Below are 143,535 nucleotides of genomic sequence, written 5' to 3'. Positions count from 1 at the left end.
TCACAGTCTAAGGAGGGCAGGTGACCATGGCCTCAGACTCTTCCAGGATGAATGGGTGAATGGGTCATGCCATTAACTTCTAGCTGAGGGTTAGGGAAAATCTAGAATGCATAGCGGAGCAGTGAATGATGACTGACTTAAAGCCCCAAGACAAATAGCAGGATGGTCGGGGCTGTACTTTCCCTATAAACCTTTTAGAATCCTGAAGGAATGTTTCCAGAACTAATATGAAGAAGTGGGTCCAAGCAGCACAGGCAGTGGACTCCAGTGGATGCTGTGATCTGCTGCCCTGATAATCATGGAGGCATCATCCCAGCCCCGGAAAGAGAACTAACACATAACCTTGCTTGTACCATTGCCAATTTGGGTCTATGTTACACCAGCCAAACCTATACTCTATCTATCTAGTGCAGTCCTAAAGCAGGTAGTACCATTGTCATGTTGGGACACGTAGGGTTGTTTAGAGGACACCAGGCTGTGAGGCTAGAGCTTTGCCATTACGAGTGAAGCTCTGCCTAGAGACTCAGAACTTCTCCTCTGTCTCCCCAGCTACCTGTCTCTGCAGATGCGTTCCTGTGGCTCAGGGCTCACCCCATAGCTTTCACCTAGTGCTTTGGCAGACATAACTCACGGTGGAGAAGAAGGTGGAAAAGAGCACATGGAGATTTTTCCCTAAAGGTTTCAGGTTTCAGTTTGAAAACGATTAGTCTTCCCCTCCCCCGCCCCATTTTGAGAAGGTTTGAAATAATCTCTCAATCAGTTAATCCAGAATTGAATTGCTTTGTGACTCACATGGTTAATTTCACATCACTAAATGCCTCTTTGGAAATTTGAAGCTTTTCATTATGCCTCTGGTGGAAAGTAGGGAAATGCCAAGATAGTTCATAAGGAAATTCCAAGGGATGCCTCGGTTTCTAAATCCTCACGTGTCCTTCTAGAGCCTGGAGTGCAAAGAAGGTCATTATTTGAATAAGTCACATCATGTCAGGGTCACATTTTTCACTTGTAAAATGAGACACTTATTCTTAGGGCAAAAATGATCATCTCCAGTCACACAGAGGAGTTGAGTGAATTGGCAAAGATTTCACAGATAGTATGTGACAGAGATGTAGCTTGAGCAAAAGTCTGTAGAGACTGAGTCCAATGGTCTGTCTCAGATCCATTCAGGGAGGCTGCCTGTAGCTGAGAGAAGCCAGAGGAGCTCGCCATGAAGTCACTTGACTGGAGCAAAGGGTGGCTGGATGAAAGCAGACTTGAGATGATGCTGCACTGGGGGGGAGCTTCAGAGCAGAGCTTGAGATGGTCCAGAGTTGGACTTGAAAAACCAAGGGCTAGAACCTTCAAATAGGAATCAAATAAGAACCAGAGAATTGCCTTCAGAAGGTTCATGTCCTTTAGGCAAACAATTCTCTTCTTGGGATTCATCTGAAGGAATGAATGAATGAGCACCTGTGTCCACAGGAAGAGCCAGAGAAGAATTCCTTGTAGTGTCAATGCAGTGGAAACAGCCTAGATGTCCAACAAGAGGGGATTTTTAAAATAAAGCGTGGCACAATCGTATAGTGGAATATTGTGTGTCCAATAAAAGTGATGATGGGTTGCTCTTAATTTTTGGCTCATGGACGCTTTTGAGTCTCCAGGAACCGTAGATCTTCTCCCCATAAAAAGCCATATATGCACATACACATAAACGTCAACTTTCAATTTTAGAAATCTCAATTTTCCTAAAGTCAGTCCATGGAACATTATGTTAAGAATCCCTGTGTTAGATGTGTCTTTAATAACCTGGAAAGGTACTTGTGCACAGCATGATTTTTGCATGGAAAAACAGTTTACAAAATGGCATGTGTGAGATGACAAAATTTTATTTAAAAAATGTAAATATCCTTCCAGCTATGCAGAAAAAAATCTGGAAGTTGGCAGTTGTGCAAGTAGAGTGCACAGGACAGAGCTCAGAGCTGTGAGGACTCTGGAGTTGGCCAGGTGTGTGGCAAATGTACCCAAGGACCCCATCTAATGTTGAGGCAGGTCTAGGAGCCTGGCCCTGCCTGATCTGAGGGCCCCTATCCCTGCTCTTGTAGGGGAGTGCAGTCCTGAATATTTACATGAGCACTTCTTCCTCCAGGTGCCAGTTCTTGAGAAGCTGCAGGGCTCTCCTGAAAGTATGACATTGTGTCCCAGTTGTCAGAGTGACCTTGGGAAATGGGAATGTATACAAGGGAGGGGGACAAAGATGGAGAGGGAGCCAGGGTCCATGTGAAGGAAGGATTAGTGAAAGATTCTAGGAGTCTCGGTGGAGAAGAGATGAATAGGATGGGCAAGGTCATTGTCTTCATGCATTTGAAGGCTGTCAAAGAGGGGATACAGTTTTTGTGCAGTAATTCAGTACAGTAATTCAGTAATAATGTATATTATGCACAGTGGCCTAGGCCTTGTGCTAAAAGCTGGAGAAATCGATGATGAAGTTTCTTTTATGTAGTAGGGGAAGGTTGAGGATTTAACAAAACCTTCCAGTATGGTCTGCTATGTGCTATATAATAAAGATATGTAGGAGACCTCCCAGAAAACAAAGGAGCAATTGAACTGCTCTACCTGGGGAAGTTGCAGTGGATTTTAGAGATGAACAGAACTTTTCCAGGTTTAGAAACATGACAAAGAGAATTCCAGGCAGGAAAAACAACATATACAAAGGCCGGAGGCATGAAAACCAGAGTGTGTAGGGGAGAGAAGAAGGAGGGAAGGCTAGAGGTTTAGGTGGCTTCCAAAGAGTGAAGACTCTCAAATTCTTTGCTAAAACATTTGCACCTGTGCCGTGGGAGCCATAAAAAGTATCACCTGTCCCTCATCCTGTGATGGAACCAGGTCCAATGATGGCAGGTACAGTGGGTCAGAATTGCCTTGGCAAAGAATGACTCTCCATTAGGCAGAGGCTGGTCAGGCCCTTCTTGGAGGTGGATCAAAGAGTGACAACTACTGAATGGGGCATTTGACAGGACTTTATGATCTCTTCCACCCCTGGCCTCAGCTTTTCAGGGAGGTATATTTATGTACCTTCCTCTGTGAAAAAAAATGTCTTGGAGGTATTGTATATTTTTGTTTTCTAACTCAGTAAACTTTTTATTGTCTTAATAGCTGGTGCCAGAATTCATCTATCAAGGGATTCTTCTTATTTGGAAAGCTCCCATGTCAAGTCACTCTGAGTGGCAGGTAAGACTCCAAGAGGGTTGGTAAGAGCTCAAGCAAAAGAAAAACGGGCTAAGCTGTCCAACTTGGGAACCTAAGAGGAATTTAGAGATATGTCTCTATCTGTATCAATGAGGAAAAGGAGAAATCAGGGACATATAAGGGAGCCGGGGGTGGGGGGAAGGAGGGACTAGAGAGCTGGTCTGTGACTGAGGACTACATGGGGTAAAGGCAGAGCCACTGGCAGGTTCTGAGAGTCGCCATTGCTCAGGTTGGCTGGCTGAGGGGCCAGGTTAGGGCTGCAATGAAACCAGTGCTTTGCTCTCCACGTCCCTTGGTCTATGAGTACATGGAGGGAGTGCCTCTACCGCTTCCAGGTGACCCTGGGAAAAACATCCCATGGGAATTCCCTTGTGGCAGGGTGGCCAGAGGAAAGCTTCACAAGGAAGATCTTTAATGTTCAATTTGAAGTTGTTGGTATGTAACCCCTTTCCTATCTCCTATGTAAATCTTCAAGTAAGTATACTATACTTATCAGCTCTTTGTGCAAGATGCCACACGTGTGTGTGAAAGTGAATGTAGGAATTGAGGAAGGGCTGGATTTCTTGTCTGGTTTGTAGCAATGTGGAATAAACAGCACTTGAAAAATGAGGAACCCAGATTTGGAGACGTCAGAATGCAATCCCTCCCTGGAAATCTGCAGAAATCTTACAGGCTTTGCTTTTCCATGGAGCATGAAGTTAGTGATTTGAGTCAACTTTATCTGGATTTTAAAGGGCTGGAGGAAGCAAGTGACATTAGGATTATATTTTATTGTTTTGATGCCACCAGCAAGATGTCATTGATACTTTTATTTTATGACTGACTGTCTCTTGCTCAAGTAAACCGCTATTGCATCATGGGTAGTTTACACAGATCACTGGAGTTTTATGGAAGCTGTTTAAAACACCAATTATACGGGCAAATGGAGATTCTGATCTCCAGGATTCAAAGGAGAATAGTTAATTTATGCAATAGATCTTCTGGAATGTATTTTTATAGACTGTAATTGGATGAGCTCGCTGAGCGCAATGCATGGTATGGAAGAGTAAACAATTAGATGTCCTAAGTTCAAGACCCAGCTCTCATGCTACATTGCTGTGTGAGTTTGGGTACCCCCCGTCCTCTCTGATAGATAATTGTCCCATAATATTAGAATGTTAAACAGAAATGGTGCTTCACTACAATGCTGAACCATTATAAAGGATTACTAACAGTATGTACGATATTGTTCTAAGCCACTTTTTAAGTTGACTGCTTTCCAGAGGGTCCTCATGTTCCCTGTCCTTGCTTTCCTGTCTCCTGGTCCCTGCTTCTGCCCTCCTTCTTCGTATGTCCTGAGTGAACCTTTATTTATTTATTTATTTATTTTTTTTGCGGTACGCGGGCCTCTCACTGCCACGGCCTCTCCCTTTGCGGAGCACAGGCTCTGGACGCGCAGGCTCAGCGGCCATGGCTCACAGGCCCAGCCGCTCCACGGCATGTGGGATCTTCCCGGACTGGGGCACGAACCCGCGTCCCCTGCATCGGCAGGCGGACTCTCAACCACTGCGCCACCAGGGAAGCCCTGAACCTTTATTTTTTTATAATTCAGGGTTCCTCAACCTCTGCACACTTGATATCGTGGGCTGGACAGTGCTTTGTTGCAGGCGGGGGCTGGGCTGTCCCGTGCTTTGCAAGATGCTGAGCGGCGTCCTTGTCCTCTCCTCATTAGATGCCAATGACACTGTTCTCCCCCTTGAGATGGCAAAAAATGTCTCCAGACATTGCCAAATGTCCCTCTGGGAGCTAAACCATACACTCCCTCCTCCAGTTTGGTGAATATCCAAGTTTGATGATTATTAAATTATTGTTGCCAGTGAGAAGTAGAAATTGAGGATTCTTCCTGATTTCCACCCCCCTCCTTTCACACACACACACACACACACACACACACACACACACACACGCACCACTCAAACACATCTTCATCCTCTCATATTAATACAGATATTAATTCTCTAAGGCAGCCCACTGTGTGAGCATTCCCATCATGGGAGCAGGGCTCGGTGAGGATGGAGAGCAGTCTTTCCTCTCTTGGTTCATCCTCTGGTTTCCAGGGTGGATGGAGGTACCTGCACTTCTAGAGCTCAGTGATCAGGACTTGAAGCTGAGGCCCAACGTGACTTTATAATTTGTTCCAGAAAATTTTTCCCCAGAAAGATAAAGCTGCAAACCAGTAAATAACCTCATTTAACCTCAGCAGCTTATTCTGCTCAGGATGATTGAATGCTCACCTGGGCAAATATCACCTTTCTCAGGACAGTAGATTACTCAACAGGGCAAACACTCTTGCTCATCAAACAACTGTTTACTCATGAACACACCCTTCAGGACTTTCCTATCCTACACTGTTGACTACACCCTTGACCTCCCCTTTCTGAGATACACTAGAACCCTCTCAAGGTGATGTTCTCCCTTATGTGACGAGTAAAAACTCAACTTTGCCTGATAAATGGAGGTCTCTTTGGGGGAACTGGCAGTCCCCCAGAACCTGTCTACTTTTAAAGGAAGGGGTACCATCATAAAGCATGGACCCAGTGATGCTTACGAAAAGACCAGGAGGAAATTTTGAAACAGCAGCTTTTCGGCATCTTTGGCCAAATAAGATTCCTAGTCATGGTGTCCCCACACTGCACTCTGTAAGTAGAAAGGAGGTAACAGTAGGATTTATGATTCTCCTGCCCACAGAGTGTGAGTGTAAGTGGAATAGAGTCAGGGTCACAAGTTTTGTTTTGTTTTGTTTTTTGTGGTTCGCGGGCCTCTCACTGTTGTGGCCTCTGCCGTTGCAGAGCACAGGCTCCGGACGCGCAGGCTCAGTGGCCATGGCTCATGGGCCCAGCCGCTCCGCGGCATGTGGGATCTTCCCGGACCGGGGCACGAACCCGTGTCCCCTGCATCGGCAGGCGGACTCTCAACCACTGCGCCACCAGGGAAGCCCAGGGTCACAAGTTTCATAAGCAGAGAAAAGAAGGAAAGCACAGAAACACACATACACACAAACACACATACATACTTTGGAATTATGGAATATTTCGTTTTTATACTTTTCCATATTTAACATGTTTTTCTTAATGAAGATGTCTTCCTGTTCATCAGAATACTTGCTGTTTTAATTTCAGATGAAATAATAAGTTAATATAATTCTCTCCTAGCATATACTGGGATATCCAGGATCTTGGCTTCAAAAACTACTACAGAGCTGGGAGTGTATCATTTGCAGCAAGTGTTAACATGAAGTATGAATTAAAAGAATTGTGATTACTTCTCCTTTTTTTTCCCTTTGCATTTCTTTAACAATCTCATGGCTACTAATAAATGCACTTAGCAGTGAGATGGGATGGGTAACCTGTGGGGCATATGACAGGACACAATGACCAGGCACTAAAATAAGTCATACTGCTGATACCCAGAGACATGGATGGATATAAAAACTGAGGATACCCTTGACCCAATATGTCTCTATAAAGATGAACCCTCTGGGTTTGGCTTCACTTCTACTACTTACTAATTTTGTAACCATGAGCAAAATGCTTCACTTTTCAGCTACAGTTTCTTTACCTGCTAAGGTGAGATACCTGTACCTGCCCAGCGAGCCTCATGAGTTTTTGGAAAGACCAAAAGAGATAATGCATATATGCATGTTTAGGAGACAGTTCAAATACATGGTATTATGAGAATACCTCTCAATTTTTCAAACTGATATTAGCATCTATTAACATAAACTCCCACACCCAATTAGAATGCTGGAGCTATTCAGCTCGATGGGATTGCCTGCGGCAGAGATATAGGCGTTTGGGGATCTCCACCTTATCTTAGAGTACCATGGCCTCGCACAGCACCAGGGACCTGGCTGGAGACCCCAACTTGCAGCCTAGTTCCCCCAGGGCTGCGTGGGTGATAGGTACACTCGCTGAGAGCATCCCTTGGGGGAACGTGTAGGAATGCTTGCCACAGCTACTCACCATCCCTCATGCCTAGCCTGTAATCCACAAATTGGATTTTCCAGGGTAGAGTCAGAGGAATGCAGGAATGAGGGAGGAAAAGATGGATAACACATCTCCTGCATCCACTATTTACTGTGTTCCCACCACCTTCTAGTAAGTGTTATCTCATAAAATACCCAGAACTGATATTACTAGTATAAAGTCTGTGTGATTGTACCCATGACAAGCTTCAAGAGTTTACGTATTTTGCCCCAGGTCACAGAGCTCATCAATAGCAGAGCAAGAATTCGCATTCACCTGCATAAATTCCATTCTGCCTTACTCCATCTGAGCAAGGAGAGCCTTCTGGGATTTGTAGATTAGCCCCGTCGGGTAGGACAGCATCAGTACTAGAAGTGAGTTCCGTTAATATCAGACGGTTCCTAGAGCTTAATGCTTTCAGCTTCTTTTCCTCTGCCACTTCCATATTTTGATTCCAAGGATCAAATAATCTAAGAATGTCATAATCCAATGTTAATTCAATGAGACATGCATGAAATTCACAAAAATAGGTAGATATTCTTTTTTTTTTCTTTTTTAAGGCTATCTTTGGGTGGTGGGTGAGGATGGCTTTAGGCAATGGCTTCCCACTTTTTTTGACTTTCGAAATATGAACTGGGGAAAGTACGTGAAAATAGAGTTTGATAGACTGGAGAAAAGGTTTTTCTAAAATCCCTACAACCTGTGATGGATATGAATAAGGTCACACTCATTATTGCTTGTTAGCCTACATTCCCACTAGAAGGAAAGAAAGTATTTCCTTTTCTTTTTTTTTTTTTCTTTTTTTTTTTTTTGCTGTACGCGGGCCTCTCACTGCTGTGGCTTCTCCCGTTGCGGAGCACAGGCTCCGGATGCACAGGCTCAGCGGCCATGGCTCACGGGCCCAGCCGCTCCGCGGCATGTGGGATCTTCCCGGACCGGGGCACGAACCCGTGTCCCCTGCATCGGCAGGCGGACTCTCAACCACTGCGCCACCAGGGAAGCCCTCCTTTTCATTTTAATACTCTTGCCACTTCTCCAGATTTTCTAGGAACCTTAGATACTTACTCAGTTCTAGGAGAATCAGTTCTTTAATAAATTGCAAGCCCAGAGAGAAAACTGGGTTCTGAGCACCTGCTTCTTCCTGCCACACAGTGAAGCTGTTGTAGATCAGTCCTGCAGAGCCCTGTGGCTAGTTTTCCTGTCTGCAGTAATGTGCTTGCTGGTCCAGGTCCTTGTCCAGGCTGAAAATCTTACTTGGTCTCCAGAGTAATGGTTCTTTTTAATTACATTCTTAAGCCCAGGCAATTGTGCCCACCTCACTTCACTCTACCTGAGTACTGCACTTGAACCAGCTTTCCCTGTGTTGCATGCTAGCTTGTGTTTCCTTTTCCTAAAGGTAATTCTATTCCTGGTGTCTGTTGCCTTTCCCTGGACCTCTGATCAAATCTCAGTGAGCAGCAGTGGAGTCCTCTTGTCACTTCTCTCCCAGAAGACCCACCCTGTACCCCTTATATAACTTGATCCCTCTTTCTCAGCAAGCTGCCTTGTATACAATTGGTCTGTGGAAGTAACAGCTCTGGCGCAATGATACAAGATGCAGTTCCTGACTCTCCTTGCCCCTGAGTATCACCTACATTTATGTAACTCAGGGGTCCCAGAAGGTGTTTTTTGAAGCAATTTCTTTTTCCATATCTAAATAGAAGAATGACTAGCATAACTTTAAAATCCATCTCTTCAACAGACACCCTGTTTGGTGTCTTGACAGGCACCCTATTGCTGATATATTACATGACATCCTGAAAAAGAGCTTGGGGTTTGCAGTCTGAGCAAAATCGGGCTGTGAAGCCTGGCTCCCAGTCATCACTTGTGTGCCGAGGTTATTGTTAACTCAAACCAGGATTCTCTCTCTTGCCTCCTGTTTCTGCCTCACCAATCCAGCCTCCATGCTGCAGACTGCTTCTAGGATTGATTCGTCTAAATCACCACTCTGTGTAATAGGCTTTAAAAAATCCCCTCTTTTATATTCCAAGTTCTCTGTATTGATCATCCATTCCTTTTGTAGTTTAGAAAAAAAGAATAAAGGAATGCATAAATGAAACATGATGGCATATCCTACAGCAATTAAAACGGAAGGAACTGGGTCTAAATACGACAGCAAGGGCAAATCTGCAAATCACTCCAACGAGTGAAAACGCCACGCCATGCTGCAGATACGTTCTGAATGTAAATATGTCCTATTTATGTTCAATTTCAGAAATACGAAGTATAAAATAAGTTGAGATTTGAAGGATCCAGTAGGTAGTTTTCCCTTCCCTACCAGAGTTCAAACCCATCACACTCCAGGGGCCTCGGGTGGAACGTTCTGTGTAGCCTCTGGAAAGACCCTTCATTTGGATTGAGGTTGGGGGAAGTGCGTTCCCCTCCCCTCCCCTGTGATGGGATGAGGATGAAGGAAACCAAAGCACCCCGGCAAATGCTTTCTCTGTAAAGGCTCCAGTTCTTTGACGTCTTCATCCTCTGGAAGAATGAATTGCAAGCCCTTTCTTAAAGCCTGCAGGTGAGTGACGGGGTCAGTCTGGCCACCTGCCCTCAAGTCTTGACATAGAATGTTCATGCTTCAGAATATAAGGTATTTGATAGGTACTGCTTTGTAAGTGGTCTTTGTGGGGGGTTTTCTACACAAACTCCAAGGTAGTAGTAGATGACGTTGTTCACACTCTTGTACATTTCATTAAGGCCCAAAGGTTCCACAATCAGGCCCCAATGCTGTTCGTTCAGTGCCTGGTTCTTCTGTGCCCAGCCCTGTACTGGGCACTCGGACATGAACAAGCCCAGGTTCCTGGCTTTGGGGGTTTCAGGGCTGGTTGGAATTACCTTCCTAGTTAGTTCTCTGCAACTGTCACCCGCAAACAAGCTAAGAGTCATCAGAGCGCTGACTCACCAGTATGTAACCGCGTACTTCCCCGCCTTGAGGCCTTTGCCGTGTGTATCCCTCTGCTTGCAGTGACTTTTCTTCCTCCAGTGAACACACGCTCACCCCAAAGGCCAGGAGACCTTTTTTGATTCCCAGTCTACCATATCTCTCCCATCCTCCCCCTCTCCATGCTTCCTCTGTGCCCTTCTAGTCCTTCTCCCAGTGCGCCTGGCGTTGGCTTGAGCTGTGCGTGTAGCTGTCTCCCCCACTGGATTGGGAGCTCTGTGAGGGTAGAGCCCTTGGCTTTTTCATTTCTGTGTTTTCAAGATGCCCGATGCAGTGACTGGCACCTGGTAGAATGGAGGACATCTAAGTGCACTTTGCCATGAGCTATGTGGCCCTCAGTGTATGAAGCTGCCTCCCCTCCTTCTTTGGGGGGTCTCAGGAAAAGTGGCTGTCCAGATGTGTGGAAAGAGCAGTGGGCAAAGCATCATGAGGCTTGGATTTTTCTTCCTGCCTCTCAGCCTCCTGGTCCACGGGCAGTCACTTTCCCTCTCTGGGCCTTGGTCTCCACTTCTCAGAAGGGGGCTTGTGTCTCACTGCTCTGAACATGTAAGAACCTGGTGTTATTTGCTGTGCTTCTTTCAGATCAAACGTCCCCTGTATCTGTATCTCTTTCTTTTCCCCGTCCTTCCTCTTAGATGCGTAATAAACCAAGAGTTTACAGTAAAATCACAGGAAGAGCTAAATGATGTGTTCTCTTCAGGAAAGTACCTGGTCCCCCAGGTAGCCAGCGGCTGCCTCAGGAACCCCGAGCCTCCCTGAGCTGTGGCTCCCGAGGACTTTCAGTGTAGACCCGGCAACCCACCTCGAGCCTTTGATGTGGCTTTGACAGGGCATGATGCAAATGCAGCCCTGATTCAGAGCTGCAGAAAGCCTTGCTGCTTTCTGCCACCAGCCCCGGGGATCGAACAGTGGTGGGGGACAGTCAGGGCAACGGCAGAGAGCAAGACTCTCAGTAATCACACCCACCAGATCCCCAGACTTCAGGCGGGACCAACCTTTTTTCCACCAGAGCTCTCCTAAAGAGGGAAATAGACATGCCCTTAGGATCGGTTTGCACCCTAAGAAGCCAGGTGGTGCTCAGAGGAAGTCCCTGGAGAGACGACACATTGAATAATCAGCCCCCGAATCCTCGGAGCTCTCGGTGCTCTTATAAAGAACCAAGGACTCTCCAACGTGTTTATCCATGTCTTCTCAGTAGAAATAAAGGAAATGGAGGAGCCTGAAGATATCGTTTCTACTCATGGCTTTCGTTCAATGCATTCATTCATTTATTCACTTACTTAGCAAAGACTTGAGGACTTATGCCATACATGGCACTGTGCTGGCACTAGGGACACAATAGTTTCAGATAGATAGATAGATAGGTGATAGATATGTGGATATTGATATGGATATAGATAGGGATGTGAATGTGGATATAGACAAATGGAGATAGAGATATTGACTAGACCCTTGCAAAGCTCAGAATCTGGTAATGGACACAGGCATTATACAAACAGTGGCACAAATAATTGTGGTAACTGCCTGGGGGAAAAGACCCGTGAGCCACAAACCTACAAAATGGGGGCCTCTTGATTTCTTCTGGGGCTCAGGCAAGGCTTCCTACGTAGAGTCATCTGAGAGTTGAGCTCCAATGAAAGGAGACCACCCTCCCCCAACCCCCTACCACAGACACTGGTCAAATCAATTGTAAAGTGGGTTCTGGAGTCAGACTACTTGAGTTTCCATCTGTCTCCACTATAAAGTAAGTAGTTTTACAAAGTCATCGAGGACCGAGGCTCCTTCCTTCTGCCCTCGCATCTGCAGCTCTAGAATATTGCTTTCAATTTCAGGTGACAGGATGGCTGCTCCTCCTATAGGCGTCACAGCTGTTTTCAGGTGCCAGGAAAGGAAAGACCAAATGCCAAAGGGGGCATTTCCTTCCAAAGAGGTTAGCCACAAGCTCCAGCCATTGGATTCTGCCCATGTTTCATGGGCCAGAACTGGATCTTACAACTACTTCTAGTTGCAAGAATGTCTGGGAGGGGGCGGGGGGATTTTGAACTGGGCACTTTGCCTCATTGAACCAAATCAGAGGACACTGGGTGGTAAACTAGCTGTGTCTGCCTCCATCTGCAGGGAGCCATCCTTCATACCCATCTGTCTCTGCTCCACTTCCCTCACGTGAGGTTCTCATCCTACCACCGCTTGGTGGACCAAGCATGCACTGTGCTTTCCCATCCCTGTGTTCTCTCCAGCTGAAACGCCCTTCCCCAGTCCACCTGTACCAATCATATTCTTCATTTAAGACCTGTGTCAAGTGGTGGAGGCACATGAAATTCTCCTGGATCTACCCCCCTTGTCAAGCTCCTCCTTCTCTAAACCTCCATGGAACCTCATATTGTCTTCTTGGGGTCTAAGGAGTGGGTGGGGAGTGGGAAACTAAGGCTTTGGAGACAGACACACTCTGTGAAGTCACTTTTCAGCCTCTCACTAGCTTTATGAATAATTTTGGCAAGTTACTTAGCCTTCTGAAGTCTCTTAGTATCTGTAAGAAGGATATAGTAGTCTACACTTCAGGAATATGAGACAACTCTCATAAAATGACTTATGCCCCTGCCTCTCCCCCGACCACCACTTTTATTACATCTACCACCCACCCTTTCTCTGAGGCAAAGATGCTAGGCAACCTACGGGCCTGACTTTCTATCACTCTTAGTGATCATCTTAATGATTATGCATTAAGAAATGACACCCTTGTTGGTTATCACTTCTGTCTAGTCTGCAAGGGTACTCATGGCCCCCATAGCAATTTCCTGGCCTCCTGATGTCTGAGTTCCCCAGGGGCCGGTGAGCAACACCCTAGACGTGAATATCTGCCCCATCAACATGGAAATTCTATCTCAGCAGCCTTGCCACTGGTTTATATTGGTAGGTCAGATAAAGGGCATTGCAGGCCGTGTGTGGAAGGGGGAGGATGTGTGCATGTACGGAAGGAAAACAGCCTGGTTCTAGTCATGGAACTGCCTCTTACTCATTGTGCGATTTCCTCAAGTCTCTGGCCCTCTCTGGCCTCAGTTTCCCACCTGTAAAATTTGATAGTGGGAATCAGTCCCTAAGCAGTGTCCACCTGGCTCAACTCTTAGGTCTAGAAGTCTGTTTCAGGGAAGTCAGCTTGGCTTCAGATACCCCATGGTGCTGGGGAGGGGTGATGGTTGGTTGTGGGTCATCCTGAACTAGAGGAGTTCAGGATGTGTGTGTGTGTGTGTGTGTGCGTGTGTGTAGGAGTAGGGGGACCAGGACCAATCCAGGGGGCTACTCAGAGGATGTGTGACATCAACCTAGAAACAGCCACTGAGAGTTCAGTACCACTTGGAATTCTTGAAGGCACGCTAGACAGTCTTTGTAGATTATCCTAAAGTCAAGCAATTAGCATTCCTTGCATGCCTACTGTATACACATATGATACTGATATGAGTTTTACATTTAGAGTTATATTTTTATAGGGATAGTTGAGCTATATACTCTGTCTCAGAGCATAGTATCATCATTGGAACAACAGCCTCTTGTTACATTTTTATTTTATTAATATTAGTTTCTTCCTTGTACCCTTGATCCCCTCCCTTATCCTCCCCCCACCCCATCATAAGGATATGTGTATACTTTTTAAAGTGTGTAGTAGTCACGGTGAATGTGTAAGCTTTTAATTTATACATATATGGTGCCATGATATATATTTTATTCAGTTTCTTCTCCCTTCACTCAATATTTTATTTTAAGACTCTATCCACCTCCATGATGTACTTGTAGTTGACTTTTCTAACTGCTACATAGTATCTCTGTGGACCCACTACACTGTACTCTTCTATCCTGCTAGGGGTGCTAAGTGTATTGCCTCCAGTTCCCAGAAGCAGTGAGGCAAGTCTTGTCTGCTAGGGTACTCATTGCTTTTTCCCAGGTGCTTTTTAAAGGCAGATACTTGCTGCTAACGGAGACAGCTTTAGGTGCTGCATAGCTAACTATCAGCAACATGGACTTATATACTATATTTCATCATGAAGCTCCTATCAGTTTAGTGCTAGTAGGTCATTGCTAACCCTCTTTGCTCACTAAATTTGTCTTTTTAAATAGATTAGGAGCAGGTCTCAGGCTAACATATTTGCAGGCAGCGTGCTTTAGCTGAAATTTAATTCTGTTGGAAATTCAATTAAAGTGTAATTTAATAAAATCTATTCATTTAAATTGTTCCTTCTATTTTTAATAAGCAACCTAGTTTTTTAAAGAAGTGACATTCCATATATAATAGAATCTAAATGCTGCTGGTTATACAAACATCATTATTGTATATTCCATTAAGAAAGAAATATCATTCTACTAATTGACCATCATACACCATTGAGTATAAGCATGCTGCTTTCAAAGATGTTAAAATGTGAACAAACAGGCATCTGTTTTTGTTTTCTTTTACAAAGAAGGGTAGTTGGGTAAACAGGAATGTTGATTTAATGGAAAAAAAATGAACAGTAAATAATTGACAATTTTGGAGTTAAGTGAATTTGGTAGAAATGAGGATGCTGGTGCCGGAATGACTGAAGCTTGGGAAACACTGAATTATCTCACGTGGGTGGTCCTCAGACCAGCTTTGTAAGGCAGGCATGGTTATTCCTGCTTAGCAGGCAGGGAGAAGTGGTCTTCCCCAGGCCACAAGGTTAAGAGTAAACTTATATTCAGGCACATACGGCAAAAGTCCCAGCCTCCAGGTACTAAGAGTCCATCAAACTTGTGACCTGGTTCCAGGGTGGCTCTCTCCTGCCCCTCCTTTTTGAGAAGTCTTGAGGAGTGCCTAGATCTTGGCCATGTCCTCCCAATCTTGAGCCCTTCAAAGCACCTGAATGCTTTCATGTTAGCAACCACAATCACTCCCGCCTGAGTATGAATTAGTGTGTGTTCTGGTATCTTTCTCACAATGGCTACATTATCAACAGAGAAGTCAGATGATGATGAGTGGACGTTTCTGATATTGAGATATCCACTAAGGGATGTATATTGAGGACAGAGAATATTCTAGTAATAGCAGAGGTAGTTGTAGTAGCAGTAGTAGTGGTAGTAATGCTTCATTAGTTACGAGTTTTTTTCACTTTTATTTTTATTTGATTCTTACCACCATCCTGAGTAGATATTATCCCCATTTTACAGGTGGAAAAACTGACAATGTTAATTTGCCCAAAAATCTCACAATAACTGGTAGAACTGTAAGTAGATCTGTGAAGGAACTGCCTTTCTCTCTTTTTTTAATTAAACTGTTATTTTGAGATAGTTGTAGATTCACTACTATTAGAGATAAGGTAGACCGGTCCAAGAGATCTGGTGTGTTACTGGATTTATCACTTTTCCCCATTGGTAACATCTCACAAAATTGTAGCACCATGTCACAACCAGGGTGCAGACATTGATATAATCAAGATATAGAGCGTTTCCACGGGTCTGTCCCCTGGTGTTGCCCTTTTATAGTCACATCCACCTCCCTCTCCTGCACCCCATCCCATTCCTGACTCCTGGCAACCACTGATCTGTTCTCCATTTCTATAATTTTGCCATTTCAAGTGTGTTACATAAATATCATTATACCGTGTACAACCTTTTGAGGTGGTTTTTTCACTCAGTTTAATCCTCTGGAGATTCACACAAGTCAAGTTGTTCAGTGCATCAATAGTTTGTTCCTCTTACCCCTGAGTAGTGTTCTGCGGTTTATCCATTCAGCTTTTGGATGGGTTGTTTTCAGTTTCCAGCTATTACAAATAAGGCTTCTGTGAATAACCTTGCACAGGTTTTTGCATGAACATAAGCGTTCCTTTCTCTGGAATAAATGCCTGAGTGTGATTACTGGGTTTTAGGGCAGTTGCATGTTTTTTTTAACAAGAAACTGGCAGACTGGTTTCCAGAGTGCCTATGCTGTTTACATCTCTCACCAGCAACTTATGTGACCCAGTTTCTCTGCATCTTCACTAACATTTGGTTTTGTCATTAATTTTTATCTTGGCCAATTTGACAGGTGTGTAGTTATATCTCATTGTAGTTTTAATTTACTTTTCCCTAATGGCTAATGATGTTGAACGTCTTTTATGTGCTTGATTACCAACTGTATATCCTCTTTGTTGAAACTTTGCTGCTTTTTTTTTTTTTTTTTATAGGAACATAGAGCCACTGAAGCATGCTGTATTCCTGAAAGTCTTTAAATTGCTGTCTGAGTAACACTCTTGAGATGCATTTTATTTTTATTTTTTTATTTTTTTAATTTTTTTTTTTGCGTTACGCGGGCCTCTCACTGTTGTGGCCTCTCCTGTTGCAGAGCACAGGCTCTGGACGCGCAGGCTCAGCGGCCATGGCTCACGGGCCCAGCCGCTCCATGGCATGTGAGATCTTCCCGGACCGGGGCACGAACCCGTGTCCCCTGCATCGGCAGGCGGACTCTCAACCACTGCGCCACCAGGGAAGCCCTTTGCTGCTTTTTTTTTTCCCTAAATACCCTTCCATTTTCCCCAATATTCTGTCTTTCAAAAAATTTAATTTTGTAGGTTGTAACTTCATGTGCCATTGTTAGAAATAATACAGGGATCAATAATAATAATATGAAGAACTCAAAAAGTGGGCAAAAGATTTGAAAAGACATTTCTCCAGAGAAAACATACAGTGGCCAATAAGCACATGAAAAGACGGGCAACCTCGTTAGCCATTAGGGAAATACAAATGAAAATTACAGTGAGATACCATTTCACACCCACCAGAATGAACATAATAAAAAAAGAGAGAAAATGACAAGTGTTGGTGAGGATATGGAGAAACTTGAACCTTCCCACACTGCTGATGGGAATGTAAAATGGTGCAGCTGTTCTGAAAAACAATCTGGAAGTTTGTCAAAAGGTTAAATGTAAACATATAATTCAGCAATTCCATTGCTAGGTACACGTTTAAGAGAGTATTTATAGTAAAAGTGTCCATACTAGCCGAAAAGTGGAAACCACCGTATGTCCATCAACTAATGAATAGATGATTAAAATGTGGTGTATGCATACAATGGGATACTGTTCATCAATAAAAAGAAATGAAATATCGATACATGCTACAATAAATGCTAAGGGAAAGAAGCCAGTCACATATTATATGAAATATCCAAAACAGACAAATCTATAGAGACAAAAAGTAGATTAGCAGTTTCCTATGGCTTAGGGGTATGGGGGCGTTGGGGAATGATAGATAACAGAGGCAGGGTTTCTTTTTGGGAGATAATTAAAATGTTCTAAAACTGTGGTGATGGATAGATAACAGAGGCAGGGTTTCTTTTGGGGGGATAATTAAAATGTTCTGAAACTGTGGTGATGGATGTAGAACTCTGTGAATATACTAAAAGCTGTTGAACTGTACACGTTACATGAGTGAATTGTATGTTACATGAATCATACCTCTATAAACTTGTCTTTTCTTAAGGAAATAGTATGGAGAGATTCTGTGTATCCTTTACCCAATTTCCCCCAATGGTAATATTTTGCAAAACCATGATATGATAGAATATTGACACCAGGATGCTGAGATTGATACAACCCGCTATGTTATTTAGATTTCCCCAAATTTACTTGTACTTCTCTCTCTGTCTCTCTTTTTCTCATTCCCTCTGCCTCTGTGCCTGTGTGTACTGTGTGTGTTGTTCTATACATTCTACCACGAATGTCACTTTGTGTATCCACCACTGTAGTCAAGACACCAAACTGAACATTGCCTCTTTTAAAGCTCTACTCACCTTAGATTCTGTCTGAGGACGTGCTCTAAAGACCTTTAATTTGTCCTCACTGTTAATATCCCAAAGCAGAGCAGATGCCCCCTTGCCTCCAAGCATACTCCTCCTCGCCATCAAAGGGCAGAAGTCATAGAGGAGCATGAATTCCCACCCACACCGGAGGGACGGAAGGTTGGGATTGCAGGCACCATTCATCTAGATTCTAGAATCACCCACACTTCTGAAAGAGTAGGAAATTATCTTACCAAAAGGAGGAGCATGAATTCGGGAAGGGGGATACGCCCCCACGTCTCCACTCCCGCTTCCTCCTCCCACCAAGTTCGGAGGCGAGCTCTCTAACTCCCAGGCCCGGTGGGTGACTCGTCAGCGCTTTTGGAGATCCGGTATTTATTGGGTTGCCACTAGCAAACGGTCTCAGGGAGAGGACTGGCAATGATTCATCTGTTCTAATCCCTGTGTTTTCATCAGCCTTGCTTCTGTGAAAGGGGACAGCCCCGGTCGCTCTTCCACATCATCATTGCTTTGGTTTCTCTCAAAATGTTTGCTCAGAAAAAGCCCAGAGTTTGGCCCAGGTTCATTCTGGGCTTCCAGGGGAATTTCCCATCCTCAGACTCCATGGGTGAATTTGCTAGAACATCCGCTCCTTACCTGGCAGGGCAGAAGGTAAATCTGGCTCTATCACAGATGGTTTTTTTGGATCAAAGACAAACTTACTAGGATCCCATCTTCTAGGACAAGAGATGTGGGAAGAAATAGCCATTTTTACTCTCTGTCTCTCAACTGTGATCCCACTGCTTCCACATCACTGGTCCTATCACAGCTGACCACGTGCTGGTCTCAGCTCTACCTTCCACCTGGATCTTATAATCCAGCCATGACTTGGTCATCTAACACTTACCTTGTGTCCATCTGGCCTTTACAACCCTAACTGTGACCCTTGAGTGCCAACTTCATCATCTGATCCCCACCTCTGCAAAACCTCAAACTCCAACACTCACAATCCCAGGATCCCAGTTAAATTCTGCACTGTGACTGGTGCTTGGTAGAACCTCCAAAAACAAGTACTAACACTAAGGATGATAATATCTTGATTAGCTGAGGAACTTTGTGAGACTAATAGAAGCTCAGAGATGTGAAATGACTCGTCCAAGGTCACATAGTGTAATAGCGATGAAAACTTGTAAGAACAAATTCACATGTTTCTCCTTTAACCATGGTTTCCTTGTAGTCTCCTACCTCCTTCAAGTTCATTATCTCAGATTACAGGTACTTGTCTTCCTTAGTAAGACCATAGCCTTGAAAACTAGAGGGAAAAAAAGGGTGATCAGCGGGCTGGAGACCCAAGGAACAGTTGGTGTTGTAGCTTGAGTCTGAAGGCAGACTGTTGGCAGAACTCCCTCTTCCTTGAAGGGGGGTGAGTCTTTTCCTTAAGACCTTCAAATGATCAGATGAGGCCCACCCACATTATGGAGGGCAATCTGCTTTACTCTGTTGATTTAAATGTTAACCTCATCTAAAAAATACCTCCACAGCAACATCCAGACATGCTCGATCAAATGTCTTGGGTACCATGGCCTAGCCAAATTGACACATAAAATCGGCCATCACATCAACTAAGGCTTTGATGGAAAGGAGACTGGGTGGGAAGCAGAGGGGATTGAAACATCCGGTGTGGGCATTTGACCAAGAAAAGAGAAGTAGTTTAGATAAATGAAGGAAACATCTAGAACAGAAGGTGGTTCTTATTTCCACTCTGTGGTTGTGGAGCTGCCAGGCAGAACTGCTTCACAGGCTATCATACAAATGTAAGGGCAGCTATCTAAGAGTAAACATGGCAGGGAAGCATCTGTGAGGCCAAGAGCCTTAGTCCTTTCAAGCTGCCTTTGGTTCCCATGTGCTGTGCACAGCTGAGTGCTGGGGTGGGGTACTGGTTAGAAGATCTTTCATAGCAAGACCAAGGTAGTTCTGTGGAGGAGGCTGCAGACATAACAAACCAGTTGGTCTGAGGTCAAAGGGACTCACAGCCAGACCTCAGAAAGGTGTAGAAGTGGCAGGGCTGAGTTAGCCAGGGAGCACCCAGACTTTGCCCAAGCAGAGAGAGAAACACAGCAGACCTCAATTTCACCTGTTGCAGACTTCAGTTGCAAGCACTAGCAGGTCAGTCTGCAATTAGGTAGATCAAGGTTGTTACTTCTGACACCAGCCTCCAACTGGCTTTGTGCCTCAGGGCTCCAGCATTTCCCTTCCATCCTAAGGTTCCATAAGCTGGAGGGGCAGGTGAAAACCATCGCTTTCGAGATTGGACCTTATTCTCCTAGAGAAACGGAGAAGTTTCTAAAGAGTTTATTTAAATTATTGGCGTAAGTTAAGTATAAATTATATAAAATTTAAAGGCCACACTTTATCTGCTAACTGGCATGAAGATTAGGCCTCTAGATTCATTAGAGAAAGTAATACATTTCAAAGTTGATGTGGGATTGCATTTGTGACCTTGTTATATTAGTAAGTGGTAAGGAGTGAAAACTAGGTCTTCATCTTTCTAAGTTTTCTGCTGACTTCTAGAAAGTGTTAACATGATGCACCAGAACTCTCCACGGTCCTCCATTACCGCTGACTGACCCCTACCAGCCTTGATCCCGCCCTCTGGCCGTGGCCTTGTGATTCACTCCAAGGTCAGCTTAGGCTAACTGAAGGACGGACGCTTCTAACACTCTTCTTTGTACAGTGCATTGCTATGCTTTCATTACTTTTATTTTGAGAAATAAAAAAAATGTAGAAAGGTATAAAGAATAATATCATGCACATTACCACTATCCAGATTAACAAATGCTAAGGCTTTGTCATATTTGTTTCTAGTTTTTTAGACACGTGTTTTAGTGAAACACTACAGATGAAATTACAGTCCCCTTTGACCATTATCCCCAGACCCGTTTTCTTCCTACCTTCCCCAGGAGCAACCAGGTTCATGAGTTTGATATGTGTTCTAGTCCACTGGAAAAATACCTTTATATATACAAATGCACACATCCGTGAAAAATACAAAATATTTTGTGTGTGTTTTAAAATCTAATCAGGTGGTACCCACCTGTATCTATAATCCAATAACTGCATTTTTCATTCAATCTTCATGAGACTACATGCTAATGATTCTAGTTATTCATCTGCTACATTTTATTTACTCTCCTGTTGATAGGCATTTAGTTTTTTCCCCTAATTTTTAGATTTATAGCCAGATTTCAGTGGACAGCTCTGCATGGTAGTCCCCCTTTATCTGTGGTCTTGCTCTCCATGGTTTCACTTTCTGCGCTTTCAGTTACCTGTGCTCAATGACAGTCCAAAAACTATTAAATGGAAAAATTCCAGAAATAAACAATTTGTAATTTTTCAGTTGCTTGCTGTTCTGATGGAGTCTCGTGCCATTCTGCTCTGTCCCACCCAGGATGTGAATCAGGCATTTGTCCAGTGCTTCTTACCCATTAGTCACTTAGTAGCTGTCTCAGTCATCGGATTGACTGTTGTGGTATCTCAGTGCTTGTGTTCAAGTCACCCTTATGACCCCAAAGTGCAAGAGTAATGATGCTGGACAAGACATAGTGTATAGAGAGTTCGGTATGACCCACGGTTTCAGGTGTGCACTGGGGGTCTTGGAATGTATACCCCGAAAATAAGGGGGGAACCGCTGTCCGTGTTTTTCATGGACACACATGTTTATCTCTCTATGGCATGCTTCTAGAAGTGGACTGCTGTATTTCTTGTACTTGTATGCAGTAGTTCACACTAGGGGATCAATAACCTATGTGTGTGTCTGTCTTTCCACCTAGAAGCTGAATTCCTTGAGGTTGGGGGCTGTGCTTTATTCATTTCTGTATTGCCAGCTCCTGACACATGAGGTTGAGATAAATGAATAGATACACAAATGAATGAAATGCTCCCCCTGCTTTCCCAAACTAGCTTCTTCCCTCACCCTAGCATAAGAGTAAAGGGAAGTTCCTGCCACGACTTAACAATATGTGTTACTCAAACTAGCTCATTTAATTACCACGACTTTCTGAGATATACTGTTTTACAGGTGATGAAACAGAGGCTTAGAAACGTGAAGTGAATTCCTGCCATCACAGTCAGTTAGGAGTGAAGGCAAGATTTGAACCCAGGTCTGTCCAGATCCACAGCCTGGGGCCTCTCCATTCTCTTCCGCTACCTCTCCAGCACTGGGACTTGCTACTATGGAACTGGTCTGATCTTTTGCCTTCATAAACATGTCATCAACTCGACAGTTCTCTCCACTTCAATGAAATCTTTTTTCCTTCAGAGTCTGGGGAAATCACCTTTGTGAATTATCCCGCAGCTTTGACTAATTAACCTACATCCTTCTCTCTTGGGCCTTGAGAGATCTACTTAGGATTTTAAAATGTGAGCTGGGGCTTCCCTGGTGGTGCAGTGGTTTAGAGTCCACCTGCCGATGCTAGGGGACACGGGTTCGTGCCCTGGTCCGGGAAGATCCCACATGCCGCGGAGCAGCTGGGCCCATGAGCCATGGCCGCTGAGGCTGCGCGTCCGGAGCCTGTGTTCCGCAATGGGAGGGGCCACAATGGTGAGAGGCCCGCGTACCGCAAAAAAAAAAAAAAAAAAAAATGTGAGCAGGATTCTTTGGTATCAGTGAGGCTGACCCTGTAATTCTCATAATAATGGGAAAGCTAGACCAAGGAGCCGAGGAAACGTGCTCAAAGTGACATAGTGAATTGGAAGCCAAGCTAAGTTCAGTACCAGGTCTCCTGTGCCTGGAGCCCTTTCATCTGGCTTTTGGCTCTTCTCTGACAGGGAGGAGAGCTGGGTGGGGTATGGCTTTGCTGTCTAACTGATTTCAGGGGCAATGCAGAAGGGCAGGGGGCAAGGACTGGGGGCAGGAACGAATATCCCAGAAGCCAAGGAATGCACGTTCAGTGAAGTCCAGCTTGGTACATACCAGATGGAGATGCTGAATCCGCTGGACTCAGGTCAGAGGAGAAAGCCGTCCTGGCTTCTTGGGACTGTATTGGCCAGGGTTGGCTAACTGCCGCAGCAGACAACCCCATACGCTCTGTGGCAGAGCACTATACCAATTGATTTCTTGCTCACATCACGGCCCGGTGCTCTTGGGTTTGATCTCTGCTCTCCGGGGTTGTCTGGGGGAGTCAGCCTCCTTGCATCTGCAGACTCTTCCCTCTTCAGCCCGCAGCCTGCAAAGTCAGTGTCCAAGGCGAGTAGGGAGCTGTGAGCCAGAGCCAGTCAGGGGCATAGCCTGGGCTAGAGTGGACATTCCTCGCTCTGTGGCCGGGGGCTGGCATTCCTACCACACTGTCTTGCCTCTCAACATCTCTGATCCTGTTTGCTCCTCTCAGGAGTGGGAATCATGCAGCCTGTTCTGCCCGTGCTCAGCACTGAGACTTCACTCCCTGGAATGTGTTTTATAAATGGGCGTGTGCCCTGCAGATACAAGCATGGCGGTGGTTTATTTTCTAAGTGTCAAAGAACTAAGCAGTCTGCCCACCCCGACCTGGAATCCTTTTCTTTAAGGCCCTAAAAGTAGATGACAAATCTGAGGAACATTCCTCAAGGATGGAACGACAGCTGCAGTGTGACCGCCTAGGACACGGTCACTGCCGCTGTGATTTAAGGCACAGGGAGCATCTCTCCCCAGGTGGTGTGGTGAACACGTGCTGTGTGTACATGTTGACGCTGGGAAACAGTTCCCACCTCTCCCAACCCCTCCCACCTGCAGCTATCAAGCTTATAGCCGCAGGGTCAGTGGCTGACATTGAACCCGGGCTGCAGCACCATTGGAGCCTGGCAGGGTAGTTGGTTGGCCAGAGCATGGAATTTGGAACCTAGAACGTCTGGTTCGAGTCTTGGTTCTAGGGCTTAGTGGGCTCACTTTCCTCATCTATACAATAGGGAGAATGCCTTACACGGTCGTTTTCAGAACGAAAGGGCTCATTATGAAAACTGCTGAGCACATTGAAAAGAGACAGCAGTCAGGAAAGCTGCGGTTATTTTCATGCCATGTCCAATGTGCTAGAGAGATGAATTCTGGGCACTCGTATCAGGGTTGAGTCAGAACGTTACCTTGCGGCTTCCCAGGTGGCCCCATTTCAATAAGCGGACTTTTGCCTCAGTGTCCCCTCCCTGCCTCTCCCAGTCACTTCCCTGAATCTTTGTGGGCTTCACGCAGGCCAGGTCCAGTCAGGCCAGATCCCCGGCCACCACTGCCACCTGAAGACCCATGGGCTGGATTCCCAGGCTGGGCTCCACCATCTTGGCCACTGGGCAGTGCAGTCTAAAATCTAAAGTTTCTCCATGGCCCGTTCATGGTTTGGCTCGGACTGACCTCACGGACCTGGTCTTATATAGCCCTCCTGTTTCTCACTATAGCCACGATGAGCTTCCACCTCAGCTTATCAGGCCTAAAGCACAGCCTGAGACAAGAGCTTGGCAGGTAGTCCTAGGATGCAGGAGTGAGGGCGTGGGCAGGGTGAGGCAGGGAGCGGGGCAGGACCAGTGTGTGCTTTGGTATTCAGTTCTTGCCGTGGGCAGCCGTGGCTCCATCCCACTGGAGTTCCTGCGAGAAGGCCTGCGGGACGTGCCTCGGAGTTGTCCCATGGAAGGAGAGGAGCCCGGGCGTTCATCCAGGCCTCCCATCCCTCACTAGTTGAGGGATCCCAGGGATGTCCCACCTCCCACTTTGGAAACGTTCCTGAGTTAGATCTGAGTGGGCTTCCCAGGCTCTGAAGGAAAGCCCTGAGGCAGAGGATGGAGAGACTTAGAGGCACGTGCTTGAAGGACAACCTGTCCACTGCAGCCACACTGATGGCAGAGACGATGTCGGATACAGGAAGTGTCCGCTGGACCCGTGCTCGGCAAGCTGCAAGCTGCTTCTCACTCGGGGCCTTTCGCTCTTCCTGCCCACACTAGTGGTCTAGGTTCAAAGGTCGCCTTCTCCAAAGGGGCTTGCCTGGCATCCTATCTGTAGACACCTACCTGTGATTACTCCATCCCAGTATTTTTCTTTCCATGACTTCTCTGGCAGCCTGGACAGTGTAGCTTAAAACCTATCAGCCGGTACATGGGTCTGGGTGTTGGGATAGGTTCAAACAGGACCTGCACCAGGCTTGGGTTGGGGTTATTACAGAAAACTAGGGGCCAAATGCCAATGCTGGTGCAGGGAGCAGGTGCCAAAGGAATGCTAAAACTTTGGTTGATTATCAGATATTGGGGTAGAAAATGTCAGAGTCAGGCACCGCAGGCAAGGTAAGCACCAGCAGAAACTAACCAGGCAGTAAGAAGTGGGGACTTAGGAGGAGACCAGAAGGAAGATCCAGTGTTATTTCTGCAGACAATGTCAGGCTAGCAGGAGTCTCTTGGGAGTGGACAAGATGCACTTCCTGGTCCTGCTTTGTCATTTAAACAGCACCTTCCTGCCTCTGGGTTTCTCTCCCTCAGTGTGGCCACACCAATGATGTCACTAAAGGTTGGGAGAAGTGACAGCTTGTGTACACACCTCAATGAAGATGCATTTCTATCCTGTAGGTCATTTTGAAGCCCTGAAGGTGATGGAATTTTAAGACCAGGAAAGAATCTCTTTTTGAGTCTTGGTCCAAAGGGGAAGCATCCTGAAGTGACCCCTAGAATTCTGGAGGCTCTGGAATGCAGACCAGCAGGAGACTGCCTTCCACTGACCATAGTTTTCCGAGCCGCAGGTGAGAGCAGCCACTTCAGCAGGACCAGCTTCCCTGAATACAGTGTGAGTCACAGACTGTGGTCAGAAGCTGGGGAGGCAGGTGTTCCTTTCACAATGACCTCGAGCACCCTGTCTCAATTCTCCACGCTGGGGGAAAAGCATCAAGTCAGGAAGAGCCTGCGGAATGATGTTTCTGCCTTGTAGGCAGAGAAAACATTAGGTTGTGTGCCCTTATGTGTATGAATCTTCTTCCCTTCTGACTCAGTTACAGCAAACAACCTCTTGGCTTTTGTTGTTTGTACAGTCAGGTTCCGCAGTTCCTGAGAGTGAAACTTGAATGGTAGAGGAAAGACTTATTCCTTACCCTTATCACCCGTGTCTGTACTGTGTGGGCAGCCTCCACTGCCAGCCTTTGCAGTGTATTAAGTGTCCTGTTGGCCCTTGAACAACACGAGTTTGAACTGTACAGGTCCATGAATACATGGATATTTTTCAGTAAATATGTACTATTGGATCTGTGGTTGGCTGGAGCTGCAGGTGTGGAACCGTGGATATGGAGGGCAGCCTGACTGTATCCACAGCTGTCTTCATGGTTCCCAGTTCATGAGGTTCTAACTTAAAGTGTTCCATTTAATCCTAATTGCATTAAGTAAAGCACCTCCTCAAGAGTGTAGTTTTGAAGTTATCTAACCTTTCTGTGCCTCAGTTTCCTCCTTTGAATAATGGACATAATGGCATTTTTTACCTCCTAGGATTTTTGTGAAAATTACATGAGTTTCTACATGGGAAGCACTTATAACAGTACTTGGCATATATCTGGAGCTGTTTTAAGTGTTTGAAGTTATTATTTTTTAGTATCATCACTCATTTAAAGATGGTGACTCGGAGGGAGAGAAATCAGATATTGTTTTCAAACTAGGGGAACCCACACTGGGAACCTGTGTGCACTTTCTTATTTTAAAGATCTATCTTACCTTTTTGCAGAAAGACTTGCGATGGTTTATGGATTAAACAGAAGCAAAATCAAATCACTGGGATGAAAAAGAGAACAGAGACCCTTAGAAGGATCTAGAAGGAATAGTTTATGTCCCAGACCTGAGCTGTGATGACTGGAATAGTGGCCAATGAATTGGCCCTTAATTTCCTTGCAGTTAAGGCGGTGAGGGGTCGGGCTGGATGACATATGTTTCTCCTCCTCATAACAGCATCAGATACACATTCATTTGCAGAAATAAACTCAGCGGGGGCAGGGAGGGCGGACCAGACACAATAGGAATTTATTATGTGGTTCCTTTAAGTATAAGTGACTCTGAGTGGAATTTCCTGTGGCTGTGTACCCAGTTTTACTAATGAAAAGCTGTCAGATGTGTGAATTTTACGTGAATCCTCTGGCAGATCCAGGGACTTTGCTTTTTAGAGCTGAAACACTAAATTAAAAAATCATAGTGTGGACGAAAAACACATCATGAGTGTTAGCTGCCTCTCACAGTTAGCAGAGGTATACTTAAATTTTAGATTTCCTTCTCTGCCTCTGCCCCGGACTCTTCCACGGAGCAGCTACCTGAACCCAAGGCACATGAACTCACCTGTCTGCTCTTCCTAAATTAACTGCAAGCATTCACATCAGCTCCGTCTATACATCAGCCAGGCAAACATTCACCGGTCAGTCAGTGTGTGCAGTATGGATCTAGGGAGTAGGGAGAGGATACCATTTGCTGAGCCCTAAGTCTGTGCGAGACACTTTCTGGGACACTTTATGGCACACACATTATTATTATTATTATTATTATTTGCCTCTGAGTCCTTGTGGGATTTTTTTTTAATTCAAACAGAAAGTCACAAAAATTATAATCATCCTCATCAGTTCACTCAGTCCCATGTAATTAATCTTTTTTTCATCTTGATCTTCTGTTAGCACTTTTATGAATTCATCAGTTTTCCATTAGAGTTCTGAAAATGCTTACTCATTCAGTTCAGCAGTATAGTCAGTTACCAGAAACCTGTACTTGTCAGAGTCTTTTCCATGAATTCCTTGAAGATGAAACCCTCTTATAAGAACATATTTGCAAAAGCATCAGAGTACACCCAGAACTGTCTGTAAATGACAAAAGACTTAAAAATGACCACGGTTAAAGATTTGATGAAAGTTCATAATAATGCAACTGACAAGGAAATTTAGTTATTTCTGAGATATACATTTTAAAGTAATAACTAGAATTATGACTTATAACATTATACAAGAACATACAAGATTTTTAGAAATTTCATGTAATGTCTGAAACATTTATATAAAATATTTCCATACAAATAAGCCAATGAAAGTTTAGTATTAGTTGTTTGTTTGTTTATACTGCAGGTTCTTAATAGTCATCAATTTTACACACATCAGTGTATACGTGTCAATCCCAATCGCCCAACTCAGCACAACACCATCCCCACCCCACCGCAGTTTTCCCCCCTTGGTGTCCACATGTCTGTTCTCTACATCTGTGTCTCAACTTCTACCCTGCAAACCAGCTCAGCTGTACCATTTTTCTAGGTTCCACATACATGCGTTAATATACAATATTTGTTTTTCTCTTTTTGACTTACTTCACTCTGTATGACATATGATTGTATGACAGTCTCTAGATCCATCCACATCTCAACAAATGACTCAATTTCATTCCTTTTTATGGCTGAGTAGTATTCCATTGTATATATGTACCACAACTTCTTTATCCATTTGTCTGTCGATGGGCATTTAGGTTGCTTCCATGACCTGGCTATTGTAAATAGTGCTGCAATGAACATTGGGGTGCATGTGTCTTTTTGAATTATGGTTTTCTCTGGGTATATGCCCAGTAGTGGGAATGCTGGATCATACGGTAAATCTATTTTTAGTTTTTTAAGGAACCTCCATACTGTTCTCCATAGTGGCTGTATCAATTTACATTCCCACCAACAGTGCAAGAGGGTTCCCTTTTCTCCGCACCCTCTCCAGCATTTGTGGTTTGTAGATTTTCTGATGATGCCCATTCTAACTGGTGTGAGGTGATACCTCATTGTAGTTTTGATTTGTATTTCTCTAATAATTAGTGATGTTGAGCAGCTCTTCATGTGCTTCTTGGCCATCTGTATGTCTTCTTTGGAGAAATGTCTATTTAGGTCTTCTGCCCATTTTTGGATTTGGTTGTTTGTTTCTTTAATATTGAGCTGCATGAACTGTTTATATATTTTGGAGATTAATCCTTTGTCCATTGATTCATTTGCAAATATTTTCTCCCATTCTGAGGGTTGTCTTTTTATCTTGTTTATGGTTTTCTTTGCTGTGCAAAAGCTTTGAAGTTTCATTAGGTCCCATTTGTTTATTTTTGTTTTTATTTCCATTACTCTAGGAGGTGGTCAAAAAAGATCTTGCTGTGATTTATGTCCTAGAGTGTTCTTCCTATGTTTTCCTCTAAGAGTTTTGTAGTGTCTGGTCTTACATTTAGGTCTCGAATCCATTTTGAGTTTTATTTTGTGTATGGTATTAGGGAGTGTTCTAATTTCATTCTTTTACGAGTAGCTGTCCAGTTTTCCCAGCACCACTTACTGAAGAGACTGTCTTTTCTCCATTGTATATCTTTGCCTCCTTTGTCATAGATTAGTTGACCATAGGTGCGTGGGTTTATCTCTGGGCTTTCTATCTTGTTCCATTGATCTATGTTTCTGTTTTGTGGCAGTACCATATTGCCTTGATTACTATAGCTTTGTAGTATAGTCTGAAATCAGGTAGTCTGATACCTCCAGCTCCATTTTTTCCCCTCAAGATTGCTTTGGCTATTCAGGGTCTTTTGTGTCTCCATACAAATTTTAAGATGATTTGTTCTAGTTCCATAAAAAATGCCATTGTTAATTTGATAGGGATTGCATTGAATCTGTAGATTGCTTTGGGTGGTATAGTCATTTTCGCAATATTGATTCTTCCAATCCAAGAACATGGTATATCTCTCCATCTGTTGGTATCATCTTTAATTTCTTTCATCAGTGTCTTATAGTTTTCTGCATATGGGTCTTTTGTTTCCCTAGGTAGGTTTATTCCTAGGTATTTTATTCTTTTTGTTGCAACGGTAAATGGGAGTGTTTCCATAATTTCTCTTTCAGATTTTTCATCATTAGTGTATAGGAATGCAAGAGATTTCTGTGCATTAATTTTGTATCCTGCAACTTTGCCAAATTCATTGATTAGCTCTAGTAGTTTTCTGGTGGCATTTTTAGGATTCTCTGTGTATAATGTCATGTCATCTGCAAACAGTGACAGTTTTACTTCTTCTTTTCCAATTTGTATTCCGTTTATTTCTATTTCTTCTCTGATTGCTGTGGCTATGACTTCCATAACTGTGTTGAATAATAGTGGTGAGAGTGGACATCCTTGTCTCGTTCCTGATCTTAGAGGAAATGCTTTTAGTTTTTCACCATTGAGACTGATGTTTGCTGTGGGTTTGTCATATATGGCCTTTATTATGTTGAGGTAGGTTCCCTCTATGCCCACTTTCTGGAGAGTTTTTATCATAAATTGGTGTTCAATTTTGTCAGAAGCTTTTTCTGCATCTATTGAGATTATCATATGGCTTTTATTCTTCAATTTGTCAATTATTGAGATGATCATATGGTTTTTATTCTTCAGTTTGTTAATATGGTGTATCACATTGATTGATTTGCATATATTGAAGAATCCTTGCATCCCTGGTATAAATCCCACTTGATTGTGGTGTATGATCCTTTTAATGTGTTGTTGGATTCTTTTTGCTAGTGTTTTGTTGAGGATTTTTGCATCTATATTCATCAGTGATATTGGTCTGTAATTTTCTCTTTTTGTAGCATCTTTGTCTGGTTTTGGTATCAGGGTGATGGTGGCCTCATAGAATGAGTTCCTCCCTCTGCAATTTTTTGGAAGAGTTTGAGAAGGATGGGTGTTAGCTCTTCTCTAAATGTTTGATAGAATTCACCTGTGAAGCCATCTGGTCCTGGACTTTTGTTTCTTGGAAGATTTTTTCTTTTTTTGTTGTACGCGGGCCTCTTACTGTTGTGGCCTCTCCCGTTGTGGAGCACAGTCTCTGGACGTGCAGGCTCAGCGGCCATGGCTCACGGGCCCAGCCGCTCCGCGGCATGTGGCATCTTCCTGGACCAGGGCACGAACCCACGTCCCCTGCATTGGCAGGCGAACTCTCAACCACTGTGCCACCAGGGAAGCCCTCTTGGAAGATTTTTAATCACAGTTTCAATTTCATTACCTGTGATTGGTCTGTTCATATTTTCTCTTTCTTCCTGGTTCAGTCTTGGAAGGTTATACCTTTCTAAGAATTTGTCCATTTCTTCCAGGTTGTCCATTTTACTGGCATAGAGTTGCTTGTAGTAGTCTCTTAGGATGCTTTGTATTTCTGTGGTGTCTGTTGTAACTTCTCCTTTTTCATTTCTAATTTTATTGATTTGAGTCCTCTCCCTCTTTTTCTTGATGAGTCTGGCTAATGGTTTATCAATTTTGTTTATCTTCTCAAAGAACCAGCTTTTAGTTTTATTGATCTTTGCTATTGTTTTCTTTGTTTCTCTTTCATTTATTTCTGTTCTGATCTTTATGATTTCTTTCCTTCTGCTAACTTTGGGTTTTGTTTGTTCTTCTTTCTCTAGTTGCTTTAGGTGTAATGTTAGATTGTTTACTAGAGATTTTTCTTGTTTCTTGAGGTAGGCTTGTATAGCTATAACCTTCCCTCTTAGAACTGCTTTTGCTGCATCCCATAGGTTTTGGATCGTCGTGTTTTCATTGTCATTTGTCTCTAGTTATTTTTTGATTTCCTCTTTGATTTCTTCAGTGATCTCTTGGTTATTTAGTAACGTATTGTCTAGCCTCCATGTGTTTGTGTTTTTTACGTTTTTTTCCCCTGTGATTCATTTCTAATCTCATAGCATTGTGGTCAGGAAAGATGCTTGATACGATTTCAATTTTCTTAAATTTACTGAGGCTCGATTTGTGACCCAAGATGTGATCTATCCTGGAGAATGTTCCATGTGCACTTGAGAAGAAAGTGTAATCTGCTGTTTTTGGATGGAATGTCCTATAAATATCAATTAAATCTATCTGGTCTATTGTGTCATTTAAAGCTTCTGTTTCCTTATTAATTTTCTGTTTGGATGATCTGTCCATTGGTGTAAGTGAGGTGTTAAAGTCCCCCACTATTGTTGTGTTACTGTCGATTTCCTCTTTTATAGCTGTTAGCAGTTGCCTTATGTATTGAACTGCTCCTATGTTGGGTGCATATATATTTATAATTGTTCTATCTTCTTCTTGGACTGATCCCGTGATCATTATGTAGTGTCCTTCCTTGTCTCTTGTAACATTCTTCATTTTAAAGTCTATTTTATCTGATGTGAGTATTGCTACTCCAGCTTTCTTTTGATTTCCATTTGCATGGAATATCTTTTTCCATCCCCTCACTTTCAGTCTGTATGTGTCCCTAGGTCTGAAGTGGGTCTCTTGTAGACAGCATATATATGGGTCTTATTTTTGTATCCATTCAGCAAGCCTGTGTCTTTTGGTTGGAGCATTTAATCCATTCATGTTTAAGGTAATTATCAATATGTATGTTCCTATGACCATCTTCTTAATTGTTTTGGGTTTGTTTTTGTAGGTACTTTTCTTCTCTTGTGTTTCCCACTTAGAGAAGTTCCTTTAGCATTTGTTGTAGAGCTGGTTTAGTGGTGCGGAATTCTCTTAGCTTTTGCTTGTCTGTAAAGCTTTTGATTTCTCCATCGAATCTGAATGAAATCCTTGCCAGGTAGAGTAATCTTGGTTGTAGGTTCTTCCCTTTCATCACTTTCAGTATATCATGCCACTCCCTTCTGGCTTGTAGAGTTTCTGCTGAGAAATCAGCTGTTAACCTTATGGGAGTTCCCTTGTATGTTATTTGTCGTTTTTCCCTTGCTGCTTTCAATAATTTTTCTTTGTCTTTAATTTTTGCCCATTTGATTACTATGTGTCTCAGTGTGTTTCTCCTTGGGTTTATCCTGTATGGGACTCGCTGCATTTCCTGGACTTGGGTAGCTATTTCCTTTCCCATGTTAGGGAAGTTTTCGACTATAATCTTTTCAGATATTTTCTCTGGTCCTTTCTCTCTCTCTTCTCCTTCTGCGACCCCTATAATGTGAATGTTGCTGCATTTAATGTTGTTCCAGAGTTCTCTTAGGCTGTCTTCATTTCTTTTCATTCTTTTTTCTTTATTCTGTTCCGCAGCAGTGAATTCCACCATTCTGTCTTCCAGGTCACTTATCCGTTCTTCTGCCTCAGTTATTCTGCTATTGATTCCTTCTAGTGTAGTTTTCATTTCAGTTATTGTATTGTTCATCTCTGTTTGTTTGTTCTTTAATTCTTCTAGGTCTTTGTTAAACATTTCTTGCATCTTCTCGATCTTTGCCTCCATTCTTTTTCCGAGGTCCTGGATCATCTTCACTATTATTATTCTGAATTCTTTTTCTGGAAGGTTGCCTATCTCCACTTCATTTAGTTGTTTTACTGGGTTTTTTTTTGTTCCTTCATCTGATACATAGTCCTCTGCCTTTTCATTTTGCCTCTCTGTCTGTGAATGTGGTTTTTGTTCCACAGGCTGCAGGATTGTAGTTCTTCTTGCTTCTGCTATTGCATACACATTATTGCAAAGACATCGTTCCATTTGTTGTAATCCTTCGAGGTAGCTATTATTATTTCTTATTTATAGATGAAAGCATTTGTGGCTCAGAGAAGTTATGTAATTTAACCAAGGTCACACAGCTAATTCTGCAGCAGAGCCAGAGCTTGAAGCCATCATTCATTGGTTGAGCATATCTCTATCTTCCTTGCCAGAGTTTGCCAAGGAATGATTCCTGCTCTCTCCACACCTGCAGTCTGGTTGGAGAGGCACTCTTCTAGCTCCTTGCCCAGTGGTCTTGTTATGATTGATCTCAAGACTTAGTATTAAAAGCGTGTATCATATGCTGTACACGAAGCCTTTTAAATTCCATTTGAATGCTTGTGGTATTTAGCTTAAGTGGGGAAGAAAGGATGAAGTGGTGACTGAGATAAGGAGCTGAATGATAATATTATATATGTTTTACACTTAAGATCTCCTTTGTGGAGACTGTGTCTTTGAGCAAACCTCCTATAATTTCCTAAGAGAAGTTTAGAAAGTGCAGTTTGGCCTTGAGCAGTCTCCTGTAGCAAATCCTGGCCCAGGGAGGCAAGGCAGTAAGATTCTCTGGCAACAAGTCATGGCTGAGGCTGCATATTTCTTTTTCTGTAAGGAGCTTGCTTCGGAGAAACTAATTAAACCCAGAAATCTTAGGAGGTTCATGGTGTTGCCAGGTTGCAAATATGGCTCCTCCCCAGGGTGTTCCCCGGAGGAAGGGCTCTGTCTGAGCAGAGAGACAGGCAGCTCTCTGGTTTTTCTTCACCCCTCCTGCCTTCCCAGACAGCCACTTTCTTCTTAAGAACAATATCTGGGTTTTGTAGTGTCTTAACTCTTTCTTTCTTTTTTAAAATTTTATTTAGTTTTTATACGGCAGGTTCTTATTAGTAATCTATTTTATATGTATTAGTGTATATATGTCAATCCCACTCTCCCAATTCATCCCCCCCCCGCTGCTTTTCCCCCCTTGGCGTCCATTCGTTTGTTCTCTACATCTGTGTCTCTATTTCTGCCTTGCAAACCAGTTCATCTGTACCATTGTTCTAGATTCCGCATGTATGCATTAGTATACGATATTTGTTTTTCTCTCTCTGACTTACTTCACTGTCTTACCTCTTTCTTGACAGCCCTTCCTCGTGTTGTATTAGAGACTCAGGATGGAGCCTGAAAGCCTGGAGTAGAACTACATTCTGGACGCCTTGTATGAAACAACTGACTGAACCAGAGGTACAGAGTAAGTCTGTTTTGAGGATGGAAGGGAACTTATACCACTCTGTTTAATGTCTAACCACTACCAAGACCTGGGGTCCCTCCAGCATCAGGGGCTCGCTGCTTCTACGACTGCCTGTTCTCTGGATGGCTTTGGTCACTGCAATTTCTCTTCTTATCTGAGTGCCATTTGTCGCCGTGTAGATTTAACCATTGGACCCTCGTTCTTCCCTCTGTCACCTAACAGAATATCTGCCCTTTCCTTTCCATGACAGACCTTCAGAGATTTTGAGACAGAGGTTATGTACCTGCTTACTATTCCATTTTTCTCTCTCTAAAGAGCTGGGGATTGTCGTCTTCCCACTATCCTGATTGTCTAATATGCACTGTTCAAAGAATGACAAATATATTAATGAAACGTCTATTAATTGAGCGCACCCTTCTTTTCGAATGGGCCTGGTTGTGACCTCACTGTCCTTCCCAGTAACGTCCAGGCAGCTATTATAAATTGACTTCTTAATAAATAAACATTAATTGTGCAGCTACTGTGTTCAAGCTCCATGTCCTGTGGATGTGAACGCAGCAGAACAGTCCATGCCCTCATGGAATTTGTAGCCCACTCTGAAGCTAACCCTGTGTTGCACTGAGTTGGAAGCTCTTTGCTACCCTGAACTGGGCTTTTGGGTGGAGATAGATGCCTTTTCATACCTGACTCTGATGCTCACCTGAAAGGTGCCCAGGTGGAGTGTGGTCTTCTGCCTCTACTGAGCTGGGTCTGCTATGTCCCTCTCTCCCAGATTTCATTTGCCACCTGGGGCCTGGTCTACTCTCTCTAATGCTAATTGCTTAGAAGACCTTGATTGTGGAGAAATATATACACGGAGAAGCTAAATGCCTCTGGGGATAATCCAGGCCTCATTTTGCACTGGAAAATAGAGGCACCTTTTGGAGAAGCTTTTGAACCCACAGCTATGTGAATCCAGTTTAGTGATGTTCCTACCATACCTGGAAAATTCCCTTTCTCTCTTTCTTTTTCTCTGTTATTTTAGTAACCTTTCAAAGCTAACGCCTGCAAATAAAAGGCTTGAGCGGTCAGCTGCTTTTGCTCACTTCCCATCAATCCTTGAGAAATGAGGGCTCTCTGTGTGGTGGGGTGGTAGGACCTCTGTCCAAAACTGGAGGATGCTCTCCAAGAGACCACATGTGTGGAGAGTCCCTGCAGAAGTAATTTTCACTGGGCACGTATTATCCCCTGTCTTTGAAATGACTGAAACTTATGGTGTTTTTTTTCCTCTAAATGTCCTATTGGATTTCTCCGTCCTTGGCTGTGAGACAATCTCCGCCCATAGCCTGTCCCTCCCTAGGAGAGGCTGCTGTCTGGGGCTCTTGATAGAGCAATTCCTTTCCTGTTTCTTTAAATCCCACCATTAGCTTCTGACCTGTTAAGGCAATGAGGTGGGTGAACGGGAACTGAGTGTAAATCCAAATTGACTGCATGGCCACTTTGCAGAAGTTACTTCTTTTCTGAGTTTGTTTGTTTCCATTTACAATGATGATCTGGGGACAAAGTCAATACTCAGTGAATTGAATAGAAAAATAAGGTGAGGCTAATAGACCTCTCCTCTCAGGTCTGATCATGTATTCCGTAAACATGTAATGACTGAGAAAAACAGAACAGGCTCCATTCTGGGTGCTGGGGATACAGCAGAGGGGAGACGCATTTAAAGTCCCTGTTGTCACGGAGCTTGATTTCTGGAAAACATACACGCAATTAAGTAAGCCAGTAGTATGTCTGTCCGGTGAAATTATGTGCTATGGAGAAAAATAAAGAAGAGTACTGGGGATGGGAAGGCATGTGTGCATGTGTTTTTGCACATGTGAGTATGCGAGTGTGTGTTTACGTAGGAGGTGAGGGCAAGGCTCATTGAGAAGGTGACATTGGGAGGACACCTGGAGAACATGAACAAGTGAGCCATGCATGGGGGGGGGAGGTTGGCGTGGCGGAGTGCTACAGGCCAAGGGTCTGCAGTGGGAGAGTGCTTGCTGGGTTTGAAGAACGGCAGGAGGCCAGTGTGTTAGCGCATCATGAGAGAGGGGTTGAGGTCAGGGAAGCAGCAGGGCACAGATCACTCGGGCCTTCAAAGGCCACTGTGACACCTTGGCTTTGCTCTAAGCCGGAAGGTGAGCTTTGGAGGCCTTTAAGCAGCGGAATGAGATGACACAACTCAGCATTTCAGGAGGATGGCTCTGGGGGACAGAGGGTCCTTGGCTTCATTTTCAATGCTGTCCAAGCTGCTCAGGATAATCTGGAGGGATCGGCATCTAAACCAGGCTTTAGAGGTGAAGGGAAAGGAAAACAACAGCGACCCATGGCAATAGGAACTAGCCCCCAATTCTAGACGTGCCTCACTCTGTCTGCAGAGAGAAGCGATTGGGAAGGAGGACAGAGGTCTTGTTGCTGCGGGGCCAGGGACAAGCCAAAGGAACAGACATAGGACAGGAGAAAATGTGTGAGCTTGGCCTTCACAAGCAGCAATCGGGGTTAGCAGGCGAAAGTGAATGTGGTGATGGGACATCAATACAGTGGAGCAAGGGGGGTCCTCGCCAGGGGTCCTTGCAGAATCTGAGTGGGGACTGGATACGTGGGCCAGAAACCCTCCTTCACTGTCCCCACTCTGTCCTCCCCTCCCCACACAGCGTACATTTGTAAGAGGTGATAAGCAAGAGGGTTTGTGGTTGTTGACAGGAGGCTTTGTGTAGCAGAGGGGGAGGAAAGAGCAGAAGAGGTGCTTGCCATGCCCTGCTGCCCTGGGCTGGGTGTCAGCCCCTCCTCAAAAGAGGGATTAGAGTGACAGTAGAGAAGGTGTTTTCCTGAAAGTGTCTGTGAGCCTGGGAGCCCCTCGTTCCGTCAACACATCCGCAAGGATGTGCTCTCCTAAAGCCGGGGTAGGCTGCCACCTGCTGGTTGACCTCAGTATTTCACCCGGACGCTCGGCTTTGGACAAAGGTCTTTCAATGTCAAAGACAGATCTGCGCTAGCATTTTCTCAAGGCCAGGCGCTTCCCATATTCTCTTTTAAATCATCACAGATTCTCATCAGCATAGGTCCTCTTCATTCTCATTTTTAGGGATGCTCAGAAAAATTAAGTGACTAGACCCAGATCATTCAGTAATTGGAAAACTTGGAATTCGAGCTTGGCTCTGACTACAAACACAATTACTTGAAGAAGTTGGTATGATCACATCAGCTTTGCAGACTGTGAGTGTTGTGAGGGAGCCAGCAAATGGCAGGTGTTCCGTGTGTGCTGAACAGAAAAGTGGGTGCAGGAATAGATCTGCGGATGGATGGGTGATCTCAAGGCGCTGCAGCCCGGGGGTCAGCGGACCTAGGTTTTAGTCCCAGCTCTGGCATTTCAGGGCCGGTGAACTTGGGGAAGTCATCTCATTGCTCTGATACACAACTTCTTTGCCTGTAACTGCAAATGTACTGGGCTAACGTGGGAGCTACTTATTTTTGCCTGTGTGTGTGTGTGTGTTCTTTCTGAAGCATCTTGAAATGTATTTTCCAGTCTTGGTGGGGTTGGAGCGATTCTCAAGAGGACAGCTTTTCCCTGCTTCCCTTCCAAGCTCTAAATTCTTTTGCAGGGCTCTCTGGGGAGGGAGGAGGACGAGGGAGTGAACCCTGTGCTGGCCACTAATACACCACACCAGCCCAAATCCTGGCAAGACGCATGTGTGAGGAGTGCAGCACCCCACGGGCCAGAGGACACAGGTGCACAGGCAGATGCCTCTCTAGTGCAGGAGTGAGCTTTCTAAAGGGCAACGCTGGTGTCTCCTGGCCAAAATATCTCCAGCTCTCAGCTGCGCTCAGAGGATGCAAAGCCTTCAAGGCCAGGCCCTGCACCACCGTCACCCTTGGTGTCCAGCCACAGCTTCCCCTGGCATCGCCACAGTCACCTCCAGGGCATCCCCAATTCTCCTGCTCACCCTACCCAAATTCTGAAGAGCCTAGCGCTCCTCGGCACCCTGTAGCCCCCCGTGTTCCGGAAGCTAATGGAGGCTTGACTTCAGCTCCCCACATCCCTCATTAGTCTGGCTTAATTGAGACGACAGGGAAAATCTCCCGTAGGAATTGAGAGCAGCTCAAAAATGGGGTGTAGACATGGAGAAGCTCTCCGAGACCTCAAGCCCTATGGGTTTTACCTTCTAAACGTCTCTCAGAGCTATGTGCTCCATCTCCAGGACCACAGATGTAAACTCAGTCACCTTTCAACTGGACTCCTGCAGTGACCTCCTTACGGCTCTTTCCCATCTGTACCTCCCGGCCCAAAGACAAATTGCAACAAAAAGGTGGTTTTCTTTTTTAATTGAAGGATAGTTGAGTTACAGTATTTTGTTAGTTTCAGGTGTACAGCACAGCGATTCATTCCTGTATTCATTCATTTACATATATATTCTTTTTCAGTTTCTTTTACCTTATAGGTTATTACAAAATATTGAGCAGAGTTCGCTGTGCTATACAGTAGGTCCTTGTTGGTTGCCTATTTTATATATAGTAGAATGTATATGATAATCCCAACCTCCTAATTTATCCCTCCCTCCACCCCCGTTTCCCCTTTTGTAACCATCAGTTTGTTTTCTATGTCTGTGAGTCTCTTTGTGTTTTGAAAATAAGTTCATTTGTATCTTTATTTATTTATTTTAGATTCCACATGTAAGCGATATCATATGATATTTGTCTTTCTCTGTCTAGTTTACTTCACTTAGTATGATAACCTCTAGATCCATCCATGTTGCTGCAAATGGCATTATTTCATTCTCAAAAAGATTTAAAAAAAAAAAAAAAAAAAACCAGACATGAGCATAATACTTCTCTGCTCAAAATTCCTTAGTTGCTTCCCATTGCATTTAGGAAAAAGATTAAAATCCTCATTCTGGACCAGAAGAACCTGCAGAACAGGGTTCCTGTTGCCACTGCAGCCTCTCTTTCTCCTGAGCCTCTGACTTTCTTTCTGAGCAGGCTAGCAGCCTTGGGGCCTCTAAAAACGTTCTGCCCTCTGCCTCCCCTGCCTCGATCACTGGTGAACTCCTATTTACCACTTAGACTCCCAATTCATGCACTCTTCCTCGGGGAAGCTGTCCTGGTCAGGTCCTCCTTAGATGTTCTCCTAGCGTCTCGTATTCGCTTCCAGAGCATACCTTCAGTCTGCAGTTATACATCCGCTTGTCTGCTGTGAATGTGTAACTCACATTGCCATCCTCTCCCCGGTGTGGAGGCTGCATGAGGGCAGGCTTGTTCACTTAGTGCTGGGCACATGGGGGTTACTCATGACTGACTTTCAAATGCAAAGGGAAATGAGAATATTGGGAGAAGAGAGCCGCTCAGCACAGCCCACAGGGAGCCCCCTGGACACTCCGGAGTTGGCGAGGTGTGGTGAGAAGGAGAAAGGCTTGGGAGGGGCAGGCCGAGAAAGGGAGCAGGTGGGGTGGATTGTAGTCGCAAAGGACGGGGCTATGTGGGTAGATGCTGTGATGGTGGGTGTGGGGAAGCAGCCTCAGAGGCTCTTTGGTCTGCATTCCTTGCTGAAGTTTAGAAGTCCCTCCGCAGGTATCCAGCAGACCAAGCTCAAGTTGTGTGCCCGAGCCCGGCTACCATGGGGAAGAGGAAAGAGTATTTTCCCTTGTGGCTTCCATCGTGGGAGGAAGGGCCCTCACCCAATGGGAAATTCTCCAAAAGCAGAAAGGAGTTGGGATGCAGGGAAGCCAATAAATGACCAACGTGTATTACAGGGAGAGAGGCATGAGCAGAACTGATGGGATATGGTCAGCAGGCAACTGTAACAGTGGTGCCTAGTGCCTGGGTATCCCCGAGAATGGGCACGCCTGTCAGGGTCCCTGAGAAAAGTTTAACTAGAGGGCCTATTTCCAAAGGGGTGGGCAGGCTGGAGGAGAACCACAAAGGCCAGCACGGTTCCCCAGGCCTAGTAGCAGCTGATGTGCAGAGACCACCCCTGGCCTGAAGGGGCAAGTTGGGGGGGAGCAGTTGTGTGGAGACAGTCAGTTGACAGGCACTGTAACTCCTCTGAGGGAAACTCTCCCACCATGATGGCCCTCCCGCCATGATGCTGTAGAGATGGAGCTGGAAAAGGGGTTCCCCGACTCGCCCCCCGCTCCATCTCCATCAGTCTCTTCCCTTCCATGTCCCTGTGCTGCCTGCTGGAAGCCTGGGGGCATGGGAGTCCATTGGTCTAATTCATAAAGGGTGGTCTTAAGGATACAGAGCACGGAGAGGGGAGCAGAGCAGATAGGGGAGGGGCAAAGGGGGGACCAAACACCCTGGAAACGCACTTTCAGTGGAGAGCTACAGAGTGCATCATGGAGGTGGCAGTGGGCTTGGACCTTGAGGGTGGGGTAGAATTTCACAAGACCTTTCAAGATGCAGGAGGGCGCTTGAACAAAGCCACAGAGCCAGCCACTGAAAGATGTGTTTGAGGAATACCGAGCCCACACTTCTGACCAGAACTTGTGGAGTGTAGACAGTCTGAAACCTACTGTGGTGGTTTTGAATGCCATGGCCTCGGGCCTTCTGTCGACCCAGTCTCCATGTGGAGGCGTCTGCGATCTTCTGAAGGCCATGATTAAGGACTGTTGTTGGATGTGGCGTCTTCACCAAGAGACTTCGATTCTTGTGTGGCTTCTGGGGAATACCTTACCCGCTTAGTGACATCTGTCTCTCTCGGGAGCGGTTACGTTGGGGCTCGGGGGCTCCCACGTCAGCAGCCAGTAGGGGGTTAAACCCCTCACTTAAGGCTTGGTTGTTGCAGGGAGCCAGTTTGTTTGCGTTTACACAGCAAGGCCAGTGTTGCTATGGCTGGATTTTAGGCAACGAGTCTTATGACCTGGAGCAGCAGATTGTGTATATAACACGTCTGCATTTATTAAAGCAGGATGAGCTCAGCAGCAAAGGATCTGGCTGGAGCCACGAATTCCTCTGATCCTTGTTTCGGAGCCATCACGTTCCATCTGAGTGAGGTCATCAGCCCAAACATTTTCATTAAATAAGTCGATTTGTTGAAAATCCCCAAGAGAATGAACTGAGGATTGCAACGCCCACCACCATCCTTGTTTTAAAAGACAAATGTATAATGTGCGGTCCTGACTCACATTCTCTGAGTACAAACAGGTCTGCTTTTCCGGGCAGTGAGTTCCCTTCATCACTAGATGTAGTCGGACCAGACTGGGCGACACAGGCTCTCTTCCTTTTGGGGGACGCTGAGCAGGGGACAAGGAGACATTCCTAACAGACTTTCTCTCTAAGATTGCACGGTTGTGGGAGCCTGATGAAGGAGTCAGGTAGCCTCCCACACCCGTCATTCTGCACCGCGGCACACGTACGCTCAGGGAAGGAGAGATTTTCACCAGAGGCTTGGGGGAGAGAAAGAACCCTGGGGCCAGAAGGCCTGAGTTTAAATCCTAGTTCTGTTATTAACTGGGGAGATAGCCACGGGCAAGTCATTCCATCCTATGACGCCCCCCAGGCCACCATATATCAAGTGAGAGTAGCGACAGCCCATGCTGATGAGCACTTGATATCTGCCACGCACCGTGTGAAGGGCCTCGTGGGGATGATACCATTTATTTTCCACAGAAATGCTCTGAAATTAAGAAGTCTGTGTATCCCCATTTTTCTGATGGGAAAACTGAGGCACAGAAAGGTTAGGGAACTAAGGAATGGTGGAGCCAAGGTTTGAACACAGGCAGTCTGCCTCTGGGGACCTTAACCCTTGCACGATAACAATTGTCACCTCATCTATGTCATAGAACTTTTAGGAGACTGCATTAGAAAATGGGTATAAAAGTGCCTTTTTGGTTTTGTTTTGTTTTTTGCCCTACGCGGGCCTCCCACTGTTGTGGCCTCTCCCGTTGCGGAGCACAGGTTCCGGACGCGCAGGCTCAGCGACCATGGCTCACAGGCCCAGCTGCTCCGTGGCATGTGGGATCCTCCCGGACCGGGGCACGAACCCGTGTCCCCTGCATCGGCAGGCGGACTCTCAACCATTGCGCCACCAGGGAAGCCCTAAAAGTGCCTTTTAAAACGATAAACTGTTAGTCTTGGAAGTGTTGAGCAGGAAGCTGTATCTTAAGTTATAAGCTTTTCCCAAACTTATACAGCTTTGTTCAAAACTGTTTTCCTCTCTCCCAGCCTGTAGTCTCCCTTTCCTTCTTCCCCTCCTGCTTGGCCATCATCCCTCCTTTCCTCTCCCTTCCAACATCCCTCCTTTGCTCAAATATATTGGTGGAATTTGGTGGCTTTGGTGGAATCCAGGCTCGACAATGAAAGGAAAACCAATGGCCAAATTTAAAAGTACTTGTGCTTTTATTAAACAAAAAAAAAATACAATCAGGTACTGTCCAGATGTGTTTTGGAAAGGAAGATCTGTTTAAAAATCCTTAGTTTACATCATCATCATCATTATTATATTAATAACATTAATCATATCCTTAAAATCGAAACAGTATTGCTTTTCTGAAATGTAAAAAAAGGGACGGCTTCAAGACACACATTGAATCACTGCTAACAAAAATAATGATAATTAATTATACAGCTTTGTGTAAAATATAGCTGGTTCTAAAACAAACTACCACTGTACAGCCTACCCCGCTCTCATTCCCGGAGCCACCCAAGAGAAGGAAAATCATTGTGATGCTGTCACTGGAAGACTTTTGCTGAATCAAACAACAAAATGGAAACCTGTTGGACACTGTGGTCTTTGGTGTGAAGGGAAGTCATCGCAGAGTGGGTGAGGCCAGCGCTGCCGCCGCCGGCCTGGGTAATCCATGGTCAACTTTAGCTCCTGCCAGATGCCCAGGTGTGGCTTAATGGTCAGACTGCTCACATCGATGCTTTGGTAACATTATTTTCGTTCTCTGGGCCCTACTCTTCTCTCCCCCAGTTGTCCCCAGAATTTATGCCCGTTTGCGCCTGCCTTCGAGGTTTCGGAAGTTGCTGGGTCTCAGCTTCATCTCAGCAAACTGGATTGAATACTCGTGGCCCTTCCAGTGGAACCAGTTAACACCCTGTGAAAAAGAGAAGACCTTCAGATTGGTTTCCACCAGGCAAGGTGTTCACCGACCATCGCTGTCTCGTTGACGGAACAAGACGAGTTCCGTTTCAACTAGACCGTTTGGTAGTTCCCAGCTGTCTCTTGCCGATCTGTTTGTTGATCTGTGCAGTGAAAACTTTCAGAGGGGCTGGCTGACTCAGACTCAGTTTTTTTACTTTAGGCAGAAGTCACCTGAGTTTGCATTGAGCTTTGATCTGCCATCTTGAAATACAGTGGTGGCTGATGAAACTTACCGTCACTAGGACTGGGTGCTGCAGGAATTCGGATCATGATTGGAGCTTACAGAATTGAGTAGCTATATGCAGGGGTGTCTACACTTCACAGGATTCCTATGGAGTGTTTTAATAGGGGTTCCTGTGGAACGGCACAAAGAGCAAATACGTGGACACAAGTTTTGCAACCTGACATGTACGGTTAAATCTTAGTGCTCTTACTTGAGAGATATAAATGAACAAGTTATCAAAACATTCTGGGCCTCAGTTTCATTATTTTTTTCTTAAGGCCCAATAATGCTAACCTTGGCAGGATGCTGTGAAGATTAACTGGGTCAGTAAAGGAGCTGCCACAGTGCTGGAAACATCATAGGTGCTCCGTAAATACTCTTCCCCAATCTCAAGAAGGGAGAGATATTCTCGGAATTTTGGCCAAAGATTTTCCTCAAGGAAAGACTATATTTGCTTCCGGGCCTCCTAGTTCCAGGTCTGACTCTGTAGCAAAGTCTACAGATGGTAGACTCTGCCCATGGAATCCCACAGACCCCTTGTCCTACTGGGCGTGGGGGTCAGCTTCAGAGAGTCCTCCTATAAGGCCTCCACCCTGCGCACTGACACCTCTTCTCTTTAAGCTTCATAGGGCTGGGAGGGAACATATCCACAGAGGAGATAATGGCTGGTGAAATGAGGGAAAATATCGATGTTTTGTTTGATTGTAATTTTTTGGCATTCACTGGTATTGAACAGTCTCTGTATCTGACAGGGGGATGGGATTTGAGAAGCGCTGACTCATTTTATGGGCAAATGTGTCTGTAATTACTCAACCTGGTCCTTGTGCTGCCTTCCTCTGCCCTCGTTCTCCCCTCTGATAGAGGTTCAGAGCTGGAAGCAAGCCCTCCTCGTACTATGGTGGAGACTGAAGGCAGAGAGGGAAAGTGACTTCACAGAGGCCACACAGAGCCAGAGCTGGGACTGACCTCCCATAATTGTTCTGTGGTCTTTAACGTCATCTCCTTCTTCCAAAATTGGATGGAAAAAGAAGTTTCCTTTTGGCATGTAGCTTTTTCTCCCCCTCCCAAAGGACTTTGTGTCACACTGGTGTTAGGGGACAGGAGATAAAGGCAATACAGCAGCTCTCAGAGTGGACGTGTTATTGAGGCCACATGATAAGATGGAGAAAACACAGGACTGGTGTCCAGAGGTGTCCTTCAAGTCTTCCCTCCTCTGTAAAATAGGCATGAAAAGCCATGTCCTGGTCCCCTTACAGAGTAAAAGTGATGCACATGGGAGACAAGGCGAGAATGCTTTGAAAAGTGTCAGAAATTATGTCAAGGTAAGGTCTGCACTTAAGGTCACGACAAGCATTTGCTGGTAGTCAAGTCAACATAAACACATGTATCAAAATCATTAATAGCAGAGAGCAGCATGTAAAAACAAAAAAAACAAAAAAAACCCAACAACAAAAGTGTAAATAAGCAAGATGACGAGATGCTGCATCCCGCCCGGGACCACCCATCAGAACTCCTGGGGCTGTTTGGTGTGATTTGTACCTTTGCCTTTTTACAAAGGGATCCCAGGTTGCAGGCTGGGTAGGAGTTGCTGAGGCCCAGCCCAGGGTGATCAGTCTGGGTGAATACCCGTCCTTCCTCCCTGGAGCAGGGATGGCCGCTGAGAAGGACCATCATGGTTAAGCAGCTGGCCCCACTAGACTTTGCCCACTTTTCAGGCACCTGCTCGTGCAGGCAGGACTCAGTGTGAGATGGTGGTTGAATTTGGTTTTGCTCACTTATCTCCACAGGGAATCTAAAAAATCCTTTTCTATGATTGCAGAAATTGTGTCACAGCATCCTGTGTGGTGCAGGGAAATTTGGAGAGCTGGAAGGTTTGACTCTGCCTCCAGCTTTGCTCTGTGACCTCAGGGAAGTCACCTTTTTCTGGAACTCGATCTTAGGAATCAGAAAAGGAAGGGACTTAAAATCTGTGGTCTTTGCTCTGAGATGTTCTTGGGGTGCTGGAGGTGCCTCTACGCCAGGGTGGGGAAGCAGCGCCCTGGGCCTGCATCACCCCTGGTTCACCTAGATGGCCTCTACTTTCATCTGTTTCCTTCTGGGGTTCAGACAAAGACTTAATTTGAGGAAAGCTGGCTACGCTTGGTGTCTCCCTGACCAGTGGTTCTCCTTGGGATCTTCGTGGGTTAAGACATGCTATCTCTGTGATCTCTCCTGGCCTGCGGTCTCATGGGGATCTCTCCCTCCTGGCCTGCTGGCCTCAGCCCTGCCCAGGGCCTCGCTGTCTGCTCACCTGACTGTGGTTATTGTCCCCGTATCTCCCCATCAGGTTGACGCGGTGGCAGTTCTTGTACCAGAAAGCCCCCTTGTAGGACAGGGCACAGTTGGTGATGGCCGAGTCTGTGTCCTTGTCAAAGGTGGAGAAGGATCTGCCGTTGTGGTAGGCCATGGAGTCACCTGGGAGAGAGAAAGCACAGACTGAGAGCCCAGCTGGAGCTCCCTGTGGGCTGTGAAGGGCAGCGCCAGGGTGACGACTGAAGGGCCCTGGGGTGGGCCGGCCTCAAACACTGGACCCCGAATTAGGATCCGGCGTGGGCCTGGATAGGACATGAGTGTCATCCCCGAGCCTCGTTTCTGATAGAAGCAGCATAAAGTGGTAGAAGGTAGAAGGTACAGGTGGCTTTGGAGGATCTAGCTCCAATCCCATCTCTTTCACTCTTAGCTGTGACCCTGCACAGGTCAAGCCTTTTGCTGAACCTCAGTTTTCCTATCTGTAGAATGGAACTAGCACATTGATTTGATCCACCTCAGAGGGCTGTTGGAGCAATGGATACGAAGGTGTACACTAAACAGGTAGTGTGGTGTGCAAACGGTCATGATTGTCGCTATATTTTTTTTTTTTTTTTGCGGTACGCGGGCCTCTCACAGTTGTGGCCTCTCCCGTTGCGGAGCACAGGCTCCGGACGTGCAGGCTCAGCGGCCATGGCTCATGGGCCCAGCCGCTCTGCGGCATGTGGGATCTTCCCGGACCAGGGCACGAACCCGTGTCCCCTGCATCAGCAGGAGGACTCTCAACCACTGCGCCACCAGGGAAGCCCGATTGTTGCTATTTTTATGATTGTGTTTGCATTCACTGTACGTAAAGGAACTCAGAGAGTAAGGTGGGAAATTTGTATTCAGTAATGGTGTGCTTTCCCCTCAAATGCAAGTATTCAGAGCCATACTTTAAAACAATTCTTTTCGTGCATTTATTTATTTATTGTCTATTTATTCATTAATTCACATTCACTCACTTATTCACTCACCCATCTAATATTTATCAAGTTCTAGTATGAGTTTAGTTTTCCACTCTGCCATGCTGGTTTTCCAGAGCTATCCTGAGACAGTCTATCTTGAGTCTCAGCCTACAGAGCCATACTTATAATCAAACCTTTCGGGTTTTAGATGTCACCGAATAGCTTGTATATCGTACAGTTATTTTTCAAAGTGTTTATGGGACCAGTTTTCCCTGATTCTTAGACAAAAAGTCCATGTATATATAGTGCTATATGGGAATCTAGTTTGCAATTGAATATATTGAATTTTAGGAGCATTTAAGTGCCATTTCTTTCTGTGTCCCCTCACTCCCAGCCCTGGTCAATGCAGTGCAGAAAGATTTCAAGACATCAAGGCATTCTATCCTGATATTTTGGAGCAAGTTGTCAGAGGGACTCGGGTGCCTTGGTAACTGATGAAGCTATCAAGAGCATGAGGATGGCAGCTAGATATTGATGAAACAAGATGCTTTCCTGTGGAGGGGCTGCTTGCCATCGATACGCACAGGAGGATGTAGCCCCAAGGGTTAGCTCAGTGCAGGGGCATAACATGGCTCATTTTCTGTTGGAAATACAGAAAGAGGTGGGTGGAGGCCACCTTCCCGCCCCTCGGTGCCTGTGCTTGCCCTGTAACAGTATCCTCCTTGCCTGAAGCCATCTCAACAAAAGAGGTATTTATTGCCAGGTAATAAAATGTCAGAATTCTTTGAGGGATGCAAGAATGAAAACAGTTTTCACCCCTGCGTCTCTGTCTTCATTTCCACCAGACTGATCTCTAAAGAGCTCTGTCTTTCATTAGGTTGAGCCTGGCTTTTGGCAAATCTTGCGTGGAGGCTTTTCCCATTTTGGATGCATTCTTTCAGGGCTGAGAGGTTGGGAATGTGCTACAGCATCTGTCTCTTCTGTTTCAATAAACGTAACTGAAAACCACCCCAAAGTGGGCAAGGGGTGACGTGGCGTGGTCACGGTCTTACACCTGATCCCCCTTGTTACCAAGAATACTCGTCAGCAGCCAGGCTTGTACCGTGGGCCCACCGTCCACAGGCTCTTACAGCTGTTCTCTGAGCCTCAGTTTCCTCATCTGTATAATAGCAATATCACCTGGAGATATATATATATATAATTTTTTTTTTTTTGGTGAGACCTAAAAGAGGGTAATGATATGAAGTATCTGCAAAAGAAGCTGCTACCTGGTGGGCCTGAATGCATATCGTTTCCTTATTTGTTTCTCCTATGATGTGGTGTCAGAAAACCACACAAAGGCCATTTCAAGGCAAAGAAACCTTCAAAACCCAAACCAGGTTATGTGCCAGTCAAGGAGTGAAGGACTGCTGGAGAGGTGGTGAGCTCCTGGTCATGGGGGTGTGCAGGCCGAGGCTGGATGGCCACGTGGCAGGAATGTCTTAGAAGAGATTCCTCCAGCTGGGTGATGGAGTGGACTGTCTGCTACTCAAAGTACAGGCCACAGACCAGCAAAGCCACCAACAGTGGCATCATGTGGGAACTCAGCAGAAATGCAGCATCTTGATTTCACCCTGGACATACTGTGTCAGCACACTAACAGGCTCCCCCAGTGGGTCATATGTGTGTCACAAATTGAGAAGCACAGCAGTAGATGAGTATTAAGGCTCCCAAGAGACTGCTTTTTTCTCAGTCTAAAACAGATCTCTAAACATGGCTAAGAAAAAGATATATTTTGAGTGACAATAGCTACAAGTCCGTCCTGATTGTCCTAATTCCCAACCTACTCTATGTTTTGGTGACCAGAATATCTACCCAACCTTGTTCAACTGTAGTTCTGCTGGTTGGCACCTAGTAGGGATTCAATTATTTGTCGATAAACAGATGGACCCATGAAGGAAGGAATGAGGAGTGGAGGAGCTGGCTGAAAACCCGAGAAGCTTTTGCGGTTCCCTGGGCTCTGAGGATGTCTGTCCATACCTGCTGTCCCGCTGTACCCCTCCACCTTCAGCCGGTAGCGAGTCCGGGCGTCTCCCACGCTGAACTTGTCGTAGACGGCGTAGGCTGACTGCCCGTGGTCCCGCAGGTCCACCCGGAGCTCGTACTGCCCTTGGGCTGTGATTTTGTTCAGGGTGTCCAGCCCTGTGGACGACAGGCAAGGGGTTGCCTAAGAAGCGCAGTGACCGAGGCCCTCATTCCTACGCACCCCGTAAGAGCAGCGGCCGTGTGTGCTCGAAAGAGGTTTGCGTCGCGCCTGGGCTTGCAGCTTGGTTTGCTCTTTGCTGCTGCGACACCAGGTGAGATATATACGGTTTCTGGGCCTCAGCTAAAATTGTGTTGACATCTTTGCCCTGCCAACCGCCTATCGTATTATGAAGATAAAGGAGATAAGGTGGAGCGCGCACCTTTTAAACTCTACAGCTCCTTAAAAGTGAAAGGCGATGGAGGACAGGGACGGACATTCCCTGGCCTGGGTGCTGGAACGTAGGACGGCGCCCTGTGCCGGTCGCTTGTTGCAGTGTGGGCTGCGTGGATGGATGGATGGGTGATGGCATTGTCGTGTTGGCTTGGGAGAGTTCACACTGCAGCTCAGCTCTTGATTGGCTAGATATGGCCAGCAGCGTAACCTCTCTGAGGCTCTGTTTTCCCAGGTGCGTGCAAGATAGGAATTTTGTACCTTGTGGGGTGCTATGAGACCTAGAGGTTGTGGCCCTGAGGGACTTAGCATAGGATGGAAGCAGTGAAGGACATCAGTGAGGATAATTCTCTAAATGGCCCAGTGATTGACTTGAGGCTAGGCTAGGCCTGGCTGGTGGCTCTCCTTTGGCTGGATTTTTATTTTTAATGACCCAGAGAATTTAAAGTCTTTCCATAGAGAATTTGACACCCTGTGTCGCCCACCAGAGCTATTGTTTCCTCGTAACCCATTTCCTCTCCCACAGTTCGCTGTGGGTTAGGACAGATGACAAGGAGGACAGAAATGGACATTTGGGACACAAACACGCAGGCTGTATTACCAAGCCAGAATTCTTCTTTTAGGTCCCCAAATCCAGCAGTGTAGGCCTTCCAGTTTCGATAGAAATCTTCACGTCCATTTTTGCGTCTCAGGAACACCTATAAACATAACCAATGAATCTGGGTGCGCTTAAGCTATTGAAGGAAAGAGAAGACCTCTTTCTGAGAGGAAGAAACATCCACTGTAGGAAAAGCACCCGTCCCCACCTCTGTCCTCACTAGTTCGCCACGTGACTCAGTGCACGTCGCCTCCCCTCTCTGAGTCTCAGTGTTCTCACCCGAAACATACAGATTAGTAAGACCACCACCCAGCTTTGGGTGACTGTGATGTGCCAGTGTAGGTTCGTCACGTGTAACACACGAACCCCTCTGGTGTGGGCTGCTGACAGTGGAGGAGGCCGTGCCTGTGGGGGCAGGAGGCACACGGGACCTCAGCGAACCTTCTGCTCCACTTTGCTGCCCATCTAAAACTGCTCTAAGAAAGAAAGTTTAATAATTAAAAAGAACACTACCCAGCTCATATGGCAACGGGATGGAAATAATTCATGTAAAACCCTTCGCACAGTGCCTGGTAGATGGCCAACGTTAAGTCATAAACGTAAGGGGCTCGATGACCACTGCCATTTATAGATCACAGAGTTTTTTGAGGATCAAATGAGATAAATGACGGGGAAACAGGGGAGCTGGTTTTTAGGCTCAGCTGCTTTCCCATTACTTTGAGAGAGAATCCCTGAGTGTCTCCATGTGACAGGCGCTGTCTTGGAGAGCTCCTGCACATTAGCGTCGGAGGGCACGGGGAGGACCGCGGCCTCTCCTCTGCCTCCATCCCCCTGCCGGAGAGCTCTGGAGTCTGTCTCCATGATACTCACGATCCATCCACCCCCGTCAGAGGTCATGTCACAGAAGACTTCCTGCTTTTGGGTCTTGTCGTTGTTCAGATAAACGGTGTAGACGCCAGAGGTCGTGTCTCCATTCAGCATGGCTTGGGAGCAGTCCCTGGGGAATGGGTACAGGACTCCAGCTGCGGGATGAGAAGAAAGAGTGGCTCTCTCAGAGCGGGACTGGGGCAGGGGCTTTCAGGTCGCAGCTCGAGTGCTCACTGACTAGACGCCTCTGGGCAAGCAGCCCCACCTCTCTGAGGCTCTATTCTCTCACGCGCAAGATGGGGATTAAAGCCATTTTGCGGGGGGTGCGGTGAGGCTTAGAGGTTACGGATAAAAGGGACCCAGTTCAGTCTCTTATACTGATGAAAGCCACCAGTGATATCAGTGGGAGGAGAGCTGAACCGCTGTGAGGGCCATGTGTCAGGTAGGACCCAATGAACACCCAGGTGCTGGCCAGGATGGCTGGGTCTCTAGCACCCGGCTGGTGGCTCACTGTGGGTGAGGACCCTCTGCCAGGCTGGATGCATCTCAGGCTCTTCAGAGGATCCTGAAGCCAAAGACAAGGGTTCTAAGCCCTGAACTTGCCCCTGCCTTGCCTTCTGAGCCCGGGGACCTGAGAGGGCTAACACAAGCATGCCTGGGGAACTTCCACGTGTATAATGTGGTGCAAAAATTAAAAACTCGATAGCAGTGAGTGATCTTGGGGCTGTGCTTAGCAGGTGGGCTTGAGAACTGACGGCAGCAGCAGCTCTTTGTTCTGGTCCGCCCTCCTCGCTGTACTTCACCTTCACCTGAGGTGCTTCGTTAGCAGTTTTCTTGTCTGTTTCACAGCCCTAGTCTGGGAGCATCTTTAGGGCACACTCGTATTTTTTGTGCTCCTAACACGTGCCGTGAGATCTGGCAAAGAGGTGCTTTTGCCCCTTCCCCTCCCTCAACAGGTGTGTGTAGAGTGACTAGAGTGAAGTGCGAAGGGCGGGAGACAGCGCCGGGATACACTCCATTTACCCAGGTTCAGGGCTCTGCAAAGACCCCCTCCTCCCTTCCTCAGAGAAGCATGCTTCCTCTTCACCAATGGAGCGCTTGCCCATTTGCCACCTGCAGAGGAGACCTAGTGGCCGGGTGTGGAGGTGGTTCCCTGGTCCTGGGACACCTGAACCCAGATCTGACTCCAACTCATGGTGTAACCCTGAGCAGGTCATTTAGTCTCTGGGAGCCTCTGTTTTCCCACCAGAAAACTGGGCATGATTATCCTGGCCCAACGTACCAGCTTTGTGGGAGGACTGTTGGTGATTCTGAATATGAACAGGCTTTGTAAATGCCTGAAGGAGAACACTGAGCTTATAATGAGCCTTGACAAGGGCTACCCACTGGGCTGGGAGTTCAAATACAATACAGAGATTCTCACATGGTCCTCATGAAGAAGGGATAGTTATTAACCCCATTGTACAGATGAAGAAACTGAGGCTCGTAGAATGGCAGTAACTTTCCTCAGTCACGCAGAGCAAATGGTGGAGATGGGGAATGAATCCAGCTGTTCTCACTGCTGGCCCTCCTTCCCTTTCACCACGAGGCCTGTAACCTCCTGCATCCACATTGCTCTAGCTTTTCCGGTAATAGCGGGGAATTGATTCTTTTCAGAAATTTGATGGAAACATTTAAAGTAGCAGTTAGAGGAGAAGTGGAGGGTTGGTTCAGTCTCCTCCGGAGCCCCTTACTTGTGGTGAAGGTGGTCTTGATGATCTTGCTTCTCAGGGGCCCATTCAGTGCCTGGATCTTGGCCATGTAGTGGGTGGATGGGCTCAGCTCTGCCAGGCTATAAGAGGTGGTGTCTGGATCCACAACAACCTCCTAAGGGCAGAAGAAAAATATAATAGCTTTTGGCCACATAAATCCTCAGAGTACAGATGATGCATTCACTTATTCACCCATCCGTTAATTTCTTCATTCAGCAAGAATCCGCTGAGTCCCACTCTGTGCCAGGCTCCATGCTCACTTCAGGGCTTCAGACATGGGGAGAGTGCAGCATGAGCAAAGCTCCTGGGGCCAGAAGGGGCAGAGCAAATTCAAGTAATATGAGGAGGCAGCGACCTACCTCAGCCACACTTCAGTTAGGGAAGCCGTGGAAGAGGTGGGCGAAGACCAGATTACAAAGGGCCTTAAGTGCCAAGCTATGGAATTTGAAGCTTATCATGATAAGGAATGGAGGTTTCTGAAAGTTTTTTGAAAAAGGGAATGCCATGATCTCAGCTTCATCTGGTAGGAAGATGAATCACACAAAGGGCAAAGGTTTAGACTTTGAGACCAGTTAAGTCAGTGGTCCCTAATATGGCTCTTTTTCACAGATCTCTGGGGAGCTTTAAAATAAAACAGTGCCTGGGCTTCATCCTAGAATGACTGGATCATAAGAGCCAGAAGTGGAGCCTGACCAGGTGCATATTTAAGAAGCTCCCTGGATGATTCTGACGCATAGTCACTCAGGGGGTCTCTTGAGTCAGGAGATGATTACAACTGCTCAGGAGGCACGGCATGACGACAGCGCAAGCTGACCCAGCATGTCACTTTTCTAGAACAGAGATGTCCAGGAGAGGCAGATGTGTACAGCTGCTGTAGACCTACGCTAACTACACCTGCTGTTGGTGACTGGTCACTGTGCTGCTGTCCAGACGAGGGGGATCGGCTTCAGTTCTGCAGGAGATCCTCCTTCTTTTCAAATCCTCTTTTTACCTTCCAGTGCCTGTAAAGTCACCTTTTAGCAGATGACCCTGGTGTCAGGGATGGGAATGCAACCTGCAGTCCTAGTAAACCAAACGCAGCCCACGGGGTTTAGGCAGTAATGAACCAGTGTGGAGGCCCCTGGAAGGTTGTTCGGCATCCTCACAACCGGGAAGGTGAAGTTATCCTGACTTTTCCAGTGCGGCAGGGTTTGAGGGAGTGGGTGTTGGAGGTGTGAGTAGTTTCAAAGAAGCTAAAAGACTTGCACTCACTCCATAATTTGTTGGTGGCAGAGGACGGTCTTGCATCCTGTCTCCTAACGTGCTGTCCAGGACTCTTTCCTCCTCTACCAGGTTGACTTTCTTGAGTGAAACAGATTAAGCTGGGGACTGGTCATGCAGGGAAGTAAACCCGGGTGAGTGCCTATTTGATACCAGTGACCCAGTGACCTTTGTGTGGCCCCCAGGTCTAGTCCTTGGGGAAGAATCAGGTACAAAGCTGGGTTCCTTGAATTACTTGGGGATAAAATTACCTATCAGCTTTCTAAGCTGCTGTTCAAAGTTATTTTCTAGGCAATCAGGGTAGATCGAAATGAGACTCATGAGTTCAGGTAAACAGTGAATCCTAGGATGCCTGACCAGGAAGGGCCCTTAGAGACTGGGGAGTTCAGTGCACTCATTTTACAGATGTGAACACTGACACCCAGAGAAGGCGAGGGACTTGCCTCTGTTCACACAGTGAGTTAGTTCATTGTTACAGCGACTCCAAGAAGGACCGTAATGGTAACTAGAGATGTGTGTCCACTCCTGGTTAAACGTGGCATATTGAACAAGACAGTTTATCTCTACTTGCTTCTGATACCCACTAAAATGAAAGTAAAGGAGATATAAAGTATAAATTCACAAGGATGAGGGAAATGGCAGAGGAGACAGGTACTTGATGTCACCAGAATCTTGATCAGTGGAAAGTGTGGAGTGGTGGAGTGACAGCTGAAGTGACAGAATGGAGAAAGCCAGGAGCTAACTAACTAGTGGGTGCAGCCACAATGCTGCAGAGCCCGGCAAGTTCAGGAATGAAATGTATGCGAAAGCAGAGATGCTTTGAAGGCCAGTGTGGGGCATGGCTGAACAAAGGTTTGTTTAAAACTTTGTATAATAAACAGATCCCCAGCTCTCTCCACCCCCCAACAGTCTGGGTGACTGTTCTTCCCAGCCCAGATGAGAGGCTGAGGTTTCCCCCCTGGAGAGGCTGAGCCAGAGGGGAGACTCTGGATTCAAATCCATCAGGCCCAGCTGCAAGGGAGGCTTGGGTGCTGCGCTGGAAACAGGAGAAGTGAAGGTGAAGGTGTGTACACAGTGGGAGCCCAGGCTCCTTCTCCAGCAAGGCTCCTGGCAGCCTGCTTCGAAGGAGGTAGAGGATCCTCCAAGGAGACTGATGAGCTCGAGAGAAATAGTTTACAGTCCTGATGCTTGGGAGTCCCCCAAGAAAACTGCTGGGTATTTGCCCAATCACTCTACAGCGAGCCCCATAGTTGGCAAGACCTGTCTGTGCAACTAGGCCTCCCAATCGGCTATTTCATTCTTGGCTCCGGTACAAAACGACCAACAGGCATTAGGTGGAAGTCTCCAACATGAAAGATGGAGACCCAAACCAAACCAAACGGCAGCAAACCAGAAAAGAGACCTTGGAGGAAACACTATGTAGGCTGTGGAAGAAAAATGCCAAGAACATATATTCTTAGAGATAAAGAGAAGAAGATAACAGGAAATGCAAACGATATGCTAGCAAAAGATCAGTGTGCAGAAAAGAAGTAGAAGATCTTGGAAGTATACAGGATGGTGGCCACAATTAAAAAGTCAAAAACAGCTTTAGAAGGTAAAGGTTAGAAAATTTCTTTCGCTTGTGTGATGGTCTAAAGTTATTTCAAATTAAAAAGTAGAAGAAAAAAAATCATGGGTAGGGAATAGAAATAAAAACTGCTGTAAACAGTTGATGTCATAAGAACATGGTGATATATATTTCATTATATAATGGAATGATGCCGTCTGTGAGATAAATGGCAAAGATGCAGAAGAAGCTTTTGGCCTTTGCTCAATAAAACATTTAAGGACAAAGAGTCCAGCTCCTAAAACGTCCTCAAGTCTTGTGAGCAGTGGTTCTTGACCCTGGCTGGCTGTCAAAACTGGAGTCTGGTTAAAATGAGACAGGGAGGCTGCAGCTTATGATTCAGAAGGTCTGGCATGGTGTCCAGTTCCTACTAATTTTTTTCCAGCTCCCCAGTTGCACTGGGAGAGGAGAAACAGCATGCAGATAATTCTTCCCTCCTTTGAGGATCCCGTAAATGTTTCGACCAGCAGTGGGGAGTTTTTTATATACTTCAAGATACCTTGGTTGTACCGTCCACAGATTCATACACCAACAGGTAACCAGTGACAGATGCCCGGGGAGGTCTCCAGGTGAGAACGGCAGTTTCCGACTGAACCTCAGTAGCAGTGAAGTCTCTTGGAGAATCGAGGTCTGGAGAAGATAAGAATTTAATATCAGATAAGTCAGCAGGTGTAGGACAAAGTCCCCAGCTGGGTATCAGGAGGGCTGGGTTCAAGTCCTTTCCCTACCATTGACTTATATGACCTTGGGCAAAACCTTCCCCATCTGTAAATGAAGAGGTTGAGCCAGGTGACCTCCAAAGGTGTCCATTCTCTGTGGTTCATCTCATCCCAAGGGCCACGTTTTCCTGAGCCCAACGGGATATTGACTGGCTTTAGTTGGATTTGGGAAGAAAGACACAGCCATGAACGTAATCAGAAGCCCCCTTGTTTCTGAAGAAGAGGACAGCTGAATGCTGGTAGTGGTGCTTGCCCCTACTCGGAGGACATGGCCTCTGTTTCTCTGCTTCCTGCAGTTTTTAAAAAGATCTCAGTGTATAAAAGCCCAGTGGACATCTAGGAAAACTTGCCTTTAAAATCTTTCTCTTCAAAATATTTCCCTGCCTAGACCATGGATCATTAAATACTGGGTTTAGGGTCAGCGGGGACTGGTTTTCCACTTCTAAAGCCCTCCTCTGAAAATCATTTCCTAGTCCATGGGGAGAGCAAGGTCATTTCAGTGCAAAAGGAAATGGTGTGTTTCTTAAGGTCTTGACGGAGTGGCACCGGTGACTTTAGCTGATGCTGATGTCATCACATTACAGGGAGCTGACTGGGGAAATAAGAGTTGGAGAGGGATACTGTTAAAGATAGAGGCTGTGGGTGGGCATCATCCAGCTCTCGATGTCTTTGTACCTGTCATGAACTTGGTGGTGATAGTTGAGCTCTTTTGGGGCCCCTTCTCTGCAAAGATCCTCAGCGTGTATTCCGTGGCAGGCTCGAGGTTGGTCAGCGCATACTCCACCGTGTTCCCGGACACCTTGTGGGTAATTTCTGGCTCTAAACAGGAAATATACACACCGTGGCAGTTACCAGTCCGCTGTCTGGGCCATCAGCGGACTTGGCCAAGAGCGCACACACCTTCTAACATAGAAACTTTCAGTGACCCTACAGCAAAGCAGGTTCGTTTTCTGAGATGACTCACACTCCTGCCTCTCCCTCTTGAGCGATCACTTCACATACAAAGGATTTATCGTGCGGTACTGGAGTTTTCCAGGCACCAAGTCAGAAGGAAGGGGCCCTGGGGTCAGGAGACTTTTGCACATGGTGCCGCTGGGACAGTGCTGCAGCTGAGTCACGGGGCCCAGTTACAGGAGAGCTGCAGGTAACATCTCTAAGACTTGGGCTACTCAAATTTAATTTGTCCCATTGCTTGCCCTCCCCTTTTTTTTCCACTTACTCTCATGTCCTTTTATTTGCCAAATGTCAAATCATTAGGCTGGGGCATCACAAAAATCAGGTGGCGTAGACACACCAGAGCCTGATTACTGGCTCTCAGTCCCACTGGGTCAGGACCAACAGTGGCCCCCAAACCATGGTGCCCAGGGTATATGTGCTTACTTCTTAATCACAGGTGACCAGCTATCCTGACTGGCCAAGGACTAAGAAGTTTCCCAGGGCATGGGACTTTTAAGGCTAAAACTGGGAAGGTCCAGGGCAGAGTGGAATGAGCTGGTCACTCTGTTCATCAGTCCTGAGCCCACACCCCCAGCCTCACACACACGTCTGGACTCTAGGGAATTTCTACACTTGCATCCACAATTTCCATGATTCCCACGAACTATACTCTGATTTATTTTAGGTGAGACAACATCATCTCCCCTGACTTGGAAGAGTTTGCTCACAGGGAATATTTAAAAATAGAGAAGTAGAAAGAATAAACCCAAGCATCCCTCTAGCCCCACCCCATCTTTGCTCTGTCCTCACAAGGAGCTCTCGTAAGTGGTTGCTGGGGCTGAGTTAAGATTTTCAGAGGCCCCAGCACAGCTTATGGTGCCCTCTCGTATTGTTACTGAAAGTAGAACAATACTGAACCACAGAATATGAAACTCACATATACTTTGAGTTTAAAATAACAACATATTTTTTCTAGTCTGGCTCATGACAAAAGTATGGATTTGTTCATTGAAAAGGAATCTTTCCTTCTCTCTTATTTGTATTTAATTTTACCTTCTGGTAGCCTTGATTTGCCGGTGCCCCAAACAAGTGTTTAATCTCCAACTGAGTAAATTAGCACAGATGGTTGCAAAGACAAGGAAAAACAATTTCTGATTTCTCAATCAGGTCTGCTCTAATGGGCCTTGTCTGTGGCATCCAAGAAGCCTGGGCTCCCCGGAGCTACCTGAAATAGTCTGTTTAAGATTTCAGATTCTGGACTCCTTCTTTGTAAGAGGTGAGAGCTGCTGCCTGGAGAGGGTGACTCACTCTGACGGCAGAGAAACTAGCAGGAGAGGAGGAAGAGGCTGGAGACGCACCCTCTGCTTTTCCTTAAATGGCCTGCTGGCCTCCCGTGATACAACCATGGTTCTGATGCTCGTTCACTTGACAACAAGCAGGGGATATGGGTAGGACCTCTCTTGCCACCGCCTGAACCGGTGCCTCCACAGCCACCCACCCAGCCCCAGTCCCAGCCCATGAGTCTGTTCTGAGGGGGCAAGTCGAGAGCCACAGGGACGTTGCTGGACTCTCCAGTCTACCCATGCATTTTTGCTACCATGCACCAAGTGTGGCACAAGGAAGGGAGAACGGGAAGAGTTTACAGCAGGACAGACACTCCTCAGGGTGGGGAGGGTCTTGGACACGACCTTACCTCTCTCCCCTGTGTAGGAGATGACATAATTGTCCACAGGGGCGATGGCCGGCTGCCACGTGGCCAAGGCTTCTGAGTCGGTGATGTTGGCTGTCACCAGGCCAGATGGGCCATCCAGAGCTGCAAGGAAAGATGGTGATGTGTTGAAGGGATGGGCAGTCATGGGGTAGGACATCAGACCACAGCTGCTCTGCTGTCTACACTGCCCCTGGACTCCAGTACGGGTCCGCGGCCTGTTAGGACCCGAGCTGCCCAGCAGGAGGCGAGTGGTGGGCGAGCGAGCGAAGCTTCATCTGCCGCTGCCCATCACTCCCCATCGCTCGCATCACCGCCTGAACCATTCCCACCACCATCCATGGAAAAACTGTCTTCCACGAAACCCGTCCCTGGTGCCCAAAAGGTTGGGGACCGCTGAACTAGAGGATGTGTGTGAACTGTGTTAGGGGCAGCACTCAATAATTGCAGTTGTTATTAACATGACTATTAAAGCTATTTGGAGTTTTCAATATGATTTCCAAATGACTTGTACTGCGGAAAGATGGATAGTCCTAGAGCCTTGGCCCTTTTAATTCACCACTGCTACAACCCAACATCCCCTTTCTTAGAAACCAACCTAAATATGACTAGTTCCTGCTTTTGTTCACATTTATGACTCAATTCTCCAGGACGACAGCCCTGGGAGGATGGGGGATGCGGCAGCCACCATCAGCTCATTTTACAAATGAGGTGTCTGGGCCCCAAGAGATGAAGTGACTGGCCTGAGAGCCAGGAGGTGGTAGAGTGATTTGGGACCCACCCCGTCCACTCTGAGGTCCTTCCTGTCTCATCTTTCACATACAGAATCTCCTTTAACGGATGAGGACAACGTGGCCTCCGGAGGAAACAGATCCAGACTTTGCAACCAGTTGCCATGGAGAACCCGTGAATGAAAGATTTCTAGGGGGGAAACGAGGGTCTGTGTGGCAGAGTGTGCAGAACTCTGAGTTCAGACAGGAGGTTTTAATTGCATATTAGCAACCCTTTTAAGACTATTAGGATATTTTTAAACTTTCCTGTGAGGCCCATTCTTTAGATCCTTTAACGGATTAGGCTGGATAATTGCTCATATATCAAAGGATAAATTGTTTAGGAACATGGCTGCCTCAAGAGAAATTTTCCACTTCATTCTCCTTCAATGCCATTCATTATTTTTGCCTCCTTACAGTGTGTTGTACAAATCAGGTTATAACGGGAAAATCATCCTTTATTTTAGAAGAATACAGAGTTTGTAATCAGACTGACCTAAGTTCAAATTTGCTTTCAGCATTTACTAGTTATATGGACTTGCCCAAGGCATTTAATTTCCCCAGGTCTCAGTTGTTTCGTCTGTAAAATGGGAAGGGTAATAGCTATAGGGTTGACACGTGAAGGGTTTAGTAACAGGGCCTGAAATACAGTAGCTGCCGGATCCAGAGTAGTTACTTTAGAGTGTCTGCGTGAAGCACCTGCTTGGAGGGTTCCTCACACTGGTCCTGGCACTATCGGGGAAGGGAAGAAAGTGGATTAATGTGGACAGTCTTGTTTTATATTTGCAGATGCTTTACATATACAGTTCCACGTGATTCTTACAGCTTCCTGCAAAGGAAGCAGAACTGCACCCATTTTACAGAGTAGGGAACTAGACCCTCGAGAAATTAACTGACAGCTCATGTATCTAGAAGCGGCAGGACGTGGGATTTCCACCAGGTCGGCATGACTCCCCAGCTTGTGCTATTTTTCCCCACAATACCCTGGGAAACGGTGGCCCAGGGAGGTTGAGGATGCAGCTCAGAAGAGGCTACAGACGGACCAGAAATGAGACCGCTGGTGCGCCAAATCCAGCCCACTTTCCCCGAGAATTTCCTAAAAAAAAAACTTTTTTTCTAGCTTCTGAATCATGAGAAATAATGCTGAAGGTGAGAAAAATACCTGTGGTGAGCATCCCCGAGACAGGCGTGCTTTCTTCAAAGCCCTTCAGGGCGGTGACGCTGACGAGGTACTCCACTCCAGGTAACAGTCTCAGCAGCCTGGTCTGAGTCTTGGTCCCAGCCACAGTTACCACTGAGGGTGTACCTGGAACACAGTAAAAGCAAGACGGCGAAAGGTGAACCTCACTGAAACTTATTCACGGTTGTCTCAAGAATGGGCGTATCCGATTTGGCAGTGAAACTATATCTTTATCCAACACCATTTTCTTGACTTCTCAGTTGCTCCTACCCTCTGGCATAAGAGAAGAGGTTTTTACTTTTTGTATAATGTTTTTTCCATCCATGAAGATGCCAAAAACTGAGCCAGGGGAGGAAAAACCGTGAGGTCACAATGTGCTAAAAATGGCAAGTTTCCATTCATTAGAGAGCTGGCCATGTTGCACAAATTTTATTTACCTATTTTTCCCACAAAGAATATGGGAAGCTTGCTATATATAGCAAGTATAGCAAGTATATCTGATATATTTAATCCATTGTATTAGCTAAAGAATATATAGACTCATCCCTTACTAGCAGAGATTCTATTATTGAAGAAAATGGTCATGGTCAAGCTTGTACTCTTACATTTATGAAAAAGTCCAAAGTTTATATTTCTTAGAACTTGGGGGCTGGTGAGGAGCGTGTATATCAGCTGGCCAAACTGCCCACAGAGATGCTACCGCATTTCTCTGAAGAGGTTATCAACTATCATCTTTGTATACACTTCCACTAACAGGGAGCTCACTACCTCTCAGAATGTCTTTAGACATATTTGACTATGCTCCCCCCACCCCCTTGGTCTCTTTTATAGCCGGTGTGCTCTGAACTAGAACTCCCAACTCTGCTAAGTCACAGCTTCCCATCCTGCTCTGAGACAGACAGATTTTGGGACCAAGAGGTAACACCTCACCTATATCCAGGTTAAGACCAGCTTTGCAGATGAGTGTGTTCAAAGAGAAAAAGGCCAATGGATTTAGAGTCTTCTGTCATTGTGTGAAAACATTATTGGGGATCTACAACTCATAGAACTTTAAGACTATGAGCCTGGCAACGATCTTCATAACATGACCCTTCACAAAATAGTTTCTTCCAAGGGTCTCATAGGACTCTACAAATGAAGTCTCTCCAGATGATCTCAACTATAAAGAAGCAGTTTTCTTTGGCCATGATGTTTGGGAGGATGGGATTATCAGGGTCTCTTCACTGTTCCACCCAAACCCTCCAGATCGTCCTCCCTCTCCCCTCCCCAAGTGCCCTACCTCCTGCAGTGGGTACAGAGGTAACCCGGAAGCTCTCCACCTGGGTAGTGGGTGCCTTCCAGCTGACAGTGGCTGAGTTTTCAGTGATGTCTGAGAAAACGATTTCCTTCGGGGAGCCCATGGCTGTTGAGGAAAGAGCACAGGAGAAACCCAGAAACGGTTAAGTATCTTGCTCATCAGCGATCCTTCCCAAATTCCTCATCCATGAAAACTCAGTCCCTAGTTTATGTCCCAGCCAAGCCTTTAGGATGGAGAATGTGATGATCTGTGATTAGGTTACGACTTGATGGAAACAATTGTTCTTTCATTCAGGTACAGGGCCCAGAGCTGTAGAGCTGCCATTTGGTTTCATTCAAGAACGTTAGTTAGCACCATAGCTGACATCTAAGGAAGTGAGGGTGGTTTCACAGCTTGGAATACACCCTCCTTTAAGTTTTGATGTTTAGCAATTTTTCATATCTTTGCTTTGTAGTTCCTTTTATTAAATGATACCAAGACTTGACAATTGTACAGTTCTTTGCAATTTATAAGGATTAACCCTCATTTAGAAACCACTGAGGTGTGGTTGTAGCCATTTTACAGAGGACTAAACTGAGGCTAAGTTCTCCAATGAACATTCTTGTGATATGACCTTTCTAAGTCCCAGGAGCAGAGCTGAGCACAGCCCTGGGATCTTGGAAATAATGTTCACATGGAAACTGACCTCGACAAACCCATTCCCAGAACTGGATGGAGGTCCAGAGCCAGAGGAGCAACCTCAGACCTTTCAGCAAAGCAAACACCCCTTGGATATTGGGTCTACCTGGGGGAAAGCCATGCCTGAGGGACGGTTCCTGCTACGTAAATGCCTCCCCCGCAAACCCAGTTTCCTTTGGTTCTTCCCTGTGTAGTTTTTGGCTTAGCGTTTTGCCCTCTTCAGCTGACCACGCTTAACCATAGAATTCAGGAAACAATTTTCAGGTCTCCAGGGAACTCACTTCCTCATCTTTTCCCCTCTGCATCCCACATTGATCGTTCAGTTCTGAAACCCACAGCCCACTTTGGGGAGCTTTTTTTCTCTCTATTTCTGTCTTTTTCTCTCCTCCTACGGCGTTCTCCTGTGACCTGCTAGCCACCCTCAGATTCTGTGGCTGCCTGGGGTGTTGCCCTCTCCTTAGAAAGCTTTGGAAGCCACAGGGGCTCTGGAGCCTGGAAGATCTTGATTGTCCAAATACCACGGAGAGGCTGGGCAACCCGGGGCAGTCCCCTTCCCTTCCGAGAGCCTCAGTTGCTCCGTCTCCATCTTTCCAGTGGGAAAAGTGGTGCCCACCTTCAGGAATGTTTTGAGGACCTAGCAGAGATAATGGATGTGAAACCCGAGCACAGAATCTGGCACGCAGTAAGGGTTCAGTAAACATGCTGGCCCTCTCTTTTTTCTTTCTTTCCCACGCGATTCTTTTTTCCAGGGGCCACCTGAGTTTTGCGGTAGCCCCCAGGAAAGATCTAGATGAGGCAGAATGAGAAAAAAAACCCCGTGGGGTGTGTAAACTCAGGCACTGGGGCTCTCCTTCTGCCAGGCTAGTCCACTCTGACCTTCAGTCCGACTGTGAACCTCGCTGGGGCAGGTCCTGGCACATTTTAGAAAGTGTATCTTGTGGCCACAGCTCTCCTCTCTCGATCCCAATTTTCTCATCTGCAAAATGGCAATATTATCTGCCCTGGCAGATAAGAATTAGTAACCTCATCTGTCATGCACTCCTGAGGGATGTGCTTGATGAAAGTGACAGTAGGAAGATAGATAGCCATGTGTCATCTGAAGAATGGCACAGTGGTGGTAGAATTCCAGGGTCAATGGCATTTTTAGGCAACAGACCTTCCTAGGTATGGAAGACAATTTGTATTTTAGCGTGTGTCCTTCTGCCATAAATAGGGCCTGCAGGTCTCCAGCACCACAGCGGAAGAGATGGTCAATAGGAACCTGAAGGCTGAGCCTCAGAGAACAACTAAATCATATCTATTGAAAAGTTAGGGAGACCCAGGAAAGGCAATGCCTCTGTCTCTCTTTCCAAGAAGACTCTTGGTTTTCAATAAAAATTCCATTAGGAAAACATTTGGAATTGCTAGAAATTCTCAAGGAGGATGAAGAGTACTTCTGTCTGTTATCTGTATAAAATGTTGCCTCCCCAAATCTGGAGCAAATGTCTTTAATAATGTGACCATTAATAATCATTTAAAAAATTCTCCCTTTGACATATTTTTATTCAATACTTAATATGTGAATCGTGATAAGCTCAGGGGACGATTATTGTAGCCAGTGTGATTTAAGAGCAAGGATTTTGGAGTTACACCGACCTGGGTTTGAATTCCATTCTGGCTTTCCTAGCTAAAAACACCTTAGCCCCTTAGGCCTCTGTGAAATGGGGCTGAATGTGACGCTTAGACTGTCTGTGTCATGTGAGTCAGTGAGGTAAAGTGTGTCAGTTGCCCTGCTGTGTGTGGCATGAAGTGCATGCTCTGTAATCGATAGTTTACACTTTATGAGAGTCAGAGGCAAAGGCACTAGGCATAAGGAGCCTGTTTCACTTAGAAGGGAGGATTTCTGAGCACGTGTCTCTGCAGACCTGCTGACCCAGGTCCCCAGACACGATGCCATTGCAGCTGTGTGGTGTGTGGTTTTAAGTCCATCTGAACTGCAACTGAGCGGGGGAGCTGGGAGGCTGCCTGGCTGGGAGAAGTGAGGTAGAGTGGGAGGGGGCACATTCTGGGAGTTGGGAGAGGGGCTGCCCCCTTGGCTTTGGGGGTGTTTGGGGGTGGTGATGGTGCAGGTTAAAGAAGCGTTTCAGGGTCCTCACTACCCCCGAGGTGAGCCATCTTACTCTGGTTTTGGATTTTGAACCACTTTCTGTCTATTCTGGCGACCGTCCCGATGGTATACAGAGGCATGTTGGCATTTAACTCCCCAGAGGCAAAAGAAGCTCCTGGCAACTCTGGGCTTCCCAAAGCGGAGCCCAGGCTACTGTGAAGAAGTGGCTCAAACCACGGAGGGGAAGAGGAGCCACTGCAAATGCAGAGATTGACAGAGGAAAGAAACAACCCATAATCTAAGGGTCTGTAAGTAGGGGGATGGTTAAATAAATAAGGCATATGGGATTATCTCTGAGATCTATTAATAAGCAAGGAACACACACACACACACACACTCATACACACACACCCCCCCCCCCCAATGTGTGGAAGAGTGGGTATGTTAACCTCCACACCAAAAGAAAAAGGTGAAAAAAAAAAGGGAACGTAGACTTATGTCTAATCTTATCTGTTTGTATAGCATATTTCTGCAGTGATTCAGAAGAAGGTGGTAATACTGACTGCTTCTAGATAGAACAACTGCTTCTAGATAGAACAACTGGTGTCAGGGACACAGTAGAATAGAGACCTCACTATATATCCTTTTTTTTAACTTTTGAATTTTGAACCAACTGGGCCATTAAAAAATAAAATGTATGGGCTTCCCTGGTGGCGCAGTGGTTGAGAGTCTGCCTGCCGATGCAGGGGACATGGGTTCATGCCCCGGTCCGGGAAGATCCCACATGCCGCGGAGCAGCTGGGCACGTGGGCCATGGCCGCTGAGCCTGCGCGTCCAGAGCCTGTGCTCCACAACGGGAGAGGCCACAGCAGTGAGAGGCCCGCATACAGCAAAAAAATAAAAATAAAAAATAAAAAAATAAAATAAAATGTATGTTAAATCACCCAAACATAATATTAGCTAATATTGTTACAGTGGACAAGGAAACTAAATACTTGACATTTATGATGTGACATGAACCTCATGGCTGACCTTGGAGTTAAATTCTATTGGCCAGATGAGGGGACTGAGGCTGGGAGGGGAAGGAGACTTGCTCACGCTCACATAGCTGTGGGAAGAGGTAGAGCAGGGATCTGAGTCCAGGGGATCTGCCCAGAGGCTGCAGGCTTAACCTTTCAGCTACACTGCTTCTACCCACGCTCCCTGGCGCTGGGGCACTCAGGGCTGCCAGCTCATGTTCAGGGAGTGAGAGGAGAACCTGCGGCAGCTTTTACAGGGAAAAAGAGGACCAGAGAGAAGGGTTTACAAGGAGAAAGAATGAAAACACAAAAGGGAAACTTTACGAAGCTGATGAGGTAAATCGCACGTCTGCTGTGATCAAGAGTCACCTCTCCCGTCCTCGCCAGGTACCGGAGCACACGTGTGTACACGCATACACCAACGCACACGCTTCTCTTCGGCTGTGAGACGCAAGGCCCCAGAGAAAAAAAATCAAAGAAAGGGCACTCCTAGAGGGCCTTTTCTTTTCTCTTGTTCTTAGGAAAAAAAAAAACAACCTCATGATTATTCGTTTTCATTTTTGCTTTAGAACTGCGGAGCCCCTAGAAAAAAAAGATCAGCAAAACAAAACCAGTGATCAGAACCAAACCAGTGATCAGAACCAAACCAGCGATCAGAACAAAACCAGCGATCAGAACCAAACCAGCGATCAGAACAAAACCAGCGATCAGAACCACACCAGCGATCAGAACCACACCAGCGATCAGAACAACACCAGCGATCAGAACCACACCAGCGATCAGAACCACACCAGCGATCAGAAGTAAACTTTGAAAAGCAGTGTTTAGAAACCAAGGGCAGAATCAGCCTCTGATCCGAAGCCACAGGGAAGAGGAGACAAGGACCCGCGTCCCCGGGATAGGGTCTGTGTCAATAAGAAACAGGGTATTTCTTCTGGCTGAATTGCCGCATGTCTACAAATACCGAGTATGATTTCTACAGGTGGCTTCTCGGAGCTCATTAGGTCCTGAAATTTGGCATCAAAAAATACTCATCTCTGGACAAAGGGAAGGTTTTGGCTAGTGTTATGCTCTTTGCCTGTCAGAGATGGCAAGTGTGTCTATTCGTTGGTTATCTGTCACCTAGCCCACTTCTATTTAATAATATTAAATAACTTGGCATTTGGGTTCTACCCCAAATCTGGCTGTGTGACCTTAGGCAAGTCACTTCACCTTCTTGGGCCACAGATTCTTCGTGCACAAACAGAAGAGTCTGGGCTACATCATTTCTCAGGTCCCTTCTACCTCTGCCTGTAGTTCTGTGATTCTTCCCCCTGGTTCCTCTGAAGCAGTGGTCTCTAGCAAATGCTCCGTTTCTGTACCTGCCTCAGTTTCCTGAAGGAATTCACCCTACCTGTGGAAGGTCATTCCTTTTCTCTTTAAAGAGTCATATTAGTCTTAGTATTATCATTATAAACAGTCATGTTATAACCATCTTTTTTCGTTCTCCTCGAAACAACTCATATTGAAAAGGATTTTCATTTCTCCCTCCAGTGCCATTTAGAGCTGCCATGAGCATCAGATAAAATGACTGAGCCTCGTGAGGAGCAGCCTGCCGACCGTGCCAGCCTCCTCTTTTTTCCTTCTCGATCAGGATACTGACCATTTCACACATAGCATTTTATAAGTATTAATCTTTATAGGTGGAGGTACCACTTCTTCATTATTCCCTGCATAGTTTGAACATTTGACCAAAGAATAAGGAAGTATACCTCTGGATAAAACATGATAATAGGTAGAAGGAAGGGCCTTTGGAATTAAAAAAGAGAAAAGCAACGATTGTAATGACCATCTTAATGACAATAATAAAAATGTTAATAGCTCTCATTTGCTCAGCCCTTGCTGCATGCCAGGGCCTCTGTATGGGCTTTCCATGAATTATCTCATTTAATCCTCACAACACTATTAAGTAAGTGGCATCGTACTTTTTGCATAAAGACTTAGCCATGGTCACCTAGTCTATACTCAGGAGTCAGGATTCAAACACAAGCTTGTCTGCATCCGAAGCTCTTGTAATTTCCCAGCCCTGTGAGAAGAGGAACAGAGAACTTTTCTCTATTCTCTCCCATTTATATACGGTACCTGTTGTTGCTATAGCACTGACTGGCTGGGATCGCCTTCCACTGCTTATTCCATAGAGTTCAATTTCGTATTCAGTGGCCTCTCTGAGACCTGTGATGTCCCTGGTACGTTCGGGGGCAAGTAGGGTTATTTCCAGTGGTTCAGACTGCTTTTTGGTATCTCTGATTTTGAGAACAAAGCTGTCGAAGACCCCTTCATCAGCTGTCCAGGACAGACGGAAACCGTCTGGGGTGGCATCTGAAACCAGAAGGTTGTCAACTTCTGGCTCGGCTTCTAGAGGGGGAGAAAATGGTGGAAGGAGGAGAGAGAATATCATTCAGCAGCCCGTGCAATCTTCTCTCCAGTGGGGGTATCAATATGGAGTGATGCCCCAGCTCTCAGAGGTAGAAGTGTCCTGAGATACCGAAAATAAAATTATCAAACACGAACATGTCTAGTAGATCTAGGAGAGGGGAAGGATGGAGTTGACACATTCAATACAAGCCAAGTGGGTGCTTGCATGTGTGAGTTTTGTCTAAAAGCAATTCTGTAAATCCACATCTGGACTCAGCAGTGGCCCCTCCCATGCATTATTAAACAAGTTCAAAGTCAGTAATTTGTTTACATTTGCTCTCTGTCCGCCAGTGGCTGAGTGCCCGTGCTCTGTGAGACCCTCTTTTCTTTTTGAAAAGACACATAAACCAGCATTAATGATCTGTAGAGCTGCCCGTGATGATACTACTGATTATATCTCCCTTGATCCTGAGGAAAATGGCTTTTAAAATGTTACAAGTGTTATGTTCCTTTTGGTCTTTTTCTTGGAGCTGCTTTCCTAAAGAAGGCTCCTACTCTTGACTGGCCTGCTTTGTGTTAACCATTCAGTAAGTGTTCAGATGGTAGAACTAAGACTTGGAACCTCTTGTGCTACGTACTTCAGACCCAAGGTATTATCTTGAATTGCCTTAACTAGACAAAACTCAATGTCAAGGTAAATTTAGAGCTGAGTTTCCCAAAGTGCACTTAGAGCAAACTATTCCTGTTTGATCATAATCCATTGTAAAATAAGTTTGGGAAACATTGCCTGGGTAAGTCCCTCTTGGAGAGAAGCATGCACATTAGAATGTTCTCTAAAGCCTTGTGGTCAAGGATCCTGTTAAACTATGTTTAACTCCATGTTTCCAAAACTTATTTGAACATGGAACTTCTTCACTAAGTACCTTTGAATATGGAGTTAGTAAGCTCTAGAAAGACTTTGGGAAATACAGATTGTGGACTGTTAAAGTTGTTCATGCTATATTTCTCTAGGAAGTATTAGTGTTGAGAAAATTATGCATTTAGTCTGTACTGAAGAATCTCGATGATATTAGTGTTTACCAGTATAAGTTCACAGTTGGTTTTCCAATGACAAGCCCACCTGGGAAGTTTGTCAAGACCACAGTTGAGGCTTTGAGGTGACAAACGTAGTAAATAAGTTTTTGAAATATACTCGTTGGTATATTTCTTTTGAGAAGGCTGAAATGTAGCTGGGGACCAGCCATGATGAACACAGAGGAGGGTGACGTGGAGTAAGCACGCAAGAGCTACAGACAAGACATGGCCTAAAGGATTTGGGATGCCTAGTGGAAACATTTCGACCTTCTCGTATCTGGAGTGGGAGAAGGGGAGAGCTTGTTAGAGACATAAGACAAGAGAAAATGTTGGGGGGGTGACATAAGGAACAGGCCACATCTATGGATTAAGTAGGGAACATGGACAGGGGTGTTAAAACCGTGGTGATCTTGTAGATGGATTACATGGAAGGGAACCAGGAAGAGGAGAAAATGGCTCACTTGAGCCAAAATACCTGTAACAATCTCAGCCCTCAAGGGCTTGGTTTGGTGCCCTTGGGTGAAGCCAGAGACCGTGACCTCATAGCCAATGCCGGTTATGAGGCCTCTAAGCTCCAGCTTCCTCTGGGTTCCTGAAAGTGTGAATTCCTGGGGGTCCAGCAGCTTCCCAGAATCCACCACCGTTACTAGGAATCTGTCAAAGGCATTCTCCGATGCCATCCAGGAAACTGTGAACCCGTAGGGATTAATGTCGGAAATGGTTAGGTTTTCCAGAAGGGGCAGGGCCTCTGAAAGAATGGAGGGGTGAAAATAACTCAGGTTAGCAGCACTGACTCTGCTGGGAAAGCACAAGTCTCCACGAGCACTGGTAGATACCCACTCAATCATTAAACATGTTACATACTCAGAAAGTGCATATTTCATAAGAGCTTATTGGGTGCCAGAGGATGTTGTCTTGTGTAAATCTCTCAACCAGCCTATGAGATAGATATTATTCCCATTATACAGGCAAGAAAACGGAGCTTCAAAGAAGTTGACTGACTTGGCCAAAGTCACAGAGCCTAGTATGTGAGAGAGCAAGATTTTAGCTGGGTCTGACTCCAAAGACCATGAATTTTTCCTGATAAAATCAAATATCCTGTGTTGGGTTTGGACTCCTTTGTCTATTTCCCACTAACATGTAGTCTTGAAGGACATCAGCTTTTTAATTTTATTTTTTAAAGTATACTTCCTTTTCGGTATACTTTGTATGTTTCTATTCCACTTCTAGTTCCTATTTTGAATTAAGTTGAATAGGCCAGTTAGTGACATACATCCTCACCAGCTGAGATAAAGGGATGAGGTAAGATTTTTCATGCGTCCGAATGTAACCACTTATGATTATGGCCCAGTAAGGAATACTAAGATTTGCTAATTCTCTTGCTGTTTATTTTCCTGGATAAAGTTAGGCTCTTCAGTAAGTTCTGTCACTATTTGTTCATTCGTTCACCAGACATCTGTGTCTCAGGCACTCTTATTTCATAGGTGCCAAGGGATGCCCCAAAGGAATGACCTTATATCAGCTTGGTTTCTGTCAATACTTCCCAGTTGACAAGGCTTCACATCCATCATCCTACTGAGTCCCCACAATGACACTGTAAGTAGATATTACTACCCCTTCTTCTCCCCCGTGGCAGCAAAGGAAGTAGAGAGGTCAGTGATTTATCCAAGGTCACATATCCACTAGGCGGCTGAGCTGGGATCCAACCCACATCATCTGACTCCGGGTTCAATGTTCTTTCCACACCCTAAGCCAAAGTCTAATAATTAGTCAACCCCATGGGTGCTGGCAAGACCTGAGGCATAAGCAGGGTTAGTGGAGAAGGTCCAGTGGCTCCCCTCTAATAAAACAAAACACAGTCATGGTGCATGTGTTTGTTTTTCATCAAAGTGGGCCTGGGGATGGGGATTCCATGGCCAAGGCTGCTTTATCCACATCTAGGTTAGAGCCTGCTTTTTCACTGAAGCTAAATGGAAGCATTCAAAGAGATAAACGACCTTACACTAATGCCCAGAGTCTAATCCATGGAATGTAAAGAAAAATGTTTAAAAAGAGATGTTTGGTGACTGAAAGAACGAGTAAATGAATGCCCTAACCCCCTAAGCGGAGATTTAAATTTTGCTGTGGCTTGGATTTCCAGTACTTATTTTGAACCACTTGGTGTTTGTCTTGAAGCTTTTTTTTTTTTTTTAAGCAAATAAGGATCTCCCCCAAATCATAACTCTATCAAAGACAAAGATGAAATCACATATACTGTGCAAACAGGCCTCTTTGTCTGCAAGGCAAGGGTTTCAAATTCTGTTGCAGAGCTTTGTTTAGATAAGTGGCGCCTTTCTCTGATAACTGGCCTCCTTGCACTTCCATGCCATCAAAGCGGAGAATTCTGATGAAAAGGAGGACGTTCAGGCTAATTAGTCCATCAAGGGCTTGTTATTTATAGTCCCTTATGTTCAGTTTTTTTTTTTTTTCTTTTCTCTTTTTAAAATGTGCTTCTTTTAAAATGCAGAGTCTTTTCACATCAAGGATTAGCTGAGACAATGCTGTAACTGGATCTAGGATTCCCAAGACCAGCCTCCCTTTCTTCTCTCTGTTCTGTGGGAGGTCCTGCAAGAGGCTACAAATAAGGGCCTGATGGGATCCGTGGCCGGCCATGCTTCCCCTCCTGGGCAGTGAGGTTCTTAGTCATGGCTACTCCTCGCCTCACCCCACTAAGGAATTACTTGTTCTGCATCTGAAGACTGAACAATTGAATTCACATTAGCTAACTGGACAGAAAGCATAACTACTCTCTGATCTTACCTGAAAACGTGTAGTGTTCTCTTAAGAATAATAGGAAAGGGCTTCCCTGGTGGCGCAGTAGTTGAGAATCTGCCTGCCAATGCAGGGGACACAGGTTTGAGCCCTGGTCTGGGAGGATCCCACATGCCGCGGAGCAACTGGGCCCGTGAGCCTCAACTACTGAGCCTGCGCGTCTGGAGCCTGTGCTCCGCAACAAGAGAGGCCGCGATAGTGAGAGGCCCGTGCACCGTGATGAAGAGTGGCCCCCGCTTGCCACAAGTAGAGAAAGCCCTTGCACAGAAACGAAGACCCAACACAGCAAAAGTAAATAAATTAATTAATACACTCCTTGCCCCAACATTGAAAAATAATAATAATAATAGGAAAGTCATGATTGCAGAGGTCTATTGTTTCTATCTAGGCTGTTGCTTTTCCTTTTCTTTCTTTTCTCTTCCTTTTTTTTTTTTTTTTTTCTTATTGCTTATTTTTGAGAACACTACTTTCCTCATATTGTTGGGAGATAGAGGAAAGGACCCAGCAACTGTAAAATGCCTCCGGGATGCCAGGCAGTTAAATTGCACCACATCCATTTAATACCTGAGAAGAGGCTGCCAGAGGTGCCTGTGAATTGAATATCTTCTCTTCATACATAAAGGAGTGGGGTTCAGAGAAGTTAAGAACTGGCCAAGGTTATGTAGCTAAAAAGATGTGGGAGAGGATTAGGAACCACATAGCCTGATCTGAAGATCCCCATTCTTCTAGGAAACCATGCTGCCTCTAGTTAAATATGTAATTGAACTTATTAATGTATTTTACTTATGTAGATAAATAGCAATTTATAGCAATTCAGACCTCAAGAGAGGCCTGGTTTAAAGTGAAAATCAGCCAGCAAAGTTGGTCTCCTAAAAATTATCATTAGTGGAAGGCAAGAGACTTCTAAATATTTTCTGAGGCTTTTCAGGCTAGAGACTTGGTAAATTGACACCATTTGCATCCTTTGCCATGGATTTAGGATAATTTCAGGAAAGGAAATAGAAAACCATCTGTTTTTGTAATTTAAAGAGAAGTAAGAAGTCGAGTTTAATGAATGGTTAAGGTTTAATTAAAATTGAGATTTATTTGCTATCTTAGATTGAACCTTCCTTAATCTGTTGTAGATGTCAATCTTAAGAAGTAACTTTTTTAGAAGAAAAAGATAAATTATTTTATTTCTGGGGCAGGTAGTTCATGGGCTGCTTTACCTAGCATGACTTATGGACAAAATCCTGCCTTGGGCCATTTGTAACTTAGAACTCACTCTTCAGCCAGGATCTCCAAACCGTGACTCAGAAAACCTATAAAACTGGGCACAGGATTCCCTGGCAGTTTTATACAACTGTTGAGTCTACTGGCTCCATTTCCTAAGAGTGGCTGTGAAAGGTCTCTCTTTGCAAGAGTATTTGCTTTCTTTTCACGTAGAAGTTTACATGTGGAATGAAGGCTATATTTGGGGTTGAATTTCCCTTTAGAATGCCTATCCTCTTTCTTTTCCCCATTTTAGAATTCTGAACAGACAAGCGAGAACCTCTGAATGAGTACCTGTCACGACAAAGGCAGTGAGGGGTCTGGTGGGGTCCCCAGCCCAGGTGGTCCCTGCCACACTAACGTCACAGCCAGTGTTCTCCACCAAGCCTGTGATGTGAGCGTGCTGTGCGTCTCCTGAGACTGTGAACTGCCGGGGCTCCTGCAGCGAGGGAGAAATCCTAACACTGATAACAATCTTTGCAAAAGGCCCGGCTTGAGTGGTCCATGACACGGTGAAGCTGTCAGGGGTAATATTGCTAAGGATTAGCATACGCCCAGCAGTGGCTCTGGCTCTGAGGGAAAGGAACATGGGCAGAGAGAAAGAGAGACACATTATGAGAGGAAGCAGAGGATTTCTACAGAACGTACCCATAGAATATGAAAGTATCAATCCCTCCGAATATTTGCAGAAAGGTAGTGCGTTAGGTTGTGTCCACACCTGCGTTGGTTATAATGTTAGAAAATACATTGCTTTCTCTGCAGGTGTGGACTTGCATTTTTTTTTTTTAAGTAGAGACGTGACCACTTGCTGGTCATGTATGAAGAAAAGTGAAGAAGCCATTATAGCAGTAGATGAATTATTGTAAAGATGTATTAAGAGTACATTTTCTAAGGTTTGTGATGGGACACTAGCTCTGTAAGATGTTCCAAGAAAAGATAGCTTCACATTATATTGAATATTATATCTCACCCTAGAGATTCACGAAGCATACTAGCATTTTGAAGGCCTCAGAATGCTGGTTCTGTAAAGAAGCCTACTTAATTTTGTTTAGCCCAGCACTTCATAAGCTTATCAATGGATACCTTTCCTGAGGAATATTCTCTGAACATCTCAAGTTGCTGGTGTGCCACTGAACATGCCTTAGAAAACGCTACTTTGGAGTTTCCCGATTTAGTCTTCTGTGATCTGTTTGGATTGTAGAAATTAAAGGTTAATATCCACAGAAGAGAAATTCTTTGTAGTAGTCAAAAACCCAAATGTATGAACCATAGGAAAATCCACATCTCACTCTAAACACTATAAAGGTGAAAATGTCCTCTATTTAAAAATTCCTGGTATATGTAAAAGTTAAAGGAAAACTTGAAGTTAGACTTTGCATTTTCTGATTATGAAATTCACTTATTGGATAATTTGGAAAGATGGATGGTTCCCCTGAGGTTAAGTTTCTCTTGTCCCTTAAAATCTAGATAATCAGTGATGAGAACAATTCATTTTTAATGTAGGGGGCCTATACTGCTAGTTTCAACTGGGATGTATATGGTCTGGCCACCTAAATGCACATTTATCAAATAATACTAACATTAAAATAAGTTCAACCCAGACTGTATTTTAGAGAGAGGCAACAGTCCTGGAGGATTGAGATACTAGGGTCAGGATTTAGGGTTGGGAAGAAGCAGACTCTTTCTTCCAAGGACTCGGGTGTTGTTTTGCTGCAGCTCCAGTATTTGGAGGAAAGAAGGAGCTCATCTGGATAAACTTTAACCGGACAACTGCACAGCATAACTCAATGCCATAAAGTCTCTAAGGACAAATGAATCTGGCTCAGAAGCAGAGGACAGCCGTAAGTAATGGCATGGGATTTCCTCCTTAGCAATTAGTTAGAGAAGCTAATGATGCTATAATTTTCAGGTACAGCATTGGCAAATTACCTCAACCACAGAAAAAGTGAAATCCTTCAAATGGGACTCTGTCTGCTTTTTCCTTATATTTTGCTGTGGAAGGAATCTCCCGAATTAAGGACGCACGTTAGGACTCTTTTCATGCTACCAGACAGAGACCGGCAGTGCCAAAACCCAATAAGACCTGGGTTTGCAAGGTTAGCTTAACCTCTAGCTGTCTCCCAAATGATGCAACCAAGCTGAAAAGCGAGTTGCGAGAAGAGAACTCAGAGAGTGGTAGTTAGGGGCCGGTCAGTGTTGCATGCAAGCTAGGGCTGTTTTTCTTTTACCACTTCTAACCCTTTGAAACAGTTTCTTGACATGTTGTCTGCTTCCAGGAAAGACAGACATTTTCAAAAACTTAATACTCTGAATGCTCACCACATGCACCAAGATTTGAACAAGATGATAGATGAAAGGAAGACTCTGACACTTTGTGACAGATGTCAGTGGATGACAAAACATGCTTGATAGAGTAAATGTCAAAAAAAGAGCAGTCTGTAGGGAATGCAGACAAAAGTCTCAAGAACAAGATGAGACCACTGGGTCCTCTCGTGTGGGACTTGGGGTGTGCTTTGGGGTCTTTTTCTCTGCATGCTAGTGACACTGCTTTTAAAATCTTGGTGGAGAGAAAGAGAATGTAGATCGTTCTGACCGAGGAAAACAACAATGGCATGAACACACCCCTTTGAATAAGACACATGGGCAAACTTTGATTAGAAAGACCACAGGCAGACAATAATGGGAACTGGAAAAGATTATTCGAGATCAGATGAAAGGATGGCTTGGAAATTCAACCAGACCACATCAGGTTAACTCTATACAAACAAACAGAGCAACTCCAGATGTGAGTGGGTATTTAGAAAAAAGAGGTTGACACAGAAGTTCCTTAATTTGGGGTGAGAATTTTTCCTTTTAAAGTTTTCAAGCTCTGATTTGGATGTCTCTCTCAAATTTGAGAAGGATCTGGAGGGACCAGGAGGGTGAAAAATGGGTAGAGGTTGATTTTTTTGGAACGCTCTTCGGGGGAAGTTCAAGGGAGAGTGAAGAACCCATCGTGGGAAATACATGTGGTTGCTTGGACCATCAGGGTCTGAGCACACTGCCTGCCAATCAGCCCGTGAAGGTGGACAGTGTAATCAGAAGAAGCTTTGAGGTTGGTGATGACAAAGCTGCGAGACGCCGCAGGCACAGAACGTACCACCATTTCCTGGAGGTGGTCAGAATTCCTAACTTCTATAAGAAAGCTATCAGAGGTAGACTCCTGAGCTACCCATGAGATGGACACACTGCCCGAGGTCACATTTGAGACAGTGAGGCAGCTAAGGAGAGGTTCAGCTACTAAAGCAAGAAGAAAAAAATACGAAAGTGTGTCAGTTCAAAACACTATTAGAGGCACTTCCCTGGTGGCGCCGTGATTAAGAATCCGCCTGCCAATGCAGGGGACAAGGGTTCAAGCTCTAGTCCGGGAAGATCCCACATGCCGCGGAGCAACTAAGCCCGTGCGCCACAACTACTGAGCCTATGCTCTAGGGCCCATGAGCCACAACTACTGAAGCCTGCATGCCTAGAGCCCATGCTCCTCAACAAGAGAGGCCACCGCAATGAGAAGCCCGAGCACTGCATCGAAGAGTAGCCCCTGCTCGCCACAAGTAGAGAAAGCCCACGCGTGGCAATGAAGACCCAACACAGCCAAAAAAAAAAAAAAACACAAAAAACAAAAAACAAAACACTATTAGAGGGTCAAAATCAAAACATGTAAGACTAAATCCATAAAGTTTTAGCCTTAACCCTCTGGTAAAGACACTTGCCTTTTTTTGAAAACCAACTTGAGCCGTGAGGAAGAAATATATGTGTTTGACTAATTTCCCTAGGTTTTGGTATACTTTCATCTGGCTGGGCTGAGAACTAGATATTGCTGGCTCACTGCTTTTCCTGTGGTCCATGCTGATAACACTTTGTGGACTCATGTGGAATGAGGGCAGACTCTCCCTCAGCTGTGAGTGACTTAAATGATAGATGCTCTTGATACTACAATGTTAACCCTTTTCTTAAATTGCCCTAGAATATGGGACCCCTTTTTGTGATCAAGAAGAAAAGACTCTCCTGTGCTTACTCCACAAATAACTTTAAATTTCAGTTTGTGATATCTAACTTTATCTCTCAAGAGAAGGCATTGTCCAAAATGTGCTAAGAATGCTATTTTGAATGGACAAGGCTCTCCTTTCTGAATTCACATAGAATTGTCTTTTGCTGCATTCCAGAGAGCATTTCCCATAGTGTGTATGTCACAGATACCGCGGATTTGGTGAAAGTGGTTCACTCTTTTGTTGACCAAATTCCTTATTTAAACTCTACTTTTATTTTTGCCATCTGCCATTCACTGTTCTGGAAGCAAGCCAGCATGTTCTGGTCTTTTCTCCTAGAGGTGGCATTGGAATTGGAGTGGTCTGAATGGCATGATTTCCTCGTGAACTCATGTGGTGAATAATCTTTGCTCTTTCTCATCACTTGCCCAATTCAGTTTCATTAAATCGTTGGAATATTTGGGTATTAGGAAGTCAAAGGCGCTAGGAAGACAAGACAGTTGGATAACACACAATATAAGTTTTAAGACCTCTCTGACCAATATAGACGTCTTTCCAAGTCAAGGACAGCTCTCATCATGGCTTTTTGGCTACTGATGAGGAGAATTCTTTTCTCCAGATTCAACTTGGCATTCTGGACCAAACTACATTTTATGCTGCAAATGTCCTGGTCAGGGACAAATTAGGAAAGTCACCATTTGGGCTGCTGCTGGAAGAGAGTTATGTTAAATAGCGCTCCAGCCTAGTGTCACGGAACAGTTAGTGCCCTGTGGCCTGTGCTTCAATGGGCAGGAAGGAGTGGCTTTGCCCTGCAAAAAAGATTCTGGAGAGAGGGTGTTAGGAGCGGGCGAGTGTGCATGTACCTGTGGTGGCCGTGGCACTGATGGTTTTGGTCCGGATGCTGGGAGTGAGTCCAGAGAGGTAGACAATAAAATCATTATTAGGGCGGAGCCCTGAGATGTGAGCAGTTCGTTCAGCACCAGAGATGTTATATTCCATCGTTTCCAGGAACCTATTGGAATCAATAATTTCAATGGTAAAGGTCTTGAAGGCCCCATCGGTAGCTGTCCAGGAGAGATTGAAGCTCTCAGGAGTGATGTCGGAAACATTTAAGTTTCCGATTTCAGGTTCTCCGGCTGAAAAAGGAGGGGTAGGAGAGAAGAAACAAATAAATCTGAGTTAATCATTGCGTTTGGGTTTTAAGACTGCAGTTGTTAACAGAACCATAGCCAGCTAGAAAGATCCGACAGTTCAGGCTTAGGGTGACACGAAGAGATGTTACCAATCAGTGCCAATGGGAGAGAAAAAGGGGATTTATTAAAAGAAAAATACAAAAAGGAAGGTATGGCAATTAGATTTCCCCGCTCCCGAGCTGCCACACGAGATCAGGGCCTGGCCGAGATCTGGCGTGTGTGAGGAGACATGCCCAGTGACGGCAGCAGGACCTGTTCTGTCGAAGCCCAGATGCTTCTGGGAGCCACACCTCAGGGATGCTGGCCATCGGTCAAAAGATACGAGCGCTGGCGGCTTCTAGTCTCTTAAATTGCACTCAGGAGACCACAAGTACTTGGCTGCAGCCAGCGGACATCCTTTGCTTTGAGGGAGCTCCCATCTGTTCAGATGACGACTAAATAATTCTGACGCCATTACCCTCCCAAGGTGGTACCTTGAGGCTTCTGATTTTGTGACTTAAAGGGAATTGGCAATTTGTCAATGTAAATCTTGGTATTTTCATCATACTTCTGACAAGGGCCAGCTGTTCTCATATTCTGTTAAAATAGCTTGTCTTTTCTTAACTGCTTCTACATGGGCCAAGAAAGCTAGTATTGCATTGCCAACCAAGAGAGCTGAGCCAGGACAAGGCCATCAGGCAACCCTGTTTGGCCAAGAAGTAACATTTTGTCTCAGAGATGATCCTACCAGTGGTTTTCCAAGCAACAGGAATAAAATGTGCAGAAGGCAGGCAGAAGCAAGATTTGAAAAGCTAGTATTGTCTCTCTAGCAAGGCAGGAGAAAGACTTCCCGTCCCAAGAGATCTGGTGAAACGCAGGTCAGATGGAATTATGGCCCTTCTTCCCCACAGACCAACTTGTCAGGAGCAAGAATGTTGCTATCATTATAAAGAAAAAATATATATATATAAATACTAAGAACACCCAAACCGCAAGATCTTCAGGAAAGATCAAAAGTGGCGGGTGATTTCTTTGCCTTCTGAGACGGGATTGTTTATGGATGTTAGATAAAAGAGCCCTGAGTCCATCCAGGGCAGCCTCAGCTGCAATTTTTAGGCATTTCAGGGTCACCATTCATGCAGCAGTTGTCTGTGCTGTGTGTTTATCTCAGCGAGAGTTACTGAAATGATTGAGGCTAAAATGCAGAGCTTTTGCTAGAATCCACTAGGACACACAGGTTTGCAGAAAAGTTTAGTTGCAATAATTATAGGAAAATGGGGCAGGCATATGCAAAAACCAAACCTGACAGCCTCTGTTCAGTTTCACACTAGCGGAGGCACATGGGAAGATGAAACATGGAAACCAGTGCTGGGGAGGGCTGGGCTCTTGAGCAGGCTGCAGGGAAACACTGAATGCCCTGTCACTGGAGCAGAGTGATGAGTAAACTGTAAGGCACCCTCCTGGGTCCGGGCTGGGAGTGTGCCATGCAAAGGCCAACAGTCCAGGGAGCAACTCTCCATTAAAAGAACAAAAAGGGCATCAGATCTTTGACATTCATAGCCCGGACATTCTTTGTTTCAAATGCTGCTGTGTGTACTTCTGCTAATGAATGGCTTGTTCTTTGGTACTGTCTCCAGTCATAATTGTGTGATTTTTTGTTTTTTTTCTTTTTTGGTCTAGCTATTTGCTAATTTGATGTTCTAACAGTGACTTGAGTATCTGAGAGAATTGCCCGGAGGAGGAGGGTAATTCAGTTCTCGTATTATACTCAGTGCATTTTAAAGAAACATTTAAATTAAAACATTTCTTTTAAATGCAAGAACCACATGCCCATACCCTTGAGAGATCTGGGATAGTAAAGCAGCATTGGCAGCTAGGAAAAAGACTCTCTAAGGTAAATAATCTGTGCTCCACCAGAACTCACACGTCGGAAGCGTCGGCTCTTAGTTATAGCCAAGCACTGGAGAAAAGAGTTAAGACCATCGGGCTGTCTCGTGAAATGGAAAGCCATCCTTTAGAAGAGATGTAGTTATAGGATTGGATAGGTAAGGTCTGGGAGAGGCTAGAGGTCAGAAGAGGTAGCATCTGCACGTTCATTCTTGAGATGTCAGAGGCGTCTGGACCAAGGCGCAGCCCATAGGGAGGTGTGTGAGCATGCAAGTTCAGTAGCTGATGGGTGCATGGGAAGGATTTAGATATGGACAGAAGCTGGCTCCCCACACGCCTCTTGGAGAGAAAGCATCATGGACAGGGAGAGGAAGGTACCTGTGGAGGCCTCAGCAGAGAGCATTGGTGTTTTATAGCCCCGGATCACCCCGTAGATGGTGACTCTGTAAGGGGTGGCGGCCTTGAGGCCCTGGATGTCCGCAGCCCGCAGGCTGCCGGGCACCGTGAGGTTCTGAGCTGCCTCCACCCTGTTGGCCTCCTGCACCTGAATGACAAAATGCTCATAGGCCTGGTCAGCTGTGGTCCAGTTGAGTTTGAGGCCGTCCCAGCCAGCCTCGGTCACGGCTAAGTGTCCCAGCTGGGGGAGCTCCGCTGAAGAAGGACAGAGAGGAATTTGTCAGTGCTGCAAACAGAAAGCGAAGAAACCAAACGTCCCACAGCCCAGCTCTAGGGAAGAAAGAAAGGGGCAAGAGATTTTCTTATGTTTGTGTGTGTGGTCATTCTTGGTCTCGGGGAGTTTCCTGTCTGAACTGCGGTAATCTGGCCACAGCTTTCTTCAGGAGTTGAAGATGGTCAGAAAAGGGAACATCTACACTGTTCCTCCTTGAGATGGCCATGCCGTCACGACCGCTGACAACCCACTGCTGGGAGGTCTCTGAGGATCATGAGATCCTCAGATCATGAGATCCTTTAGGGTGCATGACTAGCACCCTAAAGGCCCATGAAAAATGTGGAATTGTGGGTCAGGGTAAGAGAAGTAGGAGTTGGTTGAAAGTACAGGCTCTGGAGGCAGATGGGCCTTGGTTAGAACTCCAGCACCGATGTTTGCTAGCTGCGTAATCTTGGGCATGTCACCCAGGTCATCTCTGAGCCTTGTGCCCCTCATCTTCAATTGGAGCTGACAGTACCATTTCATTGGAATGTGTGATGATTGGATGATAATATTTATAAACCTCTGAGTTTATACCTGACAGATACCTGACGTCACACCTGATACATAGTGAGGACCTGGTAAGTGGCAGCCTAACAGACACACAGCTGTTCCTTGGTACCCTTGGGGGATGGGTTCCAGGACCCCCATAGATAACAAGCTGAGGATGCATATAAAATGCTGTAGTATTTGCATATCGCCTATGCACATCCTCCTGTATACTTTAAAAAATCATTTCTAGATTACTTATAATACCTAATGCAATGTAAATGCTATGTGTGTAGTTACCAGCACATGGAAAATTCAAGTTTGGCCTTTTGGAGCTTCCTGGAATTTTTTTCCCTAGTATTTTCTATCCTCAGTTCGTTGGCTCTGAGAATGCAGAGCTGTGTATCACTGTTTCGATGTTTCTCCTTGGAACTTCTTGGTCACGTGGAAGAGAATTACCTGCTTCGTCTCAGTACTGGACTTTGGAGAGATCATCTCATTGTTGGCCACAGGCTGTCTGACGGGGTGTATAAAGCATGTGCTGAATCAGGTTTGGACAAGTCCGATGTTTTATCTCTGGACTTTTCTCATCCTTCAGAGATCAAAGTTTCCGTACTGTACTGCATTCTTGGCTTTGCATTTTCCCTCCCCCCTTCTCCTGATAGCACTTTGTGTCTGATTGAAGAATGTCTGCATCACAAACAAGGCCGTTTGTGCCTACTCTTCTTTAAAAGTGATTATGTTTTGCTCAGCAAATGGTGCAGAGCAGGGCCCACTATTCATTTTTCTACAAGGTAGGAAGGAAATTTAACGTAGTCATTGCTGATTTAGAAAGTTTGGGTTCCGGATATGGAAACACTCACTACTTAGTGGAATGCTGCTCAGGGTGAAGTGCAATCCCCCAGCCTCTCTTTTTAAGGCTGAAGTGGCCACGGATTTGAAGTCAGAAAAGAAAATATCTGCAAGATTTCCCCCAGAAAGAGTATGAGATATTCCAGGATTCAGTGCACAAGGCGAGTGTGGGCAGCCCTCTCCTCCTTCCCAGCTCACCAAGAATAGCCGTTCGTTTACCTGTCACATAGTGGGGCTCCTTGTAAGATTTCAGGTGCAAAAGGAATTTGCTGCTAAAAACAAAACGTTTACAAAACGTTTACGAACTACAGATGCGGATCGTTAGCACCCTGCTTCCGGATCCCAGGTGTCTCAAAGGCCCCTTTTGCTCTTGTCTGGTTTGACAATCTTCTGGGAAACACAGGCCGTGGATAATCGGGCCCGTTTAGGTGTATTGCAACATTACTTTTCTTATTTGGGGAATTGTGTGTCGTTTCTGGCAAGGGCCAGGTTTATTTGGTATGTATGAGCAAGGAAAACAATTCATTTGATTAGGTTATTTGGGCGGCCTTTTCAAAACACAGTATGTGTAGAGAAGGGCATGGGCTTAGGGCCCAGCATAAAAACCCTGTTCCCCCAAATCGGGCTCACTTTCCCATGACTTTTTTTAAAGTTGTTTCTAGAAACCGCATGACCAGCACAGAGTTTTCTATAACAGATGGAGTTGCACATCTTCAGGGGACAAACTGAGATGAATTGTTTTTCCTCTTCAAACTGAATCAAAAACTTTGAGGTCAAACGTGACTGTCCTTTCTTAGAAATAGCCCTGCCTTGAGGATCTGTTAAGGAGAGAGAGACTTGGCTAACTTCAGCAGAAGATGGTAGATCATTTCAAAGGTTATTCTGTGGAGGTCTGACTACCAGATGGATGTCAGTAAGTGACTCTGAGGCCACTTATGATAAGATTTCTCTAGAAAGTTCTGACCTTATTCTTGTGTCACAGCCCTACTGTTTATGCTATTTATATTATGATACGTTGCTATCTGATAAATTTAGCTATTTGGCATTCAAAATTTACTACAGGAGGGGTGCTTTGCTATGTACTTTTGTTCATTATCTCATTTACTGCTCAAGACAGTGTTCTGAGGTAGGAGTATTATCTCTGATTTGAAGGTGAGAAATGAAGGCTCAGAGGTGTACAATGAGATACCCAAGAATATTCGGCCAGAAAGGTGGAATTCCAACCCACACCCTCCGGAGTTAGAGCTTGTGTTCACGCTGCCTGCCAACAGCTTTGAGAGAGGGCCCTGATACATGGGGAATTTTCTCTATTCCAGTGAATTGGCTGACACAATCAGGTCCCTGGTCTGGGAGGAGGGTCAGATACCTGTGATGACCTCCACAGCAAGGGGCTGCGTGCTGCGGCCCCTGACCTCGCCGCGCAGGGTAATTGTATAAGGGGTACCAGCCCTGAGGCCTGGGATTTCCGTGGAGCACAGGCTGCCAGGAACCGTGAGACTGTGAGCTTCTTGGGTCTGGTCAGCCTCCTGGATCTCAATGACAAACTGCTCATAGATCCCATCTGGGCTGGTCCAGTCCAGTCTGAGGGCATCCCAGCTAACCTCAGTCACGGTGAGGTTCCCCAGATCTGGAACCTCCTCTGCATAAGAAGACAGAGTTGCTGAGTTACTAAAAAAGGCAGTTGCATGCTGGGATTCAGGCGAGATGGCATTTTGGCTGAGGTTGGGGTGAGTTGTTTGGTGAGTGTTGATCACAGACGCGTGATTTACAGCCGGTGTTGAGGACACTCTGTTGGCACTAAAGCCAGGGCTTTTCTAGTCAGCCTTTGGAAAGGAAAGATAGTTCTCAGAATTGTTCACAACTTCCATTCTTGACATACAAATGGTGCTTTGGGGAGTCCTCTGATGCATTCTTAAAATGAGCTCAGATCAACGTTTATTTTTTCCCCACTCGCAGAGCGTGCTTTCCAACTTCTTAGCTATTACGACTGAAACTTGCTTTAAAAGAAAAGTCACCTCAATTTATATAAAAGAAGAGTAGGTGGAACTTTCCATGGAATTGGCTGCCATGCTAGGACTAGGACGCGGCCAAATAAGGGACAGGACCTTTGTATGGAAGCAGGGATGATTCATCGGTATTTCCCACTGGGGTAGGGGCTGAACCCAGTTTAGAGGAGGGAAGAGTGTTGATGCCTCCTGAGCAGAGACAGTGGGAGGAAGCAAATTAATGAAGTAGCCTAGAATACCTGTCAAGACTTCAACAGAGAGAGGGGTTGTGCTGAAGTCCCGAGTCACCCCGCGGATGGTGACTCTATAGTGAGTGTCTGCCTTGAGCCCAGGCAGGTCCACGGACCTCAGTCCTCCCGGGACAGTGAGGTTTTGGGCTGCCTCCTCTGTGTCAGTTTCCTGCACCTGAATGAGAAACTGCTCGTAGGCTCCTTCCGGAGCTGTCCAGTGGAGTTTGAGGGCATCCCAGCCCACCTCGGACACCGTGACCTCTCCCAAATGGGGAGCTTCTCCTGGAGAAGGACAAAAAACCAGGGAGATCAGCTCGGTGCTTTGAGACCACCTGGAGGGGTGGGATAGGGAGGGTGGGAGGGAGGGAGACGCGAGAGGGAGGAGATATGGGAACATATGTATAACTGATTCACTTTGTTATAAAGCAGAAACTAACACACCATGGTAAAGCAATTATACTCCAATAAAGATGTAAAAAAAAAAAAACAACGAATGGGCAAATGTTGAGATAGTAAATGCAAATAAAAAAGATAAAATATTTAAAAAAAGAACTAGTTTAACGATCAAATCACACACCAAGATCCAGGGACTCCTTAACGAAAGAATAGGCTTTATATTACTTTTTTTTTTTTTTAAATGTGACTTTCTTTAGATAACCATGCAGCTTCCTAAATTTGAGAAATAGAGCCAAGGGGGTGAGGCGTAGGAAAACATTTGTGATCTTATTTCATTAAGGAATTGCCCTAGCCTCCGGCAGACAAAGAGATTATTATTATTTTTTCCTTCTAAATATAATGCCTTAACATCCCTCACCAGGAGGGAGCCTGTCTGTGAAGCCAAAGGTCCCTGCCATTGGGGCTGTGTGTATAGTCCCCAGGCTGGGCTATGCACAGCCCTAGAGGCTGTGGTTCACATGGGGTGCAGTGAGAAAGCTACCCCAGGAGTTGTGCGGCTTGATCTTCCCATCATTAGGCACCATAGTGCTATTACTTAAGGAACTCAAATCTATTCAGAAACGACTTGCGGGGCTTCCCTGGTGGGAAGTGGTTGAGTGTCTGCCTGCCGATGCAGGGGACATGGGTTCGTGCCCCGGTCCGGGAAGATCCCACGTGCCGCGGAGCGGCTGGGCCCGTGAGCCATGGCCGCTGAGCCTGCACGTCCAGAGCCTGTGCTCCGCAACGGGAGAGGCCACAACAGTGAGAGGCCCGCGTACCACAAAAAAAACAAAACAAAACCAAAAACGAGTTGCATCTGATTATCCTTGGTCAGATTCCTGTTGGGAAAAACAGAAGCTATAGACAGAAAGGTAAGAGGTACCTGTGGAGGCCTCAGCAGAGAGCATTGGTGTTCTATAGCCCCGGATCACCCCGTAGATGGTGACTCTGTAAGGGGTGGCGGCCTTGAGGCCCTGGATGTCCGCAGCCCGCAGGCTGCCGGGCACCGTGAGGTTCTGAGCTGCCTCCACCCTGTTGGCCTCCTGCACCTGAATGACAAAATGCTCATAGGCCTGGTCAGCTGTGGTCCAGTTGAGTTTGAGGCCGTCCCAGCCAGCCTCGGTCACGGTGAGGTTTTCCATTTCAGGGGCGTGGTCTGAATAATGACAGAGACGGGGTCAGTTAAATCATTCCTGAAATGCTTTCCATCTGGGAACTCAGAAATGGCAAACCCGCTGCCAATGCTGCGAGACCATGGGGGCCCCAAGGGCCACCTGCATCCCTGAGCCATGCTGTCGCCATCAAAACACCAACAGATAAATCAATAGGATACTTATTTTGCCTTGTTGTGTGTTTGGGTTTGACTTTTGAATGCGGTGTTTTTCTACTGAGCAGTATCCTGTGGATTTGGAAAATGCTACACGTCTGTATTAGTACTGCTCTGGGCTGCAGTTTCCACTTTGGAAAGCGGCTCTCATCTTAAAGGTGAGATCATAGGAACAGCCTTCGGCTACGCTTGGGATCCTTGGCCTGAGCCGTCCAGCCTTCTGTGTTTTGAGGAAATTGCCTCCTCTTAGATTCTCTTCCTTTCCGTGCTTCCTCAATCTCTCCTGGAAGGCATGTTTTAGTCTCTTTATGTTGGGATTTTTGTCAGCTTCTGGGGCTCAAATCAGTTTACATAAACCACTTCAGAAAGATCAGAGATAAATTAACACAGTACAAGTAAGACTGTCCAGAGGAAGTCACTGAGTCTTTGCAAAGCTGTCCCTCATTGGATAGAAAGAAAGACTGAGGCCCTGGGAGAAATAGCTTATTAAGCTCAGTTAAAACTTGCCATCTTTATTCATCTCTAGAATGAGCAAAGCACAGAACATTCACTTGTCTGAATGCATATGCCTTCAAGGTGATAATTTGCCCAGGGCAGAGCCTAAATGGACTTTGCATCACCTAGGAAGAAAGGATTTTCTCTGGAAACAGATCCTCTAAACAACAGAGTAAGAACTGGCTTGAGCTCATTTAGGTGAACAAGTTGTTTCTCTCTATATGCCTCCCATTGGCTGCTCATTTCAAATCAGTCCTATCTGTCCATTAAAGCAGACGTCTCACTTGAAAACCTTAGCTTGCAGTTGGATAGAAGATATCCTTTCAGAGGGGAAAATGTTTCTTTTCAAGAATCTGTTTGATTCAGACTTTTCTACGTTCTGGGGAAGGTTCTTCCTAATTGTTCCATTTTGGCAAAGCTGACACTCCTTCAAATCTTGTTTGATCTAGAACAGTGGTCTGCCAACTATGACCTGAGGGTCAAATCCAGCCTGCTGCCTCTCTTGGTAATAAGTGAGCTGACAACAGTTTTTAAATTTTTAAATGGTTGGAAAAATCCAAAGAAGAATACTTCATGACAGATGAAAGTATATGAAATTCAAATTTTGATGTCGTAAGTAAAATCCCATTGGCGCTCAGCCGTGCCTGCACAGTTACACATTGCTGATGGCCGCTTGTGTGCTGCAGTGGCGCAGTAGAGGAGTTGAGGCCGAGACCATATGGCCTGAAAAGTCTAAAATACTGTCTGGCCCTTTCAGAAAACGTTTGCCATACCTGACCTTGACCTTCATTCTACAGATTCCTCATTCAACCCAAATCTGTGTCCTGGAGCCCTTATCCAAGACCCCATAGCAGTTCTTAACCACACAGACATGGTCTAGGTGAGAAAAAGAGGCCCCCAAGCTCCAAGTGTTGTATCTACTTGTGGGGAAAGAAAGGGGAAAAGATCAGCTATCTTTTAACCCAGTGGCCCTTGTGAGGCCAGGAGCAGTGTTCCAGTTGTAGCAGTTATCTCCTTGACCTTGGGATTTCAGCACAACTAAACTCAGGAGTGTGTCCTTTTCAAATATTCCAAGAGCCCTCATGCATGAAGAGACATCAGACAAAAACCAATCTAAGCCAAACTGTAAAGTTAAGGAAATGAACTCTGTGGCCCATAAACTCTCCTTTTTATCCCACTTTATTTTTTTTCTCCTGCTGCTGTCAAAACTTCTGTCAAGAACCTAGCTGACATTGATAGTTGACCCCCCCCCTTGTGTGAATGAAGTCAGTGTTTCCTCTCAGGTAACTGCCTTTTAAGTTCTTTCTCTAATTATGACATAAAGCATATTTTTTTCCATGAAAGAGATTTCAGGTACCAGGTTGCAAGAGATGTGGGGAGAATTACCTAACTGGGGGAGGGAGGGGTTATGGAAGGGTTACAGATTGTCTATTAAGCTGTTGTAGTAAAGATGGTTGGAGAGAGGAGGAGATCCACATTAGAAAATGTCTCTTCCTCATGAGAACCATTGTTTTCTTTAAATCAGCTTTTTTATATGCCACGGATACTTTATACAATGTCCTTCACATCCTGCTTCATCTCTTCTTACAGTGGATAGAGTAATTTTCATAAAATGTCATGTTGCTCAGTAAATGGTAATAGTCATGGTGATGATACTTTCACCAAAATTTTTGGCTATTCTTCCACTTTTGTGTGTGTGTGTGGGGGGGAGGGGGTTAGGCAGATCAAGAAAAAAAAATCAGTTATATTTAGTGCTGTGACCGTGACCACAGCTGGGTGGGTGCTTTTGGTGCCCGACCCAAAACCCTTCACTAAACAAATGCTAGACAGATAAGTAAAAGGTGTAACTTCAATGAATAAAATCAGTAGATAAATTAAAGGGAGGCAGGTAAGAATTATGAAAAGAGAGGGAAAAACGTGAATAAAAATACAGCAGACAACAGTCGAGATCGAGACCAGAGGCTTCTCATCAATGCGGACTCTGCATTTCAACAGCAAATGACACACTTGTGGGCTTACGGCCCCAGAAGCCCAGTGTTTCCGTTGTATAGTTGCATAGTGAATTTCTTGGCCTTTCTTTATGAAAAGGCTGTTGTCTTTTTCTTCCAGCTGTGCACTGGCATCTACCCTCTGAACAATGTCAGTGGGCCTGGGAAATCAGAATTTCAAAATCCCATTTCTGTGCTTATGGTGAGTTGACCAGCTGGCCTGGGGGAATTTCTGGCTGTGCCAACTTTAAATCTTTAGATTTCTACCATCTTGTAGATGGTAATTACCAAGTGCTGACTGATGAGGAATCCACTTTTAGTGCTCACTGATGGGAGAGAGAGTGATTCTCCAACAGCAGCGGGATGGCCAAATTTAAGCCTCAGGACCCCTAAGGGTAGATTAAATTGCTTGGATCTCATCTTGTAAAGTTAATTGAAATTAAAAGCCTTGCCTGCCTTAAAACTTTCTGGTGACTCTTCACACTGTCAAGAATGAAACCCAAGCCCCTCGGCGTGATATTCACGGCCCTTTGTAGATGGTACTGATAATGTCTGTAACCTTGTACCCTGTTATCCCCAGCTCCATCATACAGCAGGACTGTATGGCTGGTGTTTCACTAACATGAAGTTTCTCATGCCTTTGAGCTTCTCACATACTGTTCCTCCAGCTGGAAATGTCGTCACTCCCTTCTCCACTTGTCCAACTCATTTTCCTTTTTTAGGATTCAGCCAAGTATCACCTCTTCCAAAAAGCCTTCTCTGATACGCTGCCTTCACTTTGCTCAGGTCTGGGATGGGTATCTGCCTCTGTGCTCCTGTAGCTTCCCACACTTTCCTCTAAGCAGACTAGTTACGTTCCTATAATTTTGGTTTTGGTTCTGTCATTCTCACTGCAATGTGTGTCATTTCCTGAGTGGAGGGGTTGTGTCTTTCTGTTCTCTATACCAGCACTGCCTGACCCATGGCAGGTAAGAAATAAATACTTGTTGCATGGATAGATATTTGACTAAATTTCAGTTTGCTCCATGAGAAAATCAAAATGGAAAATTAGAGCAGAATGTTTTCTATTACTTGCAGCTGTGGCTAAAAACAAAATTCCACCTCTCTGCTTCCCAAACCCTTGAGAATTACTGGGGTATCACTGTCAAGTCTTACGCGGTGTGGGAGGATGCTTTATTGGCCTTGGGTTTCTGCATATCCTCCCTGCTTTATGGCCCTTACTGCTCGAAGAAAATCATGGCCTCCACTTCAAGCAGGGTGTTGTTGAGTTTATTAGAATACAGATATGGGGCCAGAGGGGGAGATGCCTGGCACAGACTCATTTTGTTCAATGCTAACAGGGATAGTACCTTTTTTCTTTCTTTCCTTCCTTTTTCCCCCCTCCGTCCCTTTCTCCTTCCCCCCATCCTTCCTTCTTTCTTTCCTTCCATTTTTATCCAGAGTAAGCTTAATTAAAGACTCCAGGAGAATGACTTCCCTTCCCTTAATCCTTAAGAGAGAGAATTTGGGCCTTTGATACAGAGGTGAAAGAAAAAGACCAGAAGATTCCGTGGAAATACTGCCTCTGGAGGAGCTGGAGTCCCCAGATGCTCGTGAAGCATACGCCCCGTGTTTGGCTGTGTTCAGGGTACTGGGGCTGCAGCGCTGGATGAAGGAGACAGAGTCCTTTCTGGCTAGAAGTAGGAGGCAGGCCATAGGTGAGTAAACCAACGAGTGAGTGACGTCAGGCAAGTGTCATGAGGAACTCTGGAGCAGCATGAAGGGGTAAATCGGGATAGGGCACCGTTTTAGACTGGTTGACAGAGAGGTCCGTTGAGATGAGACTTGAGCTGAGTGAAATGAGGGAGGAGCTAGGTGTAGAACTGGGAGAAGAGTGGTATCTAGGCAGCAGGAGTAGCATGTGCAAAGGCCCTGAGGTAGGAGCAGGCTTGGCATGCTGAAGGAACAGCGAGAAGGCCAGGGTGACCACGGTGAAATGAGCAAGGGGACAAGTAGTGGGAGTGAGGTCAGAGAGATGGGAAGGACCAGACTCCGCAGGGCTGTGTAGCCTGTGGTAGGGTCTTTGCATCGTATTTCCGGTGTGATGGGCAGCTAGGTAAGGCATACTTTTAACTTAACTTGGTGCTGCGTCAAGGAAAAGGCTTGCGCTTTGGCTCGGTGCCGCGACTAGAGCCCTGTAATTCTCTGGGAAGAACGCTTTGGGGCAGCCAATTTCACACCTTCTCTGTAAAACCCACAGACAATGAGCGACACTTTGCAGACTTCTGCTATTCAGGGTCGAGTAATGCAGAGCTGGGAATCCCTTTCTTCTGACCTTTGAACCTACAACCCTTTGACATTTCAGGACTCATAACCACATGGTACCTTCCTCTAAGCGCTCCCACTTTTCCTGTTTCTTTTTTCTCCCCATGTGTTTACCAAGGCCGGGTGCCTGGACTTTTGCTTCTTTACGCCTTCCACAGCATAGTCCTGCTTGCCTAGTTACAGCAAGTGAAGGTGTCTGTTTACTAGATAGTTTCCTCCTTGGAAGCACAGACTTGTCTTCATGGCTGTAGTATCCCCGGGACCTAGCACGGAGCATGGTTGTAGTGCATTACTGACTGAGTAAATGAAGGAGATATTTACTGGGAGGATATTGTAGGAGATATTTATTGGGAAGATAGACTTCAGGAGATGGAGAGAAATGTCCACCTCACTTTTAATAAAATAAAATCGTTCTATGGAGAAAGCCATAGAGAGAAATATTCTAGAGACAATGGGGGAAGAGCCCATAAAAGGGACTTTGCACATTTTTCCTGTCATGAAGAATGTCTTTAAATATGCAACGTGATTTCTTTGAAACAGTGTTAAGGAGGCACGGCTGGGGAAAAGAAACCACTGAGCCCTCGGGATGCCAAAACTGGGCTCTTAGTTAGAGACAAGGTAATTCCAGCCTGTGATTCACTTGAAAGCTTTCATCTCCCTGAGCGGCTAAAGCCTGGGGATTCCCTGCTGGAGATAGGAGATAAAGTGGCTATAGCCAGAGGGTAAGATGATTGACTGGAGATAGGAAACTCTCTTTAATCTAGCATTTGTAAAACTCAGGGAAAAGTGAAGAGAGAGGGGAAGAGAGAGAGAGGGAGGGAGGGAGAGGAGGAGGGAAGAGAAGAAGAAACTCCCTCTCTTGTTTCTCTGATTCATTTGTGGTCCCTTCGCATCTTATAACAAACTCATGTTTATAAAGCTGAACCATTGAAATCTCTACCGTAGATTTATTTCTTCCCCAATTTATTCTCCCCTCCCCCCTCATCTATGATCAAGCTACCCACCCCCCACCGCCACGCATCCTTGACGATCATCTCATAGCTGCGTGGGAAGCAGTCCACGCACAGAGTCAACAGAACTGAGCACCTGAGCTCACTTTAGACTTTCTGAAGAGGCTGCTCTTTGTCTACTAAATACCCCTTCTCTCTCTCCTCCTTACAAACTACCACAATTTTATGTGGGCAGCAACATGCTCCGCCAGCAGACTACCTTTCCTAGACTTACTTATAGCTAGAAGTGGCCAGTGAAATGCAAGTAGAAGTCATTGGTGAGGTTTCCAGAAAGACTCTCATCTAGAAGTTACTTTTTTTTTTTGGTTTTGGCTCTTCCTTCTTCGTGCTGCCTAGAACACAAATGTGAAGGCTGTACTGAAGTAGCCGTATTGTGACATGGAGGTGACTTTGAGAATGGAAGCCAAGAACTAAGACTAGTGAAACAGAAAGCTAGAAGGAGCCCAGATCCCCGATCATTTGGAACTGCTGTGCCATCCCTGAGCCACCTATAACCGCAGACTGACTTTATGAGAGAGGAAACCAACTTGTATCTTGCTTAAGTGACCGTTATTTGAGATTTCTGTTACATGCATGTGAGAGTATCCATAAATGACAAAGACGCTTCAAGGCATTTCCAAATATGCCCGTCAGTGCAACACATTTTCTGCTTATGGAGACTCAGCTGGAATAGCATCTCTGCCAAGACACTGTCCCTGGCTGCTCCTGACTCCCCCAGTCACTCCCTTTCCTTGCTTGAGTGCTGTCTAACATCCATCTGGTCTTCCCCCAGGGACTGTGAGTAAGTGCACATGAGTCAGAATAGCAGTGCTAAGTACATAACCCATTTTTTTCCCCTCCAGTATCAGCATACCACAATATATTCAGTGGGTTCTCAATACATACTTACTTATTGAATTGAAACTAAAGACTATTACTTGTCAGACCCTGAAGAAGTAACATTTTTCCCCCGAACCTCTTGAATATTTGGGGGCCAAAGTTAAATGTGTATATTTTCATATAGGAAGAACTGATTTTTTTTCTCAATTTATCCATTGAGAAAATATGGAAGCAGGTACAAAGAACAGGATACTTGGGCTAGAAGGGATACTGGAGGTCAGGATTAAGCTGTCGTGGAAAAACAAAGTTCACCTCTTAATGACCAAGAGAAAATGAGAAGGCCACCGTGGAAGGCTCAAAGGACCGTGTGCAATGTTTCAGGTAACCTGAGAGGAAAGCAAGAGACCTGGAATAAAAACAATTAATGGGAAAAAACCAAGGAATTATTCCCAACATCTTGGTCACCTTGAAAAGAAATAAAATGAAAAGTTAATTAATTGTGCTAAAGAGGGAGGAAAATGAGAAAAATTTAAAAGATTCTGTGAAATGCACAAAATTAAAAAAAAGAAAAGAACCAAAGACAAACACAAACTTTGATGCTTTAAGTTGTCCTAGGAGGAAATATTTAAAAACCACTTTGCTTGCCCAGCTAGGGAACTTTGCTGTTGATGAGTTGACAAAGGAAAAGATAGGTAAGTAACTCTTTCAAATGGGATTTAGAGCAGTCATGAGTAGAGACATCCCCACGTCTTCCCATCTGGTCTTCTCATTTGAAGACAATCTGGCTGATGGGTCTGCAACCTCAGAATCAACAGAGGGTGCGGCGAGAGCTCAGAGGCTGACCTCACCTGTGGATGCCTGTACCCGTGCAGGCTTGCTCTTGTGCCTGCCCTTCTCTGCTGTGAGGAGGATGGTGTATTCCTGCCCAGGTTCCAGGCCTTTCAGGACGTAGGAGGTGGTGCCTCTGGGGAGCTGCACCTCCACTGGCTGGCCCGAGGGAAGACTGTAGTTTAGGCGGTAACGGTCACACTTGGCCAGTGGCGCCTGCCAGAGCAGGGTCAAGCTGGTCTCCGTAGGTTCAGAAACCCGAAGGTCCCTGGGCGCGTCCAGGTCTGGGAGGAAAACAGAGAGTTGAACACCCTTCAGGCTTCAGGGCAGGACTGCTTCTGGGGCTGAAAGCTGGTTATGGGCTACAGTCCTAGGTCTGCCGTAGCGCTGTGTGGCTTCAGGTGACTCAGCTGTCTGAGTCTCAGTTTTCACCTTTGTGAGATGCTGTTATTGTACGGTACCTCACTGAGTTTTTGAAAGATTAAAAATACTATAGTGATATATCCATACCATGAAGTGATACTCAATCAAATGCCTTTAAAAGGAACTGATTATTGATACAAGACACAATTTGGATGGATCTCAAGAGAATTATTCTTAGCGAAAAAGCCAATCTCTAAAGGTTGCATATTGTATGATTCCTTTTATGTAGCATTCTTGAAATAACAAAATTGGATGAAGCCCAGATCAGTGATTGCCAAGGATTAAGGTGAAGGGGAGGGTGGGAGTTGCCTTGGCTATAGAAAAGTGTAGCAAGAGCCATCCTTGGGATTGGAACTATTTGGTGTCTGACTGTCGTGGTAGCTTCCAAAATCTACAAGTGATAACATAGAACTAAATACACACACACACACACACACACACACACACACACACAGCTGAGTGAAATCTGAATAAAGTTGATAGACTGTATCAATGTCAGTTTCCTGGTTGTGATAGTGTTCTGCAGTTACACAAATTTTACCAATGGGGGGAACTAGACAAAGGGTACAGATCTCTCTGTATTCTTTCTTACACTGCATGTGAATCTACAATTACCTCCAAATGAAAGATAAAAAAGAATATGTATAAGTGCTCAGCATTGGATCCTACATAATGATCTCCCCACACCAGCCACCCTTATCATCACAGTCCGGGGGGGAGATAAGCAGGAAGCTGGTGGAGAGGTAAAGGGAAGAGTTTTCTTTCTTTACAAATTTTCCAGAAAAAACAAACAAACTTGCAGAAAGAATCAGTGGCCTCAAATCATGTAGCCCCTCAGAGGCTGGAGCTGCAGGATGCAATACGTAAGAGCAAAGATTGCCTTAAACTACGCTCCTGCCACTTATAATTTATGTGATGAGGGTATGCAATATAAGTTAAGTGTTTGCTAAGAGAAAAGCCCCCAGATGTGTTTTGATTAGTCAGTGATTTATAAAAAATTGAATCAGTTGCCAACTTTCAAAAGTTTGTAGATCTCTTATAAAGTCTGGTTCCAATTTTTTGTAAAACATCCCGTCCCCCTTCCTGCGTAGAGAGTAGCATTAGGATCATTCACGTGGGGAGTGCCTATGCTACTTTGGAATGTGGACATCTGGGCTGGATGATCCTAGAAGCCCCACCTCCCTCTGGGCATCTACTGTTTCTTTTTAAGTAGGTTTCCTGCCTCCTGGACCCTGTTGTGTCTGCTGATGGTAGTCCCGTGGAGGTGGGAATCCAGGCGGGCCTCACCTGTGGCCGCATTGATGGTGGCTGGGTCACTCTCCTTGTCCCCCTTCACGGCAGACACTCCAATACCATATTCGGTTCCTGGCCTCAGACCTAAGAGAGAACATGCAGGTTGAGATTCAGCCCAAAACTGGACAGACTTTCAGAAGGCCATAAAAATGGCCCTGAACTAGTCCCTGAAGGCTACGATTTCTCAGTGTCTGGACTGTTTCACAGCCTGACTCACTGATGCCCAAGTGAGATGGGTAGCTGGGAACCGTTTTTATTTACTCTCTGGAGAGTTGCAACGTGGGGACATGCCCCCAGGGCCAGTTGGGTCAGGGATGCGGACCTCACCTGTGAGTGTAGTTTTGGTTGTGGTTTGTTGCCTCCTGGGGACTTCTACCTCGGCATGGTCACCTCCGGAGATGGGTGCGTACTTAATTCTGTAACTGTCGGCGGCCGCCTTGACGTTCCTCCACTCCAGGGTGATGCTGTTGTCTGTCTGGGAGATGCGGCGGAGATTTCTGGGCGCATCCAGGCCTGTTTGGGAGAGGAAGGGGCATTGGTATTGAGAACACCAGGCACCAGGAGAGAGGGAGTCCTTGACAGTTCAAGGTGAGACATGAAAGGTGCCTGCCATTGGAGAGAAATGACAGAATTGCCCACACACTTCTCTGGTTCCATAGTTAATGCACACATCTAAACAAATACTACATGCTTGACACTTTCCTCATTATTAAAGCACATGTTACCTCAATCATTCACGTTTTCCACCGATTTCGTGCTTAATGAAAACTGTACAGAAACTTGCAAATAAGCTCTGTGACTGTAAGAACAGGTTTGTCGTATTCATCACTGGATTTTTAATAACTCATACGGAGCTTACCGAGCTCTGAAAAACTATTTAGTGAATGAATGATTGACACTTTGGTACTTTAAAGATAGTGCTGTAGGCTAAGAGGTTAGAAGGCATCTTTGTCATTTATGTTTTCCACATACTGCATTTTATTATTAAAATATTTATTTAAATTTTGTTTTAACCAAAATGTCTGAGAATCTCAGACCAGAATCTTCCATGTAGGCAAAAGTTTTCTTTTGCCTTAGAAGGTTATTTGGGGTAATATTAATCAATCAATTGCTACAGTATTTTAAAATAAAACTTAAAGGAATGAAAATCCCCTTTCCATTGTTTCCACTGTAAAAGGAGCCTGGAAGACACCCCGACATGTAGTGGGGATGGGAGTCTGGCAATCTTTCCTCTCCTGGGGCTGTTAGCAGGGGGAGGCCCGTTACCTGTTGTGAAGGTCTCTCTGGAGGGGCTGCTAGACATGTCGGCCCTGTGGGAGATGAGGGAAACCTCGTACTCTGTGTCTGGCTTCAGGTTCCCGATGGAGTACTGGTTCTCCTCGTGTGTGAGGTCGATGCTGGTTCGGTCGCCTGGCACATCTTTGATCCCGTATGTGAGCTCAATGCTGTCGATCTCGGCCAGGGGCTTGGACCAGGTGATCAGAGCAGTGGTGTCCGTAACGTCTTTCACTTCGATCTGGCTGGGGGCGTCCAAGCCTGTGACGGGCAGAGGACAGAGGGGTTTCAGAGGTCAGGACCAGTGCCAAGGGCTGAGCAGAAAGAGGGCTTGTAGCCTTCCAGATCCGTGAGCGTACGTTCAGGTGCGTACTGGCCAACTGACCTTATTTTGTCTTTCGGAACCTCAATTCCCTGTTTGCTGTGCTATAAGTAGGGATGATGACAATTACCTTGTAGGGTTTCTGTTTTTTCAAACATTAAAGGAAATAATGCGTGTGGAGCATCTAGCACATAGCCTGCAATGTAGTGGTTATATGATAAATGGTTGTGACTATATTATTATCATCATCATCATCATCGTAAGTTGAAGAAACACACTTACGGGCTACTTCACTTGAAAAACATTGACTTAGCCTCTATGGTTTTTTAATTAGGCAGAACTCCCTAATTGGTAACTTCTCTATCCAAATAATGAAACAGAAAAGTGAGGCAATGGCTGTCTTGACAATGCATGGAAAGTTAGTTTCGATGAAAATAATTCAAGCAAAAAAGTTGCGGCTATCTCAAGCCTCGCGTGTCTCTGAGGCTGCATCGTGGCCCTTCCTCCTGCCCTGCTGCGCACCTCCTGCCCCACCCACTCTGGGCTTCCTGCTCTGACAGCATACTTCTCCTCCGAGAGCACCCCGTGTTGTTTCTCACCCCCAGCCTCTACCCTTGCTGTTCTTCTGTTTCTTCTTCCTGAGATTGCTCCTCTCCCTCTAAAAATCTCCTATTCATCCTTCAAAATCCCACTCATATGTCACTTTCTAACAAGAACCATTGTCTGACCCTGCTGCAAACAGATAAACACATACTCCTTCCCCTAGGGGTATAAAGTTTCAGTTTGCAAGACGATTAAGTTCTAGAGGTCTGCTGTACAGCATTATGCCTCTGGTTGACAGTACTCTATTGTGCACGTAAAAACGTGTTAAGAGGGTAGATCTCCGGTTAAGTGTTCTTACCACAATCAAAAATAAGAGCTTCCTAGTATTGTGCTTTTCTCACTATTCTGTAACAAATTTCTCACAGTTTATTCAAACTGTATTATACAATCTAGATAGGGTCATTCAGAGAGTCGGTCTTTGACCTTTTTTTTTTTTTTTAAACTAGATCCTTACTCTATCTACAATTTCCCCTTTCTTCTTTGCCTTTAATATTTATTTATTTATTTTTGGCTGTGTTGGGTCTTCGTTTCTGTGCGAGGGCTTTCTCTGGTTGTGGCAAGTGGGGGCCACTCTTAATCGCGGTGCGCGGGCCTCTCACTGTCGCGGCCTCTCTTGTTGCGGAGCACAGGCTCCAGTCGCGCAGGCTCAGTAGTTGTGGCTCATGGGCCTAGTTGCTCCGTGGCATGTGGGATCTTCCCAGACCGGGGCTCGAACCCATGTCCCCTGCATTGCAGGCAGATTCTCAACCACTGCGCCACCAGGGAAGCCCCGGTCTTTGACCTTTTTGAATCCTGAGTGTCGCATCAGGCTTTGCCATTTATCTTTACTCTTTTTTTTTCTAATTAGATAATTTTAATGCATTAAAACATTATATAGTAAAACATACCAGGCTGAAAATTAAGATATTAAAGCATTCAGTCAATGTTTCTTCCTTTTTTTAAATAGTTAAGTTTGTGATTTCAGCACTGGTTGAGGAAACAATATCAAATGAAAGGAACTTGGTTTTATAAAGGGAATGAGGAGGAGGAGGAATAATTCATAGCTGATTGTGAGAAACCTGCAGAGTCTAGTTTTTGAACTCTATTAGTCTCAGCTCACAGTTGTTGAAGCCGTGAAATCCACAATGAAAATAATACTGCAATTCAGCAGTGAAGCCTCCCGTCCTATGATCTTCAAGGTGCTAGGAAACACCTGAACCATACCTACTACCTTTCTTAACAGCCCTTTCATTAAAGAAGTTGAGATACAGTCAAGGACACCGATCTCGCCCTAGGTTCAGAACCCTTCAATACAGGAGATTAACGTTGTCTTGTGTTCACTATGTGCCAAGCACAGTGCTTTGTCGTTTAAGTCTTAACTCTCGTGACTATGCCGTAGGAAGATATATGAATCCGGTTTCCAGATGGTGGGTCTAAGGCTTAAAGAAGTGGATCTACCCAAGGTGATGGTTATTGGTGAAGCTGAAATTCAAGCTCAGGACTGTTTGGATCCAAAGCCCAGGCTCTTTCTCCTTTAAATGATGGCTCTCAAAAATATTTACATATCAGAAATGGTTGTCATACAATCTCTATATAGAGCTGAGAGGGAAGGAGCTAAATATGAAATTTTTAAGATCCTTTAAATCTGGAAAAAGATCAGGTATCAGCAAAAGAAACAGGTAAGTATCTGCCTCTCAGTGTTGTTATTTATGTGATTATGAAACTTCAAATGTTGGGATGTTTGTCCTTCAAGAAGAAGAAAATAAAGCAGCGAATCCCTAAATTTAGATTAAAAAGAAAAGGGCAGATGAAAGAAATGTCTTTTGTATTTTCAATGGGCCGTCTCTATAGCAAATAAGCATTTGCTTAATCTTTTCTATGGCTTTCTGGTGATCAATGATTTTTTTCTTGTTGGTACCCGCCTTCTACCTACCACAGTGCGATGTTGTCAGGATGATGGAAAACACTTGCTTATAAAAAAGACAGTCTTATGAATTGGATCTGAGTTAAACAAAATGTGCAAATATTTAAATGCAAGATGTTCTTTCTTGTCATTAGTAAACAGATTTAAATTGTCCAATCACCCCCTGCCAAGAAGAGTCAGTACCCTAAATAGTTGGCACGTATACTATCTTGAAGAAGATAAAGAGATTTTCCCAAATGTCAGTGCAAATTTTATTTGCTTATTTATTTATAAAAATTTGCTTCTTGATAGAACAACTCCAAATTCAGGATTTTTATTCCCCCCACCAAATGATCTAGCAGTGCCAAATCCTACTCTACACCCAAGAAGTTCTGATCTCTTTAGCACTGAGTCACATTTTATCTAAGTTCCTGCTGAAGACATGGAATCAACACTCTGCATAACCCAGAGCCTAGTCAATGTTACCGGTAATGGGGTTAAAGTCATAAAAGTAAACCCAGGCTTAAAATTCTGGCCCTGATAGTGTTAACCGTATGGTGTTAGTTAAACTGATTCAGCTTCTTTAAGCCTCAGTTTTGACTCTTGAAAAATAATAGCATTAATATTGTCCCTACCTTTTCCATAGGACTGGGTACTAATATTGAATCAGATAGTATGGTAGATTATTTGCTAGAGTCTCACTTATTTGTTTTCCTGTATCAGTGCCCCTTTGCAATGTCACTTTGAAGCTTCTCACATAAAGAGATGGATCTTTTCCCTCACCCCTTCAATCTGGACTGGCCTTGAGATTTGCTTTGATGGAAGTGACCCAGTGTCTTTTGTGAGCCTGCTCAGCCGCCGTGAGATCAGGCCCAGGCTAGCCCACCGGAGGCTGAGGGACCATGTGAGGCAGAAGGGCACCATCCTGGCTGAGGCCATCCTGGGCCAACCAGCCCCCAGCCCATACAGATGCATAAGTGAGTCGAGTCAAGAACAGAAAAACTGTCCAACCCCAAACCACCAATGTGCAAAAGTATCATTTCAAGCCACAAAGTTTGGAGCTTGTTTTTTATGTAGCAAAAGCTAACTGAGGGCTTCCCTGGTGGCACAGTGGTTGGGAATCTGCCTGTCAATGCAGGGGACGCGGGTTCGAGCCCTCGTCCAGGAGGATCCCACATGCCATGGAGCAACTAAGCCCGTGCGCCACAACTACCAAGCCCGTGAGCCACAACTACTGAAGCCTGCATGCCTAGAGCCCGTGCTCCTCAACAAGAGAGGCCACCGCGATGAGGGGCCCCCGTGCCACAACGAGGAGTGGCCCCCGCTCGCCACAACTTCAGAAAGCCCGCACGCAGCAGCAAAGACCCAACGCGGCCAAAAATAAATATAAATAAAATAAATAAATTTGTAAAAAAAAAAAAGCTAATTGATACAGATGCTCTGTAAGAGGGCACATTATCAACCAGAGATGCTTTGCAGTACAGTCAGCTTTATCCTTGTGTCAGTGGTATTAAAGGTGATACTCACGGGTCGTTGTCACCCTCTTCAGGCTTGGGCCGCGGGTATTGTTTTTCACGATGTGCAGAGATATCTCATACTCTTGCCCGGGAGCCAGGCCAGTTTGCCGGTACGTGGTCTCCGGCCTCCGCAGGCTTTTGGTGATCTCTTCCTCATCGTCTTTATTCTGAAATATAGAGGCACCTTTGTAAGACCTAAGGAGGTACCAGCTCCTTCATTTATGTGATTCATTCATTCTGTATTCATGCCTTCCTCTTTCATCTATCACTAGGCACTTACTAAGCATCTGATCAGCATGGCAGGTGCTGAGGATATAGAGACATGAATACATCTCTCAAGTTGGTTTCTCCCTCCCACAGACCTCTCTACTCATCCCTTTGACACTCAAGTCAAATGACAGGCATGAGAACCAAAGGAACTCTGGAGTCACCAAATCAATCCTTCTTTTCATAGACGAGGAAGCCAGCATCCCAGAAGTCAGGTCATTGCCCCATCTTCCACATAGCTAGTAAGAGGCAGAGCTTGACTTTGAACTCAGGGACCACTTTCCTGCCTCACATGTGCTTTTAGGCACAGAGAGAAAGGATACTGAATCTCAGATATGCCTGGAGGCATTCTGAGACAGAGACCATTTCTTGTCTTCTTTGCCTCTGAGTGGAGATTTGTAAGACTGTAATGGGTACTCGGAACATAGAGATGACTTGCCATCTACTTACTTAGGCTCTCAGCCCTAAGTGCTGTGCTTATTGACTTCTTAAGTCACTTAAAAATAGATGCAGATGCACAGGGGCTACTTAGAGCCTTGTCCCCCACCAGAAGCCAAGGAAGTGAGTTGATAGAAAAGTCTACAGAGCCTGTGAGCATCTTTCAGATTCTCGTGGTTGAAGGCGCCCACTCCTCTGTGCCCCTTACCATATTCCGGAAGATGACCTCCCACGTTTCAAAAGCGATGTCTACAGGATCCCACTCCACTTCCACAGATGTCTCCTTGATGGACTTGAATTTTAGACCTTCAGGCGTAGGCAGGTCTGTCAGGAAGAGCACAGAGAGGAGGTAGAGATGACTACATGTGTGATGGAGCAGACAGACATGATTCCACTAAACCCCACAGGGCTGTCTGTCAGAGCTGGAGTCTATTTAAGGGTTCTCCTGGGATGCCGTCTACTATGAGGCGTCATGGAAATTAATATCAATATAAGGACCAACCATATGATTGAATACTGGCAATTTCACATGCTTAAACCTAATATGACAATAGACTTTGAAATCATACAGATGGGCTAGAATCTCGGCTTCATCATCACGACTTTTGTGTGCTTGGTTGAGTTAACAAAATGCCCTGAACCTCAGTTTCTTCATCCAAGAGAAGGAGCTAAGTATGCCTACCCCTTGGGAATGTGTTGAGACTGCTGAGTCCCACAGTGACTGCTGGCCATGGTTCCTGGCCTGAAGCACAAGTTTAATAAAAGCAGCCAATGTTACTATTACTAAGCAAAAAAGAACCAATTTCTAGCCACAGCTTGCTTTTTAGGAGTGGAGGTAATTATTCTGATGTTGAACTCTTAAAGGAAGAATAACATGAACCTTGATGTCTCCACTTTTGTATTTTTTAAATATATAGACAGTGAGCTCCATAGAAAGGTAGTAGTAGAATAGAGTACTTCAGACTGCCAGGGTTCAAATCCTATCTCTACCACTTATTAACTGTGTGATATGGGATGAGATGCTTAACCATTCAGAGTCTCAGTTTCCTCATCTGTAAAATGGGTTAACAGTAGCTCCTGTCTCGTAGGGTTATTGTGAGTTAAATGAGTTAGTATGTGAGGACTTTCTTTAACAAATAATCAATGGGTTATAGGAAAAAGAATACATATATATGTATAACTGAATCACTTTGCTGTACAGCAGAAATTAACACAACATTATAAATCAACTATATGTCAATAAAATTTTTTAAAAATTCATTGGGCTTAACTGGATTCCAGAGTTTTAACTAGTGTAACTGCATAAAGACAGCCATAGGGCTGCAGGGGCAAAGGTGAGGCAGTAACTTATGGGGGGGCTGTGTACTGGACAGGAGGAGGGCAGTGGAGGCTGCCGAGAGGTGTTCTGCTCACTCACAGGTGGCCACCCTGGCGCTGACAGGAATGCTCTTCTTGTTCTCCAGGACGGCGAACACGCGGATAAGGTACTCCACGCCAGGCTCCAACTCCTGGATGGTGGTGGACGTCTGGTTTCCAGGGACGCGGAACTGCATTTCTAGGCCGTCTTCGTGGGTGGGCGTGTACACGATGAGGTACTCTGTGACCCGCATCTCATTTTCCCAGGCCAGGTTTATGGTCTCTTCTGTCACTTCTGTCACGATGAGGTCTCTGGGAGGGGACACTGGCAAGAATAAGGAAGGACAGTTTGGGTCAGATGGTGTCATAACGCACTCAATGAATTCCCTCTTGGTTTGTTTCCCTGGACCTGTCTCTTCCCCCAGTCACGGAGCCCTGAAATCCAGCTTCCACTTTCTAAAATGCAGACTCATCAAGGACCCTCCTGCTGTGACCCATCTTCAAAACCTTTGGTGGCCATCCCTTGCCTTCAGGCTAAAGTTCCAGGTCTGCAGCGTGGCCTTCAGGGCTCTTTGTGAACTGGCCCCTCTGACTTCTCCACTCCCTGGACCTTAGTTCACATTTAGGTCATCTGCATGGGAAAGTGCAGCCTGGGCTTGGCTTTCTGCTCTGAACTTCACGTCATACATTCTTAGCACTGGAAGGGTATTTTAGGCTCATCTGGTCCAACTCTTTCCTTTTCTGAGAGGTGAGTGAGGCAGAGGGACTTGCTCAACTTTGCTTACTCATCAAATTTGGAAGGTACCTCTCCTCCCGGCCAGCCTGGTCTTCCTTCCAACCAGGCTTCCCTGGCTTGGCCATGTCAAACACAGAGCCGTGTGTTTGTTTTTATGTGCCAATGGCTTTAATTAAGGCAGAAAGTCTCCATTACGACAGGTATATAAGGGTGGATGAGGGAAGTACAAAGAAGACCCTCGTTAAACATGAGCATTATCGGTCTTTGCTGTGTTTTCACTCAACCAGTGTTTACTTACTGAATACATGCCCTGTGCTAACTGCTGGGATAATGCTCCTTTAAGGCACTCACAGTCCTTGGGATAAAAGACAGCAACAAAAAGGTGATTAAGAGACGGGCCTGCTTCATAGGTGATCAGCACTTCATCTTTAGCTGAATGTGCATTTAAAACAGTTTGTTTTATGTAATCTCACTGTCCATTCAATTTAGCTGAGTTTTTACTTCCATTCAAATGAGGGATTTAGTTCATTATTGGTTCCATGTCAATACAGAGTAGGAAAGAAGGTTGATGTTTAGCAAAAGGGAGGTGAGCGTTTCATCTACCCTCTTCGTGGGCACTGGGTGTTAAACTCAGCGTAGATGAGTTACCCAGATTCAGGTACCAGCTCTGTGGTGTATAAGCTGTGTGTCCTTGGGACAATTCCATAACCTCTCTGAGCCTCTGAGCCCTCAAATAGATAGCTCTGTAACAGGTAAGTCAAAGAGTCGGGGTGTGTGTGTGTGTGTGTGTGTGTGTGTGTGTGTGTATGTGTGTGTTTGGTATAACATGGAGTTCTCCAGCACACGCCAACTCGATGATGGCTGTCATCACGCTAGTTCGCTGGAGCGCTGGTACTCACCTTGGGAGCAGTCTTCTCCGGTGTAGCCCTCATTGCAGATGCAGCGGCCGGAGATGCACTGCCCCCAGTTGCTGCAGTCGTTGGGGCAGGAGCGCTGCCCGCAGTCCAACCCAGTGAAGCCCTCGTGGCACACGCACTGGCCGTCCACGCAGCGGCCCTGGCCGTGACAGTCGTCGGGACACCTGCGCTGCCCGCAGTCCTTGCCCGTGAAGCCCTCGTGGCACACGCACTGGCCGTCCACGCAGCGGCCCCGGCCGTGGCAGTCGCCGGGACAGGAGAGGTCTGCGCAGTCGGGGCCGGCGAAGCCGTCCTCGCACACACACCGCCCGTCCACGCAGCGGCCCCGCTGGCTGCAGTCCCGGGGGCAGCGCAGCTCCCGGCAGTCCTCACCCATGTAGGCGTCATCACAGACACACATGCCATTCAGGCAGCGGCCGTGCTGGTAACAGTCATGGGGGCAGCTCATCTCGCTACAGTCATAGCCCTGGAAGCCGAGTTCGCACTCGCACCGCCCCTGCACACAGCGCCCGCGGCCGTGACAGTCGTTGGGGCACCGCAGCTGCCCGCAGTCCTCCCCGGTGCGACCCTCGTTGCACACGCACTGCCCGTTGACGCAGCGGCCATGGCCGCTGCAGTCGCGGGGACACCGGAGCTCACCACAGTCCGCGCCCGTGAAGCCGTCGTCGCACTCGCAGTGCCCGTCCAGGCAGCGGCCGCGGTCGTGGCAGTCAGAGGGACAGCGCTTCTCGCTGCAGTCCGCACCCGCGAAGCCCTCGTCGCACACGCACTGGCCCTCGTCACAGCGGCCGCGGCCGTGGCAGGCGTGGGGGCAGGCGAGCTGGCCGCAGTCCTCACCCGCGAAGCCCTCGTCGCAGTAGCAGGTGCCGTTGACGCAGCGGCCGCGGTCGAAGCAGTCGTTGGGGCAGACGAGCTCGCCGCAGTCGTCGCCCGTGAAGCCCTCATCGCACACGCACTCGTTCTCCACGCAGCTCCCGCGGCCGCGGCAGTTGTGCAGACACAGGGGCTCGTTGCAGTCCTCGCCGGCGAAGCCGTCCTGACACACACAGCGGCCGTCCACGCAGCGGCCGTGCTCCTCGCTGCAGGGCACCGGGCAGGACTCCTGGCTGCAGTCCACCCCCGAATAGCCTTCGAAGCAGACGCAGGTCCCGTTCATGCACTTGCCCTGGTCATTGCAATCGCTGGGACAGGCCAGCTGGCCGCAGTCCTCCCCCGTGAAGCCCTTGTCACACACGCACTGCCCGTCCAGGCACTGGCCTCGCAGGTGACAGTTGCCTGGACATTCAGGCTCAGAGCAGTTGGGGCCTTTCCAGCCCGGTTCACACACACAGCCACAGCCTTCAGTGCTGAAGTTGCCCCGGCCGCTGCAGAAGGGTTTGGTGTCCAGGTGGCCTGCAGGGAGGGAAGAGAACAGAGGCTCTCCACTGAGCGCCAGCAGCCCAGTTTCTTGGTTTGTAGCCACAAAACCCAAATTCAAATTCAGCCAGAGCAGGGTTGCACCCTCAGGCCCCATCTGGCTTGAAAACCACTTGCTTATTGTGTGAAATCAGTTGGGGCCTCATCTAATGGTACTAGGTGGGAATTCTTAACCTGTACTCTCTGAAATTGTAGGTTCATATGCAGATTCTGTGTGTGTGTGTGTGTGTGTGTGTATGTGTGTATATTTCCATCCCTGGGGAGAACTCCCATAGTTTTCATCAAATTTCCAAGTAATCCCGTGACCCAAAGGTTACGAATCACTGCCTGTGCAATGCATTATGCTGGCCTGTGTTGTTACTTTTCCCGTACCTAGCCAAGGTCAGACATACAGGAGAATAAGTGTTTCACCAAGAAATAATTGTTGAACTGAACTCAGTTCTGATGCCTCGACTCAATAGCTGTGCTGCATTTGCAAAAAATTTTAGACGCTCTGGAGCTGTTTCTTCGTCGGTCAGGTGGGACCAATGGCCCACTTCCCTGGGTAAGTCAGGTTAAACGAGGACATTAAGGACCCGCTGTTGTGCTTACTGTGGTTTCCTTTTGCAGAGCGCTTTGGGTCGACTCAAGTTGTTATATGTGTTTATGTGACCAAAACCTTCTAACTTTTTTGTAACTGAAATGAGGCAGCTAAGGAGTGGCTTTTTTTTTTTTTTTTTTTTTTTGCGGTACGCGGGCCTCTCACTGTTGTGTCCTCTCCCGCTGCGGAGCACAGGCTCCGGACGCGCAGGCTCAGCGGCCATGGCTCACGGGCCCAGCCGCTCCGCGGCATGTGGGATCTTCTCGGACCGGGGCACGAACCCGTGTCCCCTGCATCGGCAGGCGGACTCTCAACCACTGCGCCACCAGGGAAGCCCAGGAGTGGCTTTCTAATTCTGTAAGGACAGCTTTGCATTGGGCTCAGCGCTCACAAAGCTCATGTGCCTCCATCTCCTTTCCTCTCTATCCTGAAAGCTGCGGTGGTGGGTGAATACGAGGAATACGTGGCCAGGGCTGCTGTGACTCTGGCTGTTTGAAGTCTCTGTAACGTCTTGGCTTAACTTGAAGCACTGGCTGGTGTGGTCTCCATGGAGCCGAGGAGAAGAAACAAACAAAACTCACTCCATTTTCTCTGCATCTAAATCCAGTTGAATTAATACACTTTATCTCCTTCCTGACAACAGGAGGGAAGTCCATTTTAAGAAAAAAGTTGGCTTGGAGAGTGAGAATCTAAACCTATGTTGTCTAGTATGGTAGCCACCAGACACACGTGGCTTCTGAACAACTGAATTGTGGCTAGTCTGGATTGAGATGTGCTCTAACTGGGAACTACATACACACTGGATTTCAAAGACTTAGCATAAAAGAAAAGAATGTAAAATGGCCATTAACAATTTTTGTATTGATTCCAAGCTGAAAGATTATTTACTTATATTGGATAGATGATTAAAATCATTTTTACCTGTTCCTTTTTTCTTTCATTAATGTGACTATTGGAAAAGTTAATTACATACATGGCTCAGATTACAGCTCTAATGGACAGCACTGCATTAACCATTTTTTTTTTTTAACCCATTCTTTAGCATTAGTCCTATTGTGTAAGTGCCCCCTGCGTTTTGCCAGGGAATTGACAGAAGTGGAAGATAAAGTCATTTGTGCATAAAGAAAACTTTTTTGTTGCTGTTGCTTTTGCCTTGGAAACCTAAAGGATGTCCTATAGTATTCTCCACTTACAACAATTAGGGCTACTCTTGAAATAATCTGCCAAAATACTTTCTAGTATTTTTTGTGAGCAGCAGAAATAGAGATTTTCATCTCTGATTTGAAGCTGTTGAAGCCCCTTTAGCTCTATCAACTTTAGGGGATGAAGATGAAGACAAACTTCCGAAGCGACACAATTCCTTAAAAAAAGATGCACCTGGAGACAGGGTATCACTGGGATAGCGTGAGTTGTGGAGACACACAGGCACCTTCAAAGCTCCTATCTCTTATCACTCTTTGAGTCATCTTGCGCCAGCTGTTTAACTTTTTTGAGTCTCCTTTCTTAGATCTGTAGAGAGGGGGTATTAAACCTTATCTCAAAGGGTTGTTGGAAGGATTAAATGAGATGGTGAATTACAATTCCTGGTACATAAAGGGGCTCAATTCATATTGCGATCATCATCGTTGCTGCCGTTAAACTGGAACATTTTTTCTATTTCCCACAGATTTTGCATCACCGTAGGCAGCATTGTAACTTTGCAAGAACACTGGGGTGTGGAATACTGTAGTTTAAGTCCTAACTTGGCCGCTTACGGCAGGACCTTGAGGAATCCCAACTTCCTTCTAGGCCTTAGTTTCCCTATTTGTACAACGAAGTGATGGGGCTACCTCACCACTTTTCAGAGAACGATCTTTGGGTTAGGGATTTCAAAATAAATTCATAGGTTTTAAGGGTAGAGAATGAGTAGATTTCATTGTCAAGTAAGTTTTAGAAACTCGTACTTAAACTAAAATAGGGTTTTTCAAAGCAGGAATTCTCAGAGGCCTGAAAATTCCTCTGAGAAACATTTGTCACCAAGACTCTCCAAGAGCAGAATGGAGATGATTACGTTCTGCACAATCATTTGTCCATAAAATCTCTTTTGAATGAACACCTTGTGAGGCTAGTTCCCCAGGGAGCCCACTCTGGAAAACAACCGATGGGTCCTGGCCTGCTCACGTGTACAGTGAGGGGCTGGGCCGGTCACCAGCTCCTACCTTCGGCAGGCTGGAAGCAGCAGCCTGCTCCCAAGGTGCACTGCTCCCGCAGGGAAGACACCAGGTTCTCTAGCTCCTCCAGTCTGCTCAGAAGCTCCTTGATGTCAGGAGCAGCGGCACAACCACAGGCCCGGCGGGGGATGTTGATGCGGTGTGTGAAGACGATCTGGTTTTCCCCATCTACCGTGTGCTCCTGGAAGCTCTCCCTGGGCTCTGACAGTGGGACCAAGTCTTTCTCCCCACTGGCTGATTCCAGATCCACCGAGCACTGGGACCCCACAGGCAGCTTGATGTTGTAGACGTGATTAAACACCACCGGCTGGTTCTCCTCTGGCAGGGTGACATTCACCCCACTCTGTCGCTTGTGCCGGATGACTTTCTTGAGGACGCCCCCTTCGGCAGGAAGGGCAAGTAGAGCTAGGAAGATGCCTGCCAACAGCCGAGTCACGACCCCCATGGTGGAGGTGGGTTTGGCTGAAGGTTTCCGAGGTTCTGCGGTCCTAGGGTATCTCACTCTTAGGCAGAATTGGGGATTTGGAAGCTGAGAGTAGAATCCAGATCCGTTGTTCCTGATCTTCTTGAAGGAATTCTCTTCTACAAGTAAACAAAGGAAAACAATAAGCTTGTTAGTATCTACTGATCATTGAATATCTGCAATTCCAAGTGCATTTATATTTCCTGTGTTTGAAGGTCTCCTTTTATTCCTTCAGTGTGCACTGCGGTGTGGATATAAAATGGTCTCTAAAAGAATTTTGCAATCTTGAAGGAATGACTTCACTCACTATTCAATATTTGGAAATATAGGGAGACAGCAGAAAGGACAAGACAGATCAGATGCGGGTTTGGATCTCAGCTCTAGTTCTGGGCCTTTGGGCAAGTTATATAACTTTTATTTGTCTTATTTCACTTCTGTACAGTGAAGATCATAACGTCAAGGTTAAAGTAATGACGGAAGTGAAAACAATAAGTAGAAATCATTCATATAGTCATGAAGCCCTTCGCTATTTACTGGATGAGCACGCTGAGTGATACAAAGGCCATAGTCCCATAGATGTCCAGTAACTCCTCCCTCTTATTATTGACCCTCCAATCTAAGATTAACTCCATCTGCTGGTTTTCCTCTGCTGTGAGAGGCAGAGGTGAAAATGAAAGACTTTAGAAAGCAAACTGAGTTTTTACTGTAACTGAACATCTAACTAGTTATGTGGCTGTTGGAATAGTATTCTACCTCTTTGAACCTCAATTCCTCTTCTTTTCGATTTATTTCTAAAACCTTAAAAGGTCAAGTTTTTAGAAGAGCCTGACAGAATGTTCCTGAACCAGTTATCCAAACTATGACCCAGGGCAAGAGATGACTCAGAAAGATGTCCATGAGCCCTCGATGTCTTCTGCAATCAACAAGTACTTATTCTTTTTTTTTTTTAAATTAATTACTTATTTTTGGCTGCGTTGGGTCTTCATTGCTGCGTGCAGGCTTTTCTCTAGTTGTGGCGAGCAGGGGCTATTCTTCCTTGTGGTGCACGGGCTTCTCACTGCAGTGGCTTCTCCTGTTGCAGAGCATGGGCTCTAGGCATGCAGGCTCAGTAGTTGTGGCTTGCGGGCTCTAGAGCGCAGGCTCAGTAGTTGTGGCGCTCGGGCTTAGTTGCTCTGCAGCCTGTGGGATCTTCCCGGACCAGGGCTCGAACCTGTGTCCCCTGCATTGGCAGGAGGATTCTTAACCACTGCGTCACCAGGGAAGTCCCAACAAGTACTTATTCTATTCTTAATGAGTGTCGTACACTGAATCGTATCTTCCCCTCCCCCCCAAATTCATACTTGAAGTCCTAACCCTCAGTGTGACTATATTTGGAGATAGGACTCTTAGGGAGGTAATCAAGGTTAAATGAAGGTCATGAGGGTGGAGCCCTAATCTGATGATAGTATTGGTGTCCTTATAAGAAGAGGAAGAGACCTCAGATCTCTCTCTGACTCTGTGTCTGTTTGTGCACAGCAGAAAGGCCATATGAGGACACAGTGAGAAGGTGGCCATCTGTATGCTTTATCATTCAAATTAGTTTCCTAATAAGAGTTTGTGGATCTGTGATGTAGGCAAGCCCACTGAATGAAAATTATTATGAAGAGGAGGACTTGGCAAGTTCTCTTCTTTCAAACTGCCATAGCCTATCTTAGTTGTTTACCGGACAAATATTTATTGATTGCGTATTCTACTGCAATTGTTTGAACTCTCTTTGCCTTCCACAAAGTCCTTCTTTCTCACCCTCTTCTCATCAATTCTTAGCTCTTTTTTTTTTTTTTTATGAGAAAGGGCCATGGGCCAAGTTTGCAATGCTTTTGGACTTTTACCCAACACTTTTGTGTGTGTTGTTAAATGACTTAAATTTCCATCTAAAAGGCTGTTAGAATTGTTGGTTGAGACTTTAATGCAACAAATCTAGGGAAATAATGACCAGAGTATGGGTTGAGTGAGGATTTTTCACTCTGTATGTGCACTGGCACAGCCAAATGCTGCGTTGTTTGGAGGAAAGAAATGTGATGCTTGAGGGTTGTGGATTTTCCGTATTGGCTCATGGTGGTCTGAGGGCAGGTGGATGTTTTTTCACTTTGGGAAGGACCCATTATACCTTCAGAGTGGTGGAAAATGTCTAGACTTTGGAATTAGACACACCTGAGTACAAATGCCACTCACTAACTCTGTGACTTGGGCAAGCTATTGATATTTATCCTCTCTAAACCATGATCTCACTTTCACAATGGGGTCAAAATCCTTCCAGAGGGAATTATGAATTAAAGATCTGCACAGAAAACACCCAACATAGTGTCAAGCCCATAACAGGCACATATTGAAAAGTAGCTGCTATTTCGTTATGCCCTGAAGAACAAAACCTAGCATGAGTCCAGGCCGATAGCCTCCTTTTGCTTAAGCTTGACCTCTTCATTGAATCCAGTACTAAACCCAACAGCAACTTGGATCTAGATCAAAGAGGAGCTGCAGAATCACTGATGGGTGAGGGGGTAAACCTTGTGAAGATAAATTTACTAGAACTGGAAATATTTACACCAGAGAAGCAAACATACAAAGCAAATAGTAATCTTTAAGAATGTAAAATTAAAAAAAAAAAGAATGTAAAATATTCTTATGCAGACAACTGGCTGGTTAATGTCTCCTCTGAGGATAGACCTAGGGAAAATTACTTTAGATTACAGTTTGTGATATTTAGGTTAGACATGAAGGATCATGTTCGGACAGTAGGGCTTTTAAAATCGGAGAATGAGCAATGTATTCTGTAGAGATTCTTTAGAAAGCACAAGTAGATTCTTATCTTTATAGGAAGTGACCAGTTAATGGAAGGTCTGGAAACTATCTTGTAGGGGGAAGGAGTGTGGACCTGTACATGTTTATTCTGTAGCTGAGAAAGCCAAGATTGAGAGGAACAGGATTCCTGTGATTCCTATAAATCCTGGGGAAGCAGGAGCTGGCTTGTCCCTTGTGGCCTCAAAGGACAAAACAAGCACCAATATGTGTGTATGTTAGGGGTGGAGAGGAGGGTTGGCTACAAGAAGGCAAATTTCAGCACAACAGAAGAAATATGTTTCTAATTGGAATTATCCAATAGAAAGGGCTTCTTTGAGAATATGGCAAGCTCCAAGGCCCTGGAATGTAAATAGAAGAGTGTTGAAGAGCACAAGTTTGTGGACAAACTGTCTTGAGTCATTGTTCAACCACTTCCTCTCCCTTGGGCAAACTATCTATACCACAGGCCAGAGTCATTTCATCAATAAAACATGCTACGAGTGTCCTCGTAGGACTACTTTGGAAAGTGCGTGAGATAATGTGTGTGGTGGGAATGGTACAGTCTTTGGCAGCAGCAAGAGCTCAATAAAGGGGAGCTTTTGTTGTAAAAATATGGACTTCAATTAGTATTTTTTCCAGGATTTTCTTCCCCCCAACTCTTGAAACTCCTACCTTGGCATATGCAGTTCTGTTTTTCTAAGCAAGGGTGAGTTCTGCAGTGAAGTGAAGGAATCTCTGTCTCAGAGCCCCCAGGCAAATGTGTCCTGGGAGATATCTCTATATTTATCTCTTTCCCTATCTCCACATCTACATCTGTATCTACATCTTTATCTTTATCTACATCTCTACCTATACCTATGTCCATATCCCTGTCTACGTCTATACCTGTATCTATCTATCTGTCTACACTCTATCTACCTAGTTATCTATCTTCTATCTTTTATGGAGAGATGAAAGGATCTGTTTGGCAATGTTTGCAAAGGTGAAAGGAGGGCAGCAGGAAGAGACACAGCCTTTGTATTGGCTCAATACATAGGTTGTTGGGGTCACACATCCAGGACAAAGTGGCTATATCCAGGCCATGCACGTTGCCTTGCTCTGTAACCTGCCTCGGCATATATGCTAAGTGCAGAAAAGTACACGTGTGGCTCAGACTCTACTTTCTGTTTTTATCAAAAGAAATTTTTGGAGCCAAATTAACTCTGTGATTGTGTTCGTGACTCTTTAGGTGCCTTCATTCCTGTTACCTTTTCAAGCATAATTAATCTGGAGGAGGAAAAAAAAAAAACTACCTTAAAGATTTCTTCATGAGAGAGAAGGTTTAAGAAGAGGAAGAAAACTTTGAATTCTTTGGTCCAGAGCTGCATTATTCAAATTCAGTACGGTAGCCACTAGCTACAAGTGGTTATTAAAATTAAATACAATTAAAAATTCCATCCTCAATTGTACTGTTCACATTTCAAGTGCTTAATAGCAATGTGGCTAGTGGCTATAATTCAGACAGTGTGGATAAATAACATTTCCATCATTGCAGGAAATTCTGTTTAGCAGTGCAAGTTTAGAAGTCCGCTTGGTTATGTTAAGCCCATGGTACAAATGAGGAAACTGAGGCTCTGAGAGGTTAAAAGGAGTCTAAAAATGAAAGGTAGGATATTGCTAAGTCTCCTATCTAATTAAAATTGGTGAGTACCTCACCTGCAGATGCCAGGAGACTAGAGAAGATGACATCTTTTTAGTTAACATAAGCAAATATTTATGTGCACTGTAACTTCCATACCTTACATGTTCAAACATATCCAGGTACAAGTGAGGAGTGGTCTTTATGGCTGTTGTCCTCCTCAGATATGAAGGGACATGGAGCTTGCCCCAGGTCATCATCCTTTCCCCCATCCTACACTTGGGATATGAAATCTTTTTTCTTTTTCTCTCTGCATACCTTAGAACCCCAAGTTCTCCATGAGATTCTTCTCAAATAAAACCGAAGATAGGTTGCCCAGGAGCCACTCTGGCTACACCTAACATCTTGTTCTGCCCTGCCTCACCTTTCTCTTGGGAGCTGGTAGGTTTGTCGAAATTAACTCATGGCTCTCCTGCTTCTGTTGACTCTGTACTACTTTGCTGCAGACTTTTTGAGGGGACTCAGTCCATTTTCTTCAGTAGTCTGATAAAGTGGCTAGGTATGGGAGAAAGAGCCTGGTCTTTGCAGAGAAATAGACCTGTGTTAGAATCCAGCTCTTCCACTTGGTAGCTGCTACCTGTGGCCATTCACTTCCCCCTCTGAGTATCACTTGCTTCATCTCCTGCATGGTTATATATATATGCTTATATTATAAAGTTATGAGAAGATGGGATAAAATGAGATGTATCTTAAGCTACCAGCACAGTGCCTGGCACATGGTAGGTACTTAACATGGTAGCTAATGATAATAGAAACAATAATAACGACACTGGTCAAATAGAGAGTAGATTAGAAAGGAAAGTTTGCATCCAGAAGGCATGGGAGAATTAGGGAATTACGTCATGGCTATGACAATGATGTAATAGGTAACAAAAGAGATTGGCTAACCTGGGTCTTTTAAGGTTCAAAGTGGAGGGTGGCTACATTCTTTTGAGGGGCTGAAGAAAGACACCTCGAAAGAGGTGGCACCTGAGATGAGCCTGAAGGATGGGCGGGATTCTAAAAAGTGGTTGGTTACAACAGAGCAGGTGGATTGAATTTGCACCTTACCCACCTGCCCTTCTAGATTAGGCGTCTAGAAAGAGGCAATAGCGTGAGAAAAGGCAAGGAATGCATGGGTGAGGAGGGGAATGAGGAAGGAGACAGTAATAACAGCAGCTTCCCTCTGCAGCTGCCTGATGTAGGCAAAAGTGGGGTAACACGTACGGAATACTGACGTCCTGGTTCTACTGGGGTGTATAAGATGTGTAGGGGAGTGGAAAGGAGAGAGCACGTGGAGTTGGTACAGCCAGTGAGGAGAGCATGAATGGTCAATGTAAGGGCTGGTCCTGAGCCCAGGAAGCACTGCTGTGTCTTTCTAAGGCTAGGTGCCTAATTGCTCAGTGTCATCTGTGGAGAAGATTAGGGAAAACATAGGCTTCTGTATTTAGTCCTTTGGTCTGCAAATACCTGGCAAACTTATGTTGCCTCCCCTTTATAAAAAAAAAGGAAGAAAAGAAAAGATAAAACAATGGTCTTGAAGCCTTTTTTTTTTTTGATGGAGGGAGGTGTTAAAATGTTAGGACTTCCAACAAGGACCTACTGTACAGCACAGGGAACTCTGCTCAATATTATGTAACAACCTAAACAGGAAAAGAATTTGAAAAAGAATAGATACATGTATATGTTTAACTCGCTTTGCTGTACACCTGAAACGAACACAACATTGTTAACCAACTATACTCCAATATGAAATAAAAATTTTAAAAATGTTAAGGCTTCATCACTAATGAAAGATAAAAATTAGTTCTTGTTTCAGTTCCTTTGATATTAGCTGTGGCCAGTGTAGGATGATATCTCCAGATTTGGGCATTATAGATTTTTATTCAGAACATTACTGTGAAGTAACATTCATTTAATATTTAATGGGGAAACCTCGGTCAGGTCAGTGTCATGGCAGCCGTGTCCCAAGAGCCTTTTGGTTTACAGTTGTATACTCTGAGGTGCCTCTTGACTTGTTACCAGATCTTCCTTTTTTTTTTTTTTTTTTTTCTTCCAGCAGAGCTGTTTGATGGCTAACCTTTTGGAAACAGCATGGAATAAACAAACTGAGGGTTATTTTTAGGCACTTCACCACAGGACAAAGACCGTTGCTTAGATGAAGGAATCAACAATCTTTGAATGTTTCCCGGTTCACAGCTGGAGAATAAGGTTTCATTTTTAGATTAAGATAAAATTTCCAACTGGCTAGAATCATATTTCAGAATACTTATGACTTCACTTTTAGTAACTCAGGGAATATATTTATCTTGTTGACTTAGGCATTTACGTCAAACAGCCTTGGCTGGGGGGCCAAGGAAGATTCCTACTGTTTAGAAATGCAGATGAATTTCTTTCCACATCATTTTGGCAACACCTGAGACAGATCACATTAAATTTTTCTTCCTGCAGGCAAGAGAATTTTATTGTGCACAGTCAGTTAAGCATGGAGTTACTTGCATGGGCGTTCTTAAAGGTTGTAGAATTCCTCACCCCTTGTCCTTCCCAACATCCATAAATTCCTTGTTGGAATGTGTCAGGAAGAGAGAGAAGCTAAGAAACAGCCTGAAGTGTGGATTTTTTCCGAGGATATCTGAGCCTTACACTTGATTGAGTCCAGCACCACCTGTGTCTTAAAAGAACTGAGCAAACACTGCCTGCCTAAGCAAAGCCCCTCCGAGCCCTGGGTGTTGGAGTGTTGGGTGTTGGAATTCCAGCACTGAGAAGCACTTTTCCATTTAGGTAGTAGGGTGGCGTAGCTGGCGCCCAGTTCAGATGCTTGTAGAGCCAGCAGTCATTTCAGAGTCCTGGGAATTAAGTCATTTTTAAAATCATTCATTCTTGCATTCAACAGATGAGTTGAATGAGTGTTAAGACCAGGCTATGGGGGCTTCCCTGGTGGTGCAGTGGTTGAGAATCCGCCTGCCAATGCAGGGGACATGGGTTCGAGCCCTGGGCCGGGAAGATCCCACATGCCGCGGAGCGACTAAGCCTGTGCACCACAACTACTGAGCGTGTGCTCTAGAGCCCGTGAGCCACAACTACTGAGCCGTGTGCTGCAGCTACTGAAGCCCGCACACCTAGAGCCCGTGCTCCGCAACAGGAGAAGCCACCGCAATGAGAAGCCCGCGCACCGCAACGAAGAGTAGCCCCCGCTCGCCGCAACTAGAGAAAGCCTGCGCACAGCAACGAAGACCCAACGCAGCCAAAAGCAAATAAAATAAATAAATTTATATATATACAAAAAAAGACCAGGCTATGGGATAGATCAAGGGGTAGTGAGGTGTTTCAGAGACCAATGATGGGTAGTTCCTGTTCTCAATCAGTTCATAGTCCAGTAAAGGAAACAGACAGGTAAGCAAATACTTATAGGGAAGAATGATAGATGCTAAACCTGACAAATTTCCAAGGAGGGTCTGTGCAGTGTCTGTGAATATCTGCTCTACTGTGGATTCTGGTCCTGCCACTTGCTATCAGTTTGAATCCTATGGAATTGCCATTTTCGTAGGTCAAATATGGTTGGATAGGGGCAACTTCATAGAGCTCCATCTAGAAGCTTTGACCTTAGATGTGTAACATTGCCTCTCTGAGCCTCAGCTTTCTTGTCTGTAAAGTGGCAACACTCATAAAAACCCCACAATAAAGTTCTTTCAACGGCAAGTGAGAAGAAAATGAGATCAAATGAGATAACACATGGAAATATTTAGGACAGTGCCTAACAGGAGGGAGGTCTTAGTAACCGGTTTATTGTTCTTGTGTGATGATTTGTGTCTTTTGTTTGAAGAAGGCAGTTCGTGGAAGGCTAGTCTCTGAAGGATGAGGGATTCCTAAGAGAATTTTGGGGAGCCTCCTTCTGCCCACTGTTGCTTTTTCCATAAAAGTGTAAAATTCTTAGTGTTTTCAGTTTGTCAAGTGACAGAGACACTGTGAAATCCTTAGAAGAGGAGACTGTGTCTATAGTCCTGGTTTTCCTCCTAGCCTACATATTCTCATTCAGTAGCAAGAAAAGCAAGCCTGTGAGCCCAGGGTGGAGCTCTTTTCTGGCAGGTCAGTCCCCTGGCTAAGAGGCAGTGCTGCTACTGGGTGGTTGTCCATGCTGCTCAGCCAGGTCTTTCTCCAGAACAGGCTGCCTGTGGTTTAGTTTTTCAAGACATTGCTTCTGACGGGAAATGTTTGGCTCAGTTTTTCAGTACTTTCGATAGACACAGACAGACATTGGATTATAGAATCAACATCAGACTTGAGCAGGCTTAGAATCAACTGTAGAAGATTGAGTCCAGGGGTGGCAAGCCTGTGGCACCCACACGCATCCTTCCAGTGTACATGGCAGACATTGCTAATTGATGCCTACATGCTTCCATGCCCCCAACCTGAGAGTTATTACGAATATATCGCTTCAGGCAGCCACATTGAATGGAGTAAAAGTACATGACATGAAAGAGAATATCTGAACTGAAACACCCAGAGAGGGTCACCGGCTAATTAGTGGTAAAGCAAATATTAAAACCCAGATATCCTACCTTTTTTGTCAGTGAATTTGATTAAGGTTTATCTCTTCCCTGAAACCACTGCGAGGCCTTCAACAATAAGTGCATATGAAAGGTTTCTAGTAATTCTTAGTCTGTGGTCATTGTATTGGTCCCTAGAAAGAAATATCAGCAATGGGATCTTGGAGAGCATCTGTGTTAAGAGATGTCCAGATTTCTTTGTGCTATAGGGTTTCTTCAATTGCCACCATCCATCCATCCATCATCCGACTATGCATCTTTTCAGTACGTATTTATTAAATACCTACCATATGCCAAACCCTGAGTTAAGCATAAGGGATACAAAAATGAAGGGGATAAGCATGTTCTCTATTATCAAAAAGCTTACAGTTTCCCCCGGAAAGGTCACAAAATAGAATTGACTTTAAATCCATGTATTGTGGATTGAATATTTGTGGTATACTTAAGTGTCCCTGCACACTGTAAGCCAACAGCAGGCATACAAATGTTAAGGTTCTTTCAAGAGCTACCTGCTGTTTACTTACTATGTACTGCATGTTGGGAAAACTTGGCAGAGTAAGGACCTATTCTCTGTTTCCAGAAATCTCAGAAACTAGAACATACACAAGCAAGGTTCAGTAGCAGTGCTAGTCTGAATGAAGGAACTGAGAGAAGTGTCACTCTGAGCTTGGAAGTTCACAGAGGGCTTCCTGGAGGAGGAAGTGCTTAGGATCCCCAAATATTGATCGAAGAGGCCTTGGAAGATCAGGAAAAGATTGAAATAATAACAAGGATAATAAAAGTAATGAAGACATCATTACCTATCATTCATTCAGTGCTTAATTGTCAGAGCTTGTGCTAAGCATTTTAAATCTTCAATTTTAAATTCTTACAAAGTGATATGAGATGGTATCTTTATTCTTATTTTGAAGATGAGGAAACCGAGGCATGGGATAATTAAGTGGCTTGTGCAAGTTCAGATATCCATTAAGTAGTGGAGTTAGGATTTGAACGCAGGTCTATCAGAGTCCAAAGTAAGTGTTCTGAGCCACCACCTTATAAAGCCTTTTGTGCTGGAGGGCCAAGGAAAGGAGTTATGATTCAGGACCAGGCCCAAGCTCTGTCTATATAACTTCCAAACACTTGGCTCAAGAGGGAATGCTATCAGTACCCTGGAATTAGGACCTTAAGAAGCCAGATATCCTGTGAGTGCTCTAGAGATGAAGCATGCTGACAGACACCTTGGAGAAGCTGTCAAAGCTCAGTTATCATTGAGGAAGGGTTCCAGATGCCTTGAAGTCTCCTCAGAAAGCCCCTTTGCCATCTGAGCAGGCAAATCTCTCTGTCCTTCAACATACAGTTCAAAAAAAATAATATATTGGAAGTTTTCTCAGGTAACTTTGTCCCTCTTCTGAATTCTCTGAGTATTGATCTAATATTATTTTCATCACATGTCATTCTAAAAATGATTTGGGGCGGTTTTATCCTGTATGTATATTTTCCTCTTTTAGAGCAATAAGCAAATTCTATCTTGTATTTACGTTAAACTGTAAGCAGTTCATCTTCACATAGTTAGACTGTATGTAGACTGTAAGCTCCACGAGGGCAGGAACCATATCTGAGTCATTCATCTCTTAATACCCAACACCAAGCACTCTAACCTGATCATAGTAAGTGCACAATATATTTATATTTGAATAAAATAAAGCTAAATATATTTTTTGATTTGAATTTACATATAGCTGGTGCTCATTATTCATGGAATTAATGATTGAACAAATACTCTTATTTTCATGATGGCCTTAATGTAATTAGCTCTCCTGTGATCTCTTCTAAGGCAAGATGTATGAAGGAATTCATCATTGCCGCACTCCTGGAATGAGTTCATTTTTGCTCATTCAACTCTTCAGTGAGTTTGTACTATGTCCCAGATGCCATAAGCACAGGGGTTACAAAAATGGCCAAGACAGAACTTACTCCTTCCTAAGAGATTCTAGTCAACACCCCAAGAGTTCTTGAGAGCCCAGTACTGTCTGCTTTGAGACAAGCTTTGTGTCTGACTGAAGTACACTCAGCTGGACCTTTGGCAGGAGGTGGACTTCACCAGGCCTGTGAGTTAGTCAGTGTAAAACTCTGGTTTCAGTGCAAGGGAAGCATCCTGGGTTGTTAGTCAGGAATCCTTCCAATTTCATTGTAGTGTTTTTTGTTTGTTAAATTTAGGTCACTCTCTTTCTCCTTTTGTATCCTGAATGTTCATTACTTATTTTTAAGCTCCTGGAGATTTGGGGCTCTCGTGGGGCCATGTAGTAGAACATGCCATAGATTGAAGAGCTATAAGATGAGTCATGAGCCACAGTTCTGCCAACCACTGTGGCAAGTCACATCCACTCTTGGGGCCTTGGATTCTCCTGTAACATAAGCAGCTGTTTATGGCTTCAATTCTAGAGTCCCTTTCGTTCTAGTGACATGCGGTCCATTGCTGATTCAGCACTATTTCTGCTGAACTTAATTTTGGATTTCATTTTAGACCCAGGTCACGTGGCTGATGTTAAGAACACCCCCGCTCCCCGCGCAGTACCGAGTGTTTCTTTCTTTAGTGTTTGGTGTAAGCATCGGTAGTGCTTCATGGTTTCCCCCCTCCCATCCGTCAAACATACGTTTCATTACCAACCAAATTAAGCCCACAAATCTTAATCCATAAAGTATTTCCACCCAAACACAATAATGAGGTTCATATTTGTGGTTTGGTATACCTAAGAAAAGCTCGGATGAAACATGACTAGATCCACTGATACATTCAGACCACAAACTGCCCTGGTGTGGTCTGGTTTCAATTTTTGAAATAAAAATTCTGCAGAGCACTTGCTTTCTCTCTTCTATTTCTTTGCCTAGACAGAAAAGAAAATAAAAGAGTGGGCCTGACCAAGTGGCAACAATATAGGTTCCTGTAAAATTCTGGAAAATTGTTTCAAAAATAGATTTGAATTCATTTCCCAGTGAAACAATGACCTCCTCTGTTTCGGCCTTCATCCAGAATTTTAAGAAATCTAGTTGACTCTTTCACAAGTATTGGAACATGGATTCTTGAACTTTTGAACCAATATTAAAAAATTAAAGAGATTTATCTAAGAAGGACAGGTTATAGATGGACTCATAACCCTAAAAAGATTTTCTGAAAAAGGCGGTATGACATGGTGGCCTTTGTGAAGCTGTTATCAGCCACCCAAAACCAGAGAAGTGGCACTGTGATGGGAGAGGGAAGAAATAGTCCTTAGAGTCAGGAAGACCTGAAATCAAATCCTGTTTACCTGCTGGGAGCCTTGGACAAAGTCTTGCAACTTTTCTGAACTATGGCTTCTTTAAACTGTAAAATAGAGATCCTTCCAGATTTGTTGGAGATGGTGAATGTGATAAGGAGTTATCAATGCCTGGCATATTAATAATAAGTGCTACCCAGATGTTAGTATATATTCTCCTCCTCTCTCCTTTTCCTTCTCCTCCTCTCCCCTATCAGGAAGCTCTACAACATTGAACATATTTTTTAAAAATAGACAATAATATTGTAGAGGTCACTCAAGTATTGGTTAAGAGGTTGGATTGGTTTGGGATGACAAGTTTCAGTTTATGTGTCAACTTCAATTACCTGCTAATGGCTGCCTGGAGCTGCCTTTTTTTTTTTTTTTTTTGTGGTACGTGGGCCTCTCACTGTTGTGGCCTCTCCCGTTGCGGAGCACAGGCTCCGGACGCGCAGACTCAGCGGCCATGGCTCACGGGCCCAGCCGCTCCGCGGCATGTGGGATCCTCCCGGACTGGGGCACGAACCCGCGTTCCCTGCATCGGCAGGCGGACTCTCAGCCTCTGCGCCACCAGGGAAGCCCTGGAGCTGCTTTGAGAGATTCTGTGGCCGTGTTTGGACTCAAGGCAAAAGGTGTTGTGATGGATTCGCAATGTCTGCTCTGGGTACAGAAGTGTTGGTATGTGTGCCAGATGTTTGGTACAGCAAGACTAGATAGCTTTGGCAATCTTTTCCAACCCAATGTGCTGATATTTAAATGGATGGAATGCGGCTTGACCGATGCCTGGGTCTGAGGGAGCCAGATGGAGTCACTGACGGTTATAAAAGCCTGTATGAATCAACTTCAATAAAGTTTGACACATTTTGATGAAAGTTGACTTCTGAAATGAAAATATGCCTCTAAGACTGGAAGCAGGAAACTAGACTCTCAGGGAAAGCTAAGACTACTCCAGTAATTAATGTGTGTGACCCCAGGCAAGGCAAACGTACTTTCAATGTCTACTTTTTCTTTCTCAAAAAGGGGCGATTTAAATGCTACGATAATAGCTAACATTGATTGAACACATCTGCGCCGGGAGCTGCTTTACGTATCTTACGTGGATTATCTTATTGAATCTTCTTCAAGACCTCTGAGGTAACTACCTTTGTCCCCTCCGTTTACAAATGAGAAAACGGAGGCTCGCACAGCTCAAGGTCACAGAGCTGAAAAGGAGGAGCAGGAATTTAATTCGGGGGGGGGGGACTGACTCAGGAATCGGACGCCCCATGCCTAACCATCGTCTTTGCTGCCATCCTTTAATGATGTTAAGGAGTCGTTTGCATGACTGAGTTAAAAGGCCGAATTTCAGAAGGACTCAGTGATCAGGGTCCGGAATGACTACCGGCAATGAAAGACCTTTATGACTTACAGAGAGAACAGGAGAAGCTGCGCATGAGCCTGAAAACTAGAGATTATTTTCAACCCTTGCCTTGGGCTTAGTTTAGCTGGGTAACTTTTTTTTTTTTTTGGCGGTACACGGGCCTTTCACTGTTGTGGCCTCTCCCGTTGCGGAGCACAGGCTCCGGACGCACAGGCTCAGCGGCCATGGCTGACGGGCCCAGCTGCTCTGCGGCACGTGGGATCTTCCCGGACCGGGGCACGAACCCGCGTCCCCTGAATTGGCAGGCGGTCTCTCAACCACTGCACCACCAGGGAAGCCCTAGCTGGGTAACTTTAAGCAGCCTTTCCTAGGGTGTAAGTTACAACATGTTGTATTAATGCAAGGGGAAGAGATTACTAATTCAACATATTTGGAAAATAATATTTTGAACCAGATGTTATTTATACCAAACAAATTACCCAGCTTTCATTACTTCAGGATTTTCTAGGGTCTTTAATATGTTTGTGTTTATCCGAAATCTCCAAGAAAGGGAGAGTTTATAGTGTTTCCCAAACTTACTTGTGTTTGAAGTATGTCACAGGATTAGGTTTGATGGCGCACAATGGGGAAAGTACAGATTTGGAAGAAATCCTAGACCCTTTCCTCTTTCATTTCCTTATATGTTAGATGAGAGTAATGGTATACCCAGCTATGACTGGTCTGTGATAAGGGTGAAGTTCAGGATGGAGCCTCTCTAGCAATTTAAAGTAAGAGTGAGGCAAATGGTTGAACATGTATCCTGTGCCTGGAACTTTAGGGATGCCATTTAACTCTGACACCAACCTTATGAGTTAGGAAGCACTGTTTTTATTTTACTGTTAAGAGAACTGAAGGCTTGGGACGGTTAAATTAGTTGCCTAGTCAGTGATCATTTGACTCAGAATTAAGAACCCAGTCTAATTCCAAACCCTTTGCTTTTCCTGCTATACCAAGTTATCTTTTGAAACAAGATTCATTGTTCAGTTTAAAAAATTAATATTTATGCAATAAACATCGGCAGGACATCCACCATCATTGACATAAAGAGAGTTATTGGATTCCTAAAATGGGACCACTTGGGAAGGTGACGTTGGGGTGCACGTAACCGTTTTAGGTACAGTTTTGAACTTGAAGGGAGGGCACGGAGCCACATGTGCTACAATATCTATGTGTCAGGCAAATCTATGAAGCCCCTGGAAACAGCCTATTCTCCATGAGTCTGGCCTGGAGAGAAAGAAAGTGAGTAAGTGAGAGGGAGATAAAGTGAGAAGTAGCAGACAGAGGAGCTTAAAAATCTCTCCTTTATGGAAAATTGGGCCTCATGCTAAATATAAATGTATGGCTTCCAAGAAGTTAGTTAAGACATGAGAGCATTTTAGAGGGTCTAGAAATTACAACTTTCATTTTTGAAAGAATGGACTTACGTGAGCAAACAAACAAATAAATAAGGAAGCAGGGGTGGGGGAGGGAATCCCTTCTAGACAGGATCATATAGTTCAGCATATGACAGGAAAGTCAAGAAATTTAGCCCGAGAGTGATAAAAGTCAGAGGTAGTCAGGAGCAAATCGAGGCTGAATCATACAAATGAGTAACTTTTCTATCATTTTTCTAAGCTTCTTTTAGGTATAGAGTTTGGCTTCATGTTTTTGGAGGAAGACTTACTAGATGAACCTTTATTTCTGCTTCAATCTCTTCATACATATAAGTATAATAATATACAACTTGCTAGGTTGTGATGATTGGAAATTACATACATAAATTTAACACACTGACTTGTAGGAGTCAGTAAACTTTTTCTTAAGTGACCAGACAGTAAATACGTTTGGCTTTGCAGCCAGATGGTCTGTCACAACCATTCAATTCTACAATAGTAGATAAAGTAGCCCTAAACATGACATAAATGAATGAGCATGGATGTGTTCCAATAAAACTTTATTTACAAAAATAGGCTGCCACCCCATGGTTTGCTGACACTTGCTGGAATATAGCAGTTAGTTAATAAATGATGACCTTATTATAAAAGCAAATACAGATTGAAATGGACAGGAAGGAAAGTAACATTTTGTTGAAAGCCTACTGCATACCTATTTAGTGCCAAGCCTTATGCCAGATGCTTTTTTATACATGTTTTCATTTATCTTGTCATTTGTCATGACAACAGGTATCATTATGCCCATCTGGAAGTTAAATCTAGACTCAGGGAGGTTCTGCGACTGACGTAAGAGGCAAAGGCAGCTTTTGGACCCTGATTTGTGACTCTAAAATGTGTGCTCTAAACTACTACGCTGGGGTGACTCATCAAGCAACTTCCCGCAGTTCATATAAGGTGAAAACTAAAACGAGCACTTCTTGATACAGAGAGCAGACTCCTTCAGCTTCCACTTCCCAGAGCTGCACTTACACATGGTGGCTGTCCACGTGTAAGTGCAGAAATATTTGACCTCTGTCTTTCTCCCAGAGCCTCTGGCTGGACCTCAAGTTTCATACACTCCCCCCTTGGAGCATGCTTTAGCCAAGGTGTATTGTTTTCAAATGCTTATTAGATTCTAGGCAGATGTTGGCAAGTTTTATTTGGCCCGATATGGAGTTCCAGAGTCTGCTGAAGACTGGCTGTGCTCACTGATCATCTTAGCCAAAAAGAGCTGCTAATTAGGGTGACGCTCTCCTTGTCTCTACCTCTGGAGCTAGGTTTTCCCACTCTGGGCACGCCCGTTTCAGCTCAAATGGTTTGCCTGGCTTTTTACCATAGATCTAGAGAGCAAATTTACAGTCCTTTTAAAATCTATGAAGCCTTGTGCTCCAGTGCAGAATTTACCAGACTATGTTCCAAGACGTTCTTAGGTAGATGTTCTGTGGACAAGGGTGTATGTGTTCAAATAAATTTGAGGCTACTGGATTAAACAAAGCTGAACACTAACTGCTGTAGGATTTCTCACATCACGCACTCTTCTACGTCAAATCTCCCATTGGCTTCTAATCACACTCGGAATAAAATCCTAACTCCCCACCGCTCCCTACCGAGCTCATTTCCTCATTTCATTCAGATCTCTGCTCAAAGGTCATCTCCATGTCTCATCCTAATTAAAAGAGCACCCCCCTCACCACCAGCCATTGACCGATCCCTTACCTCGTTTTAGATTTCTTCTTAGCAAGTATCTACCGGAGATTGTATTCTAAGTTTGATTCCTTTTTTGTTGTCTACCTCTTTCACCGTTAAGATCCATGAATAAAAGGGCCTTGCATGCCTTGTTTTCCATTGTATCTCTAGCCCTTAGAATTACATATTGAGTGAGCATATGAGCTATGAATCTCCAAGAACAGGACAGTATCAAGTGTTCTCCACTCTTTTAGCCACCGAACACTTTTTTAGGTGCATCTCATGGGAAGGCTGTTCCACAGGACACACTTTTGGGAACTGCTTCTCTAGTGGAGTCTTATTGCCAAGAACTACTTCAACAACAGATAACAACAGCAGCAATAACAATAGAACACTGATATGGAGTGCATTTCTGTGCGAAGCAATGCACTTGCACTATGTTATTTAATCATCCCGACAGCCTTATGGAGTAGGTGTTACTATTTTGCCTTTAATACAGATGAAGAAAATGAGGCTTGGAGCAAACAGCAAGCTCTCAAGCCCAGAGCTTTCTGATGGCAGAGCCACACTCTTAGCCATTACGCAATCCTTTTCCTGGGCCGTGAATCTCTCCGTGCCCTAAGGTAGAGAACCCCTTATCTTCATCCCTCCTTTACCCTCTCCTTCCTCCCACTAGTTGTAGACAGATCTGTGTTATAACTGCCAGATTTTCCGCTGTCTCATGTGACTCAGCCTCAAATTCCCCAGACGGGCCTCCTCTGTCCTTGGTACTGGTTTTTCAAAATTCCAGGCAGTTCAAACTTTGATCCTAGGGGCCACCTCTGAAAGTAAGGGCATTCCTTGAAGTCTGCATCCTGAGATGGTTTCCTGTCTCAGGGCTGGGCTGCCTTTCCCCGTCACGCGTTATGACAGCACTCTGCACAGCTGAGAGCCTAGAGGGCTAAGCATGAAAACAATGTCAAGTTCTGGGCTTTCTGAACAAACTCTGATGAGGAAGGGTAAGTCCAAATCTGGGACACAGCAAGGACTCCTGCCCGTGGTTGAAGACAATGGGTTTGATTCCAGTTGTACTTGATTTTAGGTAAACTAGATACAAATTCTCCTTTTTAAATCTTTATTGGCAGGAGGAGTTGACCTGTGAGCAGACAGGCAATTCTAGAATGATGAAGTGATGAGAGAGAGACACACGGGGTGGGAAGGGGTGACATGAAGGGCCATCTACTCTGCTGCAGGAGGTGGATCCACAGGGAAAGACATTCTAGGAAGAAAGGAATGGCGTTTGGAAGGGCATAAAAAGCATGAAATGGTTGGTGTGGAAAGCATGAGTGAGAGCTGAAGTTACAAGGTCTGTTTGGAGACCAGGGCCAGATCATGGAGAAAACTGAGTGCCAGGCTGGGAATTTGAATTCTTCCTATGGCCAAAAGAGAACCATTTGGAAAACTTTATGCCTAGGAATGTTGATTTCTACAACCCAACATTGAGGGACAGATTGGAAGGGAAGGCTGGTGGATGGGGAGTAGTGGGGAAACTGTTGCAGTGATCCATCTGTGAGATGCCACAGCCTGAACTAGCCTGATGATAGGGAGGGTGAGAGGCAGTGAACTGTTTTACTTGTCAAGGCAGTAGAGTCCGCAGGTTTGGTGTATGATGAGGTAGTAACCAAAAGTTGGAAAAGGAGAGGGAATTAATCCTAGAGCATCGTCTTCATTATAATATCTGCTAAGAGAGGAATAGGTTGTGGAGGGGGGAACAATGGGTGAGTTTCAGGTTTGGTCCCTTTGAATTGTCTTACCCTTGAATAAAATACATTTGAAGTCATTGCCTTGGAAGATCCTACTCTGGGGTTATATTCAAGAGGAATCATGGCTCCCCAGTGAACTATGACATCTAATGCAAGATACCTGGCTCCACCTCATAAATGGATAGGAAGCTTAAATAAGACACAGTCCACCCTAGTGGTTGCCATAAGTACCAACTGCTAATCAATACGAGTGCAGTTGGGTTGGATGAACTGATTGATAAGAAGTTGTCAGAATCCGTGACAGTGGAGTGCTGGAGGCAATAGCAGGCAAATTCTAAGATTGGCGCCACCGATCCTACCTCCTGATGGTCACATCTTTGTGTAATTCCTTCTCCTTGAGTGTGGGATGGCTCAGAGGCTTGCTTCTTCCCAATAGAATATGGCTAAGGTAATGGGATGTCACGTCCGCCATCAGGCTACTCAAGATTGTGATATCTGTCTTGTTTGCAAGCTCTCTCTCTCTCTCTCTCTCTGGTTTTGATGAAGCAAATGGCTATGTTGGAGAGGCCCATGTGGCAATAAACTGAGGGTGGCCTCAGGCCAACAGCCAGCAAGGAATTGAATCCAGCCAACAACCACACAAGTGAGCTTGGAAGCTAATCATTCCCCTGTTGAGCCTTCAGATGAGACCCCAATCCTGGCCAACTCTGTGACTGTAGCCTCATGAGAGAACGTGAAGCAGGACATCCATCTAAGCTGTGCTTGGAATCCTGACCTACAGAAACTGTAGGGTAATTAATGTGTGTTGTTCTAAATGATCCAAGTTTTGTGGGAATTTGTTGTGCAACGATAGATCGCTAATACAGAGGACTCCTTGGCTCAGTTCATGTGTGCTAAAGCTGTTCAGAGAATAAAAATCTGCTAATTTTTCCTTTCTAAAGAATGTATTAACGCTGATATTTTTTACACTGACCCCATCTTCTAAGAGCACAAGAGTAGACCTAGGACTCAGTGCTGACCCTGTTGCCAAATGGCATGAGATCTTAGAAGGACTTTTTTTTCCCTTCTCTGTGTCTCCGTTTCACCATTTTTAAAACGAGGGAAGATAAACTAGGCCAGCGGTTTCCAAAACTTTTTATTTTTTATTTTTTTTGGCCGCAGAACTGTTTCATCATATGATATTTCACGAGGAGGCTCAGTGCATGAAACAGATAAAAGAGGAGGGGCTTTAGTTGAAATGAGGTTGAGTGCTTGGCCTCCCCATCTCTCCACGGCAGCCCCCTAATATCTCGGAAGAGGCTTTTAAGTCTAGTCTCCAAGCCCCTGGCTTGGAGGTTACCAATGAGCCCTTTCAGTTTCAACATTCTATGGGTTGAAGGGAATTTTTTTTAAACACCCTACCTATAAATTGGAGCATTCTTCTGTGACATCTCCGCATAGAGCTACCTCTGTGTGACCATCCCAGGACCCAGGGCATAAGTGCCTCGGAGAGCAGGCCCCTTGCTTGGGGGCAGCACTAAAGGTGTCTCTGCCCACCATGAGCCACCTCCTCAGCAGGGGGAGCTGCTTAGGTATTTGCCTCTACTGGACGTCTCTTCCCTAGGTGGAAAGTCATGGCTTCCTAGTCTGGTTGTACTCATGGGCTTTATTATTGTTGTTGCTGTTGTTGTTGTTGTTTTGTATCTGGGTGCCTACCCTGGGTGCAGTGTTCCTGAGGGTCTCCGGCTGGCAGGGAGCTCCGTGCTGCTCTAGGTTCTGTTGCGCTGGCTGTGGTGTGTCGCTTCTGCAGTGAGGTTACGCGTGTGCATATTGCATGAAGTGCCTAGCAGAGTTCCCCAGGGCACTGCTATTAGCCAGGCTTTCCCTGGGTGGCATCCGTAGGCATAGAGCTTTCAACCAAAATATACTGACTTGCACTCAATATTCAGTCTGCCATCTTTTTTTCTACCTACCAAATATTTTACCCGGAACACATCCCTGGGTGGTTAAATTTAAGCTCTCCAAAGTATCCCCTTGCCTAATGTCTATCACTGGCAATTCTCGTATTTGTATTAATCATCACCCTTTCTACTGAACCACCCTTTAAAAATGTGACTCTTCCTCTGGCAAGTAGCCTGCTACCTCTAACCTCTTTTCTCATCTGGAAAATGGGAATAATACCTGAATACCCAATGACACAGCGGAAGAAGTACAGTTCTGGGAGTTAGGCAGTTTTGGGAGTGCCTGGAGAGGAATCCCAATGCCACCACTTTCTGCTCTGTGCAAGTGACAACCTTTTGTGGCCTCAGTTTACTTAACTGTGAAATAATATTTGGTTGCTGGGAAAATCTGAGAGTGATGCACAGAAAAGTTATTTTATACATTTATAAATTCATTAGAATCTTGCTTTATTAAAACTATCTGGGGGGCTTCCCTGGTGGCGCAGTGGTTGAGAGTCCGCCTGCCGATGCAGGGGACACGGGTTCGTGCCCCGGTCCGGGAGGATCCCACATGCCGCGGAGCGGCTGGGCCCGTGAGCCATGGCCGCTGAGCCTGCGCGTCCGGAGCCTGTGCTCCGCAACGGGAGAGGCCACAACAGTGAGAGGCCCGCGTACCACAAAAAAAAAAGAAAAAAAAAAAAAAAAAAACCTGGCACGTGAAAATGCTTCATTCACCATAGGACACAGTTCAGAAGCCAAGTGGTGTTGCGCTATTGTTCATTTCCGTTAGGACAGCAGAGTTTCTTCAACAATACCTTTCTGAGGACCTGATACCTGCCAGCAGGTAGCTAACCTCTGGGGAGAATGAGCTCCAGCACACAGGGTTCCTGCCTCACTGATATCTTGGCCTCAATGGCGTACAGTCAGGTGGGGCAGGGGAGTACATCGTCAGCGCAGTTATGATGTGCCGAGGTCAGTGGGGGGAAGCACAGAGCCTCTGCAGGAACTGTCAGAGGGGTGTGTATGCCCGTCTGCAGGGCAAGCACTTGCTTATGTGTGCGTCCATGCTTCACGTCTCAGGCTGGCAGGAGGGCTTCACCCTCCTGCAGCTTCCAGCCCAGTAGGGGAAACATAGTACACTTGAAATCATACACTACTTATTTAATTACAGTTTCTGCAGGAAGTGGGCCCTGAAGGAGCAAGTTGGAGAGAGCTGCAGTGGCCACCTGCTGGAGATAACACTAGGGTCTGAAAGACACGCCTCTGACTCTTTCTGGGCTCTGCTCTGTCCAGCCCCATCTGTTGTCAGAAACGAACAGAATTTCAGTGTGGAGTGTGACGGTTATAACCACTTGCTCAGGACTTGGAAGTGGGTTTGAGTTCTGGCTCCGGCAATCACCCTCTGAGCGGCCTTGGGGAAGCTACTTAAACTTTTCCAGCCCTAGGTCCCCTAGGTTTGAATTCGGGGGGCAGTTACACTTGCTGGAAGCAATTGTTGCTGATTAAATGGCATAATGCCTGTAGAGTACTCAGTAAATATTAGTTATTGCCATCAGCCCCTCCCTGAAAAACGTTTTAGACACGTTCATGTAGAATTCAGTAGCAGCCAACTCACCTCCTCCAGGGTAAGAGTTGGTCAGTGGTTAATTCTGAAACAAGCTGTCTACTTTCAGAGTTTATGAAATATCTCTGGCTGTTGACATAGGGGAAGTTCAAGGACCAACCAAAGCTATTTGAGTTACCATGGCTGCATAATTAAGGGCCTGTGAATTTCAGGATATTTAAAAAAAAAATCTGAGACAACTTGGCATGAAATGATTTTTTTGCATTTTCACTCACAAATAGACTAAAAATACACATGGAAGGGATTTTCCATTCACAATCTGCTTTCAATGTGGGCATTTGAATTTTTTTCCGTGATGGAGGGTCAGAGGGAGTGATGAAGTATTGAACTTAGGTTGTTGCTAAAGTTAAGGAGGGGCGGGAAAAATGAGACAACAGAGGAGGAAACAGAACAAGGCTTCAGGGCATAACTGAAAAAAGTAGTCTGGTCACCAGGGTTAGAATCAGGTAGGCGCATAAGCTTTTCTCCTCTACTGAGAAGGTCATAGGGTGTGTAGAACCCCTTATGGTAGGGAAGGCCACCGCTCTTTGTCTCGGATGGAATTATTGCCTATAGTTTGCAGGAGTTTGGAGGGGTTTCCTTCTTGGAAAGGAGGCTTCATCTAATGTTTCCCACATGTTGAAGGTGTTCGTACTAGCCTGGGATTAAATTCAAGGGGATTCCCTGTGATGTTAAAGTGAGAAGTGATTGAACCATAGCCCAGGGGGACTTGTGGCTCAGAGCTTACAACCATTTCCTGGCCATCCTGGGATTCACTGCACTGAGGCTGGGCACACTGATTTCAATTTATCTCCCAATCAGCTCTTTTAAAACCAGATGCTCCATTCACCTGGCTCTCAGAGAGGGTGCAGGCACAGGTACAGCCCTGCTTTCCCAGTCAGAGCTCCCACGTGTCAAGCTCGGCCAAGGGTGGCATGAAACTCAGCAGTAATGACCTGACTGCTGCCTCTAGTGTCATTCTTCTCTCTCTCGGGGCTTGAAATTTGAACGTTTCTGTTTCCAGGCAGAGAATTTTGCCACCATGAGCTGACCTTTTCTGAGCACCATGAAAAGTGATATACGCAGGGCTATTCTGCAAAATCAATAGACACCAATGCCAGCTGAGGGCTTCTCTGCCATCTCGGCCAGCCACCGAAAGATATCGTTCAAGGTCCCATAGAGGTCCCAGCTTGACATCAGGAGACGATGCAGCATAAGGGAAAGAAGAGTAAGGTTTTGGTCCACAAGTTTGGGTTCAAAGCCAACTCTGCTTCCCTCTTATGGAAATCCTCAGACGCATCATTTCACCTCCTTGGGCCTTGATTTCTCTGGCCATAAAATGGGGCTAGTAATTTATAACTTGCAGTGTGAGAGTGAGAATTTGATGAGAAACCATAGGCAAACCATCCTATCACATATGTGATATGTAGTTAACCTTCCACGTTAACTATTTTGAGTGTGTGTGTGTGTGTGTGTGTGTGTGTGTGTGTGTGTGTGTGTGTGTATTATCATCACAGAGGGGTCGTGTATTGAATCAGCTAAATGTTTGTTCCCTACTCCCTGCATTTCAAACTGCCGTGACTACAGCATGACTTATATATTAAGCCAGCTGGATATTTTTTCCTATAAGAAAACATGGCTATTTGTAGAAATCCAGGGGGAAGGAGAGAATAGGTGTTCATAGACCATTGTGAGCATTAGAAAGGGTAAGATTAAGGGGGATATGTTTTTCATTCCGACAGCTTGAATTCCCTTTCCAAATTCCATTCTGGTTATACGATCAGGCTACCGCTGCATTTAGGGGTGGCCACAGTCTGGCTGGAGGGGCGGATTTAGTGAGAAAGAACGTTTTCTTCCTTCTAAAGGCAGTTCACGAAGCGGCAGCATTCAGGAGCACGGCGGAATGGGCCCTGATGTGGGGGTCACGGGGACCTGGGTCTGAAAACCGGCCCCATCCCTCTGAGTTCTGTTACTCATTCTCTCTGCTTTTCAGCCTTTGTCAGATAGGTACGGTCCCTTTCTCAGAGACCTGTGGCTATTCAGTAAGATGAGGTATACAGAGATTTAGAGCGTGGGTTCTCCGTATGACTTGTCTATTGCTATCATTACAATTAATTAAAAGAATCATCCTTTGCTAAGCATTTTAAACTCCCCACGTATATGTCTGTCTACCGTACTACTTGGGAAATTGCTCGGTCTTCCACTGGACATGGAGGGGGCACAAATCCTTGTCAAAGTGCAGAATTGCAGCCTGAACGCACACCACCTGGCTTCATGATTTTTAACTGTGTTTTGTGTGTTCAGGATTCTGGGGAAATGTCCCAGAGACTGAGAGCTGTGGGGTGAGTTTTAGAACCCTCCAGCCCCTGCTTCAATCAAATCGGGCCCACATTTACCTTTCATATATTAGGGTATTGCCAATTCATTTCCATTTCATTTAATGAATATTTCCACTGCTAAAAGTAACTTTGAAAACCACTGTCTTAGAACATTAATCTTGGATAAGTCCTAGTAAATTGATAAGCAGGAAAACCAAGGGAAATCTCCATTTATTGAGCTCCTACTACGTGCCAGGTTCTGTGCGAAGTTTGATATACATGTTATCTCACTTGAGGGTCACAAGCACCCTATGAGCTATAGATGGTCATCCTCTTCATATGGGTGACAAAGCTGCCGGCAGGAAAGTTGGTCACTTTGGGCGGGGGAGGCAGTTACTGGGAGACGAGATAAGGAAGCTAGGTTTTGCAAAGCATAGAAAAAAATAATCTTTAACAACTGTAGAGTTTGGCAACCCCCCTCTCAATCCTTATCCAATTCACATGGTTTGAGCAAATCAGAGAATATTCATATTCACTTTCTTTCCCCAAATGCCATCACCTCCCTGCAATGCACAGGTTCAGAGCACACTCACTTCCATCTCCTTCCAAGGGCTGGGTGCACACAAGGCTAGCAAACATTTCACAGCTTTCAACAGCCCCGAACAAAGCTCTCCCCACTCCTGAGTTGGCCTTGCCACACTGCAGGACGAGGCAGGAAGCTGGCTGGGGTGGGCAGCAGGTTTTATTTCTAAAGCATATATGGGAAAACTCCATAAAAAAGGGGGAAAGGGTCCACAAAAACATGAAAAAGAGGCGTTCATTCTTCACATGGGGCTCCCTGTCCAGCTCTCCCTCTGGACGGAACGCATTTCCAAAGAGTCCCCCGGCAGCGTGGTACTTTATAGCCGACAGCTTCAGAATCTGCAAATGCCCAAACTCAAACATTTACATCCAACCCAGGCTTCTCCCTTTTCTCGCAACCTGTGCTGACATAACCTCCAGCTTGTAAAATACAGCCAAGAATCTGACCTACCAGATAGTGAGATGCCCTCAGACCTGGTGAGATAAAAAGACAGGGAGCGGGGGTATGGGGGGTGAGGAACACAGAAGAAACAATCCAAGATTGGCTAAGTGCCTCTTTTAACTTCCAAAGTGGTAGCGGTTTGGGGCAATGACAGCGACTACCCAGACTTCCAGTTCTTGAGCCCTCGCTCTTCCAATCTCTTTATATTTCGTGTTCTCATAATGACAACAGAAGTTATTGTCCCCATTTTAGAGAAGTGAAAACTGAGGCTCGAAGAGGTCACATATTTTCATCAGGGTCATATGTGTGGTGGGGGTGGGGACACTAAATGGATCCCTGGCCTCAAAACCCAAGTTCCTAATCCCCTTACAGCACGGCTGGGAACAAGAAACCCCTGCGTTCCTTCCACCGTCGGCCAGGGGAGGTGTGCTTCCCATCCCTAGAGGCAATTGTTTCTCAGGGCTTTCTGCGATGAGAGATGAGGAAGGAGAGGTGATTCTAGAAAAATACGGGGTACTGCTGGCTCTAGCACCCCAAACATGCCCAGGTACCCAGCCCAGGGATCAATGACTCAGGAGGCATCCCTGGGGAGTCCCCCGGCCCTTCAGAACAGAAGCCAGTGTCCACCACTCCCGTCTCCTAGTCTGCACTTTTCCACCTGGCCCTAGGAGTTACCTTCTCTGTTCTGTCCCCCAGCCCTCATCCCTTTCCATGTCTGACTACAAGGTGGCTATTGTGGAACACAAGGATGGATACACAGCTCTTTGTAAACTGTAAGGTAAAGGCTGTTGAGATGTAAAATTGTATTGTTCTTCTACCATCGTCTATCAGTCTCCCCCAACCCACCCCAAAGTAAGGCCATGAGCAAACTCCACTTTCAAACTCTACTTCCTTAACCCTCAAACAAAAATATTCACAGGTGAATCAGCCAGGTAGGGAGTTAAGAGTAAATTCTTACTTTCCCTCAGAAGAAGGACAGAGATAAAAACTTCCTAAAAAGTTCCTTGCACGTGGAACTATTCATAGAACTAAAACAAGCAGACAGAAATCTACGAGACTGGAAGGGGGCAAGTGGAAAACAAGTCAAGGTGCATCCGATCATAGCAAATACCCCACTTTGCCAGCAGCCAAGATAAAGCAAAAGTTTCAGAATTAGGACGCCACAACCTATTTGGTCCCGGAAATGCAAACAGTGTCTCACATCTTTGGAAATGGGATGAAACAGACTTACCTTTTTGGAGTTAGAAAAGACCTAGATCCTTGAGTGAACCAGCTCCATGGAATAAGTACCTGGATGTGAGCAGCGGGGCTCCCGGTGCGCTGCCCCAGTGTCACCCCGAGCCTGCTGTCTTTGTGTGGACAGGCGGGGGTGTGTGTCTGCGCGCGCGGGAGAGCTTGTGACAGTAGGCAGGCAGTGGCCAGTGCGGCCAGCTTTGGCTGGCTTATATAGCCAGCTCCTTCCTCTGTAATGGGACGCCTCGCCTCCAGACATCCTTTCCCACTTTTTCAGTTGGTGAATTAAAGGAACAGCCCTCCCAGCGGAACAGGGTTAGCTCATGAAAGACGCACTCACTCCCTGCTCTCTGCCAGGAAAAGAACTTATTTGCATACAATTTATTGCAAAAGTAGGAATTCCCTCTCCCCTCGCCTCCTGCCCCTGGCTGGGAGCAGCTGTTAGTAAAGTGGGATTTTTGCCTTGCTCCGCAAACGCAAACGGTTTGGTTTTTCTAATTGTGAGACAGAAGCCCAGGGAGCGAGAGGGAGAAGAATCAGCAGCTCTGGCTCTCTCACCAGGCAGGCTGGAAACATGGAAACGAGACCGGGACTAGCCTGCCTGGGCGCTGGGCAGCAGCTGCTCAGTGGCACCTCGGAGAGAGCAGAGGGGCTGAGCCAAATTCCTGGAAAGACGAGATAAAGCCTTTCGGAAGCCTGGGGTGTTTGGGGTTCCTCGGGGCCAGCAGAGAGATAAGGGATTAGTTCTCAGCAGGTGGGAAAAGCACTGGGAACACAGATCAGTCCGGAGTCTCTTTTGGGGAGACAGCCACGGTCCTGTCCAGCTGCCTGGAGGCGGTATTGTCCCAGCCCCGGCGCACTACAGGGGAGCAGCTTTTTGACACTGAACATGCCCTGTGCCTGGTCCTGTCTTCTAAGCTGCGTCTCCTAAAGAAAGGTCTCCAAGGTTTCTTCTCAATGCTGAAAGGTGCCCACCATAAGAAAAAAAGTAACAAGTTAATCTTTGAAACATAAGCTGTGCCTTTGCTCTCCAGCCTGCTGTGGCTTCCTTCCAAGCTCTGAGTCATCGGTGAGTTTGGTGGTTAGCATGCATTGGGTATCCTCAGGGCACACACAGGCATGGGAGGGAGCGGGGGAAGAGGCCAGGCCAGGGCACCCACGCTTGAGCTTGTCACAGCACTTAGTACTTTTTGGGATCCTGGAGGGAAATGAGGCATCATGTAACCTGTACCTACCGCTGGACCCTCCTTTATTAAGTCTGTATTAGATGCCACCCAAGGTACTTTATAGACGTTATTTCATTACATCCTCACAACCAGAAAGTGTGATAAGCACATGTGCTGTCCCCTTTTTACAGACGAAGAAACTGAAATTCAGAGAAGTAATGGAACCTCACTGAGGGAATACACCTGGGGAGCATTTAAATGACAACACTGGGCTTCACAGTTCTTTCTGTTACACATTACTGCCCAGGAACATTGTAAGATGATATTTAAACAATGTTTTATGCCCTGTTAGATCGAAACACTGCTTGTATAAAAATCACTGCCATATTTGTATATGGAAGATATGTTTCCTTGTTCCACAGAGCTAATTCAGAGATCCTTGATTTTTAAAAACATCAGGTATGAATAACAGAGGTTTCAATTATCTGCCTATTTTCAGTACTGAATGATATCACCCCCATACTTATTATTATTGCTGTGGGCCTCAGTTCCCCAATCTGAAAAAAGGGGGACAAGATTAGGTCATCCCTATGGTCTCTCTGGCCCCCGTATCCTAGGATTCTCTGCTTAAGTGACCATCCCAGACAACAAGAAAGCCCATAGATAGTCATGTCATAAGACAGTTCATTTGAACTTTTCAACGATTTTGGCTGATTCAAATGTTGGTTGTTTTGAAGTTTTTAACTCTGTGTTTTAGCTAAAGCACATTGTAGTAGCATGAGGCCGTGTCTTTTTACCAGTAGTGAGTGCTTCCATGTCTCTTGGCTTCTCAAAATCTACTGAGTTTATCTCCTGGGTTAGGGAATAGAAATATTAGAATAGTATATTATACATGTCATATGGCATATAGACGTCATTTACGTATAATGCATAATCAATACATATTTGCAGTCGTATGTATATTTAAATGGAATAAGAGCACGTGGTAGAAAGCTGGGTGATAACATACGGCTTCTTCTGGGAACCTCCCAAACCCAGCCCCCCATCCTTGTAGTATTCCTACTACAAGTGGCTTAGCCAATCGCAGGGAAAACAAAGCCAAATATGACCAGGCTGGCCCTTAAGACAGGAAACAGTCCAATGGAACAAACAAACAAGAATATTATTAAGCATTAAGTTAACTATCATAGAAGTATATTCCAGGCTTCCCCGGTGGCGCAGTGGTTGAGAATCCACCTGCCAATGCAGGGGACACGGGTTCGAACCCCGGTCCGGGAGGATCCCACATGCCGCAGAGCAACTGGGCCCGTGAGCCACAACTACTGAGCCTGCGCGTCTGGAGCCTGTGCTCCGCAACAAAAGAGGCTGCGATAGTGAGAGGCCCGCGCACCGCGATGAAGAGTGGCCCCCGCTCGCCACAACTAGAGAAAGCCCTCGCACAGAAACGAAGACCCAACACAGCCAAAAATAAATATAAAAATAAATAAATTTTAAAAAGTTACCATTCTTTAAAAAAAAAAAGTATATTCCAGAGATGATTAGCTTTATTTGTGTATTTTTAGCAGAGGCTACTTGTAAAAGGAGTTTTCTCCAAAACCTATGTGTCATCTTAAGCCATACCTTGGCTTTTAAGTAAGAGGGGCCCAGATAAGGCACTTGTTTTCATCTATCTCTGGACTTTTTTCAGCCTCCCTTCCAGGCAAATGGGTCTGCATACACCTTGTGCTCTCCAATACCTGAACCTTTGCTAATGCCGTACTCTACCTGGAATCCTCACCTCCACCTTCTCACATCCATTTGGCATCCAATTCTGATCTAACTTCACCATGTTGCTTCCTAGATGTCTTCCGCAAGAAATGCTTCCATGCATGTTGTAACTCTGTTAGGACATTCATTGCCTCTACATGGTATAATTATACGTATGTCTCGTTTTTCTTCCTACATGCTAGGCCTCCAGAGGGCAGTGATCACACCTGCTTTTCCTTGCCTAGCACAGAGCCTTGGGTATTGTAGGAGCTCAGTAAATGTTTATTGAATGAAAGAAGTAATGAAGGAACAAGTGAACGTTTGACATGCTGTGCTTTATAATTAAACTCTTCTTTTTTCACCCTTAGAACGTAAGAGGGAAACTAGATTCCCCAACACATCCATTTCACAGGTGAGGAGAGGGGGCCCAGGGAAGAGAAACGGCTTACCCAAGGCCACCTCGGCTGCTTTCCATGAAGATGGTCATCAAGGTCAGAACCGAGCAACCAAACCACGTTAGACATTACAGCGGAGGATGCTTATGGAATCAATACCCATTCATCCTCCTGTCTGGCAGAGGCTGCACCTCTAAGCATCAGGTGTCTTATGGTGGCCCTCTGCTCAGTACGGTGAACACTTTTTCCCGAAGCTGTGTATTCCCTCTGTAACCTGCGTTAAGTCCTGAGACCCTCTGACTCACTTGCATTCATCACAGCAGCCGGCGCGCACACCAGTAAACATGACCAAAACCAGCCCCTCGGCCCTTCCACAACTCCAGACCTTCCAACTCAGCAGGAAGGTGAGAGGGCAGAGTGAACGCTTGCAAACTCCACCTCTGCACGGAGTTCTCGGCCAAAGCCCGATTTTGTTGTTGTTCGTTTGCTATCCTCATTTACAGGTTGCCAGTGGAGGGCATGGTTTGGAGGCCCGAGGGAGTGTGGAGGCTCACCTCAGGTGAGATCATTCTCATTACCTTGAAGGTCTGTTAGATGCAACACTTTTTTTTCTTTCCCAAGATAGATCAGCCAGGGAGTAGAATATCGGCCAGGACTGGCACTGTCGGAGGAAGCTGAGCGCCCATGTCTTTGAGAAGTGTAGCATTTACTTCCCACGGGACCCCCTGATTTCCACCCCACCCCCCTTGCTTACCCACTGCTCCCAACCTCTTCCTCCTCTTCTTGGGATTCATCTAGTGTGCTAACTCCCATCCAAAAGTCCCATGTGACTCTGTATTTGCCAGAAATCTCTCCCAAAGCAATGAAGGAGCTCGGGTCCAACACAGTGGGCTAGTCATTCAATTAGATGGATTTGTTTAGGGTCAAGTTTCCCCGACTTGCTGTCTGCAAGGCTTTGTTCAGTACTCTTCTTCTCCATCTCTTCTCACTTCTCCTTAGACAGCAAAGGACAAAAAAGCTCAAAGACATCATTGGCCATTGAATGAGTGGCAAGATAGAGGAGAGCTTCCCTGCCAGCTGGAATAGGGTGAATCAACCAATAAGGAGGCTCTCTGGTCAATGTGGAAAAGTGAAAAGAACTTTGGTTTACAGTAGGTTTGAGTCCTGAGGATGCATAACTTACCATGTGACTTTGGGCAAATCTCTGCTCTTCTCTGGCTCTTGGTGTACTGGTTACAAAATGAGCGATTCCTAAGGATCTTAGCCACTTAAAAATGCTAAGTAAAAAAATCAAAAGAGTAATTTAGAGGCCTCTAAGCCTTTGTACATTCCCAGTCCCCAGAATAACCCTCCCTGGACTTTATCCTCATGGCAAGTTCCTATATTAGTTTTCAAGATTTACTTCTAAGACAGTTTCCATAACCTTACATTCAGAGAGAAGGGCACCTCATCCAGACTTCCTTTTTTTATTTTTAGCATACTGTATAATTGCCTTTTTAGCTCATTAGGCCATGAACGCTTTGAGGGTAGGCACTGGCACTTTTCAAGTGCTTACTAACAGATCTGTTTAGAGCCAGTGTCCGTTTATTGTTGGCGCCTATGCCATGCCACTAGTTAATTATTTTTAATATCGTTCCTGCATATCGTGGTTTTTAGAATGGCATGTGATCTGTGGCAGAATTTAGGTAAACCATAAAACTTCCTTGAAATGATTTATTAGATGATTAGAGTGTTTATTGTTATCACTGATTTACTCACCCAATTCCCCAAAGGGACTGTAAGAGTTCCCCGGGGCCAAGAACTGTGCCTTCCTTCTCAAACCACCGGGAAGTCAATTAATGTTCCCATGAAATGAGTGACTGATTGGCCGAATGATGAGGAAGATGGAAAAGGCATAAGACTGGCACAAGCAGTTTTGGGTTCCAATCATCTTGACCATTTACAAGGTGAATTATCTTGAGAAAATCATATCGCTTCTCTGAAACTCAGATTCCTCATTAGTGAGACAGATAAGAAATCCCTACCTCGAGTCCCTCCCAGAGTTGGTGTGAAGACCAAGTAGGAGAGTGGAAGAGAAAGTGCTCAGTAAACTGTGATGCCTTATGCAGATTTTTTTGATGATGAATGATCCCCCCCCCACCCCAAATTGCAGTCGAAAGCTCACACTCGGCACGGCTGTGTTGTGCATGAGTCCCAGCTTCCATCTAAAGTATTTCTGGGCTCTGCAGGGGTTAGCAGGGGAGAGAAGGGAGTTGAAACCACCAGGTACTGTCTTGTTTGCTAATACTTTCTAAGGATGACCTCTTAGCTGGAGCCAAAGGGGAAGAGGGAAGGATTCAAACGATGAGCATTGACCAGTGCCGAGTTGGAAGGTCTAGAGTTGTAGAAGAGCTGAGGGGATATTTTTGGTCGTGTTTACTGGTGTGCACGCAGGCTGCTGTGATGAATATGAGTAGGCAAAGGATCTCAGGACTTAACGCAGGTTGCGGAGGGAATACACATCTTTGAAGCCAAGGCAGATTGGATTTTTTTGACTGATTTGTCACAACTGAGTTAGATACTTGTGAGGATGTTGAATTTGTCCCTTTTCTTTGTTTCTCTTCTTGGTTTTTCTTAGATTTCTTTTGTGGACAAAGATGGATTTGAGTGGCCCACATTGACTGAGTTGTTCCTGTTAGGCACTTTTTAAGTAGTTTGCATATATGAAGTTCAGCCATCTGTACAGTGAGCCCATTGGGTTGATACTATCATTATTCCCATTTTGCAGATGGGAGCGGTGAGGAACAGAGAGCTTAAGTAAATTGTCCAAGTCACGTGAGTGATAAATGATAGCAAGAAGATCCAAACCCAGGCTGTGGGCTCTATCCCCAACCTCCTGTGATTGGGGGTGCTTCCTCATGTACTTAATTTAACAGGTACCCAAAGGCAAAAATGACATTCTTGGACTCGGATGGACCACCCTGAGGGATTATGGAGTTTGTGCGTAACAGTCTAATGAGGCAAGAGGGGCTTTGCTTGTGTTTCTTCGGGTAGTGTGGCAGCAAGAGGCCATGAGAAGGCCATGTCTGTCAGTGCTAATGCTGGAGCTGTGAAAGTACTGGCGTGGACTTTGTTCCCATCCTAATTCAACCACTAACTAGTTAGGAAAAGAAGTGGGGCCTTGGACAAATTATTTTACTTCTTTGTTATCAGTGCCTCATTTGTAAAATGGGTACATTAATAACTGGTACTTCTTAGAGTTATTCTCAGGATTAAAGGAAATACACTTAATCAAATGTTTATGCTTGCTACACTCTAAAATAATCTCAAAATGATGCCTATTGGCTATTCTATGTAAGTCGCTTTTCTATTCTGGGCCTTTATTTTCTCATTTTTAAATGATGGAAAAGATAACCTCAAGCTATGTTCCAAAAATGAGCTCACTAAAATAAAAAGGGTTAAAGGAAAAAAAAAATGTGTAAGCATGTAAAAAAATACATAGCACCTTTTGTTACAGGCCTTGGGATTCCCAGGTTGACCAAACTGAGTGTACTGGTTACTCTGTTTACTTAAACATCCTTCATAGATCCCCCTCCATCCTACTGTGCACATGCAATCAACAGCAGGCTTTAAGGGTCCCATTCTCCCATCGTTTCCAAGTCTTTACACATTCTGTGTCTTCAGGTGGTGCTTGAAAATTCTCCCCTAGTCAGAGTCGGCGGG

General features: G+C 45.3%; 1 protein-coding gene and 1 long non-coding RNA gene across 15 annotated transcripts in view; one reads left to right on the top strand and one right to left on the bottom strand.

Annotated features, from left to right (window-relative positions):
* The window catches only part of LOC113619775 (uncharacterized), a 187,672-nt gene extending 153,073 nt beyond the window's left edge, over positions 1-34,599 (top strand). Inside the window, exons 6-8 of one of the 2 annotated variants that reach the window (XR_003432526.1) lie at positions 3,133-3,207; positions 7,271-7,361; positions 34,498-34,599. This is a non-coding gene — a long non-coding RNA (uncharacterized LOC113619775). The remainder of the gene's footprint in view (positions 1-3,132; positions 3,208-7,270; positions 7,362-34,497) is intronic. The other variant, XR_003432525.1, reaches the window with a different exon arrangement.
* Positions 34,600-42,933: 8,334 nt separating this feature from the next.
* TNC (tenascin C) lies at positions 42,934-136,715 on the bottom strand. Of its 13 annotated transcripts, XM_027105072.1 has the most exons (28): positions 136,525-136,715; positions 109,420-110,013; positions 105,208-106,617; positions 103,634-103,897; positions 102,425-102,540; positions 101,522-101,678; positions 97,179-97,448; positions 96,240-96,425; positions 95,907-95,996; positions 94,217-94,480; positions 86,309-86,581; positions 85,000-85,272; positions 84,121-84,393; positions 81,083-81,355; positions 78,509-78,781; positions 70,034-70,306; positions 68,212-68,484; positions 62,290-62,412; positions 60,993-61,136; positions 59,046-59,165; positions 57,092-57,235; positions 56,197-56,327; positions 52,814-52,946; positions 51,084-51,235; positions 50,217-50,313; positions 49,180-49,341; positions 46,218-46,381; positions 42,934-43,657 (listed from the first exon to the last, which is right to left on the bottom strand). In XM_027105072.1, the coding sequence occupies exons 2-28, from the start codon at positions 109,874-109,876 to the stop codon at positions 43,547-43,549; spliced, it is 6,606 nt and encodes a 2,201-aa protein (XP_026960873.1). In that variant the 5' UTR covers positions 109,877-110,013; positions 136,525-136,715; the 3' UTR covers positions 42,934-43,546. The 13 variants fall into 13 exon arrangements, with proteins under 13 accessions (XP_026960873.1, XP_026960875.1, XP_026960876.1 ...); XM_027105074.1 differs by lacking the exon at positions 84,121-84,393; XM_027105075.1 differs by lacking the exon at positions 86,309-86,581.
* Between the last annotated feature and the right edge of the window lie 6,820 nt (positions 136,716-143,535).

This window comes from Aethalodelphis obliquidens, unplaced genomic scaffold, assembly GCF_003676395.1.
Source record: "Aethalodelphis obliquidens isolate GAN/ISIS:26980383/991018 unplaced genomic scaffold, ASM367639v1 scaffold7, whole genome shotgun sequence".
Lineage (NCBI taxonomy): Eukaryota > Metazoa > Chordata > Mammalia > Artiodactyla > Delphinidae > Aethalodelphis > Aethalodelphis obliquidens.
This window is presented reverse-complemented; position numbering and strand designations above follow the sequence as displayed.

What these genes read in the sequence shown, in the direction of transcription:
- TNC (XM_027105072.1), bottom strand. Translation starts at nt 109,876, where the DNA reads ATGGGGGTCGTGACTCGGCTGTTGGCAGGCATCTTCCTAGCTCTACTT. An exon ending in CTCTGTACCCACTGCAGGAG is followed by an intron (nt 61,137 to 62,289) that starts GTAGGGCACTTG and finishes ACTGTGTTCCAG; the next exon opens with GTACACCCTCAGTGGTAACT. An exon ending in GGGACAATAACCACAGTCAG is followed by an intron (nt 43,658 to 46,217) that starts GTGAGCAGACAG and finishes TCTTTTTCACAG; the next exon opens with GGTGTTAACTGGTTCCACTG.